The sequence below is a fragment of the Hesperophylax consimilis genome, chromosome 14, assembly GCF_061612785.1.
Source record: "Hesperophylax consimilis isolate HC1 chromosome 14, BYU_Hcon_1.0, whole genome shotgun sequence".
Classification (NCBI taxonomy): Eukaryota; Metazoa; Arthropoda; class Insecta; order Trichoptera; family Limnephilidae; genus Hesperophylax; species Hesperophylax consimilis.
Genome location: NC_142849.1, coordinates 18,991,748 through 19,135,926, shown reverse-complemented (window position 1 = coordinate 19,135,926; position 144,179 = coordinate 18,991,748). Strand labels below are relative to the sequence as shown.

Sequence of the window (144,179 nt, the reverse complement as noted above, 5' to 3'; positions counted from 1 at the left end):
CTCTTCAAATAATCAGTCATAACATAATTAATTATATTCTTGATTATAGAGATGTGTTTAATAATTTTCGTACAATCACGAAAACAAGGTTATACAGGTGTGGATATTTAAATATGAGAAATAAAATAAAAGATATTTATTCAAAATAAGTTTCTTTTGTAAAAACAAATTATAGTATTATTGGAAGTTTTAATCTTTTTTGGCGTTGCATCATCCCATATGGCAGAATTTATATTGTTGCTCTTTCCACATGTAAAAGAGGCACTCGTTTGTGCTATGCAGTTTACTCATGGTCTTATAACACCCTCTCACCTTACTAACTCTTACCATTAAAATTTACTTATAAACATGCAATTAATGCAAACAATCTGAATTAATTTTTAGTACTTACCTACTTAGAATTTATCCGAAATCATTTTGAAAAGCTTAGGCTATTTTCAATGATTTGAATTTTTAGTATTACGCAATAATCACGGGGTAGTATGAATTTATGACGAATAATTTCTAATTTAAAAAATAAGCCAATTAATATAATTTTTTGTCAAAAAATTGTATTGCAGGTATTTTATCAGTTAAATTACACTCAATTTCAAAGCAAAAGTTAGCTTTAAACCTTTTCGTAATATTAATATATTTTTTCATTTTTTATTTTATATATTATAATATTTGTGTGTACCAGACGTTATATTCGTTTTCCATTATGTTTTAGTCCTTTTTCCGGTTCACGGCACGGATTTGTGAGTCTCCTTTCGATTGGCCCGGGAAAGCTATCAAATTTATAGCGGCATTTGAATACGCAGAATTGGATCTGTTGCCAAATAAATTGATCCTGTTTTGTGGCTATGCCGTGGTATTTAATGAGTTACGATTCTTATAACCGGTACTAGTTGTTTCTTGTAACGCACGCTTATTTATTTCGTTTAAATTTTAATGGTTACGGCTTTATGTACTGCCTTACCGATATCGCTGTAGGGCCGAAAGATTGTCGTTAAAGTTAAGTATTTTATCATTTTATGTATCTAAATAAATTTGGTAACCAATTTCTTTACGATACGGAAGATATTGAATTAAATAATTAAGGCTGGCCGCATACATACGTTTTCCGTATTCGATTTCCGAATTCGTTTTCCGTATTCGGAATTCCGTGAGACTAGCGCAAACGTTCGTTTTTCTTCATTCGGAATGTACAAACGTCAGTACCAGTGTTGCCAACAAGGGCGATATATCGCCATTTAGGCTATTCAGAGCGAGAATCGGCGCCGAAAAAATCTAAAAAGCGACTGGTCGCCAATTAAGCTACTTCAAAAAAAATCAATTTTAAACATGTCCCGAAATTCTCTAGCCACCCCCCCCCCCCCCCATGAAATTTATTTTTCTGGGGACTAATTTTATTTTTTTGAAATTCTCTAGCCACCCTCCCCCCCCCACGAAATGTTTATTTTCACGTAAAAACATCAATTTTAAACATGTCCCACCTAACAGCAAATTCGGCTACTTTACGCTACCTTATGTATGAGAAACGGCGATATTAGGTCAAGATCCGTTGGCAACACTGAATTACGAACGGAAATTTCCGTACGTTTGCGTCGGCACAAACAAACTGTATGCAATAGCTGCGTTCCATATGACGTCATTAGGTTTTTTCCATTCGGTTTCTCCGAACGCGCCGGCTCGCATTCGGAACGTGCGTAAGGAATTTGTTCCGTTCGGAACTAAAACGAACGTGTGCGGCAGTTAATGTATTTTCTACTGATTCCGTGCATTCGGATGTCCGAATACGGAAAACGAATTCGGAAATCGAATACGAAAAACGTATGTATGCGGCCAGCCTTAATCGTCGGGCCATTTCTATCTTTAGGTATAAGCAGAGAAAAAGGCACTCCACACATTTCTATTTGTTTATCGGCACACATTCCTTGGTTTGTTTGTTTTCCGTTGCCTGGGACATCTACAAAAAACGTTTTTTTGGAATATCCGCAACCCTTAGATCTATAACATAATTAGTTTCTAAAGGAGCAGTACGCTTTTTAAAATAACACATATTTATTGAAGTAATTAATACTGCCGTCTATTGGTCGCTGCAAAAACTTCATTAAAATTTTGAATAACATCATGTTCACCGACATTTTTGTCATTCAGTTAGAGATTTTATAAGATATTGGAGAAAAGCATTGCTACAAAAAACCTCATTTCTGTGTAACTATTAAGGTAAGAATCTAATGTTCTATTCAAAGATTATTATTATTTTTTTAAATGATAAACTAATGTTTATAAGACAAGGTTTTATGCAACGCATAAAGGATAACAAATAATTATTTTATGCAATAATAATTAATAATTAGTAGCCTGAAAAAACTTTGTCTTACAAACATTAGTTTATCATTAAAAATAGCATAACATAAAGGATAAGAAATAATAATTTGTTATCCTTTATGCTATGCATAAAACCTTGTCTTATAAACATTAGTTTATCATTAAAAATATAAAAAAATAATAATATTTGACAAGACAAAATATTTCACCAACAAATGAAGATATAATATATGTCTCAACGCCATCTAGTGAGAAATTTAGTACTAACGAAGCCTTTCCTATAAAAATAAATTTGGTTGTTTACAGGTGCAAAAAATAAAATAAGCAGTAATTCTTGATTGAGGTACCAGTACATTTTGAATTATTTGGTAGATTGGAAATAAGCCGACATAGCTCAGTGGTTTCAGAGCACATGACCGGAAATCAGAAGGTACCGGTTCAATTCCCGTTGGCGGCATTTATTTTTCCTCGTGAGATATTTTCAATTTGTATTGATATTTCAGGCGAATAATTATTGCTTATAATACAATATTTTATGTTTATTTTGTGATTTATATGGAAATACGTAAATTACCACCCGCGAGTAGAATTTTTCATGTATTAGTTACTTCAAGCGTACCACAACTATACTACAAAAACTTGCACTGACCCTAAATTTAATTTTTTTACTACTGCATTTTTCCAATATAAAGTTATTTCGATGTTTCCTCCAGATGGAGAGGCTGAGTGAAATCAATTCATATCTCATAGATTTGCCACCTGATACCGAACCTGAAGTTGACGAGTTGAGTGAAGACGAACTAAACCCAAATTAAATATTTAATCCTACAGAAACCTCGGAAAAGTCAACGGTCTATAGAAGTATAACCCCGATATAATTTTTTTCCAGTGAGAGCAAACGTTGCTGCACCTGTAAAGTTGGATGATGTCTTTCAGAACTACGGAACTGCGGAACTACTTCCACGACTTCTATCAAAAATAATTTCTATGTACAAGTCACAGGTTTCACATTGTTTTTAATTATTATTAATCATTATTTTTTTTTGAACAGTGTTACTTTGAAATAACCACATCATTTTATAAAATATTAAATATTTTAAAATTATTTATTTGCTTAGTCTGTCATATTAAGCACATTAATTGAAATGTGACATAATAGTAAAAATTGTAATATTTTAAATCGAAATATACCAATGTGGCATTGAATAAAAATTCTACCATCTCAAAATGTAAGACTGGGGTAACACACTAAAGCACATTTCATACTATAACACTAAAACAATTTCTTAAATATTTTTTCCGATGCTAGTACAAAAGTGAGATATAAACAATTACATTTAATTTAAAAATATTATGTGATATATCTTAGTGTGGAACTCACTATTATATTATATAAAAATGTATATGGTTATGGTGTCTCATTTCGCTGTCATCTTAACACATTTAGAAACAATAATCACAAATAAAACAACGTGATGTGAATATTAATTTCCTTATTTTAATTTTAAAATTTTTATCAATGTCACATTGCCATTAAATTTGACGAAGAGAATAATGATGGGAATGCTAAACTGGAATATAGTTTTATTTATGTCAGTCAAAACTATAGGTATTTAATTAAAACAACAACATCAAAAAATCTTTGCCGGATGACTTCAGATCTTCTTTAAACATTGCTTTATGAATATAAATTGAACATTAAATGTTCAATTTATACTCATAAAACACACTATGAATTAAACGTTAAAATAATTCATAATGTTCTTTCGTATATGGCGCATTATGCTTTAGAAAATTTAGATTAATTATTTGTTTGCACCTATTCCTATTAAAAACATAATCAATAACTTGCAAAACTAATTTAAATTTCCCACAATCAATACAAAATTCTGTGGTTAAATTACTAGTTTAAAAAAGGTGTATTTTTTCACAGTGACGTAACATTTCATAATTGTATCGAAACTTAAATATATTGCCTGTGCAGGCCTTACTATGGGACAAACTACAGATTCAGAATATATCCCACTCTGAATATAAAAAAAAATTGGAACATGAACACAACACTAGGTTCACAAAGAATGAAGGCATGCTTGTTCCAAAATACAACAATAAATACGGACAGCGAACATGTTGCCAAGTAAAATTGTAAATTCCCAAATAGATTCAGATATATGCTGAAAACATAGCTCATAAGTAGAAAAACTTATCAATCAATATTTGTTATTTATTTGCATGTATATTTAGTGTTATTTTAGACCAAGGCTGCCCAACCTTTTTAACAGTTGGGCCAAATTGACGATTTTGAATCACTGGCGGGCCACTGAATACCTGACGGTTCCTATTTCCATGGGGGGGGGGGGGTTGTTAGAGAATTTCTATAAAACATAATTCCTCAAAAAAAAATTCAAAATGAGTGCTCCCCACCAAATATTTGAAATCCATGGGGGGGGGTTGTTACGGAACTTCGCAGAGAAAAAATTCCGCGCACCCAAAAACATCCGTTTCCCCACAACCGAATTCCATGGGGAGGGGGGTGGCTACAAGATTCCATTTCGGACGCAAAAAATACTATATCAAAACCGGTGTATTTTTGTTTAAAAAATAAGTTCAACAGGTTAGATTTTTTCGTCGCTGATTCTCGGTCTGAGTAGCCCAAATAGCGATAAATCGCCTTCGTTGGCAACACTGGTGACCGCGCGCAAGCGGCATTGTTTGTTTTACCGCAGGCCCGCGACACTTTGGCGGATTGACACTCAAATTGGCGGATTGGCGGGTTTTTTGAAAATGGTTCACGCGGGCCACTTATAATTCGTTCGCGGGCCACATTTGGCCCGCGGGCCTGGGGTTGGGCAGCCTTGTTTTAGACTATGTGTGCCAATAATAATAATCTGAATATAACGTAATGATATTATGTTTATTTATAATTAGTAATAATATTATGTATACATATTTACATTGTAATTGAACATGTCCATCATGTTGACAAACGGGATAATAATATAAAGAAAAAAAATTAAAAGGTATTGCTTAATTTGCATACCTAGTCTTTTGTTATTTCTACTCTTAGTATGAACCTAGGTAAATACTTAATTCACTCGTTCGTACTATGTCTTCTTGGGGCATTCCGGATTTTTTTCTTGTTAATCACACTAGCATTTCAGGGCCAATAAATAGACGTTTATTGAAATATAATTTTTACAGTTTCGTTCAAAAAACAACAATATAAGTAGGTACCATAATAATTTTCTTTAAGACAATTTAACTGTATACTTTACATTACCTACCGTCACTAGGTGTAACCTGTTCTGAGGTAGGTGACAGGAATATACAATAACAGTAATGTTTCAGAGCAATGTTATCAATAGATTAGGTAGTATTAAATTTAATTATGCAAAGCAAAAAAAAATAATAAAGTAGGTAGATTGTAAAATAAAGAAAAAGTGGACATTTTAGACATGAGGTTAGACGATTAGATAAATATGAATAAATAAAATTATGGGATGATAAATATCGATGTTAAAGGAGCCGGAGATAATAAGGAAGTTGAGTCCATTTTTTTTATTTTTTTTTATCAATGTTCGCATTCAAACTTAAATACTGGTATTTTTTTTTTTTTTTTTAAAGTTTGTTTTCATAGTTAAATTAATTCTCAAAGTTTAAATTTTATTAAGCCCGCCAAAACGAGCGGAATCCGAGCGGTAACAGGCGGGGTGTAGTGTGACGTCATTAGAACTGTGAAAACCACGTCGCTTAAGCATTATGTATGGAAAAAAATTTAATTCTTCAACAAGGAATTCCAGTAATTTTTTTACCAATGTTAACCGTCTATTATAATTGATGTTATTAAAAAAAAAAAGAAAATTGATTAAGATTTCATAGTTAAATTAATATTTTAAGTTAGAATATTTGCTTTTCACGCCCGATACGGTACTTGTACGGTATCGCCGTCGCTACTTGTTGACGTTCCCCGCGCGAATTCAGGACCACCGCGCAGAAAAGTAAAGACCAAAAGTAAAATAACGGTTTACAGCCCAGTTCACTGTGAGACTTTTCTGAGCGGCCGGCGGCCTGAAGTGTATCACATGCTTTGTGACATGTATAATAATAAAAACATCTAAGTTATGCAATAAACAACATATTATTATAAAGCACTATACGAATATGTATCTTTAGAAATCCATTTCATATAATAATAATAACAAATACGTACATATATTTGACAAACCCAAATAAACCTTTGGCCTATACACCTCTCTCGTCTAAATCGACCATCTCTCATGTAATAGAAAGAGATGCACCATAGGTGTTCCGTTGTACGTACAAGTCACGACACATGTGACGACAGAATTCTTTCGACCAATCGTGGAGCGTATACAGTATATTGCTATTGAATGCTTTTTCAAGAACGTTTAACTAATTGTAAGAATAATAATATAGAAATATATTTATATATTTAGAATCGATATTTTTTGATCTACATGAACATATTTTTTATAAGTCAAAATATTTTTCACTCAACTTCCTTATTGCGTACGTCATTGATAATGTGCATCGAAGTGCAATTAACGGAACTGTCGGAATTGAGGAACGGTCTGCGGAAACATCACTAAAAGTATGCGAGTATAGTGATAATCTTTTCGTTTTGCTTTCCATAACTACAAACAATGGCGATATTATAAATTATAAGTAAAATTTAATTTAAGTAACACAATGCTCGTTCCGCTATGAAACTGAATTCAAAGGGGATCGATAGATACAGCAATTGAATGAACGATTGTCGATGGCACATCAAAACTATCATTCCGCTGCGTCAACGGCGCTTGATGGCGCTAAATCTAACTACACGTCATTCCCAACGGTTAAGTCTCAATTGTCAATCGTTTCAATTGCCACAGTAAACGATCCATCTTTGTAAATATTTGTTTGTTCAAAATCTTCAATCTCCAAAAATTCTTCATCGATTGCTTTGAAATTTTGGCGAAACGTTGCATTCGAATACGTGACCTATATTACATGGATGTCGCATGTGACAGGTAAACAAAAGTTTAAAAAAAAAACAGCGCCATCTGTTGGATGTAAAGGCAACACGCGCTATTGTATTTACTACCTATAGAGACAGACTGCGCCACAGCAACCCGTGGCGGGGTAAAGCTAGTCTATATAAATAAAAAATCAGTTTATTCAGGTAAAAAATGCTATTTTGAAAAACATAGTATTCTGTTGCGTACTTTTATTTATTTATTTATTCATTTTAGGGAAATCGACAGTTTACATTTAATCAGTTTGTACATAAGTACGAGTATTATATAGTAAAATAAAACCAATTATGGATTTCCTCCTTGTGACTTTACCTCTACTGAGTATAATATGAAATACCCATTTACTTTTTGTTTACGCAGTAAACAAAAATTAAGTAGATATTGTGACTAACAGTTTCATATTGCAATCATAATTTAACATTTTTATGCTTTATAAATTCTTGTCTTATTTTTTTAACCCCTCCTCACCGATTTGAAGAAAACCTACATTTCTGATGACTTAGCACTTTAAAAGGTAAATAAATTTCCGAAAATGTTTTACAACCCTTTTTGTTTATATTATAGGCTTCCAATTGAATGCATTTGAAACCTTTCAAAGGTGTTTGACCGATTTTCCTTCTATACAAATTCAGGTATTAGGGAAACGCACGTTGCGATTTCTTTTGTGTAACCTGACAACAAATTAATTATCTCAAAATGCCTTCACCTATTTCAAGCTTATAGTATACGCTTCCGCTATCGACACGATGACTTTTAATTTAATGGAAAAAAATCATTCACACGTGGAAAAGCGGAAGTATTTCGTTAATAACATCAGTGTGAAAAAGGGTTCCATCGGCTTAACACATTTAAAAATAACTCGGATGTGCTCGTAAATATTTCAGAAAAGACACAATTGTGAAAAAAGTTCCATTGTTTAAAATATTATTAAATTGTTCGGAGATAATTTTAAAAAGAGAACATCGGCGTGAAAAAGATTAAATTGAAAAAGATATACATTCAAAAATTGTTGTGAAAAAGGTTCCATTGTATTTAAAAATGACTTGGTTAATTTATTATTTAAAAAAAAATAGAACACATGTTTGAAAAGGGGATTCGTTTGTACGAGCACAACAAATTTCAAAATGGCCCCGATATATTTGAAAAATAGAACACTTGTGTAAAAAAGGGAATTTGTTTCAAAAAGAACATCAGTTTGAAAAAATGTTTTATTTAATGGTTCGGGTATGCTCGGTGCGAAGTTAACTTTGGCGATTGAGTGAATTACAAAATGCAATAAACTTTAGAGTCCCTCCGTCTTTCATCGCGTGATGGGAATTAATAACATTTTTCTGTTAATACAATTAGTCGATTGGAATCCAAAGTTAAACAATCTGTTTAATTGAATATGACAGGCTCGTGTTTTAATGAAACATTGTCAGTTTAATTAGTGTTAATCTCTGTCATGTTTAATTAATATTTACTGCTTGTGGTTTTAGTTAAGCAGCGAAACCTTGACTACGAAATCGTCAAATGCAGGTTAAATAATTTCGAAGTGACTCTTATGTTTTTTGAAAAGGACTGACATAAGATATAAAAAAGTCCAAGGGTGTTTGTACTTTTTATGTCAATAACAGTTATTTTACATATTTTTTTAAATACTGTTTTTTTTTTCGTCAAATATGTTTATTTTTGGACTGCGTATAAGGAATGTTATGATTAAGCGAAAAAATTGACCTTCACAATTTTTTTTTATCAAAACTGTGACATTATCGTTACATAAACAAGAATGTTTGTAAACACAGTTTTTAAAACAATTCATATCTAAAATGATCTTTTCTCGTACCACCAATGAAATGTCTTTGATGAGCGTCATTTGTTTGCTGCAAGACGTATTAATGGAGTAGCTCTATGAAAATATTATTGTTAATTTAAAATCTATTTTAGTGAAAAAAATAAACAACTATCTACCTACAGGGCTTAATCAAACCTCATGGATGCAGATGTAAACAAAATTTATTTGGCTAACCTAATTACAACAAAATAAAATGTTGTATTGAGCCTCAGCACCCAGTTAATGATTATTAGTATTATAACAAAAAATAAAGTTGTCAAATTAATAAAAAATAATGGAAAGGGTGTCCTGGTTATCTGCTCGCTCTCGCGCCCCTCTCAATCTGCGGGGTGCCGCCTTGTGGGCAGTGTTGTCCAGATCTACCCATAAAACAGACAGTGAAACTACAACTTCTGAAAAGAACGACGAGGACACGGACGATGACGAGGGTGGATTTAACCCTTCCTCCGCACGCAAACCAGACGTAAAACTGACACAATTGTCAACTGTCCTGGCTATCAAAGGGACCCGCGATGGTTCTTCATCCAATTCCTCCCTTTGTCCCGCCTCTAACGACGAACTACCCCCACATCTCGTGCAGGGTTGTTTCTTTAATTCTACGGTAGATTCCGCCCCCTCGCTTCGCCTTTACGACGGGGATGTTAACTCAGTCAGTTCGGCGAACGGAATCAGTTTGATTTTTCCCGTCGCGTGGGAAGCAGCCACGGAAGTCGGTGACCGGAAGGCTAAAGATCGGAAGGCTGTGCTTCGGAAGGCTGTAGACCGGAAGGAAGAGAGCAGGGGGCTCCGGGTTGAGGGGGAGTGGGACACAGCCACGGAGACGCAGTTCATTGGAAGGATCGTTGGAGAAAAACCGCCTGCAGAGATGCCTGTTGTAAGTCTCTTCAAATAATACGCAACTAACTTTTTCTACGATTTATAAACACGTACACAAGTGCATTGAATCTTCTCCATAATAGGTTAAATCACATTGGTTTTAGGTTGTTATAAAAAAAATCTTTTCAGGCTTTTAGTGTCCCGGTTTAACTGCGCCTACTAATAAACGAATGTTTTTTAAAATAATATATTTTTGAAATAAATCTGAAAAAAAATTGCTTTGAGTGTGCGTAACAAATAATTTTTTTGAGATGAAACATACCTTTGATTAGGTTCAGGTTTACACGTGGTAACGTAGTCTACTGAAACACTCGTTTATTTTGGAGATATATATTACGACCACTGAATAAAGAACTTTCTAAATTGAGTATTGTCGGAAAATACAAATATCCACAAACCTTGTAAAATATCCGAATCCTGTCATTGATTGGGCGCGCTTTCAACTGCGGTAATATAAACTACGTGATATAATGCGAATGCGATGTAGGTATTACCAATAAAGACCGATATTATTGTATGTGAAAAAACGTGTATCGTTTTAAAACGCGAAGGTTTACAAGCTATGTAAACTTTTTGACAGGTATCTAGATTAAAAACTTCCAAGGAAATTATCCACGCGGAAGCATCGCTAATGACTAATTACTATAATATCACCAACTAATGTAAATTTTGAAATAGAATCCCACGTGTATTTGAGCACGTGCGAATACAACAGCTGATAAAGACTGATAAGCTCGTTACGAGCAGTTCTACCAACAGGCTAACTAGTTATAGGCTAATACTAAACTAGATACCCATAAGGAGATGGTTGATTGGCGTGCTACGTTCTGTTCATTGTTTGTACGGATTGCTGATTGCTGCGCAATGATTAACAGAATCATATGAGATATTATTGCGTACCTATTCCGTACTTGTATCTTTTCGTATGTTATGTTCCCCGCAACTACACGTATCTCATAAAGATTATTGATTGACGTAGGACCTAATTTGAATGCCTTTATATTTTTAATCTTTTGATTTACCAGATTGATATGGGTACATACAAATAAACAAAATAAAGAATTTAGGTCAAAAAAGTTCAATTACCTAAATTCGATCGTTATCTTTGTCAGAACAAAATCCGTAGAAGAAGTTTGGCTTTTGACTCTATGCACCTATTTATTTTCATTTATATATTTGCCATACCTATTTATAAAATCACTCATATTTTTGACATTACGAAGTTTTTCTAGGTACGTATATTTTTAACACCCAAATACCTTTTAGGTCGCTTTAGAAATCGTCGGTTTATTTCATTATATTAATTTAATATAGCACCTGTAAATTATAAAGCTTACCTGGTTGCATTACTAACTCACGTCATAATTGAATACTGATTTTAAAAAGTAAATCAACAATATTTTCTGTAAGACATAGGTAGATACTAGATACTATATAATATATAAATATATACTAGATACTAGATAAGACATAGGTAGATACTATAGAAGACATAGGTTGATCCTTGATACTAGATAAGATATAGGTAGATACTAGACACTAGACATAGGTTGATGCTTGATACTAGATAAGACATAGGTAGATACTAGATACTAGCTAAGAAATAGGTAGATACTAGATAAGATATAGGTAGATACTAGATAAGACATAGGTAGATACTAGATACGTATTAAATAGAGCATTTTAGTAAGTGAAGAATATTAGGATTTATTTTTGTACTTTGTGACTTCATTAGTATAAAAACCATGTGAATGGTCACTATTTAGAATCAAGTGTACTTTTGTGTATCACACAAACAAACAAAAACCCGATTAAAAACTAAACATTATTCCCGATCACACGATGTTTACACAATAACTGTAGATATAGTAAGAGCTAGAGATGTAAGTATCTTATTGAGAAAATAACAGTAACAAATAATTATAAACGAATAGTTTTTGTAGGTATACTTAAGGCGATCCTCTAGTAAATTTTTTTTTCTAAATCGGGAGCCTCGCATTTTACGAGGTACTAGCTGACGTGTACCTGGCGGTGCCCGACATTTCTCTACTTTCTTTACATATAATATCCATGTATTATATGTATAAACATTCCGGAAGAAATTCTCTAAATGATAGTTAAAACCCTATCGAACTTCTTTGCATAGTTTAGAAGAACTAAGCGCAAAACATACAAATGCGGCAAGTGACTTTGTTTTATACTATTTAGAGATACCAATGTATTGTCACGATTGTATGTTTTGCGCTTAGTTCTTCTAAACTATGCAAAGAAGTTCGATAGGGTTTTAACTATCATTTAGAGAATTTAATAAAAGTTTATCAGGAAATGGCCTGTAATTCCATTTTTAGTTCATTATGATCTGTGATGATACGGGATGTTCCTGAACGTTCCAGACTATTCCCGAACATTCCACAACATTCCGGAATGTTTCGGGATGTTCTGGAATGTTGTAGTATGCTCTCGAATGTTCTAGAAATTTCTAGAGGGTGAAACTTCCTGCCCTTATATCTTCAAAAGCACACCCTTCACGTAAAAACGGGAACTTTCTTCATGGATGGGGAATAGAGGGCTATTATTTAAATTGAATTTGAGGCCAAAATACCCACCCAAACTAATTGCTTCTTATTTTATTTATTTAGGAAAACCAACATATTTTTTACATCTTTAAATAATAAACTTATAAACAATATAAATAATATCTAATGACAGGTTTTTACTTAAACATAAAATTATAACAACAAACTAAGGGTCCAGTACCCGTGGGCAAAATATATTCACAATAAATACAAAATTGTAAATTTTATATAAAATAAGAATAACATAGGATATAAGAACACAAATAAATTTAATGACAATATATAAATTTAATTCTCACTGACAACACCAATAATCACTAATATATGTATATACCTAAAACTAAACTGAACAAATGTTTATAAAATGAATCACATGCAACTTGACAGGGTATCAACAACATGATAACTTGCAGTATGTTATTAATAATTATTTAATAAAAGCTAAGGTATATGTTTTAAACGTTCTTAAACGACACGAAAATATATCCATATCATTAAAATAAATATAATAATTAATCTTAATTATATTGCAGCTTTTCTAGCTCCCGCGCACACAAAAAACTGTAAAAAACATTACACCTATGAATTGCCTATTACGTATGAAGGCTAAACGTGATATTCGTTATAATCTATGCGTTCATAGATGGCGTAAATATAATTATTTTATGAAATACACTTTTTGCAAGCTATGGTTTAAAATATTAATACGAGTTATTTGTTTAACGAGTAATTTTTTTTAAACCCTCTTCAATTTTTTTCGGCAACTAAAGGGTTAAAAAATATTTTCAAACCAGTTCCACACTTTTAAGCACTTTAACATGCATCAAATAGCTGTTATTAATCCCCTAGCGACTTTTTCAATTTGACCTAAAAATTTTCAACGTCGCTTCGGACTGGATTTACTCGAAAACTAAAGCTCAAATAAAAAAAAACAGTTATACCACATCTGGTATCTTTGTGAGGATAGGTACAAAAACTTTAGGTACATAAATTTACTTGAGGTACAAAAATCTAATGTATAAACTTATATTACCCACGCACAGGCTGCGCCTTAGTGGGTTCCCTTTCCTATTATTATAAAACTTGTAATGTCAAATATATAAATTGGGAAAAAATAAAGGAAATAAAAAAATTAAATATTGTGTTGGTGGACGCGGTGGACTCTCTCGCTGCAGCAGCTGGTACAGTTCCTTCACCACCTAGGATTCTTGCTGCAGAGTCTCCATCTTCTATTTTCGTGTCACCTGTCCCCTTTCTTCATTTTGCTCAAATCAACTTCACTTTATTTTTGAAATATTTATATTTTTGAAATATTTATATTTTTGTAATACCCGCATCAACTGTAAACCGCCCCTGAGGAGATATCTCACAAATTGTCCAATAAGTTAATCGACTCCAAATGTTATGCAAATTCACCAGTTTCCCGCTTGTACTACGAGTTTCCGGATAGCGTGTAGAGATAAGATGTGAAGTACATTTTTTAGTAGGAAGATTCTAACGAAGTTTTAATTTTGATGGAATCAATCAGTAACCCTAATAAAGTCAAGTATATTTTCAAAATTAATTGGTTTACCAAGCAATCTTGGAAATTAATAGATATACCTACACTACTTAGATAATAATATTAATAATAATATTGGACAATTTGTATAGCGCCGCTTTTCTGAGATATCACCTCAGGGGCGCATTACAGTTGATGATATTACAAAAATATAAATATTACAAAAATAAAGTGAAGTTAAGTTTAGTAAAATGAAGTACAGGAATAGGTGAGACTCTGCAGCAAGAATCCTAGGTGGTGAAGAAACTGGACCAGCTGCTGCAGTGAGAATCTACCGCGTCCACCAACAGTGCCAGCACGAGGTTCTTCATCCGTCCAGGTATGTGTCTGCTGCTAATAAAGCGCTGACACAATATCCTCACATAGATACCAGACCTAGGCAGCATTATATCATTTGGAATAAGTTGATCAGTTTTGTAAGTAGGTATATTTATTTATTGCCATTAGGAGTTCCTACCTATAAGTCTAGATTTAATAAGAGCCACTGCTTATGACTTATGCTCTTTATAAGCTTCCAGCACTTTTGATAGCTTCGTCGAAATAACATAAAGAGATTGTGAAAGAAATGTAGGTACCTACCTGTACATTAACATAATATTTAATTATTTCGATTCACGAGGAAAACAACAAAATATGTTTATCATGCGAACGTAAATGATTAATTTAGTGTTTAAATTTCGACCTTCAACATTTAATCTACTTTAAAACATAATATTTTAGTTTTGGTAACACTAATTACCCGCAATTAAAACGAAATTATGTAAATGTACAAACCATTTCAAATAATTAAGTCGAAATTATTTATCATTTTCCAAATTTTTAAGTATAAAAAAAACATAATTTTTGTAGATGATATCTACCCATTTGTTATGCCGAAATGGTAATAATATGAAATTCCCTTGATAGAAAAAAATCGCAAAAGTAAACTCCGAAAATTATTAAAAACACGTTTTTTCTGTTATTTAATATTTTATAGGTATGAAAAAATTGACAGTGTATCTATAAATGCAACTAAAACATTTGTCGATAGATTTTTTCTTAATTATTATCGTTTTTTTAATATTAGCGTTCTCCCTCTAATATTTGAATTTACATATCTCACTTTAAAACTATCTTTGAACGCTTACTAAGGGGTCCTTAAAACGAAAAGCTCAAAATACTTAAACATCTTTATTTTAACAATTATACTTTGGACCGATTGCTCTGATTTTGTAGTAAATCTATTGTCAAATATGATTTAAGGTATAACACCCCAAAAACAATTACCAAAAATAAATCTATTGTCTTCAATTTTTAATAATGAAAAAATGTAGGTAGGTAATTAATTATACACGTAACAGGTGAATGAGATAAAATATGTATTATAATTTATTTGAAAACTTTCAGTGAGTGAAAGTCGTCTCTTTCTTTTCGGTTACTAAACAATTTATATTTACACCCCGTAGTGTAATATTTGGAATCGGGCCGCTAACAATAACACTCCTTATGCAGATGGCGATAAGGTTTAAATTCCCGCTTAACACCAGCCGTCTGCTTTGATATATGCAATATCGCCAAAAAGTGTGTTTTATTTTATTTTGTGAAATTCAGCCACGAACAATTTATTTTTTTTACGATAATTTTCTAAAGAATTTAATTTGTCATATTATGCAATAAAACCATAATCGAAAAGGAGTTCGTAAGTTGGAGATTTTGAACTTTAAAACAGTTTTTATACGCCTGAAACTTTATTTTTTATGGGCTTATAAAAAGATTTATCAAAAAAATGCTACATCATTTCAAAGGCCAAGGTGAGTTCTACTCGCAGTATTTAATTAAAGGATTTAAAATATTTCCAAGCGATCAAATTTTCAAACCAAAAACAAGTGATTTTGCATTACTACGTAGTGCTTTCCTCAGTATGTTTATTTGTATTAACTTTATTGGGACATTATATTTATTCAATTCATCTCATCCACACATCGAACATGCAAAATAACGTCTGTATAATAACAACAACGGTGAAATATAACTATATTTTGGTCAGCAGATCTAGATATTAGTAATCGTCTAATCGAACTTTCTAGGTCGAATCGAGCCGTTTACTATGATCGTTCTTTTAGTGTAACAGGCCCTCTCATCTGGAATAAACTTCCCTCAGCTCTTACTAATCTCCAGAATTTGGGTGAATTTAAACGGGCTTTAAAAACAAAATTATTTAAAAAATCTTACCATTAATAAATTTTAACTTCTTTTCAATATTTTATAATAAGCCATATTCTAAAACTTGCGGTAATTGTTTGGTTTCGGTTATCTCCTTATTGTACCTTTTAAAGTGTCTGCTCAGAAAATTCTCATTTCTGTGCACAAACTGCCTCCTGTTTTATATTATGTTTGAGTTTTAATATTCGTGTTTTGTCCTGTCCTGCTGTTATTGTTATTCTAAGTTTTGTCATCACTTTGTATAAACAGTGTATTTAGTGTTATAATATTAGATCTGTATTGGGTAAGGCACACAGTAGGAATAATTTTAAGAACCACTAATACTGAATTACCATTTTTTTTAAAGTTTGTTATACGAGTAGTTAAGCGCACTTGAAGTGAAATGACACTAAAATGCGCTTTATAAATGCCATGTTATTATTATTAAATAACCGCGCCGAACATCTAAACACCTAATGGTTGAGTTGTGACTTCAGGATATCATTATCGTATTATTTAATTTTGTGACATTATGAAGATTGAGAAGTTCACTACTTTGCAGATGAATAACATAAACAATCAGTTATCAATCATTTCCCACTAGGTAAAATCGTGCGTGATTCAATGTAATTAATACGGTAGTTTTTTTTATTATAGTTACTATTTAAACATTGTACGTACAAAATATGATGTTAAGGCGATGCACTACGTCGTGTAATATTTTAAATTGAGCCGCTATCAATAAAAACCCTTACGTAGATGGCGATAAGGTTTAAATTCCCTCTTAACACCATCCGCCTGTTTTGATTTATGCCAGAAAAAAATATGGCCAAAAAGTGCCTTTTATTTTATTTTGTGGATGTTCAGGCATAAATATTTAATTTTTTTTCGATCATTTTATAAATAACTTAATTTGCCACATTATAAAATAAAATCATAACCTAAAATGGGTTCGTAAGTAGTAGATTTTGAACTTTAAAGCAGTTTTCATAGGCTTTTACATTATTTTTTTCTGGGCTTATAAAAAGACTTATCTAAAAAATACTCGATTATTTCAAAGGTCAAAATGTATTCTAATCTCAGTATTTAATTAAAGCATCTGAAACATTTCTAGGCGACCAAATTTTCAAACCAAAAGCAGGTGTTAGTATTGGTAATGGTATCGGTATCGGTATCGGTATCGGTATCGGTATCGGTATCGGTATCGGTATCGGTATCGGTATCGGTATCGGTATCGGTATCGGTATCGGTATCGGTATCGGTATCGGTATCGGTAACGGTAACGGTATCGGTATCGGTATCGGTATCGGTATTGGTATTGGGTTCCATGATAACACAACACAGTGACAATTCAACACACTTTTAAAAAGTGATATACAGGGTGTATCGGCACTAACCCGACAAACTTTAACCAGCTATTCCTTAGCACATTTGGAGTAAAAAATGTTATGGGCACTTTGCTGTCCGGTAGCATTTTTTTTCAATTAAAAACAAAAAAATTAAAATTTCCACACTACATCAATGTCATTGGCATTGCGTTTCGTGTTCAACAGCTGTTATAAGCAAGTGTGTCAAAAAGCGTCTTCGCTCTTTCGCACTCACTAAATAATAATAGTTACAAATGAGACGAATTGTGCCGTGCCATTTCGTTGTGATTGTAAAAGTGCGCCAATATAGGTACACACGTGCATTATTCAACGGAATTCGAATAAAATATTTGCCAGATGGGTTTTCAAACTTTGACAAAGGATAAAACAGTGGCGACATGTGGTGAAAATATGAATAATAATTTTTTTATTAAAAAAAAACGTTACCGGACAGCAAAGTGCACATAAGATTTTTTACTCCAAATATGCTAATGAATAAGCTGGTTAAAGTTTGTTGGGTACGTGCCGATACACCCTGTATAGTCATTAGAAACAATGAAAAACAAATAATTTCATCTGCCTGTAAAGATAAATGTGTCGAACTATTTCACAATATCGTTTATTCAACTGCAAAATGTGTTTCTTCTGAATAACATTTGAAAGCATTTTTTGTTTTGAGGCAGCCTTTTAAGGATTCGAAAACATTATTAAAGAGAAAAAAATTATTATTCTCATATCAATTCCATGGTAGGTATGATGGTAATTAATATATTTATTAAAAAAATGATTTGCATAATTTACATTAAATGTGATAATTATTTTACATAATATAATATATAATACAAGATGTGCTAAGTGATATAACTAAGTCGAACTTTTATGTATGGGTGTGTGTTATTATATTATCATTATTTGTTTATTGAATCTTAGTTTTCAGTTTAAATTTTCAGCTTGTTTTTCAGGAGAAATTTAAAAACATTTATATTGTTTTTTAGATTTATAAATCTTTACAAGAGTGAATTAAAAAAAATACTCCAATATATTTATAATTTAACTGAACCCATTTTTTTTCATTTTGGAGTTTTAGAGGCAGAATTAATGTTTGTCTAAGATTTCTCTCCGTCCGTTCCCACATCCATCAACCCCACAGCATACCCCGGGAGCAATTGGGACTCTTGTGCGGTTTTCTCACAATACTTTTAAAACCCAGATAGATGTATTTATATCTGTGTTTCAATTTTGTTTTCGTGGAAAAATTCATGCAATTCTTGGAAGTGGAAATTAACCCACTTCCTGACATATGTCAAGATGAAACTCAACAGATAGACTCGTTGTCGATGACAATGCATTCTATCGCCTTTTGGTGGCAATCACGCATACACAAAAGTTTTAAAGACATTTAAAAGTTTACAGCAGTTAAGAGCCAGTCCCTGTGGGGAAAGGTTCATTACTCGGTCAAACCAAAAAAAATGTACGTATTTTTAAATACATCAATTAAGAAAAATGGATGTATCATTTTAACGGATGGATTGAAAAAAAAAACACGTATTAAATTTTTAGCTCCGCGGTCATTCGTGAAAATAGTTTATTTATTTATTTACGATTGAAAACCTACTTAAATTAATAATTTCATATATTTCTGATGGGTATGCCATTATCAAACTAATGCATTTGAATATTTTGGTCATTAAAATACTTTTTCGCAAAGCAATTAAATCGTTCAAATATAGCCATGGTCCAAGAATATATGATTTTGCACAAATAACTCAAGTATTGACAGTAGTGACACCACCGACTGACTGTGAGATAAGCACATCCCACACCCACGTGGGTGGGAAATCTATGAACCCGGTTACGTTCCAAATTCAAAATTAAATAATAGTGTGGTTCATGTTTACACGAATGATAACTTTGTGGATGAGTAAGTACTTTTGCACCAAGTTTGTTCGATAAGATATCATGTGAAGTAATAGTAACACGTTGTTCATAGATAATTGGGAATTATTCAACTTTGAAGGTCAATCTATCGACCTCGTAGTATTAAGTACACATACAAGTAGATATTTATTAAATAATAACTGTATTTTATTTATTTCTTATGCTCAAAGTTACAGAAGGTTAGTAGGTACAAAGTACAAAACATGTTAAGGAAAGTGAAGAAATTTTTGTAAACATTGACATAATTACACTAACCCCCCAGTCCTCAGGCAGAAGGTTGGAGTATTTCCGTTTTTCAATAAAATCGAAATAAATGGAATATTTCTGAACCTATCCGAATCTAAAAACTGTTTTTAAAAGGTGATGAAACACGCTGTCAAATGATATTCAGAAGAAACATCTAAAGCTATTCTGATTCTAAAGCTATTCGTCTTTTACCAGGGTGATACTGACGGTATCACTTCTGAGTATTACGCTCTGGGTAATACTAGAAGTTTCGTGACTTTTAATAAGTTTTTTTTAAGTCATTGAAGGCAAAAACCCTTATAACAATGCTTTGTATATTAAAAGTTTTTGATATAAAAAGCATTGTTATAAAGGTTTTTGCCATCAAAAACCTTAAATATATAAAGCATAGTTATAAACAATGCATCAATTATTATTATCATTAAATGAATTCTAATTGATAATACAAGGTTTTCCAATAAGAGGTGTTATTTTGAATAGCCCGCTATTTCGGTAGATGTTACTTTTAAAGATGTCATTTTTTGACATTTGACAAGTAAAAACTACGCCATTAATAAAAATGGAACGATACACGCTTCAACAACGCATTGAAATTTGAAAATTCAGTTGAGTGAATCAAATGCAAATCATCTTGAGTAATGAGGCCCATTTCAACCTCGGTGGCTTCGTCAACAAGCAAAATTGTCGCATCTGGGGCACGTAAAACCCAAGAGTTATTGTTGAAAAGCCTCTTTATCCTCAACGTGTGACTGTTTGGTGCGGTTTATGGTCTGGCGGAGTCATTGGACCTTACTTTTTAGAAAATGAGGCTGGAGCAACAGTTACGGTGAATGGATTGCGCTATCGAGAGATGATTAATGATTTTTTATGGCCGGAATTGGATGGTATTGATCTGAATTATCAAATATTGAATAACAAAATAACACCTCTTATTGGAAAACCCTGTATTTTGAGAACGGAATATTAAGGATATATCGTTTAGTTCACCTTTTGGCCGCCGGCAATCTTGGCTATGGATATCTGTAATCGGGTTCGTAGATTTACCTCTCACGGCGTGAAATGAAACAAACATCGTGATTTTATGAACTTTGATCGATTTTTTGGCGGGAACAACCAGAACTGTCAACTTATTTGTCTCGGTAATTTGTTGTAATAAACACAAGATAAAACGTAAGATAATAAATACAATGTGGCGTAATATTCGATACATATTTCAAGAATTCTTTGCACTTTGGACTTTGTTAGTTATTAAATTACGTTTATTCGGAAAGTGTTAATGAGGTAATCAAAAATGTCTGGGAGCGATAAAGAAAATTTGAATGGTATTTTTTATTGATTAATTGATAAACATAATATATTCGGAATATTTTCAAAGAAGTCATTATTGGAATTTTACTGTTGTTAACAGATTAAACTTACTGAAAGTGAACGAAATTAATTTACCAAAAAGATTTAGAAAAATTTAAACCAAGTATAAGGATTTCAGATCAGGGCAGATAATTCGTAGTGCTGTATATTTTTTATATTTAAGTTCTTTATTATTATTAGTTCTTATTTATTATTATTAGTTAAAATTAGGGAAATAACACAAATTAATCAGATAAATTTTACTTGCGCACGCCGGGATTTGAACCCGCGATCTCCAAATTGCTAGTTGAGTCCCTTACCCACTGGTCCATGGAGAACGTAAGCGCGTCCTGCGTAATTCTGGTCAATGGACTCAAATTTGCTGTTTCATTTTCAAAATTGGAACTAAAATATAAAATTGCATTTCAATTGAGCAGTTTTGTGATATTTAATCTCAAGTGCGCACATAATTAAAAGATTGAAAGAGGGAGGCACCACACCTCATGGCTTACGTGGCTGGTACAAGGGCAGTTCCGCGAGTTCTTTATGCGAGATGAAGATTGCCAACCAAAGATATTTATGAGAGGGCACCGGTAGAAAAAGCAATGTTATATTTCTCGACTGTGGGTAGTGAATCTCTTGTGCGTGGTTCACACTTAAATAATCTATTATGGATATTTCTGATCAATTTTAATATTTGTAACATCATACTATATTTGAATTTCCGGCATTGAAAAATACAGGGTGCAGCAAAACAGGCAGTGCAGTTTTGAACGGCTATAAAAAAAAACGGCGCAATAGAAATTGGGAATATTTTATTTTATTCTATTTATACTATTTAAAAAACGGCCATTTTCAAGAGATGGCGAATCCCCGCTGTTGTCCGGACCAAACCGTGGTAACGACTGAAAACGGCACGACCCTCCCGACACAATTATCCTCTCCCCACCACACGGAATGTATCACTACTTCGAAACCGCACTGTCTGTTTTGCTGCAACCTGTACTAAGAAAAAACTTAATTCTCATAATACCAATGGAAAGGCGTGATGAACTTTGTTCCTCGTTTTGTTGGTATTTACGTGACTATTTACCCGTCGTTTACAAATGCAGTAAATACAAACACTCGCTGTAAATAGTAAACATGTTGTTGATTAGGAATCCCAGACATGAGATAATTTTGCATCTCCGGTCAATTATTTTCTCTTTTTAAGTTTTCTAGGGTAGATCTAACTTTAAAAAATAATGATAAGCATGGCAGGTTACCTACGAATAACCCGACAAAATGTGAATCCTCATTACTCCCAAAGCGTTGGATTTGCACCTAGGCACTGCGGGGAAAATCCTATACAAAAAAGTTAAGTTAAGTCCTAATCATTACACACTTTTAATTACAGCGTTACATGGTGAGAGTAGGAAGATTTCAAATATTTTTAGGTTATTCGTTCGCAATCTAGGAATATTTGTGATCATAAAGCTTTTGCTTCAAAATAAATTTTCTGCTGAATATTAATGCATTTCAATAGTATACTTACAGACCAATAAATAAAATTATATTATTAAAAAACTAATTACACATTAAATGATATGGAAGATATTTTGAATAAAATAATAAATAAATTTGTAACGATGGTAAATTCTTAAAAGTTTTAAACTAGAAATAAGGAGCACCTAATGTGTTTGAATAAAAATAATATACAGGGTTTTCCAATAAGATGTGTTATTTTGAATAAACCCCACTTTCGGTAGATATTATTTTTGAAGCTGTTATTTTTCGACATTTGACAAGTAAAAACTACGCCATTAATAAAAATGGAACGATACACGCTTCAACAACGCATTGAAATTATTAAAATTCACTTGAGTGAATCAAATGCAAATCATCTTGAGTGATGAGGCCCATTTCCACCTCGGTGGCTTCGTCAACAAGCAAAATTGTAGCATCTGGGGCTCGGAAAACCCAAGAACTATTGTTAAAAGGCTCTTTATCCTTAACGTGTGACTGTTTGATGCGGTTTATGGTCCGGCGGAGTCATTGGACCTTACTTTTTCGAAAATGAGGCTGGAGCAACAGTTACGGTGAATGGATTGCGCTATCAAAAGATGATTAATATTTTTTTATGGCCGGAATTGGATGGTATTGATCTGGACAACGTTTACTTTCAAAAAGACGGCGCTACGTGCCACACAAGCAACGATACCATTGATATTTTACGATTGAATATTAAAATAACGCTGTACTTTGCGCCCTTGAGGTGATTTTCACAAAAACGGCGCTATATAAATCAGCCAAATATTACACTTTGTTTCCTGATGTAGAAACCATTGATTTTGAAACATGTTGATGATTTTTATAAAATATTGACAGTTTATTATTTTTAATTTAATTAAAACGTGGCATACATAAAAAACTGTATCTCAATGGTGGACATTTCAAATGGGTGCCCAAATTCAAACCGTTCACGGTGCCATTTGGTGTGATTATTGTCACGGAAATTTGCAGTAAAATTTGAGGCTGTTTCCGTAAAAGTTTCTCTTTCCCTCACGAGTCCAGGTTTCAAAAGGCGCCAAAATTCAAACCTTTCTATGTGCCATTTGGCCTGATTGTCTAAAAATTGGGGCTATTCCACGAGTCTCTATTGCAGTTGGAATCATGACAACGTTAATTTATTAATAAAATTTGACTTTGTTTTTATTAACATCGTTATGCTGTATTATCTAGTCGCTCTGCAATACAAGGTTCAGGCCTGATGTTGCCATGTTCCTGACGTATGTCAATCAAATAATCAACATGCGATTTTTAATATGTAAATAAGTACCGTAAGTTGTACTCTCCAACTCCGGTTCACACGGTTATTGACTATTATGTGATATTTCCGGAACGTCTAGACGTTGATAGTACTTACTTAGTACTTACTTCTATGCGCAATATTGACACGCGTGCCACAGGGCAAGTACGCAAACAATTACATTAGTGTTAATAGTTTGTTTATCGAAATAATGAGGTGATTTGTCTTTGGATTTCATTGCATTTGTAACACGCATTAAAATATTGATTACCTGCCAACAAAACTTAAATATTTTGATTATGATTTTGTATAGGTTAATAATTAGACTTGTCGAAGTAAGTTATCTACTTGCTCTGAAGAGAGAGCAATGTTTGGAAGGACACATCACTCGAGATGGTTTTAGACGTGTTAAAAATGTGTGTTGGATATAATGACCAGATCTGATTATTTTGACGGTTTCCGTGGTCGATGGGTAAGGCTATCGACTAGGAATCTGAAGTTTGCTGGTTTAAATCCCGGCGTGCGCAAGTGATGTGATAGATATATTTGCTGCGCGTTTCAGAGTGGAGTATACTGTATATAGAAGCGCAAAATTTTACTTGCCCCATCCAGGGGCCGTTTGGCTCATTCAAAATTGAAATGTTGCTTGAAATGGCTACAGACGTGTTTGGTGACCGGATCTGAATACTCAGGTTCTACCAGTGGCGGCTTGTGACTTTTTGGTGCAGGTATTATAGTGCTAATATTAAGACATTGGTTTTATTGATGTTATTATAGCCGAAAACGTTTTTTTTACGAAAATTCGGTTGTTTGTATGAAGATTTTCAAGAAATTGGTGCGATCAAACTGAAATTTCCTGAAAATATTCATACTTTTGGACTCAATAACATCAATAATGTCCAATTTTTTTCTATCACACTCAAAAGTCACGAGCCGCTACTGGGTACTTCTCCACCTTCCTCCCCCGTCCCTTTCCCCTACCCATTACATTTTGCCTTACAAGATATCCCGATTGGGGATTCCACAGACTCACTGGCTTCAGACGGTTGGGAGCAGTAACTCTTGTGCGGGATTCACATACAAATAAATTAAACAATGTTAGTCAATTCTCAACTTATTTCCCCACTTCATTCAGCCACACAGCTTTCCTGGAATTAGTGTTATAATAGCCTTGCTGGCCTCAAGTTGCTGGGACTGGAGAAGTGCTTTGACCACATCAATAAATGTATTATTAAGAGGCGCATTTTAAAGTTTTTTAACTGTTTCAATTTTTTTTAAAATATGTATTTAAAGCCCAATAATGTCATCGTTTCAGTCGGGGTGTCAGAGATACAAAAAACAAAGGCGTGTTTTCGTTAGTTCCTCTTTTGACCGCCTGCGAAATTTTTTTTTTAGATTTTTAATATCATTCCAAAAACGAATGCGAGTACGTTACAAAGCTTGTATTTTTTCCAAAAAAAATTGAAATGAAATCTGATTGATGCCATTACGAACCATTCCAATATTTAAAAGAACGAACAAATCACTACTAATTACATAATTTTTCATCCGTCAGACAACATTTTTGAACGTTTGATAACATCACCCTAAACAGCGAATTTTATCATGGTAGTTTTTTTAGTCTAATGTAATTGGACAATAATTCAAAACGGTGCGCGTACGTGACATGCAAAACGTGTATTGGTATTCTGTTGTAATTTATGGTTCTTTAAAAAAATATATTTTTGATTGGAGTATTTCATATTTGAAGAAAAAATCAACCTGTTAGAAACAAAGTTTTTTTACTGTAATATATCTATTTTTATTAATAATAATATTTTTCTTGGTTCGACTGAGGATTGAAAATTTCTCCCTAAGGACTGGCTCTTAACTGCCGTGAATAATCCAATTTCTATATTGATTGCTATAGTTGATAGAATGCACTCTCATTGACAACGAGACTATCTGTTGAGTTTCAGCTTGATCGGATGTCGGTAGGTGGGTTAATTTCTACTTCCAAGATTTGCATTCAATCATTCACGAACACAAAATCGAAATTAAAATAAATGTATTTAAAAAGCCGTGACATTTTTTATTTTGTCATATCCATATATTAAAATTGAATGTACATGTATATATTATGTCATCAGAAGTAAACGTAAGAAAATCATATTTCTACCGGTTTTGTACATGTCGGTATATACCTACCTATTATGCCAACTCCTGCCGGAGATATTGAGAGCACATAATACTTAATATTATCTTCTCATAAATAACACAATTCTATTAACTACTTTTTAGTCTTGAAGGAAGTTAAAGAAAATTTTTCACTCGATGTTTTTTTTATTAAGCCTTGTCGTTTTTTAGAATTTGGTTAAATAAAACGTTAAAAATCACATTTATGTCTTTTATGTCCCGTCCAATGGGGCCTTTAGGTCCTGCCTCAAGGCGCTTTTAGGACTTTTGAGTGGTGTCCTTTTGTCTTCAGCATTATCTGCGGCTTTCGTCTTTGCCTTCGGACGGCGGAACCCAGATAAATTTCATACTATACGCGTACATTAGCCTCAGATTGCTTTAAGATTTTCGCTAGGGTGGGCACAGAAGATAGAAATTCATTCAATTCTGTCTTATCACATACTCCTTACTTCATGTACAATCATACATCATACTCTTCGGTTATTGAGTCAATATTTCACAAAATATCTGATCTCATTTGAAACATGTTAATTAAAGTTCTCCAATATAAAGCGTATCAAAATACTCGTCTTAGAAAGTAATGATTTATTCTAAATTAGATTACATCGCTTTTAGGGATGAACCGCGGGCACAGGGCTCAGGGCACAGGGGTTGGTTGTAGATATCGATTGTGCCAGCCTGTGCCGCCCTAGTGAGTACCAGGATCGCATGTCCCAGTGGGATAGCGAATAAAGAAGGCTGTTATACAAAATACAACTATATAGCACTGGGATATAGGAACTGCGGTGATGAAGGAGTTATCGTGGAAGATGTAGGTTAATGATCGCTGTAAATTGTTTATTTTATGTGGCATAAAATGGAAAGGCTACGCGACCTTTTTCGTATAAAACTTAATTTTGAATAAGACGAAAATGTCTAAACAAACTAAATAGATTTTTAAATACATTTATTTGAATTTCAATTTTGTTTTCGGTAATGAATAAATGCAAAACTTGGAAGCGGAAATAAACCAACTTGGAGAAACTTGGGAGATCATTTTTGATGACGATGCATTTTGGTGGTAATCACGTACACACATGCAGGTATTACACACATTTCTCTGAATTCGGATGACATTACAGCAGTTAATAATAGCAGCAGTAAATGTCGGTCCTACCCGATTTGGCATTTGGCGAGGTTGTTAGAGTTATCGACTCCAGTTCTTGAATAGGAAGGTTCGATACTCAGTCAAACTAAAAGTTTTTAAAGAGATTTTTAAATATATGTATTAAGTAAAAAAAAAAACTACGTTTTTAACGTTAGATATTTTCGAATGGAGTGTTATAGCAAATATCAATGTGAGCTATTTTATTGACGAAGTGCAGTAGTACCAATGACAAAATTAAATACCCGTCTTCTTAAAATACTCAGAGAATAACGTTTTGCATTTCGCCTGTCTATAGATTTGTTTGTTACGTTCATCAATCATCAATCATCAATCATCAATCATCAATCATCAATCATCAATCATCAATCATCAATCATCAATCATCAATCATCAATCATCAATCATCAATCATCAATCATCAATCATCAATCATCAATCATCAATCATCAATCATCAATCATCAATCATCAATCATCAATCATCAATCATCAATCATCAATCATCAATCATCAATCATCAATCATTAATCATCAATCATCAATCATCCATCATCAATCATTAATCATCAATCGTCAATTATAAATCATCAATAATCAATCAATCAATAACAATATTAATAAAAATGTAAATTTTCGTTGGTTCAGAATCTTAAATCTCGGAAAGTTCTTCACTGATTGCTTTGAAATTTTGACACATTGTTGAATTAAAATACGCATGTGTTTTTATATACCTATATTATATAGATGTCACCTGTGCAGGTAAAAACATGTTTTTTTAAAACAGCGCCCCCGGGCGTAAAAGCAACACAAATCTTCTCTATCCGGACAGACGTGCCAAAGCGCGTGGCGGGGTACAGCTAGTTTACAAAATAGAATCACCTGACGCACGGAAAAATTTAGCACCCGTCGTATAAAAAATTTATACGACGGGTTAATGGTTCAGTAAAATTATTTTTTTTGTGATTTAGATTCGTCGTGTCCATTAATTAAATAGGTAGGTATTTAAGTAGGTACCTACATACTTACAAACTAATGTTTTCAGAGGAATTTTGGTTATGATTTATCAAATAAGAGAAAATTAGAAACATACTTTTTTGGACGCGAGATAAAATCTAAACCATTATGGAATTCGATTCTTCATAATTTTAGAGGCAACTTTGGAAATTATTTTTTTGCTATTTAGTAATAGTTAGGATTACAACAAAGTGCTTGTTTTTCATGTCTGAAGTCTGCCAGTAACAGTAGAAAATTTGGCAGTCACAGCCGGTGTGCGTAAATAATGCAGAAATGAAGCCTAAATGATTCTGAACATTGACAATGATTCTGAATTAGGAACTGCAATCCATTTAAAAAAGATCAATATTGACCTTCTAACTTAAATATTATTTTATATTTTTAAAGATAGTTTAAATAGTTAAAAAAAATTTTTCGGGTAATCTACGGATGATGAAGATATTGACAGGCAGAGGCGTGTACTGAGTATAAAATGTAACATGCTCAGTAGAGGATTTCGGCTCTGTAGTCCACGAGTGAATAGGATGCTCTTCTTAGCCTTTTGCACCACCCTGTACACATGCGAGCTCTGGGCTTATTTCAAGAAAAGAACAATGGAAAGGCTTCGGGTGCAATATAACAACGCTTACCGATTGATGTTCGGACTCCCCAGGCACTGCAGTGCCTCCTCAATGTTTGCAGAAGGGCGAGTTCCAGGATTTACAGCTCTCTTGATTGCAGGACTGAGGGAAAGGATAAACCATTCCAGAAACATTCTTATCATAGAATTCCGTCTGACTTCAGGATCGAGCATTGAAGACCATTGGAGAAAGATACTTGCTCCACAATCTTAGATCCGATGGATTCCCGTGCTTCTCTGTGTTAATTTAATGTCATTTTAAATTTAATTTTTAATTTTTTTTTAATCTCTTTTTAATTATTTTACTATATGTAAATACTAACTGTACTTATATCATCTATGGGATGTGTGGGATTGCACTAACCTCCCCACATCCTGGAATAAAGAATTTATTTATTTATTTATGGACGCGAACCGTGACTTCACCGATGACCAATCTCAAAAGTCAACGTTTTTTCTTTCAACTGGTGTTGTATTTTGTATAGGAGTCGTGTTCAGATTACCCACTTTTAACATCGAAGAAGACTAGGTAAGATGATAGCATCTATTCACTAGTGTTATCGTATTGAATCACAGTGTAATAATCCTTCCATTATCGCACCAGATAAACAATTTACGGTCAAATACATCGGTTCAAATGTTAATGTGGAGTTGCCAATAGAATAAGAAGAAGAAATTTTCAAATTCCCCACAAGTTCCTTTACCTCAAAAATATTAAAAAAACTCTATTGAAATTAACATCTTTTTTAATTATCTGTCATTTTCGGAATTTCTTTTTCGTTCTGGTTTTAAAAATAGAAACTGTTTGAAAATTTGCTGCGAACAAAAACGAAATATAATTCGTTTTCACAATTATTATAAATACTATTTTCAATATGGTTGGATACTCAAGAAATTCCCAGAATCCCCACATTTTCCTTACAAAAAGATTCTCCTAGCCAAAATACCCAAATCTTGAAACTCTTAAAAATTTCCCGCGATTCGGGGAATTCTCCACGAATTGGCAACCCTGATAATCTATTACTCACGTAGACCGGTTGTGATGAAACAGCAAATTCAGTCATACCAATCAAACTGTGTGTTTTAATGGGATGGTATTTTATGTTTTTAAATGACAATTTATAAAATCTACACACAATGAAACTTATATATTCAGAATCAGCGTTATACGATCTATATGAATATATATATATATATATATTTTTTAAGCCAAAATATTTTTCACTGCAGTTCCTTATTGAGTGAATGTGGGAACATATTCAAACAGAACACATCGTGGAAAAATGTCTCCTTCATCAGTTCCCCTGATGCACATCCGAGCTGAACTAAGTGACTTCCGGTGCCGTGGACTGGCTGAATAATCTCACTATCCCAAATGACCTTCACCAACTATCCCCCGCCACCCAGTCAAATGCTCACCGCTATGGAAGTTCTAGCAATGTACCTACCTACATTATATTTTTTCTTCCTATTTGGTCGCTGTCAGTTCCTACCCATGTGCATGGTTGTTGATTTTGATAGATGGCACGAAAATGGCGTACTTCCTCTTCCGGAATACCTTATTCCATGATATTTCATCATAATGACAATTAAACACACATTTAAAAAGTGATAATGAGTCATTAAAAGTGATGAAACACAGACTAGGTTAAATAGTTACCTATGTAACCTAGTTTTTGTTTCATCACTTTTCATGACTTTATATCTCTTTTTGTAGGTGTGTTGAACTGTCATTTTGATGAGATACCCGGTCACCCCTTTTTAAATAAATTATTAACACATATAATATTTGCGGGAGCGGTGTTTGTGTATCGAAATGAGGCCTTGTGGGTAGTTCAGGTGTTTATTCGAAGATGACAATATTCACACTGTTTTTATAAACTAAAAAGCATTTCATCTCGCCTGCAAACATGCTGTTTCATTCACACATTACATATTACAAAACAACGCAAGATAGTCTGAATTTAAATATAACATATTTTTCTAATTTTGAAAATGACAGTTAAATTCTAAAACATATCTTTTTTTACAATATTTTATCTTACTTAAATCCAACAAAACTGATCAATCAGTTTGATTGTAAGAAATCTCTCACTTTTCTTATTTATTTGCTTTTAATAATATATTTAAATCTCAATTTGATATCTTGATGCGTGATACATAATATTTACTTAAAAGTATATATCTAATATAAAAATACTTACTAATTATTATAATGCTTATGCTCATAATGTACGATAGTAATTGTTTTATTTTTAACAATGGTTAACAGTTCTAGGTATTTTTCAAAATATTATTTGTTTTTGATATTATTTGGTTTTCACAGATCTAGGTATTTATTCTCAATATTATTTGTTTTCATGTTTCACGTAGGTAGAACGATCTAATTTTCGTTTTGATTTTTGAATAAGATGTCTAATTTTTAATGTCTTCAGGTCATAAACTAAATTAGACTAGACACGGCATATTCATTTAAAAATAACCCCAACACAATTTTGGTTTGGTTCACATGCACATTTATGAAAAGGCCCACGCATTATGACGCAATGCGAAATGGGCACTGTGCATTGCGTTTTACCTTTTGTTGGTCTATTTTGCTTCTCAGCTATGCTGGGCAAGTTCATTTTTTCAATCACAAAAATAACCGAGCTCCAAATATTTAAATTTGAATTATGTCCATATTACAACACCTCTGACAACAAATTCTCCATGGTTTCGCTTACGAGTTTGAACGCTTGTACAAGGAGTTTAAACAGAGTTGGGTTGTTAAGTTCATCTCCATATTTGTGACGTACGCTACGTGGCGTTATTTTTAAAATGAATTTAACTAGACAGGGCTAATCTAGTATAATACAGCAATGCTTCAGGTAATAAACATTTGTGCTTCTCTATGCCTAGTAGGGTAGTTATGGTTTACAGGTTTTTTGTATTCTGTGTTCCAAAATTCATGTAGCGTTAGTTGGTAATCTACCCTACTATGTATACAGAGTTCATTAAACCAGAGTTACACACACATTGAATATTATTTTCATCGCTAATCTGCATCCTGCACCAATATAATTCTCTGGGGTATGTGGCCACCCCACTACCTCACTACCCCACCGCTGTCTCCGTGATCATGACACTAAAGCACATTACCAAATCTTAATGCCTTGTTTGGCATGATCGAAAGTTTTGTTGATATCACGAAATTTATAATGGGGGTTTGATTTTAAACTTTCCGCGATAAAAAAGTTTTTGTTTTATTTTGACGTTATTTATGAGCTTCTGGAGCAGGCGCTACATTTATGCACGATGACACAGTGGATTAAAACAGAACCTATCAAAATAATTACTGCATGATTTTGCATATAAATTTTCCGTAAGGTCTTTGTTTACTGTATTATATGTATGTTTTTAACCAGATCTGTGAAGCCATGTGTTTCCTGTTCTTTATCTTCCCCTATTCTTCGCTGTCCAAATTCATTCACCCCCACTACATTTCTCATATATTCCAAACTTCTTTGTCCCTTTAAACACCTCCGTCACAGTTTATATTCTCCAGGTGAGGTGTTTATGCATGAAGATATAAATGTCAAAACGTTGATGTTTGCGGCTGGCCGAAAAGCACGTGACATCATTCGAATTCCGAATCGTATTGTGTTACATCATGAAACATAATTAAATTAAATTAATCAAAGTAATTAAAAGCACATAATTTCGTCGTAGAGATATCTAAAAACTAATATTGTCGTTATTGACATTTTGAATATAACAAATTTTCATATAAAAAAAATCGAAAACAAAATCATTAATTCGAACGCCAATCAAAATTGTTTATTGTACCATTGTTTTGATTTTGAATATTGAGAAAATTTATTTTTTATTTAGATGTATAATTTTTTTTGTATTAATTGCATTTGTACTAAATACGGTGTAACTACCTACTTATTATTTCAGATAATTAATTTTACAAAGTTTGTACAAAAAAATAATGTTTCAACTATGGACCAGTTTTGAAAAAGCTTTTTAAAAAGCTTAACTGAACCAATTTATTTTAGCGAAAATATCCATGCATACCTACAATAAGTTTGGTCTCCCTTTAAAAAAAAAATCACATTAATAGCATTGAGCCACTACAAAAAAATACGTTTATAGCTACGTTTTATAAATTTTAAATTAAATATCCCACTAGAAGATATACAATATCATTTCTTATTAAATACTCTAAAAATACACACATTGGAAGACAGGCGTAAAATAAACGACTTAACTTTTTTGTTCAAAATTCTAAACTCCAAATTCTGCAACTCATAAACTTACGAATACCTACAATAACAATACGAAAAAATGCACTATTCCACTGCAACACACATAAGCGAAATTACATTGCGAACTCCCCAATACAACGGTTTCACACTATGGGAAACCAATACTTAGGTGATGTCGATATATTTAATATTAACTTTGCCACTTTTGTGGATCACGTAAAAGATTTATTTCAACACTATTCCTAAATGGAAGTTGTATTTTTGTAAACCAGTCAAATCGCCGTACTTTTTAATTTATGTTCTTGTTATTTTATTGTTGTTTCTTGCATATATTATTTTTTAATTTAATTAAATTTTTATTATTTCTTTATCATGTTTCAAAATTGTCTGTCATCAAAATTGTACCACCCACATTTAAAAGCCCTCTGGGCGTTAAATAAATAAATACCTAAAAAGTATTTTTCGAAAAATTACCACACAGTTTTATTATTCAATTCAAGAAAAAAAAAACATGATTTCTGTAAATCCTATTAAATATGGATGTTTTTAAAATTATTAAGAATTGTAGATTGTGGGTAGGTGTCCCGTATGAGTAAAAAAAGCTGTCGGTTTCTCATGTTGTGATTTCAATAACCTCATAATTAAGTAATTAGATAAGGCCTCATTAACTTTATATTTTAATTAACGATGATTTCATTGAAAAAGTCTACGTCTCGCAAAGCACGTGGCTTCATAATGTATGGAGTACAATAATATGTGTAGGGTCCTAAGGTTGGACCAACACCAGACGATAGGCGAGACGATCCAGTTTTTATTAAGTTCATTGAATTAAGACCAATAATAATTACGTAAAGTCTGGGATCAAAAAATGTGAAATCAGCAAGTAATTTTAAAGGAATTTATAAAGGGGGTTTTGTCAAAAAATATGAATACGTCCCTTTAAGCATTTAATTTGAAAGCTATGTTTACTTTGGTGTCCGGGGGAAAAGTGCGATAACTTTAGGGGTGATTCTACATGATTTGAGAAGTAAAAAAGATTTAAAACTTTTTAAGAAATTCCAATGTTTTAAGGTAGTTTTTGAATATAAAGTTGAATTGTTTGTACAGGAAAATAAATATTTGCGAAGGAAAAAAAATTGTATGGGGAAATAAACATTGGAGTTTCTAAAAAAGTTATTATTTTTTTAAATTTTACCATCATATAGAATCACCTCCCAAAGTTAGCGCACCTTACCCCCTGTATATTTACTAACCATCACCTCACGTAAAACTGTGAATAATATTTTGAAATACCCTAATTGAAATATGTATTTACATTTTTTTTAAACCTTCATTGATTTTTCATTTAAAGATATTAAATATATTATTTTAAATGCACGGAGAAAAATTAATGTCGCTTATTTACTAAACAATCTCCTCAAATTATTATTATCCTGTTAAAAACGGGATTGCAGCCCCCAAAAAATGGATTATCACGTTTTCGGAACACGTGTTCCTAAAAATCACCTCATTTCTGCGGAAAATATTATTTATTTATTAATTAACGCCCTTTTTCGGGGTTTTTACATATGAATATTAATAAATATACATAACATATTTTATTGTCAGCATCTCCTGAAAAATTGCTTAGAATTAAAATATACATCATTGGATTTGGGTTTCATTGGTAAAGGACGAGTTTTTTGTATCTGCTTCAATTTAGGCGTACAAAATTAATTATTCCATTGGATATGTTTGCACCGTGCCGTATAAAATTACCCTTTCATTAGGCGCAGTACAAATAGTACACAGTTATTTATTGGTGTTAAAGTTCTCGCAACAAAGTATAACAGACCAGTCTCAACAATTATAGTAGGCCAAAGTGCAGGACCATTATCCGTGCCAAAGTTCTTTCAAGTATATTTTCAGCAGACCGACTAATTGGCTTATTACGAATCATTAAATTCCAAAAAAACGTTTCTGATAGCGGCGTCCCTTGCGTTCTTAGTTAAGTAGGTACCTACCATGTTTCCTAATAAAGTTTATAACGAAAAATGCTTCGTATTTCAAACATTTTTGAGGGAAAGTTTTTGACACTTTGATGTTGGTTAGGAAACTTTTTGAAAAGTTTTTAAATCACTTTTGATATGACGGACTTGCTTTTAATTTGTGATTATGGATTCCAGACAGCCTTTCGGTATGCCTTGCTAATTAGAACCTGATTTTTTTTATTGCAGTACGGGATGTTCGGAACCTAATGTGCAACATTTAACGGCGTATCAGAGGAGACATATTTTAGATATTAAATTGGGGGAAGATAGTGTATTTTTTTAATACCACACTTACTACGTGTAAGAATTAATTAAATTTCATCAGAAATTCGCTAAAAAATAATGATCTACTGGTATCGATGCGCGAGCGATTTCGGTAGCAGGGTCTGCATTAAGTTTTAATAAAGTAGGTAAGTTTTAGTAATTTAGGTAAGTTTTAGTAATATAGGTAAGTTTTAGTAACGTAGGTAAGTTTTGGTAATGTGGGTAAGTTTAAGTAATGTTGGTAAGTTTAAGTAATGTAGGTAAGTTTTAGTAACGTAGGTAAGTTTTGGTAATTTAGGTAAGTTTTAGTAATGTAGGTAAGTTTTAGTAGGCGTGAAGATTGTATATCTCATTAAATAAAGCGTTTTCTATGGTCGGGTACATCAAGGTACTTGTACTATTTCAAAAATTAATATTTGGAATAATTCACTAGTCGAATAATCTGAAGGTTTTTTAGAATTATTTTAATGGGTCTTTTATGGACTAGTTCCAGTGTTAGTTTTATATGCTCCTCCCCAGCCTATTTCATTGACATACATATGTTTTTACTTGTACATTACTCCTTTTTCACGCATTCCAATTACATCGCATCAAATACAAACTACCTTTAGGAGTAGGTACCTATATGAGTATGCATTAAATAACGATATCCTTCTACGAATCTTTTCGTATTGAATCTGATATAATATTATATATAGTATCTACGAAGTAAGGGGTAAATATTTGATTTATTATTGAGCGGCAAAACTAAATAACGGGGAACTTTTCCTTCCTGAGTCATTCTGATTGCATGTAATAAATAAATTAACCAATTTGGGGAACTCCAGGACAACTTTCTAATCAGAAGTCTATTATATCCGTTTACCATTTTATGGTTATTGTAAAATATGAACTAATTTGAAATGCATCTATCTTATTATTTATCTATATAATAGGGAGACAGCTAATGGAATAATTTAAAAGGAATCCAAGGTCATAGAGTTCAGGTTCCGATTGATATTTTAAGAACTATAAAATGGTTTTATTCTGATTGGATTCGTTATGAATTTTGTTGTGCATTTTGAATAATCAGTAATTAAATTTTAGTGGGTATGTTGCCATTTATCCAAATTAACTTTTACACTATTTTACTTACTTTATTTTATTTTAATTTTTTTATTAATTTATTCTCCATTATGCACCAATATATATTACCGAGAAGATCACACATTTGACATACATGTATATAAGTATAAAAAGGTCATGGGGGCAGTTTTATCATTTTGTGACTTACGTCAAAATATAGTTGCTGAACTGTCTGTATAAGTGGCATTGAAAATGTCGATGGTCAATGCAGCATCGTTAAGGCAATCCAATACCAAGAAATGCAAAATCATGTGTTTTTGGTTTGGAAATTTGGTCGCCTAGAAATGTTTCAGATGCTTTAAATAAATATCGCGAATATAATACAACTTGGCCTTTGAAATAATCGAGTATTTTTTACATAAGTCTTTTTATAAGACAAGAAAAAAATAATTTATAAAGCCTATGAAAACTGCTTTAAAGTTCAAAATTTCCTACTTACGAACCCCTTTTCGGTTATGGTTTTATTGTATAATGTGGCAAATTAAGTTATTTATAAAATGATCGGAAAACATTTAAATATTTATGCCTAAACATCCACAAAATAAAATAACATGCACTTTTTGGCCATGTTTTTTTCTTGCCTAAATCAAAACAGCTAAATGGTGTTAAGCGGGAATTTAAGCCTTATCGCCATCTACTTAAGGAGTGTTATTGATGGCGGCTCGATTCAAAATATTACACGACGTGTCGCTCTTTTGATTGGCGCGTCTGATGAAATAAGTCCACGGAGTATGAAATTGCATGGAATCTCCGTCGAGTATACTTGTTAGGCACGGATAAGTTACCTCTTTCAATATAAGTGGATAAAGTATAGTTCAAGAGATTAGTTTAAAAATATTTTTCGACTTGTTTCTAAGGTATTGAAATCGAGCATTCCTGTTATATACAAGGATGGATGTAGGAATGGATAGTACGTATATTCTCTCATATATAGATAAAGCATAAACCTCTTTTGTACTTTTCTATTTCTAGAACATGTTTTTTTCTAAATAATGGATCTATATTCCAGGATTCTGCGAATAAGGGGTTCGTATGTTCTTCGTATTGCGATACCGCTAGTAAATGATTTCGCATTACGAAGAACAAATCCAAGTTTTTTTGTGCCGCGGGAGACAATGTCAGATATGTGGTATTTAAAAGAGAAATTTGTTTCGTAAATCACGCAAAGATCTCGAATCTCATTTTTTCGTGTTAAAATATTTTTATTAATGTGATAGGGACAGGAATATATCTTTAGACTTGTAATTGTGATGACACTGCATTTCTGGATGCTGAAGGGTAAGTTGTTCAGTTCCGAACAATTGGCAAGAGAATCAAGATATTTTGCAGAAGAATGGAATCGATGTGACTTTTAATAGCTTTGAAAAGTTTGATATCAGCGAAGAGGGTTAGAGTGGTCTTGCCAATGGCCGTTAATGAATAAAGAAAGAGGAGGGGTCATAGGTTCGATCCCTGGGGATTCCCGGAGTTGGTTTTGTATTCGTAAGAAAGATGGTGTCCGTAACTGAAATTCTGACGATGATTGCGTAAGTAGCTAGCTACAAAAGCGAGACACTCTTTTTTCAATAAAATATTATGGTCGACTTTGTCAAAGGCTTTCTCGAAGTCGGTATAAATCACATTGACATGTTCAAAATTATCAATATAGATAGTAACATTCATAAGGTTTGTTGAAGGTGATATCACCTTTTAGCTCCATTTAGCACCTCAAAACACAGTTATTTCAACATTTTCTATGTTCATATTGCAGGTTTCGTATGCTGTTACAGGGTTTAGATTTGTGGAAAAAAACTATTTTTTACATTATTCCATACTACAGGCGCTGACCAAAAATGAATGCCTCAGGGCCTATGTCACATTTGGGGATCCTGTGTGGAGGGTCTTTTTAGGGAAAGGAAGTAGAGGAAGTTATGGGAAGGAAAAATGCATGAGGGGTGGGTAGAAATCTGGGTCAATGTGTTTAGGAGTGACAGACGTATGAATCCATCCCTCCCACTGTGGTACAAGCCGATGGGTCGAGTGAGTCCGGCTTGAGAAGTCAAATTTTGTGTGTCAATTTAAAGTCTTTTTTCGTCTCAGTTCATGTGATAAATATCGTCCCTACCTTTCCTATTTTGTATTCCTCCCCCCACCCTAATTTAACGACGACACATCCCTTAAATATAATATATACATATTTTCAATAAATGATGTGGAGTGAAATGGTAGATTTTCATTAAATACCTTTAAAAGTCTAAATATGTTTGTTGAGAAGACGTAAACAATTTATCTTTATTTATGTTGTTGTTGTTGTCAAACGATCTGTCATCCGTCAAAAGGTTAGAATGAATGGGGCAACAAAACCTGAACTCCCCTTTTCCCATAATTATATGAGTATTTAAATTTTAAATTGCTGTCCTGTATTGCAGAGCCGGATCATGGTTAATGTCTAGAGCACCCACCGAAAAAAGACGCCCCGCGTGAGTATGAGTTGTAAAATTAGTCTTAACAGTTCACCTTCATTTTAAATTTAACATTTTTTATAAAAATACAGGTGTCTATCTATCAAACAGTCTCCGAGAAATATCATTTAATTTGTACGTCTTCACATTCCAACCATTCAATTTTTTAGGTATTGATTCGAAAAACTGACGAACTGAAAACTGGTCCTGAGTCAATCGTAAATAGTGAAATACGATTATATATAAATTATTTGAAATCACTCAATAAAATCACTGAATTTGATTATATTTTATAACGCGTAATATATATATTTTTATCTGTATTGTCTTTATTTTATTTACCTGTATTGTTTTAATTTATTCAACATTATTCTAGTATTGTTTTTATAATTATAATATAATGTATGTTTCATTTTTATTTATCACGCACTCAAACTTAAGTCTTGTACTTCTTGCTACAACACGGCTCAAGTTAGCGTAGCAAGTAGAGAAAATCAGTAAAATGTGACAAAAAATGTAATAAAATTAGGAAATATAAATGTAAATACCTCATAAGGTTAAGCCTAGTGAGGTAAATTAAATAATTATGTAGGAGATTATCGTAAATAGTTATTAATTTATTTAAACGCTCGTTGGGCGTTTATAACACGGATACATTTTTAAGTATATAATACTTATAATCATAATGAAAAACTAATACAGTAAAGGATTTTTACATTTCTGCAAGTCTATTTGCTTTTTGAAGTAAACAATGTTCTTAATGTCGATAGATCGCTCCCCATACGATGCAATCTCTTAGAACATGAATTATACACACAATTTTTGCGCGAAGCAACTACATTAAATGGGGCCTAGAGTCTGGTATTGTATTTATTCGATATGTAATAATCAATCATGCTCACCAGGTTAGGGATGTCTAAATGTCCGTTTTTAAATAATAATAAAATTTTCTTCGCTGTGAATAGATTTACACAAGTATATAGATTTAAATTACATTGTATGAAACTGTTATAACAATATTACTATAAACACCGATTTATCGTCACCGAAAATGAATAAATATGCGACTATGTTATAAATAGCATTGGAAAAGTTTCACTTGATCAATTTTAGTGGTCTTTTAATTCACTACATTTCCGACAATTTTGGCGCCCTTTAGTTTGTTTTCCATTGCTCCGGCCCTGCTTAATAGTTCCTTGTGCGTGCCAACACGCCTTTGTTCCTGTAGATCGATTCTCCCTCCATAAAACGCATATTTCATACGGTAGTTATAAATTAGAACGGATCTGGTATTATATATTAAGTTACTTCACTGCAATAAATTTATAAAACAAGGTTATGGTTCCATGGCAACCCAGAACAGCGGTAATTCAACACTATTAAAAATAGTGATATAAAGTCATTAAAAGCGATGAAAAAAGCATATAAACCTGACCTAACGTAAGATATTTAACCTAGTTTTTTCTTCACTTTTTATGACTTTATACCACTTTTCAAATGGTTTTGTGTTTTGAATAAGAAACTTTAACTTGAATAAAAAATATCATGGCTTAAAAACATATATAATTTTAGATCAACGACCGCAGATACTGATTCTAATGCAGTTACAAGTAGAATTAATAATTAATAGACCTTACAGAAAAAAACAGAGTACGAATGACGTCACGCGTACCCCGTCAAATTTCGGTCGTTTTGGCGAGCTTCGAAAAAAGTAAAATTTGATAATTATTTTAACTATGTAATCGACATTTGTAAAAATTTGGTTTTTAAGTCAGAAGGTAAAAATTCAAGGAAATAAATAAAAAAAAAATTATCAGGAAATATGCTGTTCTGCGAAGTTAAAATTAATTTAAAAACCACCATTAGGCAGGTACTTGTCAGAAATGATTAACTCAAAAATGATTAGCTAGACGACGTTTCCTTACTGTTCGTTTATTCGGTAACCGGGCAACTCAAGGACAGTGATAATTCAACACACTCTTTAAAAGTGATGTAAAAAACCAGGCTAAATAGGATACTTTTATTTAAGGTTCATAGGCCATTTTTTTCGTCACATTTCATGGCTTTTTTATCACTTTTCAATAGTGTGTTTAATTGCCACTGTCATGAGTTGCCATCGAACCGTTCATTCGTATCATATATAGGATAAAGCCAAAATATTTTTTCTTTTCCTTATTTTCTATTCTTTCTTCTTCCGTTGGTCGATGACGAACCTAGGAAATGCCTTCACTCCTGCTGGTTTTCTGCTACCCCTCTTTCAATTCCTTATACCAAGAATATGGTGGTCATCTCGCCACAATACTAATACTAAAGTTTAGGTCTCCTAATAGTCCTTCGTCCTTCAGGCTTGGTGTAAAAGCCTTTTTGGCTGTCGGCTATCCTTAATCATTGCTATACGTATACATGTCCTGTCCAGCGGAGCCATATCACAAACATTCAACACAATTTTATTATTTTAAAAACAATGTCAATTTTTAGATGTTTTTAAATAAAAACATTATAAATCAGAACTATGTAAATATAATTACATAAAGCATTAAATAATAAAATAAAAATAAAAAGAGCTTCTTAAGGCATTTTACCAGCAGCAACAAAACTTGCCATTAATTAACAAAAACAAGTGCCTAAATTCAACAGTATTGTGTGGAAGCGTGGAGCGCGGGGAGCGGGGTATATCGAAGTCGAAAACTAGGTTTTTACGTCACTGTAGAAACCTAAATGAGATTTTTTAAGGAATTTTACTCGTAATTTATATCAATAAACAATGCAATCTGGTCACATACCTACCCTACCCATGGTTAATAATCCTTATATTTCTCAGGAACGTTTTGACATAAAAATGTCATCTTATGCTCAAATTATTTTTATTTTTGTTTATTTAAAATTTTAACTCTTTGATTTTGGACATACACCCCACCCCATAGTTAAGAAAAAAAAACGATTAAAAAAACAAGATCTCGAGAGTCGTCATTCCCATATACCTCGACTAATTTTTTTAAATATACGGCAAAAACGAAAACAAGTGCCTGAATTTTGCTATTTTTGCCGGGTAACGCCGGGCGCGATTGATCACCACTCAAAAACTTGGTTTTGACATCACTTTGCCAACCCAAACGATATATTATAAAAAATTCAAAACAACCCACCTTGTGCAAGGAGTTGCCATTTTTTGAGCTATATTGACGGGACTACAGCGTTTGTTAGCCACTGTAATATTTCTATTAATTTCTGAGCTCATTTAATTTTGCAGTGCGGCGCGACAAAAGTTTCGTTGCAAAACACTTCTTTCATGTTACCCACATAATATATTATATATAAACGTTAAACTATGAAGCAACCGAGTATCTTAAATCATCACATGTCACATGTTACACATTTAAAACTACCAGGTGTGATTGCGTTGCGTCGTTGTCACCTATTTTGTCATCATAACTCAAAAGTTCTCGTGACATACAACACAGCAGGTTCAAATAGTTATGCGTTAGAATGCGGAAACTTCATCACCGTTCCACTAAACGCAATTCCCTTTAACAATTTTTGGTGGGCTGAGTAGGTTCATAGTGTATACGTATTTGTCATTAATGTACGATTCGATGTAAATAGGGATCCACTCAAGTGTACTCCCATTTAAATTTCGAGGTCCATCAATATTTTCTGGCTGACCTGGACCCGTCGCAAGTTGAAATCGACCTCTGGGGGTCCATATACACAGTGGCGGCTCGTGAATTTTGGATATACTAGAATGCTAATATTGCAAAAAATACCACTATTGATGTTGTAGCTGAAAGTATATATATATTTTGAAAATTTGATTTTTTGTATGAAGATTTTCAAGAAATCCGTGCCAAACTGAAATTTCCTGAAAATCTTCACATAAAAATAAAAAATCATTTTCAGCTACAACAACATCAATAATGCCATCAAAATAAAATAAAAAAAATACCGGTATTTAAAAACTTGAATTACAACATTTTCATCAGTTCTAATATTGTTGTAGACAAGGGTTGCCAATGCATATGTTCTAAAATACCCACAAGAGATGAAAAAATATTCAAATTCACCACAAACCCCCCGCCCCATAACTTCCTTTACCTCCAAAAATAAATAAATTCTGTTGAAATCAGAATTTCATTTTTATTATCTAGTTATTTTTGGAATTTCTCTTTCGTTCGGGTTTTTTTTTTAATTTGCTGCAAAAGAAAACCAAATATAGTACGTTTTCACAATTATTGGAAATATCAATTTTCAATATTGGTTGGATAATCAAGAAATGAACAGAATCAAGGCATTTTCGAAAAAAAAAACAATACTTGAAACATCTTAGAAATCCCCAGTAATTTGGGGAATTCTCCGCTAGTTGGCAACTTTGAAGACTATCGATAGACTATCTCACGTAGACTGATTATTATAAATCAGCAGATTAAGTTTTGCGAACCAAAAGGTGTGTTTTAATGTGACGGTGTTTTATTACTTTTCAATGACGATTTATAAATTCTGGTACACGAGTATAAGAAAACTTATGTATTCAGAATCAGCGTTTGTTGATCTATATGAATATATTTTTTTAAAGCCATAATATTTTTCAATGATGTTCCTTATTAAATAGTGTGTTATCCATTTAATGATATAAATATAGCATGATAATAGATGATACATACATGGATTAAGAACATTTTTCACACTTGTCCCTTCTACCGTTAATATTTGAACAAGTGACAGGTGGGAGTCTAGCACGTAGCCTTTGAAATTGCGCCAAGGGACTTATCGATTGCAGGTACCCTAAACAGGTACTTACCACACTAGCCAGTACTGCTAGTAGCCCCCCTATGACTAATAATGAATTATTATTCACGGTTCAGAGCTTCTTGTATTATAGGTGGTGTGTGTTATACAACAAAATAATGATTAAACGTGTTAATTTTATGCAGGACAAGGTAAATGTAAGATATCTTCTTCCTTAGTGAATTTTATTCTTTTATGTATCAGTACACATATTTTCAAACCGATTTTCTATGACAGTCAGTTATTTTTGTTGGGTAAATTATATTTATCCAAGCATTTGCAATCAGTTAATCGTCATTATTATATTTCAACTTATGAGCGGTAGTGTAAGAAAAAGGTATTTATTTCAAGATTGGAAAAAAAAATCAATAACCATTGATAACTCCGTTGTGACATCTCCCTCTTTTCAATAACGGGATTGTGTGACAGAAAGAGAGATTACAACGGAGCTCTCAGCAGCAGGATTCAACTATGTATCTTTTTAATATTAATAAGTACCTACCTACAACTTTACTGTAATGTTCACTTTTTAAAATTGTATTAGAGAAGTAGATACCTACAAGCCTAGACGAATAAAAATTGCTACGTTTGACTTTATTTTGATATTCGAATACCCTTTTCAGGTTAGAATTAGACTTGAATTTCTGACATTCATTTGTTTTTTAAAAGGAATAAAAGTTTGTATAGATGCGTTCATTCGGAATACTCACAGTCAGTTTGCCTTTATTCATTTAATCTTGCATTTTAGTTACGGTAGATAGAACTCGTAAGTCTAAAAGTTTATACTGCTGTTGCGATATGGTATCCATGGTGATCTAACAAAGCTTCGCCTCGAGGGGGGATTGTATGAAGCAGCCGAAACGTTTTCACAATTCGTCAGTTGGTACCGCGAACTGCAAGTTATTTATTGAAAATGTCTCAATTTCACCTGAATTTGTTTCAATCTTCATAGAATCTGTGATGTATTTAAAAAGTCGGTGTTTTGATGTTTTGCTGAGGAGTTTTAGAATGTTGTTCGAGAAATTTGGTGGTTAGGTGAGTCACAATACACATTTTTCCCCTCGATTAAAGAATTAAATATTTTAGAAACATATTATAATATACAGAATTGCGGTCATTAGATTTTTAAAATAGCTATAGTTAAGGTTTAAAATAGCAACAACAGCTGAACAGACTGAACAGCTGTATAATTTTTTGACTGTGGTAAAAACTTTTAAAATTGGTTCCTCTTTTGTTTTTGGAAGTTGAAAGGTTTGTTAAATACGGAAACCCTCAAGTTTAAAATGTATCACTATGAAGATGCCTGTAGAAGGGTGTAACTAGTTTTGAAACAAATAAATACTTTTTATTATAAAATATTAGAAAGCAATTCCATCATGTATTAAGAGTTTCTCTAATGGAAATACGTACCTAATTCAGGCTCTTTTTAAAAATAATTTTATATTTAACATTATAATACCTTTTTATGTCTATTTATATATTATTTCTGTAAATATATATTTAGTTTCAGTTATTAACTTTTTTATACGCCCATGGGGCTTTTACATTGGTTATATTCAAATGTTTACAATTTTTTACTCAATAATTATAAAAAATGGTTGCAAAAAATTATTTCTTACCCTTACTTCTGGATTACAACTGGATGAAACTAAAAATAAATTATAATAAACTGATATTGTCATAAAAAAATGTTTGAGTATATCGAATTGTTTACATTAAAAGTGTCAATATCATTGGTATATTCATTTGCTAAAATATGTAGAGGAGGAATTGATGAGTTTTTGAATAATTTGTTTGTGAATTGTGACATTGAAATAGGTCGCCATGTCTAGTGTGTCGAGTAGGTACTCTTAAATTGACGAGGCCCAGAAGTTCGCAAGAGTCGAGCCCCAAATTTACAATTTAAAAAAGATACATAAGGTGCTTATTCTACTATATATAAACGTACATTAATTTATTACCTACACATAACGTACATCAAATTTTGACTACATCAATTCGGGCATGTGCAATTATTGTGCATCGACTAATATTAATATTTGGATAACTTGCATAGCGCCGTTTTTTGAAAAATCACTTCAAGGGCGCTTTAGTCGATAATCTTGTAAAAAAAATTGCACAAAAACATGTATACGAAAAAAAATAATTTAGGGGTCAAAATGAAGTAATATATTTATATATAGCTTGACCGTTTTACACAATATCCCGAAAATGTGTACAATTATTCATAAAACTTAAGTTTATAAAACTTTTTTTCATTGATAGCAAGTAAAGAGGATGAACAAAGAAAAGTACATTCGGAGAATAGATGACAAGTGAAAGTGGATGGAAGAGGAAGACGGGTATGCTCACATACTTGAGTCGAATCATGTATAACAGAGGAGCTAGAATATTACCGTGTTTTGTTTAAATTTTAATGGACTAAGGAGCAAATACTTTAGAATAATTATGATTGTGTAGATACCTCCAACTTGATGTTTGATTTGAAATTTGTTGAAATTCTCCGAAACAACCGTCTTTAAGGTATAGTTTATACAAAGCGATGACAAAACAAAGAATAACAATAACAGGACAGGACAAAACAACTAGAACATAATATGGATAAACAGGAGGTAGTTCGTGCACAGAAATTAAAAACTTCTGACAAGACATTTAAAAAGGGTACAATAAGGAGGCAACCGAAAACAAACAATTGCCGGAAGTTTTAGAATATGGCTTATTATTTATTTATTTATTACACGCCCTAGTGGGCTTTTCTTCAAGAAAAAAAAATACAAGCATTTTGTATCAGAGTAAACACTTAAAAATTAATACAATAAAGAAGAATGTAAACATAATGGCAAAAATGAATCCTCACGCATATAATTGAATTTAAAGGATTCAACAAAACAAAATAGTAGAAACGTAGAAGTTATATGGGTACATAGGTATATTTGTGTCTAGAATAATAAAAGTGATAGAATATACAACATTTATACTGATTAGTTTTCAAATGAAATATATCACACAGATCAGAATATTTGTTTCCGAGATTGTGAAGTCTCGGAATTGGAGAATTTTGCTAAGCTAGTGTCCTGGTGTTATTGAAGTAAAAAGGTAAGAAACGGTAATCCTTCGTTAGCCTTCAACAATTTCCAGATTACCAAGGTTAATATTTGTTTGTCTGACTTTGAACCAAATATTCTACGACTCCTAAATAATATATTTCGAATGAAAAAATTAAACAATAAGATTTGATTGTTTTGTTAAACACCTAACTTTTGTAATTTAATGTTAAATAGGCCCTCTAGTGTTAATAAACTGCTAAACTACTTCCATATAAGCTTTGTAGCGTAGTTTGTCTACATCGCGTGTCGGCCAACTTAGGACTATTACTTGCCAACTATTTTATAGGCAAAACTGGGTCGCAGTTTTTATTTAGAAACTTTTCATTTTGTGCGATTATATGACCCAAACGCACCCACGCACCTTCTTATGGAAATCAATTATTTGTTCATATTTGTTTATGACTATATCCGTGGTAGATTGGCAAACTCCTTGCCTCGATTTAGAAATATGGGTACAGAACCTAGTTTGGACAGTTAAAAATTGATTGAATTGACATGATATCTTAATACCTCAATTTAGAATAGAAGATACTCTTGTACTCTTATAATGTATTTTGTCAATTTTCTTGGAAAGAACTAAATAGCTAGGTCCTTTCCAACTTCTTCACAACTCCTTTCCAACCTCTTCACAACTCCTTTCCAACCTCTTCATAATTCCTTTCCAACCTCTTCACAACTCCTTTCCGACCTCTTCACAATTCCTTTCCAACCTCTTCACAACTCCTTTCCAACCTCTTCACAATTCCTTTCCAACCTCTTCACAACTCCTTTCCAGCCTTTTCATAACTCCTTTCCAACCTCTTCTCAATTCCTTTCCAACCTCTTCACAACTCCTTTCCTTTCCGCTCCTTTCAGCCTCACAACATACCACAATTGGTGATTCCAAACTTCCATTGGCTCCAGACAGGGCGCTGCTGGTTAGGAGCAGTTGAGACTCTTGTGCGATATGCACATATAAAATACTAGCTGACGTGTACCCAGCGTTGCTCGACTTTTATCTACTTTCAATAAATATTATATCCATGTATTTTATATAAAAAATTCCGGAAGAAATTCACTAAATGATAGTGAAAACCCGATCAAACTCCGTTGCATAATTTAGAAGAACTAAGCGCACAAAAAGACAGACGCGGATAGTGATATTGTTTTATACTATTTAGATATAGGTACCAATGTATTGTCACGATTAAAAATTTACTAAAAGTTTATCAGGAAACGGCCTGTAATCGAGATCTTTGATATGAGACATTTTTTGATAGGAATATTGTTCATATTGTAATGAGTCACAATAGAATTTTTGTTACTAGAGAATGATATAAAATTACACTTATGGAGAATAAAAAGAGTTCATTGTAATTACGCCACTCTATACGCACTCTACACGCATAATATTACATTCATATACAGAGATGCTTTGTAAATCTTAAGGTAACAATATCTTTGATGAATATTTCGAAATATAATAATAATGTAGTTTTAAAAGAAAATATTGTTAATTTTTTATGATAAACATATTGTTTATATATACATGTTTATAAAACAAGGTTTTTTCAGCATGGCACGAAGGATAATAAATTATTATGAGCAATAATTAGAAATAATCATACAAATTGAAAATATCCCCCACACCTTCTGATTGTGGTCAGGTGCTCTGAAACTCAAAGCTACGTCGGCTTATTCCCAATCCGCCATTTAATTGCTTATTAAATTTTTTCACCTGTAAATATCCAGTATTATTTTTGTAGGAAAGGCTTTGTTAGTGCTGAATTTCCCACTAAATTATTATATATAAATTTGTTGGTGAAATATTGTTCGATTCAGGCGAGTAATTATGGCTTATAATAATTTGTTATCCTTTGTGAAAATATTGTGTAAATTCCACTATAAGTCATTGAGCAAAGAATGTGACTTGGTTATGAAAGCAAAACAACAACATAAATTGTTCCTTTACTGTCTCACATTGTTTCATTCGGAATGTTCAAGTTGCGCATAGTATTTTAATATTAAGATCTAAGTAATTAGGTCAAGGTGAAATAATAATGTTTATTTTTTAATGGAATAATAAGTACCTGTATGTAGTTAGGTTATGTCGAAATGATAAGATAAAAAAATTATGATAAATATTTATTTTTATTTTTTATTATTATTATATTAACCAGTATACATTTATACAGTACATAAACTATATGATTCGTCTACTTTGCTCTTAAAATGTTCATCCTTCTGATGTCTTAAAAACCAAAACCCCACTTCACACTTTATAAACCTTCAAATCACGCCGTGGAATCATATGTATGTACATTATATGTAATACATAATATTACGTTGCATTTTAAATGTTATTGTTTTACTTGTTCACATTGTGTTACTGTTGTGTACATTCTTACTTGTATTTGTATGTATAAGGTAGGCGACACATTACGCTATAAGCATCATGGCTTGGCCTATTTTAGCGTACCGCTCGCCATACACTACCAATGGGAATGTATGGCGAGCGATATACTGAAATACCAAACCAAACTGATTAATTATTTATTTAATCAAAGGGCGTAACAAAAATCTTGTTTGGATATGTGCTACTTTATTTATTTGCCTACCTTATACATACAAAATTATAAAATATGGGCAGTTAGAGAAATCGATTTTTTACGATTTTAGAGACAAGCTTGGCAATTATTTTTGATTTAATAATTTTGCCTTTTTTACTATGAATATATAAAACAAGTAAAAAATGTATTATTAAAAAAAATATTTTGATAGGTTTAAACTTTATTTTCAAACAACCGATTTACGTTCGAATACCAATTTGTCCTATATACATTTTAATTTCCAACACAAAAAAACACCCTTTTACGATGTTATATTTTATTATATTTACTTAGTAGATTGAGAAAGATAATTTTTTTAATAATTTTAAGTAACTCCCAAAAATATTGTCAAAGTTGCCTAAAAAATCGTGAAAAATAGAATTATTTAAGCACCTTTATTTTCTAATTTAAAACATAAACTATTAAAGAAGCACATATCCGTACTAGATATTTGCTAAATATTTTGATTTAAAAAATAATTATTCAGTTTGGTCAAGTATATTATCATAATTTCCAAAGTGTATGAAAAAGGCCGCGAAACCGTTCCTCTTTATAACACACAAAACTATATAAACTGAATACTTAACGCAAGAAATGACCAACATAATATAATAACACGTCCCCTATTCACGTAAGCCTGGCTATATTATGATGGCACATCTATTGAATACATATAACCAGAGGCGGATTTGCCCTTAGGCCTATGTAGGCCCGGGCCTAGGGCGGCCAGATATTAGGGGCGGCCAATCGTGACATAAAAGTCACAGATGATAACAAGAAATTACTTCCTAAGTACCTAAATATTCTACGTACGAAATAGCGATATGCAAGAGCGTGTTCACACACAGCACACAGCGCGCCCCCACGCCCCGCAGCCGCCCTCGCCACACCTATCATGCTCCGTCGCTCGCCCGCTCGAGTATTTCCAATCCCTACCGTGATTCAGTTGCGCTAGTGACTGAACCGCGTTAGGTATTGTTATGCATAATAGCGTATTCACACACAGAGCTATAATATGCGTGGGATGGCGTATTTCAGCATATCGCTCGCCATACTTTCCAATTTGGAATGTACGGCGAGCGATATGCCGAAATACGCCATCCCACGCATATTATAGCTCTGTGTGAACACGCTCTTCATCACCTTACAAAAGCTATAGTAAATAAATAAATCAGAGATTATAAAATAATACAATAATAAGATGTTATTTATGCCAATTATGAACTTTCCACTGATGATAGTGAAAAATAAAGTGTGACATTATAAAGGTATTTTCTTTAAAACATAAAAATATATATATATTTTTAGTTAAAATCTAAAAAAGAATGGTGGAGGAACGTAGGAATAGGATTAAGAGGCAAAGGATTTTTATTTCTTTTTAGCATTGTTCTAAAGTAGCCAACGGAGTTCGGATTTGTGACATCTATGGTCAAAATAGATAAAGGATTGCAATTTGCAATTGCTCCGTGTTAAAATAAACGGCTGGTCAAGAAAATGTTTTAAATAATTACAATAAATGTTTTACGAATGGGTAGGAAATGTGGTCCATTTTTGGACCGAAATCAATCGCAGAAAAATAAAAGTGGTCCGTTGTCCATTTTTCGACCGAAATCGTTCCAGAGGAACAAACCCGCGTAGGGATTGGAAATACGCACCCGCTCGCGACAAGCGACAGCAGTCAGTGCCGGCAGTGGTCAGTATGCCAGTGTGCGTACAGTACAAACTGTTTTAAATGTTTTATTCAAATTCTTGAAACCTTAGAAAGTATTACAAACTAGCAGCTATTATAGTTAACTAAGTTTTTGAATCGATTTCAATAAAAGTTGTCAATAAAGTAAATTCATTATGTAGTCTATAGTCTATATCAGGGGTCTCCAAACAACGGCCCGCCAATGTCATCAATCCGGCCTGCGACAATCGACAATTATTCAGTAATTGAACTAGCGAATTTACTTTAATTCCACACAGGAGGCTTTGAGGAAAATATTTTCCTTCACGACCTATGTCATCTTAGGTAATGCTGTGTGGAGGGTCTTTTTAAGGAAGGGAAGGATAGGAAGTTCTGAAAAGGAAAATGTATGAGGGGTGGGTAGGAATCTGGGGATTAGTGTGTCCAGGAGTGACATACGTATGAATACATCCCTCCAACTGCGGTGCAAGGCGATGGGTCAAGATAGTCCGGCTGGAAAGGTCAAAAGGTCTCCCTCACCCAGTCTCTTTCGATCCGGCCCGCCACGCAGCAGTTGGGCAGACGTATCCGCCGCCAAGACCTGGACAAATCTCACCCCATGAACCATGAATGATAATGGCAGGAAAATTAAAACGGTTTTGACCCTAGGAACTTACTGAAAAGTTTGAATACTCCTGGTCAATATGATGGGTACTGAGAAAGGGGCGGCTACATGATCTGGGGCCTAGGGCGGCCAAGACTGCAAATCCGCCTCTGCATATAACACTATGTGAAATGATTACTATGTACATTGTAACATGTTTTCTGTATATGACGTAATATTATTATTTTTTTAATAAACACAGTATATAATTAAATAAAAAATAACTGTAAAATACAACATTAAAGAAATAATAGGATATTTCAAAAAACCGTTTCGGAAGCCGTGTTTATTTCACGTATATTTTATTTCGCAATCCTGATATTATCGTTGTGTTGGTAAGGTATTGGTAAACTTTTGAATAATAAAGTTTTACACACTTTTTCTTAAAGAAACCCACGTCTGAATGAAAAGAAACTTTCTGGCATTGTTTTATTGTTTGATCGAAACATGGCAAGGATACCGTGCGGTCAGGGGAGGTCAACGAAGTCAGTAAAGAGATATACATAAAATATCGTAAAATACCAAAATTGACGAAAGTTCGCAGTTACGTGGTTATATTAATTTTGACGTAAAGTTTTTATTTTTGTATTTATTCCAGGGAAACTACATGAAATATTAATTGATCGCCAGCCCTTTAAAAACTGCTTTTTAGAAAAAGAACCTCTAATAAATTATAGTTAGGTACTATAATAGTTATGTTGGCAAGCTTTTATATACCCTAGCACAAGGCTGCCCAACCCCAGGCCCGCGGGCCACAATGTGGCCCGCGAACGAATTATAAGTGGCCCGCGTGAACCATTTTCAAAAAACAAATCTAACCTGTTGAACTTACTTTTTAAACAAAAATACACCGGTTTTTGATATAATATTTTTGCGTCCGAAATGGAATCTTGTAGCCACCCCCCCCCCCCCATGGAATTTCGAAAAATTGTTGTGGGGAATCATATATTATGTTTTTGGGTGCGCAGAATTTTTTCTCAGCCAAGTTCCGTAACCACCCCCCCCCCCCATGGATTTCAAATATTTTGTGGGGAGCACTCATTTTGAATTTTTTTTGTGGGGAATTATGTTTTATAGAAATTCTCTATAGAAATTCTCAGTGATTTAAAATCGTCAATTTCGCCCAGCTGTTAAAAAGGTTGGGCAGCCTTGCCCTAGCAGTTTGTCTAGGATATTCTAGATCCTAGTAAGTCGGTATTATAAACAAAATACCTGTTTGTTTTTCTCGATTTTATTGAATCGAGCTATTGAATTAACAACAGTTGGTTGCGTAACCTGTTCCAATTATTCTTATCTCCTTTCAACCTTTGTTGCCTATATGCCCTCGATATTTTCTAATCTTTATTATCTGAAGCTTTTGCATTTAAAAAGAGTTGAAAATGAATCAAAAAGACAGCTGTAGTCCTTCTGACCTTTTTGCAGTATTAATGACTTACAATAATGACTTTACAAGGTAAAAACAGTAAATTCTATTCAAAATAATAATCTTTGTGTTGTTTTGCTGGTTATTTTTAGCTTATCTTTATTTTGCGATAGGTGTAAAGCCATTTTGTAAGGTTAAATACCAAAATGCATAAACAATAATTATCAACATCCGTGTATAAATAAATGTCTGTCGACAAAGTTGTCACATAACAAATAATTAAAGCAGAATTATCTCGTATCAACGTTGATAGGTGGAGATTTTAACATTTTGATTGGTTTATGTAAACTAAATAAACCGTAGTTAGATTGTATTAATTTATTAACCACATACTCCAGATCATGGTATGTTTTATGAAAATTACAGAAATCATAGATAGGTACTTCAAATAACATATATAGTAGGTAGGTACTTTCAGTGTTTTTTTTTTTAAATTCTTTTTAAAATTCTTTTTGACACATTTACACGTCAATTTATTTATTATTTCGGAGAGAAAATTTGTTTAATTTTATTTATTTTTGATATCGCAAATGATTCCAACTGTCGGGAGCCAGCAGGACTATGATATACAAAATTAGGGTATGTTGTGAGTAGGGAATGCAATCCCGCAAGAAAATGTCAATCCAGGTATTTGCGGGACTGAACAATCTTAGTCCCGCTGGATCCAGGTATTTGCGGGATCCAGCATAGTGGACTTAGATATCTAATCAATCGTATAATAAAGACCTAATACCTTGATCAACCAACCTTGTTTTTAGAGTTTTAAATTTATACCTATAATAAAACAAGTTCTTTATTGATAAGTATACCTTTAGTTAGACATAGGTAAAGTTTTAGTCATAAATTGGCAAAGAATAGGATAAGACATAAATTTACATAACATACCCGCCTCGGAACAGACATTGTCTAGTGAGGTGGGTAAAAGAAATCTATGTACACAAATGAAAATAAAATAAACGCCCGGATTGCCGGCACTGAAACTGAAACTTAAATAATAACGTTCACACGATAAATAATATTCTTTTACAATGAGCATCATAAGTTTAATTAAACATTATGTTGGAAATAGCTTCGTAAAAAAGTTAAAGTATTAATTGTGTCATCTGATAAACGGCTTCTGATATTGGACACAAGGTAGCCAGCGGCTGAAAAAGCTTGTTCAGCTTCCACGCTGAAGAGTAACACGTATGAGCTGCGCTTCTCTGTAATCCCGCCAGTCCAGCGGGATCCCGCAAAATTTTCGACCGAGATTAGTCCCGCAAAATGTCTGCGGGATCTCGGTATTTCGGGATCCCGGTATACCGGGATTGCATTCCCTAGTTGTGAGGTTGAATAGAGCGGGGATGGGGAGGATGAAGGTTAGAAATAAGAATCCAGCTTTTTAGGTCTGGACAATAAACAGTAAAGCTAAAGTCACTTCAAGCTACGCTTTAGGTTCTGCTTTCAAATTTCACCAGCGCGATGGAGCCATTCCTGATGGCCCTCTGGAGACAGGAGATGGTCAAATATCCTCCACAAAAGGCTGCTTGCATACATTTTTCACATCTTTCCCGCGTTACTTTTTTCTTTGTTGTCCTGTTTGTATTTCATGAACCTATTTATGTATTGTTATTTTGTATAATTATTTTTTCTTATTATTTGTCTAATTTATTTTTCTTATTATTTGTGTGATTTCTTTTTGTTATTTCAAAATATGGAATGTATTGCACCCCTACATACATTCAATAATATTATTATTATTATTGCCACTGAAAAAATCTACCTCTACAAATTGAATTACCAAAGTTTAAACGAAATTGGCAAATTTCAAAGTGACTTCATGACTGTCACACATTTATAGATGCGGTACCTAATTTTTAAAATCATGTGACTTAATTATAGTGATTGGATCATTTCTATAGCGTCGTTTTCGTGAGAAAATAACCTCGAGGGCGCAAGGATTTCCCATCCAAATATGTTTATACATACCCATGTAATTTTATATACTTTCCCTATCCCAATGTTTTTTAGCGAGGAAAGCATTACACCAGGGAAGCAATCAAATTACAATACTCACCTTGTTATGATTGCGTCATCTTACCGATACACTGTAGATAAATCCTTTTCAATAAGTCAAATTGTGGCTGTAGCGATACGAGATATAATTACTAATTAATAATAAATACCAGACAATATCCTTGAGACGGAAGAGGTTCACGTGCTCGGTGATTGATTTATGTCATATCTGTAGAGGATATGCCGTCATGATGAAAATTCATTCAATTTACAGCCAGGAGATATCCTGTCCCCGTGAAACCGGTATACTGCCGGGTCATTGCTTTGTTAGGACTTGGAATACGTTCTCTGAGAATGGGAAGGAGGTTGGAGTTAAGTTGTCTGGTATACATGGCAAACTAATAAGCCTATATTGGAATTTAGAATAGGCCAGAAGAGCTTTGTTTTTTCTTCTTTCTTTAGGTCTTCATTCTTCTTGCCTCTACTTCAATATTTTTGGATCTTCCAGTCTCTTCTTGATGCTTCTTGTGTCTTTTTGTCTCTTTTTGTATCTTTTTGTCTCTTTTTTGTCTTCTTATATCTTCTTGTATCTTATTATCTCATTTTGTATATTTAGATCTCTTCTTGTCTCTTCATTTCTCTTCTTGTCTTTAAAGAAAAGTTAGAATTTCGAAAAAAGTTATTTTCTTTTTAACTTCTACTATTATGTAGAATCACCTCCCGAAGTTAGTGCACTTTACCTCCGGACACCCTACATAAATCGAAAAAAATACTTGGGAGTGTTTTGATGGTGAATAAAAAAAAAAATAATTTTCAACGATTTTTTTTTCAGATTTCTTATCCAAAAATACATACAACCACATGATTTAACTCCCTTAAATAGAAGGCGGTTTGTGGCAGGACAACGTCTTATATTATAAAATGCATTCCAAATGGATGGGTTAAATTCTAAATGGTTTCTAAAGTTAATATTTAAAAATTAATCCTGTGTATGTTTGTGCTCGCAAAACTCGAAAAGTAGTCCACCGATATCGCAGAAAATTTCAAAGTTTGTTGTTATTAGTGCCCGGAGTGTTAGAAGAAGTCTGGGATGCCCGAGGAATACTTAACGCAATACTCTTCACATGAATCAGATACAACGACGAATTAAAGTAGGTGTAATGTAGTTTTTAAAAGTAACATTGTGGTATACACAATAGTGAATAATGAAAGAAGTCAGAGACGCCCGAAAAATACATTGGCAATAGCGAAGCATTGCGGGGATCCACTAGTAACAAAATATTATAACTTGTCGCGTTTTTTTCCACCTATTATAAATTTAACCTATTAACGCGATTGTGTTTTCTATTGGTACCCACACATGTTCCATGCACCTTAATTTAGTTAAACAAACTAAAGTTAAATAAAAAGTAAATAACATTAATATTATTATCCCCTGATTGTTTTTCTGTTATTGATTGAGAACTCAGTACTAGTCATGCATCGACCGTGTGCTCGACATTTTAATTAAACAACTAATTACCTCGTGATACTTGTATTATGCAATGCGAAATCCCACTGATAATTCTGTTTGGTCGTCTTTTTCTTGTCACTTATCAGTTTTAATAATGCTATAAATAATGCGTCGAATTTACCGTTAAAAAAGTCCAAAAGCCAAGGCCTAAACCAAATTTATATTCGTGCAAGAATGATCTTAGTTATACCTTAAGATTAGTTTGTGGATTTTTTCTAAGGTCGCTTTAAGGCAAAGCTTATTGTGAAATCAGTATTTTAGATTAATATTTATTACTAATTGGTTTACATTATGACGGCCAAAAATATGTTTTTCATAAATTGATGCTTTTTCTATCGTTTTCCTTAATTTGATTAAATAAAAATAAAATTGTTAATCTTTCTTAATACATGTATAAAAATTCTTTGTTTGTGCTCGCAAAACTCGAAAATTAGTTGAGTAGGTTTGTTCTTATTAGTGCCGGGAGTATTAAGAAAGTTTTGAGGTTTGAATTGTAAAAGAAGTCGGGGACGTCCGAGGAATACTTAACACGATATCTCTGCACTGGAATGAGATACGGAGTCGAATTAAAATCGATGTAATTTAGTTTTTATTTAACATTGTGGTTTACAGTAGTGAATGATGGAAGATGTTGAGGATGGCCAAGAAAGACATTAGAAATAGCGAAGCATTACAGGGTCCACTAGTAAATATATACAACCTGTCTCGTCTTACTTTAAAAAAATACCTTGATAAATTTTTTATTTAATTATTCATAAAATAAATAAAAAACAATTTTGCGCTTGAAATCGAGCGTTTCAAGACAAAGTTTTTCCGGGCGATTTTTATTCCTTTTACCTAAACTGAGTGTCCGAAGGTAAAGTGCACAAACTTCGGGAGGTGATTATACATGATGGTAGAAGTAAAAAACATTAACCACTGTTTTAGAAATTCCGTTGTTTTTTTTCACACAAAAATATTTTATATTATTTTCACCATACAAAAAATTCAGTTTTTGTACCTTTAAAACTTACTTAAAATTGTACTATCTACCTAGGCATGTATTGGTTTTGACATTCGTTTGGTTCAGAGCCGTCACTGTCTGAGACACTACCCAAGTCTCCAGTCGAGGAGTGTTGCTCTCGCAGAAACAGTGTATAAAATTATGCATCATTAGATAGTCCATAGATTCTCGACGAAGTCATTCCACTCGAACAACGAGTGGTTCGACTCACTCGTTGTTCAATCGGAATGACTTTTGACGTTTGGCGTATGTAAGTGTGTACCTTCGACGAGACTGAAGAATAAAAACGTCGACCAATGTATGTACTTTCGACGGCGATAGCGAGCGGTCTGGATTGGAGAATCGATACCCTGGAAGGCTATAAGTTGTTTGTACCAAACACCTCTGCCAGTGGCGGAAGCACGATCTGCTATGCATACCACGGCATGACAGAACTGTATCTGCACAGCATCACACGGGGTATGGTGCTGATAAAGAATATGTCTCTTGATAACCTCAAAATTAACCATGAAGGTTTCAAGAGGCATCCATATAATGTCTCTTAATAATTATTCCTGTCAACTTATGTTAACTTTCATTGTTGTATTTAATTCCTGATCATGTACGCAGTCTGTTATTTAAATAAAACTGAGATAAAAATTAAGCCGTAAAAAGTTATTTTTACCACAATACATTTATTTTTATTTATAGATGTATTTAAAAATAAGCTTTTTTTGGTTCGACTGAGGATTGAACTTTTATCCCCAGGGACTGGCTCTTAACAACTGTGAACTTTTAAAACAATAAAATGGTTTGACTGAGGATTTAACTTTCCTCCCCAGGAACTGGAGTCAACAACCAACGTAACCCCTAAGCCAAATTATCATATATTTAATTATCTCATATTGTTAATTCTGAATTGGAAATATGAGATCGACAAATACGACGTTAAATAGGTCCCAATGGTCAAGTTGATTAAGATGCCAGTTTCGGAAAGACAATAGATCCTGGGTTTGATTCTTAGTTGTTATCTTTTTTATTTTTCTGTGTGTTGTTCTGTTTCATTTATCGTTTAGATTTATTAGTATTATCTTCTTCTTCAATGATGTAGGTATTTATTTCATTTTAGGGAAATAAACAGTAACAATATGGTTGGTTTATTGGCTGTGCAATTTTCTTAACTTAGAAACAATTACAGATTTTATAATTATATTTACACATTACGTATTAAACAATTAAACAGTATTTTAATAAAATTAACAGATATTACATATGAAATTATAACAATAGATACTCCATATAATATATGTCATTACATTTTAAGTAGTTTGGTTTAGTTGATGTACAAGTGAATACATTTTTAGTAGAGTTTTTGTATACATTTTTATTGTAATTGAAGATTCTTGATCAGAGATAATTTTATTACATGTTGAACATAGTCTTTTAAGGCAAACGTTTTGGATTGATTAAGATTTAAATTGTTTTATATTAAACAAAGATTGCACTAGCGTGTGTGACGTGTGGTTACTTTCAAATCAATTTTGATAATTAAAACCGGAGAGTCAGTAATGTTTCTTGCGATTTTGTACAGCAACATCGCGTATGAATATTGTCTTACACCAAATGCATCAAGTTTGTAAATTACAGTTGCATTAAGTAAGAACGGTTTTATGTTTTTTTTTTTCTGAATTAATTCACTTTTGTTTCTATGTAATGCATAAAATGGAGACCACACAGTTGTCGCAAACTCTAGATAATAATAGCGCAATGATAATGTTTATAAATGCTTTTGTATTTCTTATTACAAAACCATGCATTTTAGCTATTTTGTTTGTTATTTGATTAATGTGACATTGCAATAAAAATATTATAATAAATTGACGAAGAGACGCTTATTCCGTATCTCGAAAGATGATTATCACGAAATGCACTCGTGCTTGTGAGTCATTGGTAAGATGATTTCATTTTTTTAATTTTGTTTTAGACCGACTAAATGTTTTTTGATTTAATTATATTTTTCGGATTACACTTGTATCTTATACAAGATTAAATATTACCGAATATTTTGACATGTTTAATACTGTGGGAAAATATGTTATTCTGTGCCTGTTGGGATGAGAGACACCAAATAATTAGGAAATATGTTGACAAGGCACCAGCTATCTCATTTTTCAATATGTGAATATTGTATATAGTGATGGCAAATTAGCTAACCGTAAATAATTTGTAGGGTTATTAAAAAAAAATATTTTCTCTGAAATTTTTTCCCGTCCAAAGGTTACACGGGCTTAGAAACGAATTGCGTTACGTAGATATTTTTTAATGACAAGATAGATATTTCTATTACAAGGAAAGTTTAAGACGTTTGACCTCGGTGTTATTTCCGTGCAACAACGAATGTTAATGGTGTGATAAGACAGTGTCGTTTTATTATACTATTATAGATATTTTACTATTTTTTTCTCATTAATCGGTTTTATAACGTATTTGCAAGCGCTTTATTATAATTTGACACCTTGTAATTTTAATAAGTAAAATCCTAATGCCGAGTTCCAGAGATGCTATTATTGCAACAGCGACGTTTTGCATAGCTCCCAACTCCCATTAACCTACACACACCTATCGGGCCATCATCCATTCATTCATATCAGATGGCATGGTGCTTACATATTTTTTATTATTTATTAACTGCTATAATGTCATCAAATTTTAGATAATTGCTAATATATGTCTGCGTGTGTGTGCGTGATTGCCACCAAAAGTTGATAGAATACACTGTCATTGCATCTGCTGAGCTCGAACAGATGTCGAGAAGTGGGTGAATTTTCACTTCCAAGATTTGCATTCATTCAAGAAAACAAAAGTAAAATTAAAACAGATGTATTTAAAAATATATGACGATTTGGAAATTTTTACAAATAGATAATTTGAAGAATTGAAAAATAATGAAATAATTAATAACAATACTTGACAATACAATACAATACAATTATTGACCGGTCAGTGGTTGAGTGGGCATAGCGCTTGGGTCTCACCCGAGCGTCGCGTGTTCGATTCCTCGGCTGGCTAAGTCCTCCATCACAACACAAGCAACATTTTCGGCTTTCTGTGGTGGTAGTAGGAGATTTTCAAACATTGTTGGGTTATTCGTAACCTGGGAATGTTTGTCTTTCTTTTTTAAAAAAAAAAAAATATATATTATTAATCACAAATCCTTTTTTCAAACAGCCCTCCTAAATTTATTTTCTCGTTAATTCCTAATTAGTTAACCCTCCACCTAACTTCTCCCATCACTTATTTTCATAGTTGTGTTGATGTCTATACTAAAATTATACGCCATTTTAATATTTGACCAATGGTTCCGAAACATGTTGATTTGTATCATTAATAACAGTGGTTGAAACTAAGGTAGAGTTTTTTTATAGCTATAAGTTTTTATTCATTTTTACAAGAATATGTATATTTATATATATATGTACAAGAGATTTTGAATATATTCATAGTCCTCCTCACTAGGAGATCCTGTGTTGAGGGGGACTAGGTTTTAGAAGTTTTCAGCGACTTCATGTTTTTTGTAAGGGTTTCCATAAACTTCTACAACGATGTTTTTAGTATGCCAGTAAGTTGTTTATCCGATAGTTCCTTAAGCCAAGATTTAATGTCCTTAATGTAGTTATTTTTTGTTTTGAATTGTTTGATACTAAGTGGGAGTTTGATATTTACCTTTACTGCTAAAAATTCAGAGCTTCTTTGTCCTAAGGTAGAGTTACACTTTGGTATATTTAGTATCTTTGTTTGTTTGGCTCTGGTTTTATGAGCATGTAAGGTGTTTGCCTGTAAATCATTTTTGAGGTGATGTACCAGAATGTTTTTGGCATAAATTTTCTGTATATTTGGAACGTCAAATTGTTTAAAAATTTCTGCTGTTGACGTCCTTATAGGGACTTTTATTATGGTCTTTATGATGCAATTCTGAGTTACCTTAAGTTTTTTAACGTGTTTTGATGCTCTTGAGCCCCATCCTATTATTCCATATTCCAATTTAGAGTGGAATAAAGCATTGCTCTCTTTAAATCCCTAGTTGACAAAATGTTTCGTAATTTTCTGAAGAAGTAGATGAGTTTTGTTAGATTTTTTGAGGTTCGATCAATGTGTTAATCCCAGTATAGTTTATCGTCAATTTCAATTCAAGATATTTAATGCTTTTGGTTTGTGTTATATGCGGGCAGGAAAATTGAGGAAAATTGTTTTGACGTTCATTTAATTTTAGTGTATGCTCATTCATTGGTTGTCCTCTTTTGTTTTTGGAGAAAGTCAGATATTTAGTTTAATTAACATTTAATGTAAGTGAGTTAGCTTTAAGCCAGTTTTGAAGAACAGCTAGGCCATGTTCAGCCTTCTTATAGGTTCTTATCCAATCTTGTTCGTGGAATATAATAACAGTGTCATCTGCAAAGCTCATTATGTTTCCTTTGATAGGAAGATTCATAAGATCATTTATATAAAGTAGAAATAGTATAGGTCCTAATACGCTTCCCTGGGAGACACCGTACTTAAATGATAGGGGTTTGCATCTTCTTTTACCAAATTTGTACAAATTGTTCTCTTCCAGTTAAGTAACTTCTAAGTAGGTTTAGAGTTGTTTCGGTTATTCAATTTTTTTAGTTTTAAATACAGTATTTCATGGTCAATTGTATCGAAAGCTTTTTGAAGATCAATGAAAACTGCTAAACATTTTTTCCCTTCATCCATTTTTCTAATGATTATATCTGTTACATTAGCTATAGCGTCACCAGTACTCAGGTTTTCTCTAAAACCATTCTGCGTAGATGATAATATTTTATTAGAATCCAAAATTTCATCAAAAATTAATATTCACGTTCTTTCCGTTATTATTCACGTACTGTGAAACATCCAGACCATGACGAAATAATAAAGAACTTGAATTTCAATGTGATGAATTATTAACATATTAAAATACCTTCAAGAAAAGAAAAAAACCAAATATGTTATGATTAAATCATATATCACTGCGGTGCACAGAGTACAAGATAAAAGAAAATCCTGTGAGATAAACTATTCATATTCCAGATAAAAAAAACAATTCCTTATATGGGTATGGGTGCAAGTCCAGGTGCAGGTGCTCTTTTGACGGCCTCCGTGGTCGAGGGGTAAGGCTCTTGACTAGGAATACGAAGGTCGCGGGTTCAAATCCCGGTGCGAGCAAGTAAATTTTATTAAATAAATTTGTGTTATTTCACAATTCATTTAAAATATATGCATATTTACATCATGTTCCCTAGTGGAAGATAGTCTCCGTATCGCCCTGGTGTAAGACCACCATTCAGAATTGAAACGTTGCTTGAAATTGCTTTAGCCGTGTTTGGTGACCAAATATGAATAGCCAGGTACATCCCCAACCTTTCTCTTTCTAATCTCCTCCCCCTCCCCACCACCTGTAGTCTCACTGGATCCAGACGGTTGGGAGCAGTTGGGACACTTGTGGTAATCACTTTAAAAAAAAATTCGTCAAAGTTTCTTCTAAGAATTACCAACAGTTTTTCCGATACTTCGTTTGTTTACGTCAATCTGGGAAGTTCCAATTAATGAAGGTTTTTTTGGTAAACAGAGAATACGTGCTAAAAAGCTTGTTTGTAAAGATTAGGACTTTGGTATTGTTTACGAGTTTACTGCAAGGAAGACCAGAAAATGTGTCAGACAGTCTGACATTGAATGAACCAGTTCCGTTTCAAATTGCGTATAGACTCAACACTATCTTATGTGCTCTTTCGTAATAATTATTTCTCATGTACATGTCGACACACTTAACTTTGCAGTTCGGGATGTTAGTGCAAAATAAATTACTGGAATAATTCTTAGATACTCTCAGTATCCTTCGTGGAAAACGACCAATTATAATAGAAATTTTGCTTTGATTGAAACTGCTTTCACCGTGTTTCTTGAGCAGATCCGAATAGCCAGGTACCTCCTAACCTTCCTGTTTCCCATCTTCTTCACTTCCCATTCCCTTGAGCGTAATAACATACCCCGATCGCGTATGTCATAGTCCCGCTGGCTCTGGATAGTTGGGAGCAATTGGATCTCTTGTGTGGTATTGTCATAATAAACTTAATATTCTAATTTAAGGCGATGCACTACGTAGTAATGCAAAATCATGTGTTTTTGGTTTGAAAATTTGGTGGCCTAGAAATGTTTCAGATGCTTTAAATAAATACCGCGAGTATAATACATCTTGGCCTTTGAAATAATCGAGTATTTTTTATAAGTCTTTTTATAAGCCCAGAAATAAATAATTTATTAGGCCTATGAAAACTGCTTTAAAGTTCAAAATTTCCTACTTACGAACCCATTTTCGCATATGTTTTTATTGTATAATATGTCAAATTAAGTAATTTATAAAATGATCGGAAAACATTTAAATATTTAGTGAACATCCAAAAAATAAAATAAAAGGCACTTTTTGGCCATGTTCTTTTCTTGCCTAAATCAAAACAGCTAGATGGTGTTGAGCGGGAATTTAAGCCTTATCGCCATCTACGTAAGGAGTGTTACTGATGGGAGCTCGATTCAAAATATTACACGACGTAGTGCACCGCCTTAAGGGTTTCATAAAATAAAAAGCACAACTAGTAGTTCTGTGAACAGTGTAGATTTCGCGTCCAAAATAGTAGCAAAACCATAATTTCCTCTGAAATTATAAGTTTTGTTTAAAATAGGTACTTACATACCCAACTACTTTATTACAAACCATACCAACATAATATTTTATTTAAAAAATATAAAGAATTTGTCTAAAGAGAAGTCATTATCTCAATGACAATTCTTTTTCGAACTTTCTTCAGGCAGGTAAGTACCATAATAATGAAAAGCTCGGTTAAAGTTAGCCGTCTAGTCAAGGAAAGGCTTGCTTAAATAATAAATTGGATGTAGCAGATTTTCTAAAATGCATATCAGTCAACTATCTAGGAAAAGTTAGCACCTAGTCAAACATAGCCATCTAGTCAAAGTGAGGCTAGTTTGAATGAGTGACTCTTCTCGTGGGAATTTCTTACATCTAAGCTGACAGAACTTTGGAATTGGGAGATACGAACTCTATTTTCCACTCTAGCGTTCCACTCTAAACCTCATCACGGTACAAGCAGCCAGTCCTCCCAACACTGGAGTTATGGGGGCTTTTTATAGGTTTCAAAGGTCCAATAGTGCCAACACCTTGAATACAAGAAATTTTGTGAACGGTAGACCTCGCTTCCAAAAAATATGTGTCTAAATCAAAAGCAAAATTTCCCCTAAAATCATTAGATTTGTAAGTAGGTACTTAAACTCCTGCATACTTAATTATAAACCATAATATATATTTTATTTGAGTAACATTTTTTTAAATAAGGAATCGTACAACTTGTTCAAAGAAACGCCACTATCTCAATGAAAGGCGTGCAGGTACCATAATATTGGAAAAGTTCCACCATCCACCATCACGAAACCATCTTGAAAAGGAAACTGAACGTACAAACAAATGTACAGAGAGACGAAATGAAAAACGGTCCGGATAACAAAAATTTTGACACCATCCTGATGAAAATATTTTGATAGACGAATAATAAAAATAAATATGGCGTCTTTAGTTACTTTTTTGGCCGCCCACAGACTTTAACTACGTTACTACGTTATTCCTTTTCCGTCACATTCTTGGAAAGTTCGAAATTTGAAATGTTTTGGTTAAAAACTGTAACGAGTGTTTCCAGTCGACAAAATATCTTAACAGAAAAATAATAAATTAAAAAAAACACGTAGCATCAGTTCCTCTGATGCCGCCTGAAAAGTCAACCATGTCAAGCTTTGTTGAATATTTTGATGGCAATCCAAAGTTCCCAGACTGTTGATGCATTCGTTTAATCGCAGTGACAATGAAATGATAACTGTGTCACCGTTTTCCCTGAATTTAGTCTCCAGACGCAATTAAAATGATGCAATGCTCAAATGTTTTGGTAAAATTTTTATTTATGGTCAAGCAGAAAACATTGACATCAATTTTATAAAAAAAATGAATTAATGAAAAAAAAATTGTACAGTAAATACATTTTTTTGTATTATTTCACCCGACATACTAGGGATGTCTGTGTTATGGCGGGTGAAGTTTACAGGTTTAATTTATTTATGATTGATAATAATAATTATACAATTCAGATTTAGTTACAAATGTTTATGTGAAAATTTAACTAAGAAAATTGGATAAGGAATGTGAGAGATGCATGAAGGTTGAAGATTTTAGGGGCTCGGTAGATGTATCGTCTTTGTGCTGATGTAGTATGAAGTTTAGGTACATTGTAGTGTCGGTTGGTCGTATATGGAGATGGCACTTGGGCAACTGGGCACATCACATCAAACAAACTCAACCGGGCACATTTGTGCGTGGCTTACTAGCCAAGTATGAATTCGCCGTTCGGCGTGAGAGACTTCAGACTGTTCGTTCACAATCTATAAAGTGTTATTTTTTACTTTAAACGGTGAAATGCTGTATGAAATTTTGTAAAAATCGTAAAGAAGAATGTTAAAAACTAGGGATAGCATTATTTTTCAAGTGAAAGTATTTTTATTGTTGTTTTTTTTTAAATAATAAATAGCTCGCGTTTCTGCCACGTGTTCTGTTCGTTTTGTAGACACTCCTTTGTACAGCAATGTTATGCGGTAATAGGCTTTGAAGAAAGTTAATTTAGAGGTCACAATCGCATACCTTTGGATTGTTAGATGGAACATTGTTATTCCAAAGGGTTGGCACATTTGACTATATTGATGATTTAATTGTTTTTTAATGCTTAAATTATTTAGCGCCATCTATTGCTGATTCGATTAACACTTGCCAAATGTATCGCGATGAATGGGCGTGTCAATTTTAAATTCCCCCCCTGCACCCCAGGCTTCTGTCCCCGAAGTTAGTGAGAAAAGTCTCGTAGGAAATTATCATATAACCACCTATTCTCCCTTCCTTCCTCCATGATTTATAACATGTATGATCGTATTATGAATGCTATGGTCTGAAATTAATGAAAGGCCAATGAAATCGAGTCTGATGAACAATATTAAGAAATAAAGACTTAGACGGTTTGCATTTGAGTAGCAGTGCGCGGAGACTGGATTGGTAGTTTCCGGTCGTTCGGTGTTAGAGCGTTGGAGGTCAAATTCGATTGGAGGTAAAAAGTGGAACTATTTTTTTTGCTTCGTGTGGTCTCATCTAAATATATCATCAAACATCAAAGCACTTCCAATTTTGAAAATGCCAATTAAAATATTTTTCTGTTAAATATATTATGTTTTTATTATATTATATAGGTACTTTGTGGCTTTACTGAATTTGTTCAAGCAAACAGTTCCAATTTTGAATTTTTTTTTTTTTTTTTTTAAATTTTTTTTTTTAAATATTTAATTTTTAAAATTTATTTATTCAAACAATAGTTTTTACATAAAAAAACATACTATGCACATCTCACTAGGGCATTCCTGTATCAAGATGTGCAGCTTTACAATAATATCATTTAAAAAAAATACATATTATGTAAACTTCAAATAATAACAACATTAAATTTAAACCAAAAAAAGAAAAGTTTATGACACGGTCGTTTCGAGACCGGTAGACAGGTAGACATTACACTTAAATTCTAAGCAAATCGGAGTTGTTCCAGAGTTCACTGAACCAGAGATACAGACACAAAACTGAAAATAATACTTTTATAGTAGCTGACATAATTTTAATAAAATAGTTATAAATATGTACGTACCTATGTATTTTATTTTATGTAACCATAAACCACAAATATGCTTATTTTTTGTATGTATAACATTTGTAATTAAAGTTGCGAGTTCGAACCGCATTAAAGGCGAATTTTTACAAGGTTCGTAGAAAACGTATTTAACAATAAATTTTCTACGAACCTTGGAACTTATAGAGCCAACCATGAGGGAAAACGAATATATTATTTTCTCCAGGTTTATCGAGGAAAATGGCTTCAGTTTTCGCAATAAAACTCTCTTCTCGCATAATATACTTCCTCCATAGTGCCAAACATGGATACTCTTAGGCGCCAACTTTTTCTTAAGCTCAGTAAAACGCTCAGCCGCGTTTTTTGTCACTCAGTTTGTTGGCGAAAGCTACAAAAAATAGCATAGGATGAATTATTTCTGATGAAACAATAATTTGTTATTGATTACCAATAACAAAACAACCTACATGCGAAACGAAAACGAAACAAATTATATGATATCATTATTAAAAAAAATGCTTCAATTATTCTTAATTCCGGTTCCAAAGTCCACTCTTGTTTTTAACAATATTTATACGGAGAGAAGGGCCGTATACTGCTCGGGTTAAAATATTTTTTATTATAATAATCATGCAAGACATTTTTAGATTGTCACCACTTCGTTCCAATTCTCAAAAATATGGTCACTTTTGCATTTAGCGTTTAGTTGCTAACTTCACGTTTCTTCGGATGACATTTTCGATGTCATTGATCCGGTCTGCTTTAAATTGTTTGAAATTTGGCCAATTTGATTATGCGTTCCGTATTTACTTTGGTCAATTTCGGTTTAAAATATTCCTCTGATAGTGCTGCCAATAGGTGTTACTGTTTTTTTAAATTTTCATTGCGCGACCGATCGATTTTGGTCAAATCAATCAGATTTTTAACAAAGTCCGTGATCTCCGTCTTAATACAATAGTAACACGTCCCTAATCCTGAGGGTCTGGCAATTTAAAAATCTGTCTGCCACTAATACTGCGGTATTACGTCCGGTATACGCATTACGATTATGTGTAACGTTTTCTACTAGCCTGTTCTTAACCCTTCGTACTATCTATTATGAGAGGGATTATGTTTGATATTCAAAACTCAATCGTGCATAGATTCAAGATGTCGTAAAACATACCTAAGCACTACTGAAATACAAATATTATAATATTAAAATGAATGTGCGAGAAATGTAATCCAACGCAAAATTATGTTATTATCGGGATCTTTTTGATAATTACAATAATGAACTCCAATGAAAAATACTATATATTTATACAGACACAATAAAATATGATTCTGAATATATAAGTTTTATTAATTAGTAAGTAGTTATATATAAATAAAACACCACCTAATTGTTTTGTTATTCCACTTTATTATTTAAACAAGCATTACCTTGCGTAGATGGCTAACTTTGACTGTGGTTCAGTAAAGATTCTTTTTTCAAATGTGAATCCATCGTTTTTATTTGGATTTTCTTATCCGAATTTTTCTTTTTCAATGTATGGTACTTACCTCCCTAAAGAAAGGCTGAGAAAAGAATCAGTATCTCCATCCTATTTTTTTATCAATACGACCTTCTAACATTTAAGTTATTTTTTATTGTTATACTTAGTTTAATATGTGGTTAAAATAATTTTCAAAGTTTTAATTTTCCCAAAATAGCACCAAATCTATGGTAGTGACGTGTGACGTTACCAGTCACCGGTCTCAAAAAGCCAACTTTTTTTCAACCAGCGCTATAATTTGTATAGAATTCGAGAATGTTATTTTACAACCAACAATTTACTGGTTTTTACTACGAAAGAAAAATAAACTGTAGACCATAGCTATATAACTCACGTAGACTGGTTGTGGTGTCGGACCATGACAGAATCAAGAGATCCTGTATCTAAATTTCGCTAATAAACAATTAGATAATGTTAATTAAGTGTTAATCGCAAGTGACCTACCAAGTAAGTATTGTACTGTATATTATCTCCATAAATAGTTAAGTAATAACATTGTAGAGATGTATTATAGGTTTGTACAGCGCCCTTGAGGTGATTTTGCACAAAAACGGCGCTATACAAATCATCCAATTATTATTATTATCCAGATCCACCAAATCAAACTATGATGGTGTTTTATTCGTTTTTAAATGAAGATTTATCATTTCTAAGTTTAATAATAAATAATAAAACTTATATATTCAAAATCAGTTTATAGATCTATATGAATATACTTTTATTTAATACTTTTCACTGGAGTTCCTTATTGTAAAAAAAATTATTTGAAATAAAATACATGGTTTTCTCAGAGGAAATTTTGTTCTTGATTAATTAAATAAGAGAAAATTAGAAACCGTGTTTTGTTCAGAGTGTTCACAGAAAATTGTTTACAAGTCAATTGTTTTTTAAGAAATTTTAGAAGCTCTACGGTCTACGCATTTTCTTATAAATCAGGAAGTTGAGGGTTTGATTACTACACAGCAGGGTTGGCCCTATGCTGGCGCAATTGAAGCAGTACGCTCCGGGCACCAAATTGTCAAGGCAATGCGCTGATAATGCCTAACACCTAACCTAACACATCGCCCCTGTTCACAAAAACGGCACTACACAAAAATATAAATCATCCTAATATTATTGATAACAGTGTTAACCTATAAGTTTTGACGAGGGGCGTAAAAAAATTTACTCGAACCACGCGCCGCGTTGGCTCAAATATAAGCTTGTAAAAATATGATAAATTAAAAATATGGATCATTTTCTTGGACACTGATGCAGAAGCGATCTTAACGAATATGGCTTAGCAAAAATGGCGCCTCAGTTAAGGCGAAGATTAATGCCAAATCATCTATTTTTATTAATCTTTATAACGAATTGGTGTACATTATGAACACCAAAAGATATGCTTTAGATAAATTGAAGGTTTTCCTGTCGTTTCGCTTGAGTAGAATACAAATAAAAAAATAAATTACTCAATAAAAAATATAAATGTAAACTACTAAAAAATATTTTTTTTCGATACAAATGTATGAACGCGTAAAGGAAACAACTTTAAAAAAATAGTGTTATAGCTAAGATTATCTGTGACAGTTTCACTTGATTCAATTTTTTGCTTTCTTATAAAATTATTTACAAAATAAATAAAAACCAGTTTTGTGCTTGAAATCAAACGTTTCTAGACTCCGTTTGTCTAGTGATTTTAATGGCTTTTACCTACAATATAAGGTATACCAAGAATATACACGTTAAGCGCCAACCGGAGAGGCTTGAATGTCCCACTTACGCCTACTGCAACCACAATACAATTAAAGCCATCATCAAAATAAGTAGGCACTTAAAATATATTTTTTAATATTTCAGTAAGGTACATCTTTTATTTTCTTCTCGCAGTTTTCAAGTAAGAATCATTCACAAGTCCATTGGGCGCTATCACACTTGATAAAAATGTATTGTTTAAGTTTTAATAATTGTTTATAAGTAACCGATTATTTTAATGTGATTATATGTATTTTAATAATACCATTAACTCTTATCTTCTGAAGTTGAAAACATTAATTCATATTTTATTTATAAACAAATAATAACTAGCTCATAGATAAAACGAGATTATAATATTAAGTTGTTTTTTTTGTATCGCTAAGATAATTTCTTTGTGTTGAATAATTTTAGAATCCTTAATCAATAATGATTTTGATTTTTAACCCTTCAAGCCTCTGGAATATTCTCTCAGAATATCGGAGTATTTCCGCTTTGCAATAGAATCAAAATTAATGGAATATTTCTGAACGTATCCTAAAACTAAAAAATGTTTTAGAAAGGTGACGAGATATGCTTTCAAATGTTATTATTAGAAATAAACAATTTTTATTCAATATAAAATTTGAAAAACAAATATAAAAAAAAATTAAATGATCATTTTGCGTTTTTAAACGTAAAAACCATAATTACTAATAAAAAATAAAAACACCTGCATTTTCTTAAACAAACGTATTACAAATGTTCTTACAAAGATTCATATATTTTTTCGTAATGTTTAACATTTTGCGAATGTAAAGCATGGTGTTTTCTCTTTCTAACATGGTTTAGATTATATTTCTCACCATGACAGTAAGAGAGACACAACGCTTTCTACGAGACCATATGATTTGTTCCCAAAAGCAAAAATGTGAAATTAACTTTTCTACATTTTTTATTTGATAATACGAATATAACGCGTCTTGTATTTTTATAATTTCATTTGAAAGATGGTCATAATTTTTCAAGTTATTCAATTTTTTAAGTCAAATATATATTTTTTCCTAAATACTTTCCGCGTCACAAATCCTAAAATTTTCACGGGTCTGAGCTAGTAAATAAATATTTATATTTTTAAAAGAATTTTTATTCTTAAGGCCGTTATAGATTGGTTTGCCCAGTAGATGTTTTTTTAAGAAAATATTTGTGAAAGGATCGAGCAATAAATAGGCAGGAACGGTGCGCGGCATTTTTCATACCAAGTTTACTACTATGTAAATATTTTGAAACATAAAATTTAAAAAAATAAGGTGAAATAAAAAATAATTTTTAAGGTCGAAAGATCAAATTTATATTCCGGAGATTTGCGTTCTAACCTAAAACAGTCCTTTGTAATTTAAATTGAAGTCCATCAAAATGGGTTTTTATAATTTAGATTATTTCACATTTATATTTTTAAATAATAATCATTAAGTCACAGATCATTGCCTGAGCTGCGTGTAAAACTGTGAAAAATATTTTTCTTTAATGTTCTGTACGCGGGGTGATTCTACAAGATGGTAGAAAAGTAAAGTAAAAAGGATAAATAACTTTTTACGAAAGTTTTTATGTTGGAAAGTTGAATTGTTTTAAGGCAAAATAAATATTCTTCCATGGAAAAATATTTTTGTATTGGGATACCAACATTGGAATTTCGAAAAAAGTTGTTATCCTTTTATACTTCTACCATCATGTAGAATCACCTCACTAAGTTAGCGCACTTTACCCCCGGACTCCCTGTATTTTATAATTTGAAACACAAATAAACTAGCACGTATCTGTACTAGATATTTGCTATACCTTTTAATTACAAAAATAATTATTTAGTTTATTCTTGTATTTTGTCCTCAAATCCAAATTTAAGTTTTGTGAAAATGGCCACGCAGCCGTTCTTTTTAAGGTTCCGTAGATGGTTTGAAAGGGAGATATGTAAATACGAATGTTAGAGGGAGCGCGCTAGTATAAAAAAACGATAATAATTAAGCGAAAATTACGAAAATATTTAATGAAACACGACTTGTTTGAAATAGAGCAAAAATCTCTTGGCAAATGCTTTAGTTGCATTTAAAGATACGTTGTGATTTTTTCCATGCCTATAACATATTAAATAACAGAACAAAACGGCTTTTAAATAATTTTTGGAGCCTACCTTACTATTTTTTTCTATCGGGGGAATTTCATACAATTAACGTTTATGCATAACAAATGTATAGACATTATCTTAAAAAATAACATGTATTTTTTGGAACTTTAAAACTTAAAGAGCTAACGAGAAACTTGTTATAAATCGGTAGAAATTGGGTATGCGGGGGCTTAAGAAAAGGTTGGACGCAGTGGCTTCAGTAAGTACTTGGGCCGACGAACAGTCTGCAGCGGCCTTTACCATGGAACCAAATAACTGCAGAAAGTCTGCTTGTTTGTCTCAGGACAAACACAAGGCGAAGCTTATTGTTAAATCACTATTTTGATTAATCTTTATAACGAATTGGTGTACATTATGAATACCAAAAATATGCTTTATATAAATTTTAGGTTTTCCTATCGTTTCGCTTGAGTAGAATACCAATAAAATAATAAATTACTCAATAAACAATATAAATGTAAACTACTAAAAATATATATATATATATTTTTTTCAATAGAAATGTATGAACGCGTAAAGGAAACAACTTAAAATACAGTATAATAGCTATGATTATCTGTGACAATTTCACTTTATTTCACTTTTTTGCTTTCTTATAAAATTATTTACAAAATAAATACAAATCAGTTTTGTGCTTGAAATCGAACGTTTCTAGACTCCGTTTTTCAAGTGATTTTAATGCCTATTACCTACAATATAATGTATACCAAGAATATACACATTTTTGGCTTGTAGCTTCCTCTTAATCGTGGTGAGCTTTGGCATCTTGAAAATTGGACAGCATTTCACACGTGATAGTATAAAGGCGGACTAATATAATAATGCGGTAATTTATGCCATACAACTGAAATTGAATTTATATTTTGTCTTATTTTTCAGAATTCTGGAAAATGCTTAATTGAACAATGAATCTATATTCTGATAAGGAGTGGCCGTCTCTTGACGTCAATAGAATCAATCACTTTGATTTATCATTAATAACCTCTTTCTTCCATTGTAATTGTTTTGTTTTATTTTTTTGAGGTTACACTGATATATGTATGTACATTTGTAATCCTACTGCCGAGTTTACAATTGAATTTTTATCTAAGACCGTCAATGCTACAAGGCATGTAAAAATACTGATTAGGTTTTACGTACAAGTCACATTTCTATGGCTACTATTTCACTCTCATTTCAAAAAGATTTTTTTTATGAGGGCCTGTCAAATTTAGGGATGTTGTGAGGAGTCAATTTTTAAGATGTTTGGACATGCGGAAAACCATATCCAAATGCTGGGCACAGTGGGCACCTATTGTCATGTCAAGGGCGGGAGAATAGTTCCTCAGATCACCAACGGTAGGACAAACACAGCATTCTCATCTGTCGTCTGCATGATTACGATTGTAATCTATTTGCTAAGACAGGGGTATCATATCAAACGGATTTCACGTTTTTGCACAAAGTCGAGGTTAGATACATATTATGTTTATATCACCTTCTTTCTCACGTGACCCCGGCGTTGTTCGGAGCTATGAATGGTTTTGAGTAAAGTTTTGAGGTTGTTAATTCTACTGTACCTGAGAACTGGGTGTATTTTAAAGGTGGGAATAATATTACAGTAAAAAATAAGTATTTGTGTTCACTTGATTGTGCCACGTCTTCTTCGGACGTCTCCGTCATTTTCTACCAATAACCACCCTCTAAAACACTCCTGGCACTAATAAGAACAAACTTTGAAAATTCAATGAAATCGTTCCAGTAGTTTTTGAGTCTCTAGGGCAGAAACTTACGGACATTCTTTTTTATCTTTGAAAGCATTGTTAAACAACTTGGAATCATTTCCAGTTCTTTCTCTTTGGAGTAATTTTAAAAAATAAGTTAAATTGTAAATTATAATTTGATGATGATTCATTTTCTTGTTCCTACCATTAGATCAAGGTTCCGTAGTACATATGTATTATTGTAACAATCATAATACGCAAGGCCGGCCCTGAACCAAATGTAGACGTCTAGGCAGGTGATCAGTGATCACTGTAATGAATAATATTCGAATGATTTATATTTTTATGTAGCGCCGTTTACATGAAAAATATTCTCAAGGGGAATGTGTTAGGACTGTGGACAGTAGGTATTATCAGTGTTTTGGTGCCTTGGCAACTTGGTACTGGCGAGGCCGGCCCTGATACTACGGTTTCAGGGAACAATTTTGTTTTAAATAGATTACACACCCCTGGTAACTCTATGTAATGTTAGCTGATATTTTTAATATGCCTCTATCAAAATATACATTTGTACTGATTAAACATTTTAGCAGTGCATATTTTGATATTTTTTACTTGTTTGTTTTTGTTTCTATGTCTAATGTATATTCTTTTCTCTCGTTAACTTATATAATCTTATAATTCTCATTTCTTTACATTTTATTCTAATACTGTCAATAACCGTCATGTGTTCCAAATAAATATATAGAATTGTAAAATGGCATTGAAGTACCTACGTGAAGTCAGTTTGTCAAATTCCTCTGACTTCGAATTTGATTTATAATAATTATATTTGATTCTGTCGAATCCTTAGGACGGACTAACCCATATTAAAAAAGTTAATTTTAAAACCAAATTTAATAGATGTGTATTGCCGTAAGGACATGTACCTAATATTTTATATAAAATAGCATCGAAAATTTCGTTGTAACCCATTTGTAACCTCTCTTTCTGTTATACGATTTGTTGGTGAGAAAGAAAGACAGGTTTCAATAATCCAACATTTTGTTTTATAATATTAACTTCTTTATCATAACAGTCAACTGTTTACTTGAAAGATTGCTGACCCATTTCGGGGTGACCTAAATCGGTTGACTGCAATTTCACTGTCAACTGAGCTGAACTGTTAAAAAAACTATCGGAAATGTGCTGGTATGTGAGTATTTATTTCAAACTGGAAAGTAGGTACCTACGTGTTTACTTTATCGCTGTCGACAGTTCAATGTACGATAACAGATTGAGAGGCTAATCTGGTATATGTGTCACCTGCATCATCTGTCTGGGAAGATTACATTATTTAAGTAAGTTCTTACCTGATAAGTGTGTATTCTGCATTTATCAGGTAATTATTTACCTGTGAGGGTATTTATGTTATGTCATTGGATATTTTAAGTTTGGGAGCTTTACCGAAGTAAGTAACAAACACAGATCTCGGTGGGGTGCAGGGAATTAGTTCAGCCTCTTTGGTAGTCAGCTATTTTCCAAAATTTCTATATTATATCTTATATCCTATCACCCATCATCTAGCCTTTGTATATATATCCCGCTTACCCTTGGAAACATTAAAGCATCCCATTATTTACGAGTAGTATGTAAGAGAGTTGATGTGTTTTTTAGTTTCTTTGAATACATATATGTCTTTTTTATATATCTCGCGTGTCCTTGGAAATAAAGATCCCATTATTTACGAGAACTATTTAAGAGAGTTTGGCTAGCATTACACTTGCAAGTTTTTTCGTAAATTTACGACTTCTAGCCAATGGGCATCTTGCATTTTGAAAATCCAATGCGCCCATTGGCTAGAAGTCGTAAATTTACGAAAAAACTTACAAGTGTAATGCTAGCCTTAGAGTGAGTTTTTTTTGTTTCTTTGTACATATCCCGCTTATTTTTGGAAATATTAAAGCATCCCATTATTCATGACAACTATGTTAAGAGAGTTTTTTTGTTTCTTTTTATATATCCCGCTTATTTTTGGAAATATTAAAGCATACCATTATTCACGACAACTATGTAAGAGAGTTTTTTTGTTTCTTTTTATATATTCCGTTTATTTTTGGAAATATTAAAGCATCCCATTATTTACGAGAACCATGTAATAGAGTTTTTTTGTTTTTTTGTATATATCCCGCTTATTTTTGGAAATATTAATCATCCAATTATTTACGAAAATTACGAGAAAGAGTTTTTTGAAGTGCCTCCACCTAAAGACCTTAAGATTCTGAAGATCGGTGAGTTAAAGAAAACTATAAATACGCGACTATATTCAAACTACATCATCTCTTTAGACAAAAGAATTATAAATTTAGTCAATAACGCATGAAATAAACTGTTATCGGTGAATTAAAGAAGACCTTAAATACGCGACTATATTCAAACTACATCACCTCTTTAGGCAGAAATATTATAAGTTTAGTCAATAACGCATGTAATAAACTGTTATCTGTGAATTAAAGAAAACCTTTAATATGTGACTATATTCAAACTACATCATCTCTTTAGGCAGAAATATTTTTAATTTAGTCAATAACGCATGAAATAAACTGTTATCAATGAATTAAAGAACTATAAAACTTCTGCGATGGGCTATAATGAAAATACATGAGATAACTCCTTACTCAGGCAGTTAGTTAGTCAACAATACAACAACACAAATAACTCCTTCTCTAGCTTGATAGATAAATATAATCCCAACTATCTAAGTTTAGTATTGATCCGAGGAGTGCGAAGCGACAATAATTAGTTAGGCTAATCGCTAAAGTTGTGGTTGCTAAATTTTCGAGTAGCTTTTGATTTCCCTCAGATTGGGTTGCCTGGATACAGCCTTTTGCTTTGTAGATTTGGCCACTCGAGCAAGAGAGCTTTACTTCATTTTACGTTAATCCTTTTCAAGCTTTTAACGTTGTGTTGCATACATTTTACGTAGAGATTTTTCTGAGATAATCTTGAGATAGTTAATCGTAGTTATTTTGTTAAACTGGTATTCAATAGTAAAATTCTTCATGTATAATGTGATGTGTAATAAATATCAAGGATTTTAACGCAGTTGATTGAAGGATTTCAAAAATAATTAAATTTAGCTAAAAAAAAATTTTTCACAAGTTTGCTTTATTGTTTGCTATTAGAGTGTGTATTTACATAACTTTGTTCTTAATTGAAAAAGTAATAAGTGCGGGTATATTAGATGCACGGATACTATTAAATTATGAATATGCAAGGAACAATTCATATGAGTGGATGCAGCTCATATTCCCACGGCGGGATTTGTCGAAGGAGGGAAAAGAAAGTGGTTTTCCAGGTTATATAAAAAATATCCATTATTATTGCTACCCATTTTTAAATCTCGTTATTGTATTTGTTTTACTTATCTTGGTTAATTCATTTCATAAGCGAAGCTCTAGATTTGGAACAATATTTAAAAATCAATTACCATCGATTTTCGTACTTGTTTTATTTATTTTCCCGTCAATAAATAATAAACGAACAGTTAAAATTAATTTGGTTTACTAAAACGGGCATCAAATAATGCAAATACGCAAGAAATCTTAAAAGAAAAAGCCCACCCTTATTTTGTAACATTCTTTTGTTCCAAACATATTTTCTCATCAAAGAAAACCATTCATTATTCCTAAATTACTATGGAAAATCTGTTTTGTGATTTGTGATTCCTTTTTGTGTATTTTTTTAACATTTTTTGTAAAATTAATTGTTAGTGTAAATCGAGTCGGAAGTTGAATTTTTTTGTCGAATTTGAAAAAAAATAGGTCGCTAGGTGGTTAATATCAGCTGTTAAATGTTTTTTAAAATACATCGAATCGTAGATATTGCTCCAAACCAAATTTGTTTGTCGTAAAAATAAGGAAAAAAAGTTGAAATGCTAGATCAAAAAACAAAAAGTTTGTTTTTGGTTTTCTGCTTCAGTTTCCCGTTTGTACTAAGAGTTTCCGGACACTATGTATAATAGTCGATAAAAACACCACTAACAAGTATTTTAGACGAACGGTATCAAACTGAGAATCCCAAAATACTTGTTTTTTAGATTTGAGCATTTCGGTTGTCATATTAACAAAAAAAGCTGATATTATTTTACCCCCTAGCGACCAATTTTATTCAAATTAGACATAAAAATTCCAAATTTGGACTTTATTTATACGAAAACGAAAGCTCAAATGAAAAAGTTGTACCACAAAATCGATTCCAAATGTGATGTATACTCACCATTTTACCACTTGTCCGATGAGTTTTGGAACATCGAGTAAAACCGTTTGTTTTGTTCCAGATTCCTGGAACTAGGGAGGCCCTTTTGACGCCCCGCAGCGCCCGGGGCATCTCGGCCAGCAGGAGGCCTGCGGCCCTCAGCAAGGGGAGGCCGGAGCCCAAACCTCCCTTGCCACAGGTAACAATCACCCCTGTCTTATCCTTCCCCTCCCCATTCCTTAATTTGAGGAGGCCACTTCCCCTGCCTCCTGGTAGTGGGACTCAAGAATAATAATATTCTAAACGTAATAATCAATAACTTCAAACGAACAACAGTAACTAGGTTTGTTGCCTAACATTACTCGAAGCAAAATAATTCCCTTAAATCATAGTGGTTGCCCATAATGACAGTGATTGCCCATTTTAGTGATTCAATAAAAAATCTTATTAAAACAACCTGAAGATGGTTCACACTAATATATTTGTCAATGATAATTTAAGAACGGATTGCTTCGGAGAATATGAACAATTCTTCAAATTTCGAAGTTTATTTTCAAGTTATGTGAAAGATTTTTTCAAGTTCTGTTATTATTCGAGTTCTGTCAAGCAATTAGCCTATAATGATATAATAACAGAACTTGAATAGGACTTTATTTAGTTATTCAATTAATTGGTCAGTTCCTATTGAACTAATAGAGACATCTGTTAAGATTTTTGTGAAATATTTACATACGTCAGTGAGAAAAGGACAATAAAAGTGAGAGTGGGTAATCATATATTTACGTAAATATGCAAAATACTATTTTAATGGTTAATATTTTGGTAAACTTGTCGAATTCCGCTGCATGCAAAGGTTATTTAAAAAACAACACTTGATATCGAATGGAGACAACTATTTAGGTCGGAGGTTTAATAAACATGCACGAAATAGGTTTTCATGGTTTAGTTTGGGTTATTTCAATAATTTGTGCATAATTCCTAACCTTCAAACCTAACTTTGATTGAGAAAAAATGGAACTTTATGCATCTTTTACCATCTCCCACCACATAAAGAGTTATTTCTTGTAATAATTAGGTTGAAACCAAGTGCTGTTGATATTTTTTTGCCTGTTAAGCGTGCAGCGGAATTCGACAAGACTAATAATATTTTATTTTTATTCTCAAACCAGTTTTTGGCTACATAAAAATGACCTTTAAACCAGTGGCAGCTCATGACTTTTGGGTGTACTAGATTGCTAATATTAAAAAAATACTATTAAGGTAAATATTAGTGAAGGGACTACTCGAACGAAAAAATTGAATAAATCCTGTTCCAGTCAACTAAAAAGCTACCTACTAATTGCTTACTAAAGCGGTCTGTCCGCGTAGTGCCAGTGGGTACAAATTCTACTAGACGTTCTAGTTACTATTTACTATAATATGATTGCCTTCAGATTCAACAAAAGCAGCAATAATGTTAAAAAAACATTGTTATATGCATTCACGGTGTCATTACCAAATCAGCTGGAAGGAACGACTCCGAAGCCAATATAATATCGCCTGCAGAATTATATTTGGATACAAAAGATATATCAACCCATCGACGATGTTTACGGAACTAGGACTGAATGGATTTGCCGGGCTGTCGAGACTCCAGGTCACTGGAGCCAGGATGTGGCTAATGGCCTCCGACAACACGGTGGTGACTGCACCAAGCGCTATTCCTGAGTGTGCGCTGGGCCCGAACTCACTCAAGACCATGCCCTAAATAATTGTTTATTTTTATATTTACTTGTATTTTTATAAATTCATTGTCTATTATTCTATCAATATGATTAACTGTATGGAGTTGTACTAACCTCCCCACATCCTGGAATAAAAATTACTATTGTTATTAAATACTGGCACAGTGTTGACAAGCCATAGGGAACGATTTTGCATTGATTTTGGGCTTATCCCTGTTTTACCCTGCCAATAAAGACGATAAGTTGGTGACCATTTGTACAGAATACAATGTTGTTTTCGTACAGGCGCCAGTCAGTAAGATGGATTCTCTACGCTCTGACGACAGTCCTCCCGGCACACCAGACGGGCTGGGACAGGGGCGGGTGCGCGAGGCGGGCTACAGGCGGCGTCTGGACGCCTACAGGCGCGCGCATCACGACCAGGCGGCCCTGGTGGCCAGGCTGCAGGCCAAGGTAACTATAACCTACTCTTTTCTGGTGGTCACTCCAGAGTGACCACCAGAAGAAAAAACTATTATATAGCCAGCTATTTCATCTGTCCGGAATAATTAATGGGAAATACCTTAAAAGTCGGTCTTGAAAGTCACACATCGTTAAATATACTAATTTTGGTTTGTGTGCATCTGTCGGTAACTCTGATTCGGTGAACCCTTGAACTCGGATTTACTATGAATTTAAGTGTCCTTTTTAAAATTGGAACTGACTGTGTGAAAAATTCAGGCATGCGATAAAGTAGCTACCTTCCTGTACCTATACCTACGTAATATATTTGAACAGAAATTTATTTCAATTTTCTTATTTAAAGTTGGAATTATAATATTCCTTGATTTATCACGGGTTCGCGAGTTAGAATACCAAAAATGAAAAATATAATATATTCCATAAGTAACTAGTTAATAAAAACCATCATGCCGTTTCTCGCAGGGGTAGGCAAAGAGGATGCACCGCCAAACTACTCTGTATTGACACACACTTCTTGCTTCATTCACATCACACATTATCCCATTCAGACTCTTGAAATAGTCTGATTCAAGTATTAGGTTCACTTGATCGTGCTTTGTCTTCCTCGGGCGTCCCCGACTATGTTTAATACTTCTTTTATTCCTCTACCGGAGGCTAAGGTTTAAAAACTTTTTACCAACAAACACGCATGTACTTAAAAACATGATATATCATCCTCCACAACTAGAACACACCATTTTTTAAACGTATGTACACACTTTTTGAGTACGTACATACCTTACATTACCTACGTGTGTAACTTTTGGTAGTAGCCGACAATTAGAGATTGTGATTGTCACACCATGGATACCATGTAAAAAAATAGTTCTGGCATCCTGCTTCAGACAAAAGCCCTCTTTAATTTCTTCTCCCTTAAGAGCTTCTAATTCTTGGAGCTTAGTAGTATGTAATAAAACAAAACCTTAATATTGATACGCAGCTCATGTTTCAAATCTTGTAGGTGCTTCAATACAAGAAGCGCTGCACGGATCTCGAAGACCACATGATGGAGACGCCCTCGCAACCTGACACCTACAGGGCCCCCAAGTGCCCCGGGGTGAGTGGAGCGCCCCCCTCAATGGGGGGGAGCTGCCCACCCTCGGGCGTCTCCTCGGCACTGGAGCAGGCACAGCAGCACCTACGGGAGGCCAGGGAGGAGAGGATACATGATCTGGAGACAGCATTGAGAAGGCTGGATGAAGAGAGAAGGAAGTAAGAAATAAGTTTTGAAATTGATGAATTTATCTTGAAGATGCTTGGAAATTATTTATTAAACTATTGCAATTAAAAATACATAACCACACCTCAATAAAAACTTACACATATTCACACAATAAAATTATCAAAAAAGCATGGATCACACCTGGCCTACTAAAATGTATAAGAAAAAGAGACAAGCTCCATCAGCAAGTAAAAAACTATCCATACGACCTTTCCTTAAAACTATTTTACAAAAATTATAGAAACATCTGCTCCAATCTTACTAAATCGGCCAAACAAAATTACTACAGATCTAAAATTCATCAATCCAATAATAATCCAAAACTTCTCTGGCAAATAATTAAAGAAATCACCTACACAAATCAAAACAAAGCAAACCCATTGGAAGAAATCAACACAGAGAACGGCACACTCTCGCTCAACAAAAACGTACATCAACTAATTAACTACACAAACAACTTTTTTGCAAACATAGGCTCGAACTTAGCGAATAAAATAACCAAACCCCAACACTATAACCCAAAAATAAACAAACACCCAAATCCACAAAGGTTTAAATTTGCTCTAAAACAAATCACTAAACAAGAACTAATACTAATATTTTCTAAATTCAAACCAACATCTTCATCTGGTAGTGATGAAATCACAATGAAAACATTAAAATTTATACAAGATGAAATTACCGAACCGATACTCTTTCTAATAAACAAATCTATTACGGAAAGCAGATTTCCATCACAACTCAAAATAGGGACTATTACACCAATCTTTAAATCAGGAAATCGTACAGATATCAATAACTACAGACCAATCACAATCCTGAACACATTATCTAAAATCTTAGAAATAACAGTTAAAACTCAACTCATCGATTACCTAGAATCAAATAAACTATTATCACCAAAACAATTTGGTTTCAGAAAAAATCTAGGAACATCCAACGCCATAGCTTTAGTAATTGAATATATTAAAAATTCTCTAGATTCACATAAAAAATGCATTGGAGTATTTCTCGACCTTTCTAAAGCCTTCGACACAATAAATCACCAACATCTTTTTGAAAAACTAGTTAACATAGGGATCACTGATAATGAACTGATATTCTTTAAAAGCTACATGGGAAATAGAAAGCAAACTGTGAAACTTAACAACATAACCAGTGAGTGTATTGATGTCAAATGCGGGGTGCCTCAAGGAAGTATTCTGGGTCCGATTCTGTTCCTAATATACATTAATGATCTATGCCACATAGAATGTGACGGAGAAATCATAAGTTTTGCGGATGATACTGTTCTCCTTATAAATGGGAATAATTGGACAGAAACATTTAAGAAAGCAGAAGACACACTAAACAGGATTAAAAAATGGCTAGACTACTATTCACTTACACTAAATGCTAATAAAACCAAATTCATCACTTTCAAAATAAAAAATACAAAAAACTCTGAAGAAAACCATAACTTGAAAATTCATAGCCCGCATCACTTAAATGAGCATTGTAATTGTCCCTCATTAGAAAATGTTGACCATATAACGTATCTAGGTCTAAAAATAGATGGGAATTTAAAATGGACCAATCACATTAGCTATTTAGATAATAAAATTAAAAAACTTAGTTATTTTTTCAAAACTATCAGGAATGTGCTCATTAAAAAAGACTTAATCAAAATCTACATGGCTCTCTGCCAATCACTGTTAGAATACGGTATTATCGGATGGGGCAGTGCAAATAAAAACATACTAAATCCACTTATCAAATCTCAAAAAGCCATAATGAAAATTATACTGAAAGTTCCTGTAAGAACTAGCACTAACGAAATCTTCACCAATCTTAACATCATGTCTATTAAACAACTATATTCTAAAACTATACTCATTTACATTCATAAACACAAAACACAAGAAATAACAACAAACACGTACAATAGAAACACTAGATCTCATAATCAAAAACTTATCCAACAAATAATTACAAATACAACTTTTGGGCAAAAAAGCTTCTTATATCACAGTATTAAACTCTACAACAAAATACCACTCACACTCAAAAACCTCAACACTTTAACATTTAAATCTGAAATAAAAAGCTGGATACTTAACATAGGTAGATCTGAAATAGAAAATTTACTGAAATCAAACACAGACTAAAACAGAATCAACTGAACTATACCAAAAAACAGTACCTTACTTATTTTAAAATTACTTAAAAAAAATATATATACTACATTATACTTTGTTGTAATATTAATTTCTTATAATTAAATTATAATATGTAAATGACATCCTCAGCACGGGAGATCCCAGTGAGGATATCATTATATCTATGTGTTAATAAGAAAAGAAGACAATAAATCATTATTATTATTATTATTATCTGAAAGTTGATCTAAAATCTTGAAAAGACAAACCTTTCATATGAGCTTTACAGCGGTGAGGGTTTTGAAGCTATGGGCCAAAACGGTTCAAAACTTCTTTCTCCATTATGAAATTTTCAATAGAATTGAAAAGCTTTAATTGTTTTACTTTTTAAATTTATATGTGAGCACTGCACAACAGTCCCATCTGCTCCCAACCGTCTGGACTCAGTGTGAGTATGGCATCCCCAATTGGGGTATGTTGCAAGGCTCAATGTAGTGGGGAGGGGAAGGAAGTACCTGGCTATTTAGATCTGGTCATCGAACACGGCCAAAGCCATTTCAAGCAAAGTTTCTATTCTGAATGGTGGTCTTTCACCAGGGCGATACTGAAAGTATCTTCTACTCTTGCTGCAATTAAAATATATATCATTGTAAATTAATAAATTGTGAAATAACAAAAATCATTAAAATAAAATTTACTTACGCATGCCAGGATTTGATCCTTTATCTCCGGAATCATAGCCAAGGATTAATTGTTACATATTACTATTGCAGTATAAGTTAATTGGGTTATAACTGTTTGTAACTCCCGGTATCTCACTGATAGATAATAATGGAGCTTGGACAGCTATTAGGCCAGTGTCCTTAATTAACAGGCGGTAGTAATGATTCTTGCCCCCCTTGGCCCTGCAATCCCTTGGGCTAGCAATCGTATTTATCTATGTCTCAATCCACGCATTATCAACAGCTCTGCTGTTACCAGTGCCATCTATGAATAACCTCTTAAATTTACTCTATATCTAGGATACCACAGTAACCAGATCTGAATAGTTCTTCCCCAATCACCATTATTAACTTCACCTATGTATGTAGGTACTTCTTTTTCCTTCACCTCAGAACATTCCTCAGGTGAAGCCATTGGCTATATAGCTTTGGAAAATGTGACTCTTACGAGATGTTACATTAAAAAAAGCCTAACTATAATCAAACCATTCCATTATATATTATCTCCAGTGCTGTCATAAATTTGACCCATTTCATTGATGGAAAAGGATGCTCAATTAAAAGTAATCTTGTACAAACAATAAAATAAACTCTCCGTAATTGTAAAACCAAACACAAGATCGAATTGAAAAAAAACCTGCTAAACAGACAAACCTTGTGCTTCACTCCATTAATTACTTCCCTGTTAATTTAAAACATATTCTTTGTGTTTTAGATGTGAAAAGTTCGTCCAAATCAACTGTTCTCTCCGTGAGCAGCTGGAAGAATCTCATCAAATCAACGAGGCTCTCACCAACGACCTCCAGAAACTGACAACCGACTGGGAGGGGCTTCGCGAAGAAATGATTATCAAGGAAGATGAGTGGAAGGATGAAGAACAGGTGAAAATTAAATACTTTTCCGTTCAACAGTGTTTTTTACACGCGAAAAAAACACTTTTTTTAATTTTTTTTTTTAAATTTTCTTTATTCATAAAAATATATTAGGATACAGGTTTTTTACATGCTTTTCGACTACCACACTAGACACATGTCCGTATTATGGTAGTCGAAATGTGTGTATAATTATATACATGTAATACATGATTCATTCAGTAGTAAAATAGGTATAGGTTAAATAGGTTTAACTGAAAATAAGAAAGCGATGAAAATAAAGATAAATTAAATAATTATTTTAAAAAGAAATTTTAAACAGAATTAAAATGAAAAAAAAGAATAATAAAGCAAATGAACTTATTTAATGATGTCAGGTATTCTTTAAAATAGTTCTTTCCCTTCATAAATAACCAATACTGAATATATAATATTATGTACATGATCACATACAGGAAAGGAATTGGAGTAGGTGAATCTTGTAAACATAAAGATAAAAATAAAAATAAGGTAGGATACAAATAAAAATAATAGATAATGCTAGGGATAATAGAAAATAAAAATAAAAATAATCGCATCAGCGTAATATAAAGTTTTTGTTGAAAGTTAATTTAGAGATAAAATTTTTACTCGAAAAATAAGAACACTATTAAGTTGTAAGGCATTCTTTATAATATTTCCTTCCTTGAGCAAATAACCAGTTCTGTACACTAATGGCATAAAGATCATCAGTTTTCGATGTCTTAATATCAATACTCAATAAGTTGAACATTTTAGGCGCTATATAAGAGAACTGTCGCTGGGCGAAGGCTGTTTTTGTTGGAGGAATTTTACATTTTTGGTGTGTTGAGTAGCGGGTGCAAATATTGTGTTGAGTTTTGAGTGTTAAATCATTTTTCCTTATGTGTATAAGAATTGTCTTAACGTATAATTGTCTAATGTCTAGGATTGCGAATTTTTTAAAAAGTGGGTCTGAAGGGTGAGATGGGTGACATTATATAATCCTTAGTAGCAGTTTTTGAATTAAGATCATGGGATTAATAATTGAAGCTGCACAGCCTCCCCATCCCACGATACCGTATGTAGCTATTGATTGGAAAAGTGCAAAATATATGCATCTCATTGTTTGAAGGTTCAGGATTGATCTGAGAGAGAGAAATATATAGCACAATTTGCGGAGTCTTTTTGTTTATTGGCTTAGGAGAGTAAAAAAAATCCCCCATATACAGATATCCTAGACAAAGATGGCAAACTTATTAATGATCAACCAAAAAAAGAACTCCAAATTATACGCATTATTACTGGCAGAATATTTCGGAAATTTCAAAATGGACCCTCCTATAGTTTGGATGTATTTAGCGTCCAACGGCTTTACTTTTAGGGGTAGACTTTTGACCCTGAAATTTCAGACCTAATTTCAGTCTGGAATCTTTAGTAATATACTAAAACTGAAAGCAATGTGTAGGTAGGTACCTTTGACAGTGGTATTGCTCCATGACCAAAGGTAGGCTGTGCATCGTGTTTCAAGTTCGGGTACTTATTAATAATTGCGTATTGAATTTTTGAAAACGATCATTGCATTATGATCATCCACTGATTGAATGCATCTATTTTAGTTTTTATAATTTTTTTCATTGTTCATTTTTATAAATGTAGAAATAGCTTTTCAGCCTTCATGGAATGTACACCAATGCTATTTCAATCTCAAGTCGTTATGGAAAAATAAAATTATAAGATTTAACTACCCATGTTAATGACAGACCTTACGTCATTCCTCATTATTTGACATCACAAAATGAGAGAGGTTTTTGTGTCGCACCAATATGCACTGTTGACGGTCTCCGTGGTTGAGTGGTTACGATCTTTGGCTATGAACCCGTAGGAAGCGGGTTCGAATCCTGACACGATCAAGTAAATTTTATTTGATTAATTTGTTCCATTTTACATTTTATTCATTTAAAATAATATATAAGTATGTTCCAGAGTGGTAGATACTTTCAGTATGTATCACCCTGGTGAAAGACCACCATTCAGAATCTCAACTTGATTGAAAAGGCTTTAACTATGTTTCTTCCAAGCCAGGTAGTTCCCCACCTTCATCTTCCCGAACTAATTCCCCTACCCGTTACTTTCAGTCTCACAACATACAACATACCCCAATTGGGGATATCATAATCTCACCGGCTCTAAACGGTTGGGAGCAGTTTGGACCCTTGTGCGATACTCACAAAAAATGTAAATTTTCAAAATGTAATAAAAATGACAAGCACATTTCATTGGTTCCCAGGCATTCAACGACTACTACACTACCGAGCACAACCGTCTGCTGACCCTGTGGAGGGATGTAGTTTCCGTCAAGCGCCTGTTTGCTGAGATGCAGTCAGCCACTGACCGGGACCTCAACAAGATTAAGAACGAGATGGACAGCACTTGCAGGGAGCTCCAGTCTGTGTCATGCAGCGCCGCCGCCACTGCAACTGCCACCAGCAGCAGTGTAAGCCCTATTTAAATTTTCCATTTTGTTTTTTGCCAGTTAGATGCTGATTCTAAGGACAGGTGTTTAACAGAATTTGAACAATTCATGCAATATCAAAGTTTTTAAGTTTTGTTAATGTTCTATTCAAATTCTAATATTATATCAGTATTAACCTATTGAACGCGTTAATTTGCTCCTTTTTATCTAAACCCGTACGCGGTACATATTTTTAAATACCTATGCACGCAATTAAATGTCAAATTATAGCATTCTGGCATGATTTATTGGACTATATAGACAGAACAGATTATTCTCCACAATATGATAACAAATCCTCGTGTGTCAACACTCTTAGATGTTTATAAAAACAAAATCATAAAATTTCATACAAAGACGTACCGTATCTTTTGAATGTGGTCCCGCCATTCACTCAGCGTGTGTGTTCTTTGGCCACTGCGTTCATGGACACAAGTGGAACACCATGAGCACTTATCATTTTTTGTTATGAAAACTTTTTCTAAAACTGGACACTTAAATTTTGTCACTTAATATAATAAAAAAATTGAACTAACGCCATCCGTTGACAAAATTGTAAACTATAGCACTCGAAGGTGCAAAGAGGCTCGCTTGATTATCGATGTTTTTTAATAAAATACAATTTTATTTTTGAGAAATTCTTGTAGATGTCAGCATCGTGATAGTTCTACGAATATTCAAGCGAGCGGGAAATAAATTTATGTCAAAAGACCGCTGGAATATCGGCATTCAAAGTTTCCGTATTAACTGTTGATACAGCCGCGTGTGAGTATGGAATTTTGCCGTATCAACAGTTGATACGGCCGCGTGCAAAAAGTTAATGAAACAACTGGTCAATAATGATAAAATAGCAGAACTTGAAAATAACCTTTACAGAACTTCAAAATTATCATAAAAATAATATGAATCTGTCCCAAGTCTGTTTAAGCTTTTAAACAAATTGTGATTTGCAGAATCAATAATAGCAGCATAATTGCGGGAGTTTCAGGAATTATCAAAGCATCGTGCTTTCTTGGAATCGTTTGGCCCGGGTTTATTGTGGGCATTATCTCAAAATTCGCTAAACCGTCACACCTGTTTCAAACGGTTATGAAAAAACAGTTTCATATCATTTTGCTCACCTCTAGTAGATTGGAGTAAATTTGTTGTGGAGATACGAAGTATAGTTAGAAGTAATTAATATTAAGAAACTCTTTTGCTTTCCAGGGACTCCAGGGTATGTCTGAGCGTGAAATGTCTGAACTGCGCACCAAGATCTCTCAACTAGAAAAGCAGAAGGAAGTAGACTTGGCAGAGCTTCAACAGCGAGACATGAAGATGCAACAGCTAATGAATGAACTTAGATCTTTGGTAAGATTTTTCAATAAATTTATTTTACAAATTTACTGTCAAAAAAAAAATCTCAAAAACGTCAAATAACTGAAGCTTTATTTCTTGCTCGAAACTTGCTATTCTAAAAAGTGACCGACACAGACTCTCAAACAACTTTATATTCTCAACTGACCATTATTTCCCTTAAGTTGTTAGTAAACGATCAATTGTGCTGTGATTAATTCGCTTGAGATGGGCAAGAACTGCCACCAATGATCATTATTTCAATTTTTTAAATTTTTTTTTATTAAATATCAAAATAATATACAAAAATCAAAAAGTCCCAATAAACTACTTTAAAGTAGTTTGTCATTGGGTGCTTTTAACTTAAACAGATTATATCAAATGTATACATTCATATCATGAGAGGTGTAATACAATAAAAATAAAAACAAAAAACAATTAAAGCGTATGCAGTTAGAAATAGTTTGTATTAGAGTCTAGTACAAACTATTTCTTTCAGCTAGCCAATTTTTCAACAAAAAATTTCTTTTTATATTTGTACATTTTTTGATTTCTGCAGGTAACATATTTAAACAATTTGGTATCATGTAGTCTAGCGTTCTTTGTCCATATTTGTTTACATGCTTTGGTACGATTAGTCCTTCATTTAATGTAAAACGAGTATTGTAAGTGTGTTCCAGTCTATTTATGTACATAGGGCTATTTATGTGCTGAAAAATTATTTTATACCACATAATTGCTCTTACCGAGAGGATTTTCAGATTTTGATAAAGGTATGGAACATTATGCCTTTGTTCATATAAACTTTTATGAGCTAATAATTGAAATGATTTAAATTTAAATTTAATTTTAATTTAAATTTAAATGATCACTGAAAGGTCGGAAAACATTTCCTAAAAATGGTTTAGGTATATGGTAATTCACACTCAAGTACCGTAAGCCTTTTCAGGGGCCCTAGCATGAAAACCAAACTCAGACAAAATCGATTATTAGTCGACATTCACGAACATGTGACAGTTGAAATCGACTAAAATCAGCTTATTGGAACTTTTATGTCATTATGGGGATGCTAAAATTTAACCCCTATCGCCCATAATTCTTGTGGTCTATTTCATAGGAGGAGCGCAGCATGCGTGCCGAGGGTGCCCTGGGCGAGCTGAACGCCTTACGCTCCGAGGCGGGCACGCTCCGGGGAGCCCTGGCCGCGGTGGCGCGCGCAGTCCTGCGGGACAGTGAGCGGGCCGCCACGCAGGCACCGGCGCCCCATCTGCATCTCAGTCACGCTCCACCGCCATCACCACCTCCTACGCATAGGTGAGGGTTCATGCGATACCTACTATTATAATGCATTAGTTTATTTCTAGAACATTTCATGTCAGTAATTTAAATAATAAATAAATATCTAAGGGCCGATATTTCAGTACACGGAAGGAATGCGTTGGATTGAGTTGTCAGGACCACGGTCAGGACTGCCCGATAGCAACTTAAATATCTCTCAAGTCGAGAAAAAGCAACTGAAATACTGACCCTAGTAGGAAGATTTTTCCGTTTTAGGAGAGTCAAATCAACAAAAGGTAATATAGGTTAAAGGTAATACAGGTGAATATAGTACTTAACTTTTACCATGCAAAACAGATCGGCAGCCATCATCCTTTTGAGTGTTTTGGGCATTTTTATAGGAACGTTTTGGTTGAATTCGCACAACTGTCAGATTTTATTTTGGAGGCAGTTTTGAAGTAAGTACTCGCCAACAAGACATCCCAATGATAATAAGTGGACCAATTCTTTGGAAAGTTGTCACCCTGTCGGAACTTTAAAAACTCTGTGGGTGTTTGTGTTGTAAACTACAATATTTGAGTTTATTTATAAATTTTAGGAAAAGTTGACAGCAAATCTTTAATTATACAATGATACAATAATAATATAGTTAATTATGCCAATTATGAACTTTCCACTGATGAGTAGTTAATGGTAAGGTGTATAATGTCATAGAGATGTTCTCTTAAATTAATTTCTTGTTTAGTTAGAAAATATTAGTTTTTGTTTTATGTCGCGTAAAGTCGAGTTAAAAATGTCAATATGGTAATAATTTAAGTTAAATGAATGTGTGGATCTGTAGATAATTAAAAATATCATCATATTTTGGAGGAATCATGCTCGCTTTAGGGTAAATCTAACCTAGTAGGTATTTCTTTTGCCAAAAGTGACAATGCAACTAAATAATTTATCAATAATCTGTTGCATAGATCTTCAGACACCCGCACTGGAGCTGGTGGAATAACTGGAACTGCTCTGGCTGAGAGCACCGTGTCTGCTGTCCAAGCAGCGCTTCGACGTCATCAAACTCACATACATGAGCTACAGGTAACCAACCAAAATACTTAACTTCATCATGAGCCTTCTGGCTTCCTGCTTTGGATATACACTAGGACTTCTGATGATATTGGAAATCTAACGTACATTTCTAAGTCTTGCCACATGCTCAGCGTAGTCCCGTGTGATTGTGATAATAATATCACTTTGTCTATTCCAAAATCACTCATTCATCTTTCTATCTCGCAAGGAGATTACTATCATGGCACTTTCCATCATGGCACTTTCCATGGCTTTATGTGTGCTGGCCATTTTTTTCACAATATTCTTGGTGAGAGTCCGTATGCGGGCTCCAAACTTTAGAATGAATTTAAGTAATATGATATGTGTTTAGATATGCTAAGATATCTTGTAGCGATGCTACTAGAATATTCCGGAATGTTCGCCCATGCAAAATGCATCGTAGTTAGAACTCTCTAGATACGATACTTGCATTCGGTGCATCCTACACGCCCGAAGATTCTCGATGCACCGGGCACCTATAAAAAAGGGCCGCATCGAGACGTACTTAGTCAGTCATTAATGAGCATTTACAACTGTAAACAACTTGCGGGCCCTGTGAGTGATCGCTGCCTACTGAGCAGCCGGCCACCTGGACGGCCTCCTGCATCGCGTCCCGCCGTTACTCCACCACGCCACTACAGGCCATGGACCTACTTGCCACGCCCGGCTTTGCATGGACCTTATAGGAGAGGCTACGGATTATCATGGACTCCGCGGGATTACATCAGTGCCCTGGCCCCGAATACCTGGTGTCATCGTCATCTCACAACTGAACTGACTCAAATAAACGCTGTGACCTCACAACTTTCCTCTCTTATTTGTCTTACTACCACATCCCAAAAATCTTTTTGTTTTTGTGGTAAACTAATTTTACATTAATATAATATTTTTTAAATATTGCAGGTTAAACTTCAAGGAAACCGTGAGCAGTTGTCCAGCAGTCGGAAGCAATGCGAAACATCAGAAGCCAATATTATCAACTTGGATAGAAAGGTACACGAGTTGCAACAGCAGTTGGATCAAGCCAAGGGACAAATCAACAAGATGGATCAAGAGAAAGAACTTATGCAGAAGACGCTGGAATCATTACGCAATGACAAAACTGGCTTGGAGAAGAACCGCTTGGAAATTAATACAATGGTAAGAAAAAGTTGCATCGAACAGAAGCGTGCAAGATTTACTTCATTTGTTTATTATCATAATATATTTGATTTTAGATTGATTCGCTGACATTAGACTACGAGAAACTTCAAAAATCTAACGCCAAGATGCAGAAACATTTAGAAACATTAGAAAATGAAAAACGATCTACGCATGACGAAATTGACAGGCTTCAAAGAGAAGCTACAAACCGAGAGTCCATCTTGAGGTATGTTTGCAAGTCTCAATAACTATGTAGTAGCTATTAATTAATAGGATTTGTTCAAACGCCTTTGCTTCATTTTCAGATCTGAGGAAGACAGGTCAAGTCGCATCAGAGAAGAACTTCTTAATCTACGGGAAGAACTGAGCAAAAGTTACCTGTCAAGAGATCTTCTTGAACAAAACAAGATGGAGGCTGATAATCTTCTATCTCAGATGGAGAAAAATAGAGGCAAGTGAAAACATGATTACTCCAAGAGATGAATGATGAGATTCATGAAATTATGTCAGATTTGATGTGATTAAGGCGACATAAGTTTGCTCGAGGATCACATTCTATTAATTTCGTCGAATTTGTAATGATAATATATATATTTTTTGGACCGAAACATACGGATGCAAATTATTTATATTAAAGATTCATAAAACATCACCTTACCATTAAAATATTCTGTGTAAAACGGTTTGAAAATTTTATAAAACGTTTCTCAGCTATAAAATTAGCGATAAGCACCAGATTTCATTTTTCTAGACGAAGAATTAGTAACTTCCCGAAGTATTCCTCTAGAAACATTTGAGATTTTAGTAATAAGTTAATCAGAAATAATTAAAATAAACCCTACGGAAAGATCAATTTTTCAGGCCTGCTAGGGCAAATTCGACTGTAGGTTCGCCATTACGCCGGCCCGCATGCCAAATGTTTTTGAAACGACTTCTTCATTTACGTCGTTAAGATATCCACTTTATTTTAGAGATTTGCTAGGGCAAATTAACGGTAGGTCTGTCCAATACACCAGGCGCACGCGTCGCATATTTTTATGAATTGCTTATTCATTACGTCTTTAAGATTCCGGCTTTATTTTAGGTCACCTTCCCATCTTAATACTTAATGTTTTCAACGTGGTTTGTTATTTAGGTGATCTCGAGATTGAGTTGGAAAGAAGTGTTATGGAAAGGGTAGATCTTCAAGATTCTTTGGATAAAATGGATGCAGCCGTGCAACAACTAGAACAGGAGAAGAAACAGCTCTCGGCTGATATGAAAAAGGTGCGACTGAAAGCATAGATGTAATTTTATCTTCGCTTTCTTTATGCAATATGAATTATGTATAATGGATTTGTTTCTCTTTTAGCTTGAAGAAAGTAAATCAAATCTTCAAAATCAAAACAGTGATGTCCAAGGAGACTTGAATTCGCTGCGTAAAGAGTTATTAGCTGCTGAACAAACAAGACTTGACTTGGAAGCTGATAAAAATTCTTATGCAGAGAGAATCAAATTCTTGGAGGGAGAGAAAGAAAGGGTAAACATATTTTTAAATAAAAATACATGGCTAGGTACTGTTTAAAACGTACAAAACATAGGTGAATTTTTAACAAGTTTTGTTATTATTTTTAGGTTGAGCTTGAGTTGGCCCAAGTTTGTCGAGAAAGAAGTGATCTAAGTTCTCAGCTTTGTGCACTTGGACGTAAAAAAGATTCTCTGGGAGAGGAAAATATGAGGCTGCAACAACGTTTGGAGCAAGCCAATGAGACAAACAGCCGTCTCAATCGAACTTTGGAAGAGTTGGTAAAAGAGTGTGAAGAAAAACAGGTGAAATTTTAAATTTTTATTTAGATTGATCCCCAGGAAGCGGTTAAAACATACTATACGAATAAAAGCAAAATTAATTTGTGGTAAAAAGTAAAATTACAAGAATTTTTCTATCATCTGATAGTATTATTATTTTAATCACAGTACAGCTTAGGAATGCTATAAACGGAAGTGGCGCTCTCTGTTATTTTCAAAAAGAGTCGTTGAAGTATTTAAACTGCAGCAGCGGGTTTCTGACAGTATTGAATTTTTTTTATTATTAGCTTGATTTGTTAGTTCCAGGCTTCTTTGCTAGATGGCGTTGGTAAAAATATTACAAATGTTAAAAAAAATGGCAGTATTTTTATTTTATGTTTTCTCTTGGAAATACAATATCATCAAATTGCTTTCAGGTCATGTTGGATGGAAATGAAAAAGATTTGCAACATCTCCAAGAACAGTTGGCATCACTGAGGAGCGAAAAAGAAGCTTTGGAAGGAATTCTCTTTGACACTTCTAGTAATTTAGAAGCAGTCGAAAGCAAGAGGCAAAAGCTTGACAAAGAACTTCAAAATACATTGCTAAATGAAGAAAACCTGAAGGGTAGGAAATGAAAAGACTGATTAATTTAACAATTGCTGAATCACTTTTGGTCTCATTTTATTTTTTTTCTCTCAGGCCAAGTCTGCCGTTTGACAAAGGAACTCCAAGCTTCAGAAAAGAAGTTCAGAGAGACTAAAAATACACTAATTCAACAAGCTGCTAAGAAAGAAGCGGAATATCAACAGACCATTACAAATCTGAACAAAAGCAACACTGAAAATGTCAAGAAATTGACTGAAGAAAGGGTAAATAAATTAAATATTATTTGATTACAGAATGAATTAATATTTGAATAGTTTAAAAAAATATATATATATATTTATAAAGAAAGACAAATATTCTCAAGTTACGAATTTTTATTTATTTATTTTATTTTAATATTACATTTAGTTACAATAGTGACGTATTGCCCATCTCACTAGGTGTGGAACGCCTGTGTTGAGATGGCAATTTACATAGTGGTTGTTAACTAGGGTTTAGCTAATACAATATTGTGAAAATGCCAGATAAAATAAAATCAGTATTTTTTTGTTTTCGTTTTAAATTGTACAATTCAAGAATGAATGTAGAAGGTGAAGGTGAAGCGATATTAATTTTAAGTAATTAATTAATAAAGTTTCAGTTTGACCAAAAGGCATTTTATACATATATATACACAGTAGGCACAATTTTTATTATGTTATGAAATAGTTCTAATGTATATTTTTATTAGAGGTAATCAATGATTTTATTTTTAAAGAAAGTTTTGATTTGTGTGTTTCTAATGTCAATAGGTAGAGAATTGAATAGCTTAATAGCATTGTATTTAAAGCTTTTTTTGTCCATAGGAGGTTTGACAAACTGGGATGTTAAAAGATTTTACATGTGAATGTCTCAAGGCTCTAGTGCTTATTCGTTCTTCGTACATATGGGTATTTTTAAATTGATGAAGCAGGATATTTTTTGAATATAATTTTTTCAGGTTTGGAACATTTAGGACGGGTTGTTTCGGAGAATTTGAACAATTCATCAAATTTCAAAGTTCATTTTCAAGTTCTGTGTAATATTTTTTCAAGTTCTGTTTTTATTTCAGTTTTGTCAAACAACTAGCCTATAATGATATAATAACAGAACTTGAAAAGGACTTTCACAGAACCCAGAAATGAACGTTGAAATTTGATGAATTGTTCGAATTCTCCGAAACAACCCGTCCTTAGTGTCTTAAAAATAAAATCAGTATTCGTTCATGGAACTTTTAGAATAACCTTCAGAATTATTTTTTGAATCTTTGCTAATGGCTCCACGCAAGTATGTGTGGCACTACGCCAACTGATACTACCATATTCAACAGACGATTGAACAAGAGCACAGTAAACTTGTTTCAGTTGTCAATAATCTGACAATATTTGAAAATCTCCTACTACCACCACAGTATGCGGTAAATGTTGCTTGTGTCGTGATGGAGGACTTAGCCAGCCGAGGAATCAAACTCACGTTGCTTGGATGGGATCCAGACGCTATGCCAACTCAGCCACTTACCGGTCTTGATTGTTTTTTTAGGAGACAGTTCGTATAACTTTGGAAAAGCGTCTACAGCAGACTGTGCAAGGATTGAGTGGTGAAAAAGATGCAGAAATAGCGGAACTTCAAGACCGTGAACAACAGTTGCAGGCGGCTATTGATAATCTATGTCAACAGCACGAAGAAGCTTTGCTAAGGGCTGAAAATGATAAACAACAAGTTCTATTGATAGGTAAATACTATTATAAGACAAACTTAATAGATCATTAAATACAATGACTGAAGAAAATACCCTAAGGATGGGTTATTTCATAGAATTTGAACAATCCATCAAATTTCAACTTTAATTTTCGGGTTCTGTGAATGTCCTATTCAAGTTCTGTTACTTGACAGAACTGAAATAATAACAGAACATGAAAAGAACTTTCACAGAACTTGAAAATTAACGTCCACCCGCCTGTCACAGACACTCTCCTTTATATAAATAGATATTTAGGCTACTGATGGCTTTTTTTTTGTCCGTTTGTGTGTTAGTTTCCTTTCGGCCACCTCGTTCATTCAATGATTCCTTTTTGGTTGCTCTCACAGAAAAGTTTGTATATCTGTAGATTTCCATCGATTTTTTTTAGGTTACAAGCTGGTACAAAGATAAGATGGGTTATCTAATCTCATCCTATATCTTAAATAAAATCAAATTTAATTTAAGTTAAATTCTGACGTTTTCTACATTTTAAAATGGGTATTCCAGAAATTTGGCTGAACTACAACACTCTTTTAAGTGATCTGAATATGCTTAAATTGTCAGACAGAATAATTTTCGCTGGGTGGTATTTTTTTATAAATTTCAAAATGATGCATTCGATCATCCATAATTGCTTGTTGTAAGTGGTCTCCTGTTTCTCACATAGACTATAACATGAGGGGCGCCGGTCAGTCAGTAGGTAGCTGTTATGTCCGATGTAGGGGATCTGCTTGTCCAGTGGTGAGCTGCCATGGTCGGGGTATTCAGAAGCAGAAAGAGGTGGGAGTCCAAGGGGTAGCGAAGTCAAAGAGAAGTTCAGGGTGGAGATCCGGACAGAAGCAGTCACGGCGAGCAGGAGTAGAGTAGCTGGTAACAGTCCGAAGTAGAGAATTCTGAGATTACTAGACTTGCAAAGGGCTAAGCGCCTCCGTTTATGTCGGATCCCCCATTTTCTTTTTTGTGGTACGCAAATGTTTCGCGCGTGATGTATCAACGGCCACGATAATGTAAGCCGATGACACAATTATTCATAAAATGCTTCTCTTCACAAGCTCTCACCCGACCCAAACTACTTTCTTCCAGCATGTTTATTAAAGTAAGGAAACAAAGATACAAAAATATGCGTGGGTCCCTGGCCCAACAACTTTCAAAGGAATCTTAATTATTAGGAAGCGGGATGTGGGCTAGCAAGATTTCGGTATCGAATCCCCCACTTAAATTTAAAACCTCCCCCTGCTCCCCATACCCGTATCATCCATTCCATAGTGAGGGCTTGGGGGAGCAGTACCGATCTGAGCAGCTTACTTACGAGCACGGGAAAAATAGAAAGCGAAGACGGCCGTAGCCATATCCTCGTCTTCCATTTCTCCGACAACTCGTCCGGTACAATTACATGGATAAGGTTTTGGATTCCCTTACGTGGTACTAGAAGTCGGGATTTATTTCAGTGTGGAAATTCTGCGACTAACTACCACACGTATGCCTCACTGCCCAGTATACTTAGTCAGTGAGTCAGTGGAAATCTTTAATTTATCACTTAACAAATGCAAAAGATTGTTACTGAGGCAGTTTAGTTATGTATAGTATATAAATACTGTATAATTTTACCAATCATACGTAAACGCCCCTAAAAAGGGTGTTAATAAATAAATATCTTATTTTGACAGGGAAATCAAGCAATAGTCATTTCTGCGTTGGTTCATTTTGTGAGCTAAGATAAACATTTCAATTTATAGCCATAGTCTTGATAAATTATCATTTTATTATAGCTCATCACGATCAGCAAGCTCTGCTAGAAAGACTAGAAGAAACAAAACGAGCCCTAGACGCGGAAGTGAGTGCAATAGAACGTTTCCGTAGAGAATCTCAGTCCCGCTGCGAGCAAGACAGAAATATCATCAACCAGCTCAAGGATGAAATAACAACCATGAAGAGCAGACTAGAGGAGACCAAGTAAGTCACTTGCATTATGTACATTTAATCTAATTTAAACTACTATAATACAGTTGCTGGTAAACCAGCAGGATAAATGGTCTATTATTGCCTTTTGCCGAACGTTTGTCTTGGCTGTCAATATTGCCGTGACCCATCAAGATTGCCATAATGTATAAGACAAATTCAAAACACAAAAAACAATCTCCTGCAATAACACCACCAAACTTATATAAACTTGAAAGCAAAACCTGATAGTAATTTATTAATATTAATTGAGTTCGAATTTATGACAGTTTTGGCAGCGGGTAGGCGGCGAATAGAGACGCACAGTAATAAAGCAAGAAGCAAATAGATTTGGCCCAGCAATATTGTTGTAATGTTGGTAGATGAGCGAACTCACCTTCAATCTTGTCCGAAAATATAGAATTCTTGACTGCAAATATCCATAAGAACATGCTTGTCATAAATAAACCACTCTTTGCTTGTTTACCAGAGCCTTTCATGCTGTTTATGAAAAGACCATACCTAAGAATATAAGATCACAAAACCCAAAATAATGTTTGTTCTAAAATCGGTGTTGCCAATAGTAATGAAAGTTTTTTGTTCCATTTTATTAAATTTCAAGATCTATTTGAAAGACTCTAGGTACCCTTTGTTGTAACAATTGGTTTTTTTTTTTTAGAATAAAGTACGAAGAAGAACTAGCTCGTTCCGAGACCCGCCTGCAAGAGTTATCTTTGGAAAAAGAAAACTGCTTGAAGGAGTGTCAGGATATCCGAGTACAACTTCAACTGACCGAGGACAAATCTGACAACCTCAACACCCAGTACAATGATACGTTAAGGAAACTCAAAGAAAGTGAGTAGTTAATGTATTACACACATTATTTTAAAAAGGTTTTTATTACGATTATTAATTTTATTTTAGTTATTTGTACAGTTTAGTTTACCTGATATGGGATGGGATTATTACAAATATGGGATGAACAATGATATACAGGTGGAATCATTAAACATAATCAGTTTATATGTTTCCATATTAATATTCGGAGGTATGAGTTTTTTCTATGAGCGCAGCTAAATCCAAAATCGAATGCATGGAGATCTGGAGATGCTGGAGCACTCAAGGCATTTATTTTGTAAATCCCCCGTCGCTTGAGTGAATATGAATAAATAGTTTCGTCCATATACAAACCCAATTCTTTCAAGAAAGGCACACAAATACAATATTGTAGTGGTGATTCAATCCAATGTTGTATTTGTATTCCTTTCTTGAAAGAATTAAGTTTTAATACGAACACAACTATTGATTTGTATTTATATTGCGTATATGTACAGACACTAACAAATAATTCATCTTAATGTTTTAAAGCACGACTTGTAAAAGATGTTTTTTATAAACTAATTAAATTAGCGCCATCTATGAAAGAACAGATTGTCAATTCTTTTAAGTATACCTGTATTGGGGTTCTTGCAATCTATTTCGAATTTATTAATTAATATAATATATATTTTTTTTAAATACCCGAAACTAGGCAAATTCCCGTATCATGGATTGGTGTACTTTTTTATGGTTTCCTGCAGCACATTACAATATTTCATATCTTTATAGAATGCTTATTGGATTTCTATTTGTCGACGGCTCATGCCATTTTGTATTATTTTCGATAACTAATTATATTCTGTTCTTATAATCTGTATATGTAAAAATTCAGCTAATTAAAAAATTATATTATTTGTTCTTTTAATCTGATTTATTTTTTATTTCCAGTTGAAAATGAGTCAGAGAGTCTCAGGAAGGAGTTGACGGATACGCGTCGGCAACTGTCCAATAGTAACATAGAGCGCGACAAGTATAACAGCACCAACAAGGAGCTGCGGGATCAGGTCAAACGGTCGGAACAGGAAAGGCGAGAGCATGCAAGGTCACTGGAGGAGGCTTTCCATAAAATCGCTGGTAAATAGGATGTTATATCATTTAATTTTTTGAAGAATAGTTCTCATTAGGTTTTTACTCTAAGATGAAATAATTCTGTACGGCATAAAATTCTGTAATTCAGTCGGTTCTCAGAGATAGCCAAGAAAAGTTACAGTGATCTTTGTATTTAGTATTTAGCAAATATGTATAAATTAGAAATTGAAATCAAAATACTGTTGTGTAACGGTATTATTAAATGAATGCACAATTTTAACGGTGAACACAATAATTAGTCTTTATTTTGGATACAATCAATTTGCAAGTATGAGACATATTTATAGCAGTTCAACAATAAGTAATAGACAGTGTAATAAACTTTAACAACCTCTCTATGGATTCACTGAGGAAACAGGTTGAACCTGTATCATTCCTCCCTAAGGAATGTAATATGATTCCCTTTCACTCTCTCAGTTAGCTGATCTCCGTCGCTGGAGTCAGTCCTGTCAGAGGTAACTGAAGTTAGGTAACCAAACATTCTAGAGCAAAACATGTAATACAAAAATAAAAGAAAACAACATCTACATCTGAAAATCTGATTAAATGAAAAAAACTTTGTCACTCTTTCAAAACCATCAGGACATTTGCCAACCACTGTTAGAATACGGTATTATTGGATGGGGCAGTGCAAATGACAACAAATCCTAAAAACACCCTGATCATAACACAAACAGTAGTATAAGGCCGCTGTCAGCTGCTGGTGATGCTGAAGAAGCAGAACATAATGCTCCAAAACATGCAATTTTAGTAGGGTTTTTAGGTAACAAATATTTTTCTCTACCGAGAAAACACAAGGCCTCTAAGGCTATAATAGCCAGGTAACATTTTAAACACCCATATGAGGTAAAAATTCTGAGGCGCATATGTCGCCGTTCTATTTGTATAAAGAACATTAACTTTAAATTCAGTAAATTTAAATGATTCACCACTTCATGGAATATAAGAATCTAGAAAATTAAAAAATCCTAAAAACACCAATTAAAACCCAAAAAGCCATAGTGAAAAATATTCTAAAAATCCCTGTAAAAACTAGCACTGACGAAATTTTTAACAATCTTAACATTGTGTCTATTAACAACTCCATTTTAAAACAATACTCCTTTATATTCATAAATACAAAACACAAGAAAAGCAGTTAAGACATATATGTAAGAAATACTAGATATCAGGGTCAAAAACATTTCCAACAAGGAAATAAAAATACAGCACAAAAGCTTCCTATATCATGGGACTATAACAAAATCCCACTCTCATTCAAAACTAGAAATAATATTATAACTTTTAAATCTCAAATAAAAAGCTGGATACATAATATAGGGACATCAGAAACAGAACAAATACAGAATGAAACTGAAAACGATTATTTCGGAAAAAAACAGTACATAATATATTTACAGTTACTTCATATTATCCATACTACTAAATTTTAATAATATGTAAATGAAATCCTCAGTATGCGAGTACCCAGTGAGGATAAAAAGGAAGATAATAAAACATTTATCATTATTATTATCTTTACTGAGAATAAGTGGAGCCATCACCCGCAGCCATTGTCTATCAATGAAGGATTCATCCACTCTTCTTTGTCCTCAATTTTTGCAGCCACGTGTTTTTGACAAATTTGTTTATTTCTTCAATCCTGTGACTTTCAGAACAGAATCCATAACAAGTTGGATGTAATAAAAACTCCTTAAAATGATGATGTGATGTTGTCTATTACCAGGATTGGAAGAACACATGTTCTATTTTGTATTCGAGATGTCAAGATTAAGTGTTGGTAACGCGTAATTTCGTAACGAACCACTCGGTCTTTTGCTTCCGATTGAGAAATGAGAGTCACAAACTGATGGACATCTTGCTAATATTGGATAAACAATATATTCAAATCCGTCAAAACTACACGAGAACGGCGTAGTTCAAGATCAAAATATCAAACAATCATAAATGTTCCACTCAGCCAGCACTCAACTTTCAACTGTTAATTCAATAGACTTTTAGAGTTTTTCATTGGTGGATATAGTTAAGCAACAATATGACGTCACATTATTCACGATTCCAATTTTCGATCGGAGTTATACCCCCCTGAACATAACCTAAGAACATAACATCACAAAACCCAAAATAATGTTTGTTCTAAATCAATTTGTTTATTTCTTCAATCCTGTTACTTTCAGAACAGAATGCAGAACAAGTTGCGATGTGATAAAAACTGCTTAAAATAATGATGTGCTCTTGTCTATTACCAGGATTGGAAGAACAGCGGAATGCTTTGGAAGTGGAGCGAACACGCCTGACCACTGCTGCCGGGGAGGCAGGTCGGCAGCAGGCAGCTCTATCCAGGCAGGCTGCGGCCACCAGGGACCAACTGCAGAAGGCGCAGGGAGGGTTGGAATCAAAGCAGCATGAGGAGAAGGAGCTGCATGCCAGGTATAATATATCATAACATTGTAATATCCTTTAATCCATTCCATCCAAAGTTATTTTGACTGAAACTGACCACAAGAAATGAATTAATATTTGTGCAAACTTGTCCTGTATTTATTGATGTACTAGCTCACGTGTACCCGGCGTTGCTTAAGGATTTATAAATTGTTTGGGGTAAAATATTAAGTTGGTGATGCCATTTTACGATACGCAATTTCTTATTAAATTAAAATTTGATGTATCTCATAAGGTTTTGCCAGCGTTAGCAATGGAAGAGCACAAAAATATTTTTTTACGACTTGCTTACAAAACATTGACTTTTCTCTACTTTCTATAAATATAAAATGCATGTATTATATATGTAAACCTTCGGGAAAAAAATCTATAAATGATAGTGAAAACTCTTTCAAAATCCGTTGCATAGTTTAGAAGAACTAAGCGCACAAACAGACAGACACGGATAGCGACTTTGTTTTATACTATTTAGAGAAGTAGTAAGTATTTATTTAATACAAATTAGTTATTTATTAATTTTTTTAAATTAAAAATAACTTGCTACATCAATGACAAACAGAACATTAAAGAAAAGCGATTTTAATTGAATTATAAATAAGTTTATAAATTAAAATTTATAAATAAGTTGATTTATTCATTTGTATAGGCTCCAAAATGAGATCGAAGAGCGCGAGCGTATTCAGCAGGAACTGTGCCAGATGAAGAGGCAGGGAGTGGATCTGGAGAACCACCTGGTCACGGCCAGACAAGAGATCGGTAGGCTTAGGGCCAGAGGGGCAGAACTGGAGGAAAGGTGTCACACCAGGGATCAGGTTAATTCCTTTCCACTATCAACAATCAAATTGCTACGTTTTAACTATACTTATCAACTATAATTAGTAACAATTCTTATTAACTATCCTACTTAATAATTATATTTATTAACTACGCTCATTAATAGTTTAGGTACTTTTTAACTACAAATACTTATTATCTATAGGTACTTATTAACAATACTTATTAACTGTATTAAACTTATTAAAACTATACTTATTAACTACACTTATTAACTATTATACATACTCTTGTATGTACCTACATAGTATGTACTCATTAACTATTCGTTTGAAGATAATTGTTTCAAATTTGGTTTCTTTTTCAGGAACTTCTATTGAGATTAGAGGATTCGAGAGTAAAGGAGAGAAGACTAGAAGATTTGAAGCATAACCTGGAGGTGTGCCTTGCTGATGCCACCCAACAAATTCAGGAATTAAAGGTGAACAAATTATTATATTTAAGTCTAAAACAGATCATTCTGGGTTTGCTTTGACTACTGATTATACTTGCTGTACTCCACATATTGTCGCGCGCACACAGACTGTGATAATAACTTTCGTCCTGAAAAGGATAGTTAATTTCATACACGACTTTTGTGCAAATGCAAAATATGAAGGTTCGCTTTTAAAAAAGCAATTAAATATGTACCGACATTTTAGTTAAGGTCCGTTGCTAGCCTTGTAATTCCTGCCGGCGAGCCAATAGGGGAGTCAGGTAGTCGATCAAATTCTAAGAAAACAGCGGGAAGGGGCAGCAGCAGGCAGCTGGTCCAGACAAGTCTGTAGCCCAGGAGATTCAGTGAAAAAGAGGATTTGGAAAGCCAGAAAGAGCATTTTTGTTTATTTAGTGGCCCGACTGCGGCAGATATAAAAAGAATAGCCATCATTCAGCCGCTCATTTTTAGGCTTTCCATTGGTCAAATCTCTTTCACCGTCTTGCATTGATCCCCTATTTATACCTACCTCCTGCCGGCCATTATGTATCGTTATTATTTAGAAAAATGTTTTCAGGAAGAGTCATATCAAATATATTATTATAATACGTTCATAAGCGGTGGTCCGCGGATGTTGACAAGCTCAAATAGTTTATTAGTCACATAACGTAAATGGTTGTTTACCAGTTGTGTTAAATTAATATTTTTAGTAGTAATACTTATAATATTATTATTTTTAGGAAATGAGATAAAAAGAATTTGGCATTCTCAGACTACAAAAATATTACCATTCGTTATTTCGGCTACTAGCATTATACCTAACTCTCTCATTAAAAATTTAGGCGTATTAGATCTATCAAAAAATTTATACATAAAAATGCAAAAATCAGTCATTTTAAATACATGTAGGATAACGAAAGATTTTTTTAAATATTGATGTTGAGGGATCAGTAGGATTTATAGGCCCTGTTAGGAGTTCTACCGAGCCGATCAGATGATCATTTGTGGAAAAGTGTGTGGAAGGGTTTAGTTTTTCCTATGGGGAAAATTTAACCCGGACATCGGAAATATTATTAGCGCAGACCTGTGAGAAACACGGGATAGACATAGAGGTGCTATTGAGCATCTCATCGAAAAGTGTTTCACTTTTATCAGGTTAGTAGCAGTTCGCAGGGACCGGATTCAATAGTTTACTGTTGTTTGGCATTAAAGCGTTTAAAGGTCAAATTTAACTATGTGCACGAGACAATTAACCGTCCGTACAATAACTGTATATATGTAGGAGGCTGGGTACACTTGTCAACGTTTCAGTCTTGGTGAATGTGGTGGAGGCTTGTAGTGAAGTTTAAAGCCAAGTTCAGAAAGGAATATTTCCAAATCTGAGCTGACGAAAAGAATTTATTACTGGCAAAAAACTGAATTTAATACTGAGTAAAACACTTGAAAATATTTCTTGGAGACTTGGTGATGGTTCTTCAGGAGAGAGGATTCTCTTTCAGAGGTAGTTGTTGAACTGACTTTGTATGGAATTCGGTTCTCTATTTATAGAACAAATTCAAATCGGGCCCTCTCCGAGGAGATTTTCTTCTTTAGTGAGGAGTAAATTGGTTAGGTATTTTTCCTCTCCGTAATTAGTTTGCTGAGAGTAAAGTAATATTTTGATGTGATACCTTTAACCAAGTCAGTTCAATTTACCAAAACCATCACCCAAAGTCTCGTTTATTTATTTTATAATAAAATATACAAATTTTCATATTGGGTTTGAAGTTAGATATCTTTGGTTTGAACATTTCCCAAAGAGTAACAAATATATTTAGGTGTGATTTTTCATGTTATTATGTTAGCATATAATCATTTCTTGATGATGATATTTATTCCATGGTTATATTCTTGATTATTTTCCCGTAAATTGAGTCAGATGTTATCACAAATAGTCACTTTTGAATTTGTAATCATTTTTTTTTTTTTTTTTTTAACATTATTTCTGGCTTTCACCCTTCAAGGGTGTTCTTGGCCATCATTTAAAATTATTGAGAAATGAAAGGTGAATTTAAATATTAATTTTATTTAAATAGGCAAATTTCAAAATTATAATGAAAATTGGAGTCGAGTTCAGACTTAGAAGAGATGAGATGTTGAATGGAGGGGAGGCAATTTTAGATAAGGCTTGATAGAATAGAGGATATTTGTTTAGAGAGGGACAACCAAAAAATATGTGATCTAAAGTTCCCACTTCTAGACCACAGAATGTACAATCTGGGGAGTCAACAACGTGAATTTTAAAAAGATGGGAAGGAACGGAACAATGTCCGATCCTCATTCGAATGAGTGAAGAAATTTCTTTTTTGGAAAAATGAGGGAATTGCTGAAACCACGGTTTTGATGGAATAGTTCTTTGTATTGAGGCATAGCAGGCTCCCTTGGATTGACTAGCAATGTGCCAATACTCCGACCAAACATTGCGGGATCTATCTTTGATGATGGAAAAAATGTCAGATAGGGGAATGTGGTTTACGAGGGTAACAACAGGGTTGGACGCTCCTTGTTTTGCCAAGGCATCCGCAATATCATTACCCATGATACCAACATGTCCAGGAATCCAAATCAGAGTTACAGTTTTACCATAGCTTTGAATGGAGGCTATCATCTCTCGAATAAGGCATACAAAGTGATCATCAGGATGAAGAAGAGGACTGGATTTAAGTTTTTGGAGGGAACTGAGAGAGTCAGAGAGAACGAGGGAATGTTCAAAATTATTTTTGATTATATATTTGAGAGATTCTATTATAGCAATGCACTCAGCTGAAAATATTGAAAATTGATTTGAAATTGAATGAAATATTCTGTCATTAGAATTATTGTGGTAAACGTTAATACCTATACCACAGTTAGGAGAGTCGGGAGATTTGGATCCATCAGTAAATAAAAGAGAAAAGTTGGGCCATTTAGATGAAATAATGTCATTGAACATATTATTGACAGTTCAGGCCGGGAGATCGGAATGACTTTTAAGGATTCCGATCCCTTCAAATATTGTTGGGGATAGGGTGACGTGACTATATTTTAATTTGTATAAGGGAAGTAGATCATTTTGGATGATGTGAAGCTCTGAGAGAGACTTAAAATTTTTACAGATGTCAGGAATAGGTTTAGTTGAAGCTCTGATTGTAGATGAATGGGTTGAGTCAATGAACATCGAGACGCTGGGGATAACCTGATGACATTTAGAATTTAAACATTTAAGAACAAATTTGTCAGCAAATAGTTGACGCCTTAAATAAAGAGGAGGATCAGAACATTCTACTTGAAGGGAATTGATGGGTGACGATTGCATCGCTCCAGTTATAATTCGCAAAGATTTAGATTGAATTTTGTCTAATTTATCAAGTACATTTTTTGAGGCAGTACTAAAAAGTGGGCAGGCATAGTCAAGATGGCTTCGAATAAGTGCGTTGTAAAGCAACTTAATGCAAGTAGGGTGAGCTCCCCACCAAACGCCAGATAATGATCTGATGATATTTAAATTTTTTTCGCATTTAGTAACTAAATTATTAATATGGGAAGACCATTTAAGTTTCCTATCAAATGTTACTCCCAAAAATTTTACTTCAGAAGCGTTGGGGATTGGAGAATTTTTAAATAAAATTTGAACGGGGGGGTTTTTATGGCGGTTTGAGAAGGTGACACACTGAGTCTTTTGGATTGAAAGTTCAAGACCATTTAAGGTGAGCCATGTGCAAAGGGCATTCATGGCTTCGTTAAGATATTTGACGGCGAGAGGGATGATTTTGGATGATAAGAAGAAAGCTATGTCATCTGCGAACTCAATAACTTTTACTTGTGGGGGAATAGCGACATGCATATCATATGTGTATATATTATACAGTAAGGGGGACAATACATCGCCTTGTGGTAAACCCTTCCAAATAGACCTACTTTGAGGAAAAATATCTGGAAGTTCAATGAAAATTTTTCTATCTAGAAATAGATTAATAATAGATTGGACAAACATGGGGGGGAGGCCAAGGCCTAGAAGTTTTTTTTTCAAGATTGGGATGGAAACATTGTCAAAGGCGCCTTCTATATCTATAAAGACGGCAAGACAAACTTCCTGTTTAGAAATTGATAAATTAATATCAGTACTGATGATGGCAAGGTTATCTTGAGTGGATTTTTTTTTCCTAAATCCAAATTGAGATGGAGAGAGAAGCTGTTTACTCTCGACAAAAAATTCTAATCGGTTTTTAATTAATTTTTCATAAAGTTTACTGAGGGTGGATGAAAGAGCGATTGGCCTGTAGTTGGATCCAGAATTTGGTGATTTGTTTGTTTTTAAAATAGGGATGATTATTTGACAACTCCAGTCATCAGGCATTATACCAGTCTGGAAGATTTTATTTAAGATGCTTAAGAAGTGGTTTAGAACATTATCATTACTATTTTTGATTATGCTGTAAGGTATACCATCTCTGCCTGGAGATGAGTCCTTGACTGTTGATAAACAATTTTTTAGCTCAATTAAGGTGAACGGAGAGTCTAGCCAATGATTAGACATAGGAGTATTATAGATGGGCGTTATTTCATCTAAGTTAGGTACAGAAGGGGGGGCAATTTTGTCCAAAAATTCATCGATCCATTTAGAATGAGACGCTCGAGGAGATGGTGAACTGAAGGAAGATCTAAATCTTCGGATCATAGACCAAACTTCCGAAATTGGAGTGTTCGGAGATACTGAACTGCAGAAGTTGTACCACCCGGATCTTTTTTTTGACCTCAATACCCTTTTGGCATTGGATTCAGCGTTTTTGTATATAAGATAGTTCTCCATAGTCATATTGTAACGATAGGAAAGAGATTTAGCTTTCCGAATTCTTACTACTTTGGAACATTCCTCATCCCACCAGGGAGTTGGAGGGAGTTTTTTGAGAGTTTTAGTTTTAGGGGGAGGATTTGATTCATTTATTGCAGTTATGAGCATTGATTTGAAGTTATTATAATCATCTTTGACGGAAAATATATCGGTGGCGGGTGAATTTAATAGGAACTTGTCCATATGAGAGTTAAATTCATCCCATTTGGTGTGTTTCGTTTTAATTTTTGTCGAAATATGAGACTTGTCTGATTGGAAAGAAGTTTGATAAGTAATGGTGATCGGGAAATGATCACTGGAGCAAGGGTCGGGGGACACCACCCACGAGGAGAGAGAAGCCAAACTAGTAGAACATATCGATAGATCCACTGCACTGGGGTTTGTGCTGGGGCGTGAGATCCTAGTAGGAGATCCGTCATTCAAAAGGAAAAGGTTGGATTGATCTAGGAAATCCATCACACTTCGACCATCTCGGTCGGAGAAAGCAGAACCCCAGACGGGGGAATGGGCATTAAAATCGCCTAATATAAAGAAAGGAGGGCTTAGTTGACTTACAATTTGCAACCAAGTTTGTTTATTGAAGTGGGCTGTTGGGGGAAGATAGACTGAAATAAAGGATGTGTCCTTTATTTTAGCTGCAACCATTTGGAAGTCAGCATTGGGGGGTTTGATATTATTTATTGGGGAAAATGATATGGATTTTTTAATAAAAAGGGCAGCACCGCCGCCCGAACCTTCCGGGCGGTCGTCGCGGAGACAGGAATACCCTCCCACATTAAAGTGGGTGGATGGAGTAAACCAAGTCTCCGAGATAGCAGCCAAAGAAATAAAGTTGAAATTTAATAGGTTAAGGAGATCAGATTTGTTAGAAATAGCACTTCGGCTATTCCACTGAAGTATTCTGACATCCTGAAGAGTCATTTTGAATAAATGATTTTAATGTGGAAATAATAGTAGCAGCGTTGGACGGTAGATTAGTTTGAGAAGAAATAAGGTCAATTAGAAGCATAATAAGAGTTTGGATAAATGAAGAATTGTCTTGGGAGAGTTTTTCAGAAAGTTTAAGAGAGTTCATTGAGGACGGATTATAATTATTTGCACACCCATTTGTGGTATTTGAAAGAGGTGAACCATTGGGATTTAAGAGCAGTGAGTTGTGTTGTTGCTGATCGTATCCAGGAGCCGGTTTAGAGATAGCGTTTTTGTATGTGAATTTAGTTGAACGAGAAGAAGTTGTTGTAGTGGAGGGAAGAGGGTTGGATGAGGAGTTGCTGGATAAAGCCTCAGCAAATGATTTTTTGACAGGCGGGAATAGTTTAGAAGCCTGCAGAAAAGACAAGTTCTGAGAGGCCATAGAAATTTTAATATTTTTTTGGCGAGATTGTTCTGGGCAAGATGTGTTGATAGCTGTATGTGAGCCTGAGCAGTTAAAACATTTAGGTGAGGAGGATGAAGGACATTGGTCAGCTGCGTGGTTTTCTCCACATTTAAAACATCTGGGTTGAGATCTGCATGCAGCTTTGGTATGACCAAAACGGCAGCAATTGAAACACTGAGTGGTGGGATAAGTATACATTTCAACTGGTAATGAGTTGAAGAATAAATATATATGGGAGGGAAGAGATTGACCTTCAAAGGTGATAACGACAGATTGGGAGGGCTTCCAGGAAATTATACCCTCAGAGGAGTCCTTGTAATTTAGCCTCCTGGCTTTTATGGGATTGCCAATGTGTTGGGGGGTTGAAAGTGAAGACAGAATTTCTTCGATGGACAGATCGGTCGAGATACCTCTGACCAGGCCCATGCGAGTGACATTGAAAGTAGGGATATATGCCTTAAACTTTGAATTAGATGAAATGAAGATATTTTTGATGAAACTGTTGGCAGCTGACCCTGAGAGGAATTCGACGGAGATTCGGAAGCGACCCTCGGCTTTTACACCTCCAGGCTTGATTGAAAGATTCTTGCTATTTGATAGGAATTTGCCAAATTCAAGAGGGTGGATGGTTTTTCCTTGCTCAGTTTTTTGGGCGTATACTATGAATGGGCCACGGGAATGAAGAGAATAAAAGTTTGTTGGAGGAAGTTGAGAAAGTGCTGGTGGGGACTGTGAAGTCGAAGGCGAGTCAAGTTTTATTGGGGAAGAAGGAGTAAATTTCCTTTTTTTGGTAGAAGTCAAAATGACAGAATCACTGTCAGAAATTTCTACATTTTCCCCGTCTGGGGGGTCCGGAGAGGGATCTGGGGGCTTTGTAGGGGGTCCAGGAGGGAAATCTTCCTCCATTATTCACAACAGTAAACAACTACAATAATAGTATGAAAAATGACAGAAGTAAAAAATTTTATAAATATCTGGAAATCAGCAGCGAAAAGTGACTCCTGGAAGATCAAAAGGGAGAAGAAACCTCAAGGCACAACACACTACACTTTTTTTTGGCCAGAAAACAAAATAGAATGGAAAAAAATTAATTTTAGATAGAGCAAAACAAAACAACTGATGACAGCCAAATGTTATTGTTGCCATTTGTAATCATTGATTGATTAAAATATCAATGGAATGCTGTGCTGTGATTGGTTGGAGGCGGCGGCTATCATGGAATTCCTTCTGGTGAGTAGTGGAGGGGGGATCAACGTAAATACTGAGTCGGTTCCTTAGCGGGGATATTCTGGATACATATGATACACTATGTATTTGGAGGTAAAAAAGTGGAACCAATTTTTTTGCTTCATGTCTCATCTAAATGGGATAGTCTGAATTCTAACTAACCATCAAGCTGTTTCCTCGCAGAGGCAGGCAGAGTGGATGAACCGTTACACAACTCTGTCATGGCAAACATTCCTTGCTTCAATCACATTGATACATCGTCTCATACATACTCTTCTGTTATTCTGACTCTAGAAATGGCCTGACTCAAGTATTTTATTCATTCACTGGATTGTGCCATGTCTTCTTCAAGCTTCCCTGACTTTTTCTACGATTCACTAACAAATTTACTCATTATTGTAGGCACGTCTCGGGGGCGCAGAAGGCCGTGTTAGGGCCCTCGAGGCGCAGACTGCCAATGCAGAATCCAATAGGAGATCATCAGAGCAGCGGTTAGGGGCCGTCGGAGCCGCACTGAGAAGGATCGCAGGCATACCCATTGATTCTTCCGGAACGGTGCCACCAGGAACAAGGCTGACTAGCCCTACCAGAAGATGGAGCCCTCATAGAGGTTGATAAAAATGATTTTAATAAGTATACGATGTACGGAAACTCGTAGTACAAGCTGATGAATCTACATCACATTTCATAACATAAAAAAATAATGTGTTTTTGGGTTTTCTTTCTGATGAAGATTTACCAGTTTACCGCTTGTACTATGAGTTCCCAGACATCATATACACTGTTATTGAAAAATGTCACTATGCACCCAGTATTTTTGGGCTTGGTGGAGTGAAAGGGCTAGGGGCGGGTGTACCAAAATAGTTGAAAAACACTTTTTCGAAACTGTCGATATTATCGGTGTACACATTCAAACATGCGCTCTTTAATATGATTTGCTATATATACATAGATAGTTGCTAATATTTCCTATAATTTTTGGAAGAGGTACATTATATTTAAAAAAAATTTGTAGAACACTTTACTGTTCATTTACACTGAGTTTTGTTTGTAGTTTGTTGTATCTTATTAGCAGCTATCTACATTTTGGATCATAATATGAAATTCCTCCATGTTTATCATCTGCAGATAATAGAATTAAGAAAATTATGATTACATATATTTAGATTGCATAAATTTAGATTGCATAAAAATCAAAATGATATTAAATTTCCTTTCATCCGAGCATAGTTTTTTTCATGGGGGTACATCTTTAAATTAAATTACATACGCATACATTATAAAAATGAAATATCTACACACGAATCATTGTATCAATAAAGTCAGCATCTTTATAAAAAAAATTGTTTAGTAAAACCAAAAAATAAGGTTATGCTAATTATTGTTGTAAAATAATGATATATTTATATGTACCTACAAACTTTCCGATGAAGTAATCTACAATTTTTACCACACTTTTTTTAACCATAAAGAAAACATATAATAGTGGTAAAGATGTACAAACTCATCTGTGCAGTCGGAGCGTCACTACCACATGTTATAATATAATATACAAGGTGTCCGGGAGTTTAGTGCAGTAACTTCGTGAGGTGATTCTACATTAGGGTGTATCGATTTTTAACTTTTTTTTTGTTTTCAAATTCCAAGTTGAAAAAAAGTTGCTAATAGGTACCACAAAAAATTTTGGATTTTAAAAAAAAATGTTTAGGTCTCCCGCACAAGGCCTAAAGTTTTAATTTTTTTCAAAAAATATCAATTTTTTTTTAAATTTAAAAAAATTAAATCGTAACTTTAGTGTTTATTCCAAGTTAAAATACAGTAATATTAGGGCATAAAAATAAGTAAAAAACGATTTTTATATATAAAAAATGGATTTTAGGTCTCCCGCACAAGCCCCAAAGTTTGTTAATTTTGATGAATTTTTGTAATTTTGTGTACATATATGAACCATGTTTTTTAAGTTTAAACCATCGGAATTAATTGTACTTTTCTTACAGAAGGCATAAAATGAGACAATATATAATACATAATTCATATACAGGGTGTCCGGGGGTAAAGTGCAGTAACTTCGTGGGGGGATTCTACATGATCGTAGGAGTAAAAAAGATAAATAACTTTTTCCGAAATTCCAATTTTTTCTTTTTCATACAAAAAGACATACCTGCTAAAAAGCCATAGTGTATTGTAGTTAAGTGTTCAATTAGTTATTAATATTTTTTATAATAAAAAGTGTAACGTGATTTTAGTGCAGTTCTCTTTTTGAATTTGGTAAAATATCAAAACATACGGCGAACTCTGTGTTGTTATTGTTTACAATTCACATGCGGTTTCCATGGATACGCGCCACTCACAAATATGCAACGTTGCCACGTTCACACTTGCGAATTTATCGGGTAAGTTTGCACCTACACTATGGCTTTTTAGCAGGTATGTCTTTTTGTATGAAAAAGAAAAAATTGGAATTTCGGAAAAAGTTATTTATCTTTTTTACTCCTACGATCATGTAGAATCCCCCCACGAAGTTACTGCACTTTACCCCCGGACACCCTGTATATGAATTATGTATTATATATTGTCTCATTTTATGCCTTCTGTAAGAAAAGTACAATTAATTCCGATGGTTTAAACTTAAAAAACATGGTTCATATATGTACACAAAATTACAAAAATTCATCAAAATTAACAAACTTTGGGGCTTGTGCGGGAGACCTAAAATCCATTTTTTATATATAAAAATCGTTTTTTACTTATTTTTATGCCCTAATATTACTGTATTTTACTTGGAATAAACACTAAAGTTACGATTTAATTTTTTTAAATTTAAAATTTTTTTTTATATTTTCTGAAAAAAATTAAAACTTTAGGCCTTGTGCGACCTTGGAGACCTAAACATTTTTTTAAAAATCCGAAATTTTTTGTGGTAAGTTGTGGTACCTATTAGCAACTTTTTTTCAACTTGGAATTTGAAAACAAAAAAAAAGTTAAAAATCGATACACCCTATTCTACATGATGGTAGGAGTAAAAAAGATGAGTAACTTCCGAAAAACTTTTTTTCCTTACACAAAAAAACCTACCTACTAAAAATCCTTAGTGTGAAGTACAAACTTACCCGATGAACTTCTACAAACAAGTGTACACCTATATAAACACAATGTTAAAAGTAAGTCTTAGGAGAAAACACACGCTGAATAAAGATGTTTTTTGTAAATCTTAATTAATACACACTACATAAACGTAGACTACATGAAATTTTTTTGATTATAACAATCAAGTTTTTAAAGTTAAACACGGGATAAATCAAGTTCATTAAATTATCAGATCTAACTTTGTAAAAAAATTAAAGTTGCACGTATTCAAATTGCATTCAATTCAACGCTGACTGATGTAGTGCGCTACGTGACAGTAGATTTGGCAACAAAGCATAATAATAATGCCGGCCGCACACAGCGGACCAATTTTACCCTTTTACCTGAAAAGTACCGCTAAAAGTTGGAATTTCGAAAAAAGTTATTAAATCTCTTTTACTTATACTATCATGTAGAAATACCTTTACCACTTTACCCACGTACACCCTGTATTATGGAAACAGTTAAAAAAGTATTTTGCTCATTCGTTAGTTGCACAGATGCGTTTGTAAATCACATAGATTTTAAGGATTTATCATTGTTTGTGTCGTAACTAGATTATCATGCACTGTTAATATTATTGCACTGTAGTTGCTGCCCGCTCACCAATGTCCCAAGTCCAAGCTCAAAGCCAAGAACCTTCATCCGATGAGAGGAGACACTGTAGAACCTATTTGAGGACCAGAGAGACGTTGAATCGAAACAGAGTCTTGCTGCAAACCACCTGGCCATCTTGGTATGCTTACACCAAAAGAGCTTCGTTTAATAGAGTTCTAAGGAGAAGAAATTTATAATTAACATAAAAAGATTTTAAAATATAACATCATAATTATTTGAAACCTTGGAAGAGATACAACATGGATAGGGACACTTTGATATCACTTGGAAAAGATATAACATTGAAGAAAATGTTGTTAAATATTGAAAGACACAATTTAAACATTGGATACACTTCAAACAATGAAAAAATATAATTCAAAATCATCGGATATACTATTTTATTTTTGATAGACACTCTCAAACATAAAAAGAAACACTCTCAAACATTGAAAGTGACACTTATAAACATTGAAAGAGACATCTTTAAACAAAAAAAAGACACTTTTAAATGTCTAAAGTGACACTTATAAACATTAAAAGAGACACTTTTAAACATCAAAAGTGACACTTATAAACATTGAAAAAGACAATTTGACATATGTACATCTTGCTACATGATAAGAGAAGAATAATACGAAATATATCATATTCATAATAATAAATACATTTGGGTACGAAAATATAATTATTGCCTGCTTTGCAAAATATTATTGTTTCTGTAAATTGCATGATACCTTTGTGAAGTCAAATATATTACTGTTGGCATAAGGAATATTATACAGAAGTAAAGGAAATATGTATATATGTAAATGGAAGTCAAAACACATTTTCAGGTCAAGACCATATGGAACGAGAAAAGTCAGTGGATGTTATTATCGATGTGGATCCAGATATTGTGAGGAAAGGGATAAGAAATCTTATGCAGCAGGTTGGGCAAATAGAAAGAGAACGGGTATGTAACGAAAACATATTATTGTAGCGTCGTTCGGTATGCAATACCGCGAATGTGACAAATTTTCTAAAAGTAAATTTGTAAAAATGTTATTTTATTTGGACAATATGTATATGAGGGGTGTAAAAGCAAAACCACCACCATCCACCAATGCAAAATGTTCAACATAAACAAAAAACAATTTGCATATTTCCCTTAAATTTTTTAGATAATTTTTTTTTTTCAATTTCATGCGTGTGCATGTTTTTTTACATTTGTATTTTCCAATCAATCATTTTTAGATTTATTTCTACTCTAAAAAACAAATGTATTTTGAATAGTGGAGGTTTTGCAAATCAACCATCATGGCGGCCATATTGGATTTGCTAAGTACTTATATGTTTTCTGGCTCGTGATTGGTTCGATTCTAGAGTGGGAAGAGAGGCTGTTTTGCATTTGACCGCCGTTTTAAAACTAGGTTTAGAATGGCTTTTAGACTTTTTTTGTGTTGGTTTGAAGATTAGGCCAAAATGAACAAAGTGTTGATAGTGGCGGTTTAGCTTCCCCTCATATGTAACACTGGCATGTGATTTACAAGGACAATACTGCATTATATTATGTGTTGTGGTTTTTTTATCTGTCCAACAGAAAAACAGTTAAAATTAAATTTCCCTGAATATTTTCTCTGAACAATTTGTTTCATGTTACAATCACAGAATTGCATGCCATATACGATTCGTTATCAAATCAAATGCATTGAATAGTACAAAAACTTTTTTTAATGTGTCATATATGATTAAGTGCGAAGGAGAGGTTACAATGGAGCTATCAATGTATTATAAAAAAATGAAATGAAAAGATTTGTGAAGTTATTAAATTTCCATTTTTTTTAGGATGATTTGAAATCCCAGATTTGTGGTCTGCGTAAACAGCTCAAAGAGTCTACAGAGCAAAAGAGCAAGGGGGATGGGGAGTTGAGCTCCGCTGTAAGCAATTTGAGGGCAGTGGAAGACAAGAAGAATCAACTACAGGCTCATCTTGCTCAAAAAACAGCTCAGCTGCAAACTCAGGTAAAATTGAGTAATACAATAATCAATATATATATCAGGATGTAATCCCTCAAGGGCCAGTAAGGAATCGACATTAACCGAGTGCTGTAAGAATGCTGATACCCAGAACCCTCTGTTCCATATGATATTTTGTTGGCACCAGTACATGGCGCGGTAGCGGTGTTGCATACTTCTGGAATACAGGCAGCGAAATGCGGTTTCAGCAGCTTCTCGATTATTATTGCGTCACCGCCAAGATCACTGAGGAGCTCTTTTATTATAATTTCTTTCAGTAAAAAAAAAATGCTTTTAAAATATTCTTACAAATTTATTTATTAGGCACGTCCACAAGTAGTAGCACGTACAAGTCCATGGAGTGAGAAATCACGCAACATTACCCACATTTTTGCTGCACCCAGTTTATGTCGATTCCTTACAGCACATCAGGGACCCGTTTTAACTATGATCAGAATCAGTGAAAACTCTTGAACGGTGAGATCTGGCATCATGAAATTTGCTCAGTTTTTTTTCTGTCTGGAATTCCTTTCAGTCAGGAAGTCAATACAAATTGTTCCAAAATAATTACAGAAAATGCTTGGATGTTAATGTTTATCAATAAAATCTTATTTAAATTTTTCAAATTTATTTCCAAAGTATTTTCTGTCACAAATTATGGAATTTTTTAAACATAATCATCAAAATGTAAGATTAGACGGCATTTTGTTTTTCCTGTATTTTTTTTCAATGAAAAAATTATGTTGAAATTCAGGCGGAAGTCGGTAGTTAATTACTAAAACATTATAAAATATTAGTACTAATACCCATGTTTTTTTTCCAAAGACTGAAGCACTGCAACAAAAAACAGAAGAGTCAAATTCACTGAAGGAGAAAATAACTACCATGGAACTAACTCTCAATAGTGGCAACGATGAAAAGGGACAATTAGAGGTTAGAGAAATAAAGGTTTATTTACATTCACATTGTGTGGAAAACTTTACATTGGCAAAAAATTTTGAATGGCGCTGAATGCCGATTTGTGAGTGAGGGTCGAATGCGATGCAAAGATCATTATCATAACCGATTGGTTGAATTAATCTGTCCAGGAGAAATCTGAGAAACTCCGTGCATCTCTCTCACGCTGCGAAGCGGAGAGACGAGCCCTGGCTGAAGAAGCTGGTCGCGCGGAGCAGAGGGCTGCCAGAGCTGAACTCCAGCGGGCGGCGCTTGAGGGAGACACCAGGAGGCTGCAGCTGGCTAGGCAGGACAAGGATGCGCACCTTCAGGTGAGATATCATCACACTAGCCATTGTACATGTGGAAATATAATATGTATTCCGAGACCAGTAAACGGATGAATTCTAATGGATAAAAGAATAGATTAGGTTAGGTTTGTCGTTTGTCCGTCCATTCTTTTTCTTAATTATTGTTTTATCATTGTTTCGTTTTATCATGAATCCTCTGAGATCTATATAAAGGTTATCGTTGGCTTAATGCTATAAGTCATTATTTGTCAAAATTGAGTTAGGAGTCACAATCTACTTATTTTATCAAGCTTTAACCAGTAAATAAGTCATTATGTCAAATAAAGTGCTTATAATAACCAGTAATTGTAAATATAAAATCACCAAAATATTTTAATGGTGAAAGTATAATATAAGGATAATTTGTGGAAATCCATATAAAGAACGCCTAAAAATCAATGAAACATTTTGGTGATTTTTTGCAGGCCAAATATATTACCATTCGTTATTACATGGTGTTTGGAAAAAGTCACCAGGGCAGTTTTTTTTCTTTTCGTAATAATACCAATAAAATTTAAAAAAAAACTGATTGAAATTTAATTTCGATAATCTAAGAAAAACATTGTGTTAGTTTATGACTTCTGGCAGTTGGCCAACGAGATATATATGTATGTAAATTTATAATGAAAGTGAAGGAAAGAAACAGTAAATCACAGGAAAGCGATACTGATTGAATTACAAAAACTTATCCAAATTTGGAAAGAGTTAGTTTTATTAAATTCGTCTCCACCCATTTCAACATTGCATCTTTTCTAGTGTCAAGTTCAAATCAATATTTCACGTTAATCACAAATCTATTCAGTTAAACAACTGCTGAAGGAATATAGTACTTATATACAGATAACAAATGTGGTAACGGAGCTACTAAGTTTTGTTTTCAAAGATTTTCGTCAAAAAAAACAATAATATTGAATAGGAACGAGTGTTCAAAAGGTATAAAATTGATTTTGTCTTAAAATCCCTCTATGATAATTTGTATCATTATTTCACTATCTTTATAAATGCAATCTTTATTATGCTAGAAATTGCAAGAACACTGTGAAACCCAAAGCAGAACAATCCTAACTCTGGAGGAGAGATGCACATCCCTCAAAGCAACGGTAGACCAACTAAGTGCGGCCCTCCAAAAGGCCGCCACTTCAGAAAGCGAACTGAAGAGCGAACTCGGGAGAGTACAGCGCCAGCTCACAGATGCGAAGAACCATGATCACGCTTCTTCGGATAAACTGAAGCAGATTCAGAAGTCGCTCAGTAATTGTGATAGCGAGAAGAAAATCCTGCACGAGAAAATGGAGGTTGTGAAGAACTCTCTAGCAGAAGTGAAACGCGACAAGCAACAACTTCAGGATCAAGTTCATAGATTGAATACGCAGATGTCCAATATGGAAGTGCAAAGGTTGGTAACAAAAAGCTTAGTAATATAGATATTGATGATCCAAACTTTATGAGTTAGTGCAAACATGATTTATTAAGATGAACATTCTTTCTGGGTAGGTAAATCATTCATAATAATTATCATAAATACATCGTCGCCGTTCAGGCAAAAGTCACCAACCCACAATGCACAACTTTTGGGATATCTAAATTTGAATGTTAGAAAAAATCTTGTTTGACTGAATTCAAAAATGCGTGTTTGGTGACTTGCCCGAACAGCAAAAGTTTTCATACATTTTCATCTATATTATGTTTTACTTACATGTCTTCTAGATTCCTTTGTTTTAAAGCTAATGTTCAAATAAACAAAGGTTATTTTACCATCTCAACTTTTGTAATGTCGTTTGATAGCATGCAACTTACATATTTGGAATTTTTGTTCACTTTTTATAGATCTACTTTGGAGTCCCAATTGCGTCTAACCAACTGGGATGGAAAGGAAATTGACAGTGAAACTGAACGTGAACTTCACGCAACTCAACGAGATAGATCCGAACTCAGGGCTAAAGTGGAAGCCTTGCTAGACAAGATCCGTCAGTTGGAAGCCGAAAAGAGGGCAAAATCCATCAGAAGCAAGAGCTACGAAAGACCCGAAAAATCCATCTATTCCGATAATGATTCTGTTATTGGAGGTCTGTCTGTCCGCGATATGAAGATGAGTGCCAGGGAAGACAAGTTGCTGAGAGATTCAAATGTCTTGAGGGATTCAAATGTCTTGAGGGATTCAAATATTGCGCTGCATTCTCTGGGAGCAGATCTGTCAGATCCTTTAACCGCCATGTACGAACATGAGAATAGGGATCTGAAGATGAAGATTAGGAGGTTGGAGAGTCTACTTGCGGAGAAGGTAATTGATTCTTATCATTATTGGTATATGTATACCTTATTTTGAACTCTAAGTATATAATAATTTAAAAAAAAACCACACTTACAAAGTACACACTTTTGTAAAAGGTTTTGGCTATCCCGAAAGAACGAAAAACGATTTATTTTATTTCACTTTCGATAAAATTGCAGATAAAACTTGATATAATTACATTATATTCAAGCACCATATATGTATAGGATGTCGGGAGTGCATTTACTTCGGGAGGTGATTCTACTTGATAGTAGAAGTTTAAAAAAAAGTTTTTAAAATTTTAACATTTTGGCAGAAAAGTTGAAGTTGTACTATCATGTAGAATCACCTCCCGCAGTTAGTGCACTTTATCCACGGACACCTTGTATAATAGAGGAACACGACAGGTCTGAAGGTTGTCGTAACAGCTTGGTGATCAGATCTGTTGCTCAGCAAAAGATCCCGGTCGTGGCTAAAACCTTTTACTCTAATGGTTTACTAATGTTTGAATCTGATTATTTGACAATGTTTAGTAAGGTATAAAGCCATGTGACCATAATTGATCGTGCTTATGCAGAAGCAGTAGTCATCCAGCGGAGTAAGGTCAAATCTATGTTCTACTAAAACCAGCCAGGCCATATAATTCAAATTAAAATTCATTGTAATCGCCTTCCGAAATAAGGTCAGACAGTTGATTACTGTTGATTTAGAAGACTGCATTCGACTCCAATCAGACATTGATAGAATTGTTGACTGGAGTAAACGGAATCAGATTGAATTCAATGTTTCATTCTTTCTTTCACAAGGGCATGTCATACATGGTTTTACCGGTATACCATAAATGCCCGAAGTTTAAAACGTGTCTCCACTATGAAAGATCTTGGCATCATGTTTGATAGTTGGTTGACATTTCATGCTCATATCGAAATGACGTGTTGTGCTTCACTGAAAATTCTGTGCTTCGTCCTACGCACTGCGAGGAATTTTAGAGACACCAGGTTTCTCACAGTGCTATACATTGCGTTGGTTTGGAGTAGGCTTGAGAGTGGGTCGTTGGTTTGTAGCCCACATCAGGTGAAGTATTCCCTAATTCCCTCTAGTGCAGAAGAAATTTCTGAGATTCCTCTACCTGAGGAAGTATGGCTACTACCCGTGGCTCTATCCTACTGACTTTCTCTTGGGCATGCTTGGTATGAACCATCTACGGGTCAGAAGAAATGTGCATATTGTATCATACTTCTTTAAACTGATTCGTGAATGGTTTGAAAATCCGACTATCATGGAGAGTATTAGTATCTATGTTCCTGATGGTTATCTCCGTCACCGACAGCATAGACTCTTTTATCTCCTGGCCTGCAGGACTAACTTACCAATGGTAGGGAGAGCAGTCTTGCTGTTGAACAGAATGAATTCGGATATTGACATATTTAGCATCGGTGAAGCTGCCTTTAAAAGGCAAGCTCTGTTGATGCTGGTATAGTTGATAAACCGCTTATTTATTATGTAATACCATTTTACAAATGTACTTAAAAACGAATTAAAATGTAATTTTGTAATGTTTTTAAAGGAGTGAACAAATTGAATTGAATTTCCAGCTGATTCACTAATATGTATTCTACAGAAAACAGCCAGACCTGAAATATCTTTAAAAATCTGCATTAAATCCACTTTAAAGTTATGAGAAATTGTTACGTTACTTATTATTTATAATTTTTTGAAGTAAAAAACATTCTAGGCAGTGTGTAAATTTGATTATTCAATCTTAAGACAAAAGTGCTTTTATCTCAGTTTGAGTTTTTGTGGCTGGCTGTTTTCTGCATAACTACGTTCAATTGACAGTTTAGATGGCGGGATAATGTGACGTGCAAATTAAAACTATTTCCTATTAATAAAACTTCTAGATTGATTCTAATAAAGTTTTCTTGAACAGGAGGCCCAACTTTCCATCTGTCAGTCCACCCACTGCGGCAACAGTGTGCGGGGAGGTAGCGGTGGCGGGGGAGGAGGCACCGCCTCGAGGGAGGAGATAGATCGCCTGAGGGCGGCAGCGCTGCAGTCAGAGCGCCTCCTGGAGTCACGCGAGGGTAGCTACCGCCAGCAGATATCCAGACTGGAGAGCCAGGTTAGTTAACTAATAACTATACCATAAGCATATTTGTCTTTTTAATCATATGTTGTTGGCGGCTATCACTGGTCTCAAGTCTTTAGACACCTGAAAAAGACACTGGACTCACAGAATCTTAACCCGTTATTATGTAGCCTGAACCGTCATTTAAAACCTTTATTGAGAGAAGCATTCTCAAATTCCCTTTCGCGTGGCACTTTCCCGCTCTTTTTCAGCACCTTGTGTTGGACAAGTGGTCACCAGATGCTACACAAAAGTAAAGCGTCCCCTATGCGACTTTTGTTTACGGCATTCTTTCTCATTAGCGTTTTAAATTCCGTCGCTGGCGTTGTCGTTGCGAAGTAGCTCCGAATTTATAACGATTTTTCCCGTATATAATTATTTTAAGTGTATAATTATTTCAAGATAATACATTATATTATAACAGCGAGGCTGTTCGAAGTATTTTTAAAACAGAAATAATTTTTAACTGTTTAAAAAGATAAAACACGTGGTGAACACGACGGAAAAGTTCGTCGGCCATTTTGTGTTGTTTGTTTATTTACATTGTGTTTTGTGTACCTTGTGTTTTGTGTTTTGGTTTCTTGTCCAATTTAACAATGAGTGGCTCCGAGATGTCATCATCCGATTCGGTAGAGATGACGGTAGAAGAAGTTAACAAGATCATTTTGCCAAAACAAAATGAGCCGAAACGAAAGTTGCCGAAATCGACCAAATCTACGAAAAAACATCGCATTGATAAACTCACGGCTCAAGTGGAGCACATTAGCTCGTTTATTCAGGATTTTATGGCGGCTAAAACATACGAAGATAGGAGAAACTTGGATTCCGACGAGGACGCATCATCGGAAGATCAAGAGATACACGTGGAGAGAAATTCGCGATCTTCGCTAGGGATGGGATTAGTAAATCCTAATCATGAATTCAAGGAATTAAACCTATCGATGGCGGAAACCACGTGTAAGGAACCTACAGTTCCTAAGGCGGACGCAAACCGCGTAAAGAAAATCGAAGATTTACAACACTTCGGTTCGCCTGAATGGAACGAAGTAAGGTATGGGGAGGTCGTAAGAAAATACCTGGCCAACCCCATGTTCAACCAGTTGGAGGTTAATGGAGAGTTTCTGCATTTGAATAAGGCAGAGCAATACGCGGGGTCACTTGACAAATTTTGCGGGTCACTAAGCCATGCCCTGTTGCAGCAAAATGAGTGCCTCAAGAAATCTCTTCAGGAACTGGTAAACTGGAGTGCAGAGGAAGGCAAGGAATTGTCAGCAGGTTCCCTCTTCAAGAAAGTGGAGTCGCTATTTGCCCCGGATACGCAATATCAGACAGTGACCAAAGATGTCCTGCAGATGGTCTGTGGAAGGAGAGCAAATGCGATCCAGCATCGTAGGGATGCAATCCTTAACGAGATAAAGAGCCGCTACGTACGGGAGGCAGTCAAAAATATTCCTCCAGCAGCGGGTTATCTTTTTGAACCAATGAAGCTAGAATCCCAGATTCAGCGGATGGGAGGACTGGATAAATGCTTCCCACATTCAAGCTTCGACCCTCAGCCATCAACCAGCTCGCAGATGCCCAAGAAAGTGCCAGTGAGGAAGCCTTTTCGTGAGAGCAGGCCCTTTCGGGAAAGCAGGACGTTTCGGGACAACAAGCCCTTCCGAGACAACAAAGCCCCCGCGGAGGGCGATCTAATCAAGATGCAAGAGGTGCGGACAAGAGGGGACCAGCCAAACCAAGAAGGAATTTTGGCAACAAGGATAGGCTATGACTATCCGGAGAAGGCGTTTCAGGGGGGGCAATTGCAGCACTTCATAAGCAAATGGGAAGAATTAGAAGCACCACCAGCACTGCTAACCATGTTGCGAGGGTACAAGCTACCCTTTCGGCAGAAACCCCCTCTAAGTATAGTGGCAGACACGGTAAGCTCAACTTATAAAACCCAAATCACAGACGAAATGACACGACAAATAGACAAAATGAAAAAGGAAAAGATATTGGAATCAGCTTCAATATCGCCTTCCTTTCTGTCACGGATGTTTCTCATACCGAAGCAAGACGGGTCATTTAGGCCGGTCTTCAACCTTCGTCGTTTGAACAATTTCTTAGCTATTAGCAAATTCAGACTTATTAATGTTAATAAGGTTGCAACATTTATTCAACCAGGCGACTGGATGGTTAAAGTGGACCTTTCTCAAGCCTACTTTCACCTTCCAATTCATGAGAATCATCGCCGTTTTTTGAGACTGATTTTTAATGGAGAACTGCTTCAAATGACATGTTTGCCTTTTGGACTAGCCTCAGCTCCAAAGGTTTTTGCTTCACTTACCAATTGGATAGCGCAAAAATTAAGAGACAAAGGTCTCAGAATAATTGTTTACCTAGATGATTTTTTGATAGTACATCAAAATGAAAATATATTGAAAATGCATACATTCGAAACTATTTCAATGTTACAAACTCTTGGGTGGATAATACAATTCAGTAAATCCACTCTGTGTCCGGTTCAGAAAATTGAATATTTGGGAATTTCATGGAATTCAAGGGACGGCTTAAAAGGCCTCCCGCAAACTAAAATAGCGAAAATAACAAATTTACTGAAACAATACATTAATCTAGGAAGGTGGTCACTTGAGCAGGCCCAGAGCCTCTTGGGTATTATTCATAGAGGCAGGCTTAACCTTCGCATGTTACAGTGTGCCAGTCGCAAGCTGCCTGCATTCAAACCGAGACGACTCCATCCCATTCCTCGAACAGCGATAGAGGAGCTGAGATGGTGGAGCAGGTCCCTGCAGACGTGGTCACCAATGCATCAAGCAGTGATTCGTCATACCCTCACGACCGACGCCTCGGACTGGGGATGGGGTGCGCAGCTAGACGACCTCAGATTGAGTGGAGCTTGGTCCCAAACACAGCAACCTCTCCACAGCAATGTCAAGGAAATGCTCGCCGTGCTGGCAGCACTTACTCCTCACGGGCCAGAGCTGTCAGACTCGGGTCTCCTGATCCAGTCAGACAACAAATCGGTGGTTGCGTACCTTCGCAACGAAGGCGGCACACGATCCAAGACATTGCTCGAAGCGACTCGTCAAGTCCTTCAGATGACAGACACGTATCGCATTTCACTGTCTGCTCACTACCTACCAGGAAGGTTCAACGAGGTGGCAGATCAACTCTCCAGAAAACGCGAACCTCCGGAGTGGCATCTTTTACCAGCAGCAACAAAATTGATTTTTGCAAAATGGGGGAGACCAACTATAGACCTGTTTGCATCGGAGACAGCTCACGTTGTAGAAGATTATGTGTCCCTAAATGTATTCGACAAAGAGGCAAGTTTTGTCAACGCTTGGACTCGAGAGTGGGATTTTCCTCTAGCTTGGGTGTTCCCCCCTCCGTGCCTCATGCCGAGAGTTCTCGCACACCTCAACCGGGCCAAGGGCCTATACCTGATTGTAGCCCCGAGATGGAAGAAAGTATTCTGGAGACCAGACTTGAAAAGTCGAGCGACGAGCCCTCCTTTCACCATAATGAACCTGACAGAAGTGCTGATAGACACCAGAACCTTGAAACCCCCTCCACAAGTAGAGGATTTTATTTTGGAGGTGTGGAAGTGCCGGGGTGGAGTCAGTCATTAACAGATTGGTCGGACAAACAGAAAGAATTTTTAAAGTCAGGTTGGAGAGAATCCACACTTAAAACATATAAACCGGCATGGCTTAGGTGGCAAAAGTGGGCATTAAATCTCGGGGTAAACCCGAATGTCCCTACAGGAAGTAACCTGGCAAGATTTTTAACAGATCTTAGTTTAGAAGACAATTTCTCTCCCAGCACAATTCGACTCCATAAATCGGTAGTAACAACTTTCAGTAGCCCGGAAGAAGGAAACCTAAGCTCACACCCTCTAGTCAGACAAGTTCTCAAAGCCGCAGCATTAAAGCATCCTAAACTGTCTAAGCCTCCTATCTGGGATCCCAGAATGGTGTTGACCTGGTTAGAAGCTAACCCACCCAAAAAGTTGAGTCTCTTTGAAGTCTCGAGAAGGGCAGCGACTTTACTTTTGTTAGCTTCGGGACGAAGAGTGCATGACCTGACCTTGTTACAGTGTTCGCCAGACAAACTATTCATAAATGAGGAAGGGGTCTCGTTATGGCCAGTTTTCGGATCCAAAACTGACTCTGCTACATACCAACAGTCAGGTTGGAGGTTGAGAAACGGAAATCAGCCAAATATAGACCCAGCATACTGGATTAAGAAACTGATTGAAACCTCCAAAGAACGGAGGGAAACAAAGCAGAATTTAACAGAACTCTTCATCACTACATCGGGAGCAGTTAAGGCAGCTTCAAGAACAGTCATCGCCCGTTGGGTCAAAACAATTCTAGAAGAAGCTAAGATCACAGCTGCCCCGGGAAGTGTACGGGCAGCAGTGGCGTCACTTAACTGGCTGGATAATTTTAGATTGGATGACATCCTGGCTCGAGGGAACTGGAGGAGCCGGGACACCTTTGCCAAATTCTACAGAAGGGAAGTTAATACTCCCCTAGAGGTAAATAGGGCATTGTCTGTAGCCTCCCTATTCCACCCACTGTAACACGTGAGTAGGTATTCCAGTTTTTTGACGTATTATAATAGATCACATTAGCGTTAGTGGTCACCAGTCGATAACAAACAGATCTCAATAAAGGTTTTAAATGACGGTTCAGGCTACATAATAAAATAGTTTTACCTACCAATAAAACTTATATTATGTACCTAACCTCATTTAAAACCTAGGCAATCACTGCCTGGTGAGAACTAATGAGAAAGAATGCCGTAAACAAAAGTCGCATAGGGGACGCTTTACTTTTGTGTAGCATCTGGTGACCACTTGTCCAACACAAGGTGCTGAAAAAGAGCGGGAAAGTGCCACGCGAAAGGGAATTTGAGAATGCTTCTCTCAATAAAGGTTTTAAATGAGGTTAGGTACATAATATAAGTTTTATTGGTAGGTAAAACTATTTTAATTATTAGGAAACCAAATTCATATCATGTTTGGGACCAAATGTGGTTTCCCAATAATTAACGGGTTAAGGGATAGATTGTAGTCTTTAGGAATATAGATATAAAATGAGATTGCTGTTCTTATTCTGTTGAAACATTGGATGGAAGGTGATTCCAAGGATAAGCATCGTAGATTCCTTCAACATTTGATACACAGTTGAAATTTGCCAAATGCTCAATACTCCTACGCCATGGGTATCTTTAGGACCTAGGATTGCTCCTTAATAGCACCAGACGGCGTCCGGTGCTAGTAAAACGTCAAGGGCGCTGCGTTAGATGTTATCTGCGCTTTGGCTCTTTGGTAAGTCGGAACGGAATGCTCCAATTACACCTGCACTGGACCGGCTCTGACAGTGTCCCCAAAGATGACGTTAAGCCTTCAGGGCCTCCTGTGTGGGGTTATCGTTTAAAAAATGATTAATCTGTCAAACCACGGAGCGCATTGTTAAAGAATGTCAGCTCTACTAGTTCCAATAACCAGAAATGTTACACTTTTATGTAAGACGCTGATAACATTTTCCGAAGCTACTACTTTAAGAAACAAACTCTTGTTCTGAGAATAGACAGTTACTTATAATCCTATTTTACCTCTGTATGTAATTCTGAAAACTTAGTTATTTAGTAATCAATGGAAGTTTAAACAAAAGTACCAAGAAATTAACATTTGTTTCATACAATAATTAGGTATTTGAATGTACTTTCATAGAAATCAAACGCTTTGTGGTGTGACATTAAGAAACATAAAACAAGCAAACAAAAATAGGAAATGTCCATGAAATCAGCAATATTTCCAAGAATGTAAAACATGCGTATGAATAAAAAATTCATACTCAAACATATTTACATAATTTTTTTTGCCACGATTTTTCATATTTTAAAACTAACTCGTACCCTCGATTTCCAGATCAACACGTTGCGCAACCAGCTGTCGCAAGAAGCTCAGCGTCGTCAGCTGTTCGTTCTGAGGTCGGGTCGCCACGGTCGGGACATGCAGCGCCTCAGGTCCGCGCTGGGAGATTCTCTGCGCACCGTCTCACGGGTAATTAAAACTAGCTAACTAGAGAGATGGACGAATGAGATTTAAATTTCTATGCCAATAGTTACCCCACAAAGGTTAGTTTTTTAAACATTATCTTAATACTATAGCAAAGGAAGTGTGGAGAACCAGGAACTGTGTAGAGTAGAAAACGACCTGCAATAGCCAACCTAATCTAAGGTGTGAGCTACCACGCTAAGGCTGACTCACACTGAAGAACAGTGTCAGGAATGGTGCCTCTAAGATACAGGGTCGCATATTGGAATATTTCGACTTTACCCCAGCACTCGGGGCTCTGCTAGGGTGGACCTTTTATTTCCCCAGATACTCGTGGGACCAAAAATGAACCATTCAAACAAAAAAACAAACTAGCACCGATGAGAGGCCGTTGTTGAACCTAGGGGGAGTTGAGGGGAGATCTGAGACCAGACTCTTCCCTCGTGGGGCCTTCAGGGAACCCAAACAGAGAGGGAAAACCTTTATCACTACAGGATCCTCCAGCGAATCCGTACCCTGGAAAACAGGGACCTTCACAATACTTTAAAACATACTTAAAATAATGAGTTGAAATGAGAGAAAGCACAATGGGCCCATGGCCTGACTGCTCACGGGAACTATCCATAAATCTTCTCTAATCCGTAATTAATAATTAATCTCTACATAGGAGGCCCTGAGAAAAATAATTTCTCTCAGAGCATTTGTCATGTTTGGGAATGCAGTGTGTAGGGTCTTTTTAATAAAAAGAAAGAGATGAAGTTCCGAGGAGGAAAAAGGTGTGAGGGGTAGGTAGAAATCCTGGGGGTCATTGTGTCCAGGAGTTACAGACGTAAAATTCATCCCTCCTACTGCCGTGTAAGCCGATGGGACAAGAGGGTTCAGCTTGAGAGGTCAAAGGGTCTCCCTCATCTGGCCACTCTTGATCCGGCATCCCACGCAGTTGGTGGGCAGACGCATACCTGCTAAATAACCGAACATATCGAATCACTTGGGGTGACCCATGGCAGATGTGTTGGTAATCCAATGAATGGTTGCCAGGATCGATTACGAAAATGTATATCGATATCTAAGGTATAAAAGAAGGCAGGGGCCACTGTTCGTACATGTGATTTACGGTAGAGTGGGTACGATGTTGGCGACACGCATTGTGCATGCAGTTTCATACTAATAATGGTTCATTACCCATCTCATTTGTTTCTTTTATCTATAGATAGATATAAGAGTTTTTATCATAAACTTGGAAATTTATATTATAGAAACTTGTAAAAACTAGTTTCAAGTACTAATTTTTCATTATTTACACAATATCTAAAAATATTTATTTAGCAAGTAAACAAATTTTGCAGATAGGTCACTTTGCATAGGGTAAGGCAAAGTCAATAATACTTTTATTGATTAATTAATTTAACGCTTTTAAAATATATTGTAGGTATTTTGGGTTGTTGAACCATAAATAAATGGCTGCGCCTCCAGTTAGCACAATTTTGTGAATCAACATTTTTTTATACAAGGCAGAAAAAACGTCATGTGATTGATTGTAGGTAATGTTGTATGCAAAAATTAAAATTTGTTTCTAAGTGACAGTGCAAAAAACGTTATCAAAAATATTTATTGCTGATAAAAACATTCCATACTTAGTTTGCTGATTTCAAATACCTAGAATATATTCATTTTATTGCATAATGTCACCACTGAAATATTGCACAACTAAAGGTCGACAAAATACAAATGTACATTTGTGGTAGAGTGGCAAGTTCCCTGGTTCCAGACCCAGTGTTATTTTTTTTATTTTTATTTTTTTTTTTTTATTTAGGAGAAAAAACAGATACAGATATCAATTGACAAGAATATACAAAACATCAACTAGAGAATTCACCTGCATCCAAACTATTTCTCACGAATTTACTTAAACAGCAGTTAAAAACATTTACAAATATTTTGGCTTATAAATAGGGGAAAAATATATACATAAGAATATTATTTTACAAATAGAGATATGAAAGAAATGCGCAATATTATAAGAATTTACAAATTATTTTTGAAAAAAATTAGAGGGTAAAACAAAAATATATATATATATAAATAGATAAACAATGTTAAATAGAAATTTAAAAAAAAAATATATATATATATATATATATATATATGTATTTAAACGAAGTATGTCTAAGTTGTTTACTTTGAACTTTGTAGGAAAACAGTCTTCATCGCAGGGTTGAAACCAGGAGCGAGCAAATAAAATAAAATTTAATGATTGTGTTATTTGACAACAAAAAAGTATTGTGTATTATATTTCTACCACGTTCCAAAGTGTTGCATACTCTCAGTACCACCCTGGTGAGAAATCACTCACCAGAATTGAAAATTTGCTTGTAATGGCTTTGGTTATGTGTAGTGGCGGCTCGAGAACTTCGATGACGAGGAATAACTTTTTTACATGTACTGAAATCTCACTACCCGAAGAATGTATAAAATTTCTCAAACAAAAATGTTCATGGACAAGTCATATACATAATCCGACGTCTAAACACAAAATAAATTAAAATCCAATTTATACAGAATAATAAAAATAACGCAAGAATTTGCAAGATTTTCATTGAATTTAATTCAAAGGCAGGCGATTCCCTCCCGAAACAGTCCGATAATTCGTCACAAGGGATTAAAAGGATTACGCGGTGTCGCGAAATGACTACGAATCTTTTTTTTTTTTTTTAACGGCGTAAACGGTTTACACGGTTCTATGCTAACTCAACACAGTGACTATTCTTCAACACACTTTGAAAAAGTGATATAAAGTCTTTAAAAAAAATTTTTTTTTAACCTAACCTAACCTACTAACCAGTTAATAAAGTTTTTGTTTCATCACTTTCCATGACTTTATATAACTTTGTAAAGATGTGATGAATTATCATTTTGATGATATTTCCGGTCACCGGTTTACACATAGTTCCCGTGAGCACTTAAAAAGCACGAAAAAGTTGAGTTATGTCCAAAGTATGCGTACAATGCTGTAATCATGGTCTATAAGACAGTCATTGCTCGAGTCTCAATCTCAATAGTGTCGTCAAGGAAGTATGCAGAGCGGACATTTGTTCGTCCGAGGGAACTGTTTGAATTTCAAGCTTCTATTATATTTGTTCAAATGTTCATTTGCTAGTTTCTGTAAGGAATTCAGGAATGTCTAATGGGGTTTATCCTCAGTGTATTTCGTGATGAACTGCCAATGGTTATTTATATTATACACCCACACGGGCTTTTACAAATAAAATAATTAAGTGGAACGGAAATGATAAGGTAAAATTTGCTATTTAAATTTTTTTAAAGGTTTTTACTTACCACGGCAGTATTTTGCTAACATTAACTCCTCAGGCCTCAGGCATATTCTGTCGGAAGGTCGGAGTATTTCTGCTTTGCAATAAAATAAAATAAATGGAATATTTCTGAATGTACATGTAAACTGAAAACTGTGATGAAATATGCTCCCAAGTTATATTATTTGAAATTTTAAAACTTTTAATGGAAACATAAAAAAATAAGTTAAAGTGGGCTCACTTATTAGACAAATGCATTAAAAACGTTAAAGTCACCTCAATTTTTTGACATTTCATATAAAAATAATTAATAAAAAATTCAGTCTCATAAGTTTTGTCAAATTGCGCTCGGAACCTTTGGTTTCATAAAGTTGCACATTTTCATTCTTCTGTAGTTAACTTCTAGATTTGAATACAAAATGTGGTGTTTTCTTTTTCTCACAATGTTTAGATCAAATTTCTCACCATAACAGTACGGGAGACACAACGATTTCTGTGAGACCATATTATGAGTTGTATTGTGACCTGCTCTGAATAGTCAGGTAGTTCCACACCTTCTTCCCCTCCCCACTTCCTGTAGCCACACACTCCCAAAATCGGTGACGCTGACTTGTGCGGTTATCATAGTAAAAAAATTGTTTCTTGTTTCATGGAGAGTATTATTTCTGTGTTTTTTGAAATATATTTATTATATATGTAGTTAGATTGTGGGCTTTATTCAATGGTTTCATTTCTCTTTTGTAGGAACCAGCCCTCGACTCCATGTTGCTGGAGCATGAAGCAAGGAAACTGGACAACACCCTGACCCACAGCCTGCCACACTTCAGTGATGATTATGAGTCCAAATGAGTAAACTCGCTCATTAAAAACTTGGAGCCTAAAGAAATCAAAATGAATCAACTAAACTACGTGAATAAAAAACTGATGAGTCGTTAATATTCGTCATCAAAATGATTCAATAGTAAAATTCTTAGAAAAAGTTGAACTTAAAAAAGTTCAAAGGTAATCTAATCTAGTCGATGTGGGAGTTCAGAGATCTCAATAGCAATGGAAGTGAGTCAAAATGTAGTCAAACTGAAAAGTTTGTAGTAGATATATGTAGAATGTTTAGTATCGATGTGCAAGAAGTATTTAAAAATTGGAATTTCATGTTATTAGGATTGTCTTATCACTGCCTGAAGGTCGAAGTCTTGGAATTAATATATTATTGTAAAGAAATTTAACTAAATTGAAAATTTTCTAATGCAACCATTTTGAAAAGTACGCAAATAATATTGAACGAAATGTGTGAACAAAATACAGAAACAGGAATAAAAATACCTTTGTTATTTATACAGGTAAAATTTTTATTTTAAATCATTAAAAATAATAAATGAAGTACTTATTTTAATAAGTCGTTTATATTCTAAAAGAAAATATTATATGTAATATGAATGGCAAAAAAAACATTTATATGTACATTTAAATGAATTTCCCTTTGGTTTGAATAACAAACATGGAACAGTAAAGAGAGTAAATTTAATGTGTTATATACATTTCATAAAGTATTCACTATTCCGCCTTCAACAAGGTTCGGTAGGAGAGGTTTGGAAACATATTTATCATAATTGCCACATGCAAGTCGGTCAAACTAGGTTTACCTACTATGTATAACTTTAAAATTAAAAATGTAAACTTAAAGATGTTTCGAGGCTAACAGCCCACACTATGGAAATTGAAGTAATGAAAATGGCCGTAACAAGTTGTTGTCAAACTTTATTAGTTGTGATTCCAGCGAACTTTAGACATTACAAATTATACAAAGCAACCACTGCCACTATTTTATGAAATTTATTGTCCAAATACATTTGTAATAATTATATTTTCTAACGCCTGATATCTAAATTTTATACAGTTTTTGTTCCATTCTCATTCCAAATTCATAATGTAAAACCATATATATGCAGAGTTTACTGGAAGGCACCCGATGGGCTAAATAACATATCATATCATATCCTATCCCAACTTACGTCATGAATAAAGTACCAACTCTCATTAGCGCAATTATTATAAAATGAATTCATTTGATTGTGGTTACCCACTGTAGTTTCCTGTTTATCCGTCTCTCTCGGTACCTAATGTACTTACACTTTCTTAATCGAGCGACTATGCAGATAAAGATAAACAAACAAACTAACCATTGTATGTTGATTAAGTAGTTAACATTGCTTTGTTATAGAAAGCAATTATAGATTATGCAACTAAGGAAGGATTTCATTTTGTCATTCATTATCAAGATGAAGTTAAGTGTCATCCATCAGTAACGGCTTACAGCTCAAACAGTGTAATGAACAAGGTGAAATCCAACAAAATTAATTATTATAAAGGAGTTTATTTAAATATTTTATAACCTAAGTAAGTTGGCAGTGTTAGGATGAATAGTAAACTATTGGGAGTCAAATTGGCAAACATATATGTTAACAATAAATTGATTATACATTTTGGTTGCACCGTGTTAAGTAAACCATTAACATTGCCAACACTAAACTATTCATTAGACACCAGTGTATTTCCTGAAACTACCTGTCCATTATAATATGAAACAATATTTCAATTGAGTTTTACGCTCAGATGGTTCATTGTCAAGTGTTTGTTAAACTATCGAACAAGGTTGTCAATTCAATAACAGAGCTATTTCAATTCAATATTCAGTCAAAACCGCTACAGCTAACAAATTGATTGCATTTTAGAAGGAAAATAAACATACATTTTGCATTGGTTTTTTTTTTTTTGTAAAAATCTATATAGTTTTTGCTCTTCTTTCAGCCTCATTAATATTTGACATTAGATTAAAAATATAATTTATTAGAAATCCTATTGTTGGGCTCGATCTTCCTAGGAAGATCATGTTTCACCTAGGGAATAATTAATACTCGGTAACTCAATACCTAGCAACAGATAATAATAAAACATTGCAAGTTACAATCTTATCTAAGGTTGCCACCTTTGCAAGATTATAATATAAATAATATATTGACGGCTTAGTCAATACGATTAGTAATGGAACAAGATGCGTGCATTATATTAGGCGTTTAAATAAAATCAGCAAAGCGGAGTACAACAAGGTTCCCAGTTGGGTCCTGTTTATATTACTGTTTTAGGGATGAAGGGTAGACCAAATAAAAGGTGTTCAGGTAGAAAAATAATGAAGAAATGTATTTACATAAATTATTTATATTCCATTTTACAAAATATTTAAGCATAAATTTTAAAAAAATGTGTGAAATAACCAGTCCATTACATTAATCTTTTCATAGATAAAAAAAATCATAATTCATTACATGGAAATACCAATAATATAATAAGTTGAACTAATTTTGTTTGTTTCTGTTGTGGGTGGCAACCCTAGCTTCACCCTAGTGATGATCACGGGACAGTTTGTTAGTCAATCACGATGATCATTAAACTAATTGTTGGTCATGCTGGTATTGGATTGATTCAGCTAACCACTGGTTCTCCACATAAATTGTATTAAAATTACCTAACCGTTATATTAAAGAAAAACCCTTATTTGTCTATCTGCTCTCTGTGACTGTGTCTATTCTTGTGTGTCTAGAATGTTGACAAATGCAGTCGGAGGGAATGATAATGTTTTTCGATTCTTAAATTAAATATTGAAATGACGCTGAAAGACCAGCCAAAGGCAAATTACACGTAAATTATTATTTAAATGCATATTCTTTTTTTTTACTAAAACGTTTCTATTTCTAAATGTCAGTATGTAGTAACATGTGTCACTGTTTAGATATTGTCAGTAGGTATTTATTGAGAATGAATATAATCACAACATTAAAGAATGAAAACAAGAGTTTTACTTGAGTTGACCCTAGATGAGCACAACCAGAGGTGTGTGGGCCCATATTAGATGAGTGTGCGTGTGTGTTGCATTGACCACTGGTGGTGAGATGAGTCATGACAGTGGCGGGGGGGGGGGACCAATTGAACTTGAGTTTCTGTGTCACTAATTACTGCATGTCACAGTCTTATCACCAGCCAACCAAGTTAAATGAATATTTCACATTCCACACCAATCAAGAATGAGATGAGACGGAGGATTCGCTGGTTTTATAGATTGATAAGAAGACAGAATTATAGATTGATGAATGAAGTATATTCACAAAGAAGTTGTTGCATGATAAGATAAAATATACAGGTAAACTTTGCACATACAATAATATTATAAGAATAAAAATAAATCAGATCAATGTTATCCCTATCGTACATGGTACATGTAACAAAAATTATAAAGGGAAAACATCATTTAACATTATTGAATTTCTAAAAATTTATTAACATACTATAGTAAAAGCGAAAAACATTTAAAATTACATTAAATGACCCATTCATATGGAAAAAAATCTTTCAATACATCCGATAACCTCGCAGAAAGATGACCGTCTGGCGACAGTCGATCAACTGAAACTCCATCCTACGCTGGAAGGTGTGGGGTGCCACTTAGCAAGGTACAATCATGGGCAGGGGTAACAGCTAACAGTACAGTACATTACAGTACATTACAGCTCGGCTACAGGCTACAGGGCTACTCTACTGCCTACCTCACTACTTCACAGGGCTCTTTCCCTTTCCCGCCCCACCAGCAGCAAGCAACTCTACCACAATTGACGATTGTCCAACAACCTTGAATTACAGGGCTAAGCTATGGAGTCTCAGTTATCACATTATTATTAAATATAATTGAATTATTTAACAATTTTAATATATTTGACAAATTATCCGTAAAATTCATAATATTTCATTAGCATCCACCGATTGATTGCGATTGCTTGAGGGGCCCCCGATGGAGTCGAGTGCCCCACGGGGAGATAGACAGGTAGATCTGGAGATGGGAAGATCTGCTGGACAGTTGGCTCCGTGGGAAATGAAGATACACTCACTGAGACTAAACATAAGCTGCGAACATTTGTCCCAGAATGATATGGAAAGAGTATAGATAAAATATTCCAAAATATAAAAATTAAACATTTTCTCGTAGAAGTTCTGGGCTTGAAGGGAACAAGTCTTAAAGAGAGTCTTTTCAACTTATTACTTAAATATATACCTAGGTATCTTTGTGTAAGTGTAACGGTCACTGCGTACTTTTATAGTTTTAGAGGAGAACGCAGATGGATTTCTTTTTCTTGTTTAGTTTCTTCTCAGGAGATTTTTTGTTGATTTGTCGTACTAGATCATAAAAAGTGTCGTTAACGTTAATTTTGGCTTTGGCTGAAGTCTCCATGAAGGCGCAGTTGAACGTCCTCGCCAGACTGGCTCCCTGCTCCTTGCCCACCACCCTCTCGCCCTCCAGGTCGCACTTGTTGCCCACCAGCACCATGGGCACGTCGTCCGTGTCTTTGACTCGCAATATCTGCTCGCGGAGGTCCTGCAGATCATTGAATGTGGACTGCGCCGTGATAGAGTATACCAGCACGAACCCCTGCCCGTTCTTCATGTACAGGTCCCTCATGGCCGTGAACTGCTCCGTGCCTGCCGTGTCCAATATCTCTAGCATACCTTGTTGTCCGTCCACTTCTACTTGTTTTCTGTAACTATCTTCGATAGTAGGATCATATTTTTCGACGAAGATGCCTTGTACAAATTGCACTGTCAGAGCCGACTTTCCCACACCCCCACTGCCCAAAACGACTATCTTGTACTCACGCATATTATTATATTTAGTTAAACGAAATTATTATTAAAATTATTTATATATTATACAGCTAACAAGCACATTAACTAGTGAGTTATTGCAAAAAAGCTTCTATAAGTCAAACCGCCATGACACCGTTAGCTGGGCGATGGCTGAAGAACTGAGTGTGGCGAGCGCACTAAATTAATGACTCACATTCCAAACCGCGAAGCATTCCAATAAAGTACTTACTCAATAAAACGTTAAAAATACGATATTGATGTTCGTAATTTTAAAAATTCTATATGGATTCTGCCAAAACCATAAAAAAATACTTAATGTATGTAAAGTAAAACCTATTTTTTAACATTTCAAATAAAAAATGAATGTGAGACATCTATGAAATCATAAAAGAACTTTTGACAGCTTATAAAATTATAAAATGTTCAGACTGGACTAGTTTAGCAGGTATTTTTATAGATGTCAGTATAGACTAGGTTATGAACTTTATTATTACAATAGAGCATTGTTTAGCGATGACTCAAATATTATTAGGTAAATCTGTTCAATATAATTATACAGGGTGTTAAGGGACGTACTTGATTTACTTGGTAAATATTTACCTACGACTACCGTTTTTACTACTACAAAAAATTGCCCCTTTAATAACGCCTGCTCGCGTCCCCTTTAGAGTTATATCCCAGTTTTCAAGTAGTTTGTGGGCTACGCTAGGTTTGTATAGACTGGTTTGTGATTTAATTCTACCTAATCCAACTTAACCTAACATGTACGGAATATTTTCTCAAACGGTAGTCGTAGGTAAATAATTACCATTTACTTAAACCAGTGATTTCTGACATTATTTGGAATAAAAATGTGTGTGCTTTTTAAATTTTTTTTACAATGTTTTTTCCAAAACGAACATTTTTTTTTAAATTCCACATTTCATCACTAGTCACTCAGCCGATGTGGGGTTTTGTGGTTACTCGGCTGAGTATCCAGTAATGACAAGTGGAAGACTTAAAAAAAAAAAAAACAATAATGTTGGAAACGGAGACCATAGTTTTAACTCCAAATAATGTCAAGAATCACTGGTTAAAGTAAGTCAAGTACGTCCCTTAACACCCTGTACCTAAACTACGCATACTTGCACGTGAGCGCCCCGAACAGAAGAATTTGAGGGTGTCGTAAATTTATGGTTATTTGGATTACCAATCTCCTTTGACAGTTAGATAGGTAACTAAATATATATCATACTTTATTGATATTCAGAGGCAGGTAATATGCACGAAAATACCCTTTGCCTCATAGCACGTACGTAAAAACTTTACTTGATAAAAAATTACTTACGTAGATTTAAAAATATTCGTACTATCAGCAGATCAATCAGTCAAAACATAATAATCTTCCTACAAAGGAAAAACCAAGAATTTCCAGGAAAAATACTGATAAGATTATGATATTTTAAAAATGAAATGAGAAATCTGTAATAAATATCTAATATATATTATTAAAAAAATCGCTTTTCCCTAGACGCCTAATTTTCTTCACAACCAGCCACTGCCACCCACCGGTGGATATAGTGGTAGATAGCCCTTGGTGTCACATCGAAAGTAAGAGAGTTTGGTGGGGGTGGCTTAGGCTGGGTAAGAGTGGGTAATTAGGTAGATTTAGGGTGGTAGGTAGATTTGTGTGTATACCACTTCGTTAATGGCGGTTCCTGCAATGAGGCAGATAAAAAATATAGAAAAAGGCGTTTGTAATTGCCGCCAAAACTACAAGTCTGTTATTTTTTATAATAATCATTGGAAATAAACAAAAATCGAAAGCATTTATTGGTTTGAGCTTTAAACTAAAAAACGTTGAATATTTCTGAATGTTATAATTGATTTATTTATTTTAATAAATTTTAATTATAGAACTCCGCTTTCATATTTTTATATATTCAATAAATATATTTCGATCTTTTAAATGCTCGTATATATATCCCCAAATCACGATTAGATGGCATAGCACGGTCTTGCACGAATCCTTTCAATTAAATTGTGGCTTGTTGTTTTCGTGTAGGTTTCAAAAAAGGCCCTAAAACCGAGTACGCCCATTCCCCCTTCACGCCGAATATAAGTTATACCCCGTTCACACAAGGCAATTTTAGTTGAACGACTTTTATGGAACGACAAAAATTGAACAAGATATCGTTCAGACGTTTTAATTTAACTCGAACCGATATTGTTAATCAAAATGGCGTCAAGTGCTATCGTTGTGTGCGTCCCTATGATTTCGGACCTTTTATGAAACGAACTTTAGAATGTTAAAAAGCACAAAAAACGTCGTATTTGGGCAAGAACATGGATTATAAGGAGAAACGAATTGGGTGCTTCTAACATTATATTGAGAGAGATGGCGTTAGAAGATACCGAAAGCTATCGTAATCATTTGCGAATTTCGGAAGAACCATTTGATGTACTGTTGTCTAAGATTCAAGAAAAAATCCAAAAACAGGATGCAGTTATGCGCGCGGTTGTCCCGGCAAAAACTAAGTTACAAATTACACTAAGATAACTGGCAACGGGGATTCTTTTTCATGTCTGGCTTATATGCACATAGTTAAAAAAATATGGTATCATCAGAGAAGTGTTCGTTGCAATAGTAGATGCCCCAAAATTTGCTATGAAGATAAAAATAATTATTTTTTGAAACATTCAGAGACGTGTTATTTAATAATAATAAATAATTAGTTAGAGTAACATTTCAAAAGTAATATTATTAATTGCAGTGTCACGGGCATTCTTATTTTTGTAAACTTCTTGCTTCTGATCCCAAAGACAGGGATAGCTTTGGTATAGATCCATAAATATGAACATCATATCATCCAACCACTTAATACATTATTTCCTTTAAGCAGATGCCATGATGGTAGGTACTAGGTACGCATAAATAAACCACTCACTGGGGAAGTTTTTCGACCGCAGGGAACTAAAAATCGCAAGCGACTTGAAACATATGTTCATACGTTTCGATTCCGCAGGGAAATCGAACGATGACTCATAATTGAACAAAAAAAGTGGACGGACTTTCTACTTTCGTCGCTCAGCTAAAAACTTGATGAACTCTGTTGAAAGGCTGTTCACACTTGTCGATTAGCTTTCAAGTGTCACTCAAAACAGACTTGATCAACTAAAATCGCCCCGTGTGACTGGGTTATTAGCTTGTATGTAAATATTTCTAGTGTACTCTGACAACTTCTTTCACACCCTGTAAGCTCTACAAAGAATTTAGGCTGCCCCCCGAACTTGGAATCTGGCGACGCCCCTGGACGGTAGCTGAAATGACCGTGTGTTGTTAGTTTGAGGCGCGTCTCAACCCTTCCGAAGTAGCACGGATCGTTTTTTTTCATTATTCAATTGGTAGTTTATCACATGGATTTTATCAAACCGCCAATGCACCTCGTCTATTCTAAGATCAATTTCATAAAATCTGTGTAATATTTCAGTGAGAACAAACTTTCTGTGCCACAGAACGCCCGATAAAAATTGAAACTCAACGTTGAATCAACTCAAAGATTGGTTATATTCTGTACATAATATATAGTATCGACCATATAATAGAGCGGTTCCATGATAACTCAACACAGTGACAATTCAACACACTTTTAAAAAGTGATATAAAGTCATTAGAAACGATGAAAATTTTTTCAGCCTAACCTAATCTACTTAACCCAGTTAATAAAGTTTTTGTTTATCACTTTCCATGACTTTATATAACTTTTTAAAGATGTAATGATTTATCCGGTCACCTAATAGAGCAAGTGTAAACGCGCAACAATTACTTTCCGCCTTCAACGGTTCACTCTGACGTAGATCATAGAATAAAGAAAAGACGAGGAGGAATCCCAGCTTTATTAAACAATCTAATGATACAATACAATATTTGCACAACTTGATTGTTTCGACACAGGATATAAGGATGGGGATACTAGGGAGTGAGCCTGGTGAGACAGGTACAGTAAAACAAAAAATATGCAAATTTATTTTATATTATTATTAAGATCAATTCAATAAATAAAATTCAATAAATAGGCAGGGGTAAGAGAAAGAAAAAAGCAAGAAGGTAGCTACCTAATAATACTATCACAGAATATTATAATTATTATCAGGAGGATTATAAAAAAAATATTAAACTTATCTTAGGATGATAATAAGTCATTGGTATTATTATTGTCAGAAACAAAGTGTTTATCGGTTCGTTATTAGACATAGTTATTCTGGATTTATTGCCTCCGTGAGATGTCTTGGGTAGTTATTTTGGACTTAATGCCTCCATGAGTTGTCTTGGGTAGTTATTTTGGACTTAATGCCTCCATGAGTTGTCTTGGGTAGTTATTCTGAATTTATAGATTTTATTTGAAAATGTATGCCTATACCATGTATTCCCACTGTTTATTGTGTTCGCCTAGTTCCCAAAAGTTTGAAAATGTTTTATGATGAACTTCTCGCCAAAATGTTCCTATTATTTTGATTTGCATGTATTTTAAACACTGGCCAATTTTGTATTCTTCATTGTTTTTCCCCTCCATTTACGTACTCTTTGCCCATTTTATAACTGTTAACGTTTATTACAATGTGTGTACCATGTATCGAATCTAAAAAAACAATGTAAAAAAAAAACTCCGGAGTATATGAACGAATCGGCCACTTTCGGCTTTATGCGCTAACTCATTTTCATGGTAAACAAACGACAACCGCTTTCGAATAAAAATTTTAAAAAATCTCCAAAGAAAACAAACGTAACCGGCAGATTCGACTTACGGTTTAGTAAACAAATCTGAACGTAAAGCTGAATCTACCCGATTCGACTTCGTACGCCGGAATCAAACCTGGATAAAATCATACTACTTAAACAAACTTAACTATTTTCTTTCCGTTATACAAAGTTTTCCAATAAGAGGTGTTATTTTGAATAGCCCGCTATTT

At 34.1% G+C, this 144,179-nt stretch overlaps 3 protein-coding genes across 3 annotated transcripts; 2 read left to right on the top strand and 1 right to left on the bottom strand.

Moving 5' to 3' along the window:
- The first annotated feature begins 44,804 nt into the window (after nt 1-44,804).
- Nucleotides 44,805-134,733, top strand: Root (ciliary rootlet coiled-coil, rootletin). The gene is made up of 34 exons (XM_089639582.1): nt 44,805-44,947; nt 79,084-79,200; nt 81,011-81,178; nt 82,188-82,438; nt 86,024-86,189; nt 88,468-88,674; nt 89,899-90,042; nt 91,145-91,341; nt 92,274-92,391; nt 93,307-93,543; nt 93,621-93,772; nt 93,852-93,997; nt 94,682-94,812; nt 94,898-95,065; nt 95,161-95,355; nt 95,748-95,937; nt 96,013-96,182; nt 97,477-97,669; nt 99,448-99,631; nt 100,296-100,471; nt 101,384-101,569; nt 103,834-104,014; nt 104,673-104,838; nt 105,168-105,281; nt 113,153-113,360; nt 117,310-117,428; nt 118,301-118,477; nt 119,297-119,404; nt 119,560-119,739; nt 120,780-121,153; nt 121,585-122,038; nt 123,960-124,151; nt 130,102-130,236; nt 134,286-134,733. Exons 3-34 carry the CDS (start codon nt 81,026-81,028, stop codon nt 134,388-134,390), a joined length of 5,877 nt encoding a protein of 1,958 aa, XP_089495708.1. The 5' UTR covers nt 44,805-44,947; nt 79,084-79,200; nt 81,011-81,025; the 3' UTR covers nt 134,391-134,733.
- LOC149418000 (uncharacterized) lies at nt 124,407-127,909 on the top strand. The gene is made up of 2 exons (XM_089639274.1): nt 124,407-126,079; nt 126,854-127,909. The coding sequence occupies exons 1-2, from the start codon at nt 124,754-124,756 to the stop codon at nt 127,790-127,792; spliced, it is 2,265 nt and encodes a 754-aa protein (XP_089495400.1). The 5' UTR covers nt 124,407-124,753; the 3' UTR covers nt 127,793-127,909.
- Nucleotides 134,734-134,926: 193 nt separating the features above from the next.
- Rap1 (RAS oncogene family member Rap1) lies at nt 134,927-139,393 on the bottom strand. Its single transcript, XM_089639581.1, has one exon. It carries the CDS (start codon nt 139,240-139,242, stop codon nt 138,688-138,690), a length of 555 nt encoding a protein of 184 aa, XP_089495707.1. The 5' UTR covers nt 139,243-139,393; the 3' UTR covers nt 134,927-138,687.
- Between the last annotated feature and the right edge of the window lie 4,786 nt (nt 139,394-144,179).

Coding starts and splice junctions, on each gene's coding strand:
- LOC149418000 (XM_089639274.1), top strand. CDS start 124,754: ATGAGTGGCTCCGAGATGTCATCATCCGATTCGGTAGAGATGACGGTA. Junction 126,080..126,853: donor TAAGTATAGTGGCAGACACG/GTAAGCTCAACT, acceptor CGCATGTTACAG/TGTGCCAGTCGCAAGCTGCC.
- Rap1 (XM_089639581.1), bottom strand. CDS start 139,242: ATGCGTGAGTACAAGATAGTCGTTTTGGGCAGTGGGGGTGTGGGAAAG.
- Root (XM_089639582.1), top strand. CDS start 81,026: ATGGATTCTCTACGCTCTGACGACAGTCCTCCCGGCACACCAGACGGG. Junction 81,179..82,187: donor TGGCCAGGCTGCAGGCCAAG/GTAACTATAACC, acceptor CAAATCTTGTAG/GTGCTTCAATACAAGAAGCG. Junction 119,740..120,779: donor ACAAGGATGCGCACCTTCAG/GTGAGATATCAT, acceptor TTATTATGCTAG/AAATTGCAAGAACACTGTGA.